The sequence below is a fragment of the Chanos chanos genome, chromosome 1 (assembly GCF_902362185.1).
Source record: "Chanos chanos chromosome 1, fChaCha1.1, whole genome shotgun sequence".
NCBI lineage: Eukaryota > Metazoa > Chordata > Actinopteri > Gonorynchiformes > Chanidae > Chanos > Chanos chanos.
Window position 1 is genome coordinate 11,340,020 of NC_044495.1, and position 143,734 is coordinate 11,483,753.

The window sequence follows — 143,734 nt, forward strand, 5'->3', positions numbered from 1 at the left end:
GTCACACAGTATAAAAATTGAACCTCTGATCTTTTAATGACTACAGACTGATTGAGGCATTATTATAACAATGTAGATTGTTGATGTTAATTTCTCCATTTGTACAAAGAATTTCAATAAGTTTGGTACCACAGTTAGGTTCATTTTCAAACGCCCTTTTTAATCTCGTAAAGAGCAAAGGTATGGACAAATTTAAAAACAGTGCACCTCCACTTAATATTTAAGAATTTTGAGGTAAAGGACATCAATTCTTTGATGAATCACGAACATTTGGTGTGATAATAAACTACAGGGGAAACCACGTACAAATCATGAATTATGGAAAATATTGTATAAATATATTTTGTTTAACAATGCCGGCAGAGTTATAGGGTTAAACCCCTCTGAGAACAGACAGAACAAGATCTCTTTCAATGCAAATTACCTGGTAGTGTTGTACTGCATTCAAAATGTTGCTGAGACCTTATAAAGTCTTAAGGCAGTTACACCAACACACTCCTGCGGATACACAGGATAATACGTTAAAATGTCAAATTTTTATGGTTAAATTTCAACTTCCTGGTATGAAACATGGGTTTTTGTTAATCCATATTCCAGCAGAACAGTCACTTCTCACAGTGTGAGCCAGGGAAGGGATTAAAAGACATTTGAAATTCAATCACAATGGATTATTTTGTCTCATGCAAGTTGTTCACTTTCCTTCACACAATTGTGAGTTCATGGTACCCCCATTCCTTCTTGTTCAGTTTATCAACAATTAGTGGAATTAGGTTTATAAATAGGTAATATGATATGTGATCAAAGCGAATGTATTGCTGGAATACTTAAAAATAGACATGGTTCTAAGATCACATGGAAACCAAGATTTCTCTTCATTTCAAGGTTATCTTTTGATGAAGCATTTTTTAAATTGTTAATAATATTCAGATTGCATATTCATGAATCAATGGGAGGTTACTTATCACAACTCCCTACACTCAGTTCTCCTAAAACTTTTCTGTTTTTCCAAACAGAGCCAGGTCAAAGACATACATGCCTCATGCAGGGCAATCCTCCCAAGTCTTGGAAAATCTGAGGATGTGGATCAGGAGCAAAATCATGGCAGAGCAATATCTAAGCCTTAAACTGAAGAAAGAAAACCAGCAAGACTCCAAGATCCCCAAAGAGCTCAACAAGTCTCACCAGAACTCCACGCTTCCAATCTTAAAAAGTCTTTCAATAAAGTTTTTCTTGAAAGGAACCTTAGATAACCACAACATGTCTGCAATGGTGTTCAAGAGGTATTGTGACCATAATATTCACCTGCATTGTTGGGAGAGGGAGAGAGAGAGAGAGAGAGAGAGAGAGAGAGATTTTTGTTTGTGTAAACACAGATTGTTCCCTCTTCACCCAATCAATCCAGACCTTCAAAACACCCACAGAGCTCCATGATGTAAGGAGACAGCTTAGTCTTAAAGCATTATAATCTCTCCCTGACAGCCTCAAACCAAGTGAGTCCGTATGGCATGCCTAACCAGCTGCAGCCAGCTGAACACTGATGACTGCCTGTCATTAATGGCTATGTTTTAGGATTCAGTGGGCTCTACAGTTACTATCTCTAAGGGATCGATCAAATAAGGAGGGGGCATTCAGATTTCTTGTGCAAAATCAACATAAAATAGCACATTACCAAGTAAAAAAGTTGAAATAACTTGGAAGTATATAAACTCTCTCTCTCTCTCTCTTTCTCTCTCTCTCATTCACAAACACACAGGAAGAATCTCTCTGAAGGAAAAAGATTTTTTTTTTACCCTTTCCCTACCCATAACAACAATGAAATAAAATAGAGAAAAGGGAAAAGCCCTTGCTCACAGATGGGTCCAGCTCCAGCGAGAGTGAAAGGCTTTGGCCTTGTGCAAGGGATTATAATTTCTAAACATGAAATTGTCTTACATAACACATTGTAGTTTTTCACTACAGACGATTTAGTATCTGTCCAGTGAGTAGCTGTTGTTACATAAGGGACATTGACCTCGTGAGGCACATCAGCCTCAGTGCAAGGTAAAGGTATCCTCTGGGATTACCGGCAGTGTGTTTAACCCTGCGGTATTACACTCACTTGTGCAAATGCATTTGTGTTACGTAGAGAGCGTGCTGGTGGGACTGGACTAGCTGTGGCATTCATGACATGTCAGTTAGGAGGGAAGGTACAGCACTAGTTATTTGAAATAGGAGCACATGTCTTGCCCTCACTGATCCACTCAAGAGGATTTATATGTGGTGTAGCCTACTGTGTATTTTGTATCATATTACTTCACCACATACTGTTAGGCTGACCTATATTATGAAAACAAGGGATTCAATATTGAATACTTCCTTAACGTGGAATAAGCATGGGCAATGCTGTGCAATAAGGCATGAGCAATGCTGTCCAAATAATGAATGAATAATAAGTAAATGAGTAAACAATTTGAAATCAAACTGAAAAAAAAAAAATCAAATTAATAAGTTAGTCCATGAAAAAGCACTACAGATTAGAATTACTCAGTTAATATAATTTGAAAATATAACAACTAATTTAAGGGTGCACAAATTAAAAGATTACAAGTTTATTAATGGTGAATCCATTTCTGTTCTACTTTTCTTTTGGTTGCACCTGTGTGCCTTTATTTTTATGCTCCGTGTAGCTGATACAAATTACATCCCTTCTTCTTTCAACTGAGTTTTCAAATAAGCATGCAGCTTTGGAAATAGCACTGGGATTAATTAGAAATGTTACGATTTAATGAACCACTTACGTGTACCTTTGATCTTACGATACTTTACTAAACATATGATGGGCCATCCTGGGCTGAATGGTTCTTAAGCATATCATAAAACAATTCCCTCAGCAAGGCGTTCAGGACATGTCTCCAACATGCCTTAAGGTGTAAGCACACACAGAAGCTGGCTTGTCCTCAGAATGTTCCCCTATCCCCTTATAAACTAATCATTACCTATCTTATTTAGGTTTGACCAAGCCATGTCACTAATCTGTTTGTAGAAGAGGACAGATGCTTCTTCATGGCTTTTCCTTCACTGTGACAGTAGGCCAACAAGGGGCCCTACTAGAAGGGAATGTTTAGTGCACCATTTCAATAGGTGATATAGTATAGACACAGCAAACTTCATTTTCTGTAGGTTTAATGTATTGCTACATTTGATATAATGTACTGATGTATAGTGTTCGCAGCATTGTCAACAACTCCTGAGGGGCCATGTATGAAAAGTATCTCGATGGCTAATCCTGGCCCGTTGACGGAGAGACAAAATTAACGTGCGCTGTTCCTGTTAAAAAAGTGTATAAGGAAATATACAAATACACTGAATCACTTTTGTATGGGCACACGAAAACTCAGGTGAACTGCAGTCAACATTGTCAGCCAATGCAATTATGTCATCTGAGCTTGACTGACAAATTGTACAAGGAAAAATCTGAGGGAGAATGAAAACAAAAGAAAATACGTGAAGGAAAAGTAAACAAATCAATGAAGTTGTTGGAAAAGTTACAGGAAAGTGGACCAGAAATAGATTAATAAACTGTGCTTTAACTTGTGTTTTGTCATATTTTTAAATTTACCGTTAATCTGTTTTATCGATTGCCTTTTTAATCCATCCAGTTCTGCGCAGGTTTATATTTTGTTTTTTTCAGGATGGCTAATTCTTCTATGTATTGTTTGTATATCTATTGAATTCTTAATTTCTTTTTTTCAGTTTGCCGTTTTGTTTTCAGATTGTTTATTGATGTACTTACTAGGTTCTTAATTTTTTATGTGTGAGGCACACCTAATTCTCCATACTTATAAGATTTTTTCCCTTCAGAAATATGAATAAATTGTTTCATAACTAACATGTGAGAGAGTTAAGTTGAGATTACCTTAGTATATGCACATATTACAAACTGCAACCCAGTGAACAACGTACGCACATTCTTTTTTTAAAGGCAGCATTAAATAAATGGAATGTAAACAAAATGCCTTTTATTAACAAAATAAATAAATATTCAGCAAATTAGTGGACAAATAAAATAGTTTTAACATTATTCCAAAGCAGTTAAAAAGCTAATATCAAAAACAATTGCACACTTCCTGATCTTGCTGAACCAACATACTCGACTGCTACTATACTCAAAACACTTCACATTTGAGGAAAAGACCATGAAAATGTGGACTTACATCATATTAATGCAATCAGTTATGCATTTTCAAAGAAAAAAATGCTGGCAATCAACAACTAAATTGCAACCATAAGTGAAAACTGTTACTTCAGCAGCTGTTTGGAAGCTGTTGACTGTTAAAGGTGGCTGCACACACACATAAGGAATAATACTATAAGTTGGAAAAGTACATATAAAAATGTACAAAAAAAATATCAATTTCTATAACTGCTTTTTTTTCCCAACAACTTTTTTGCCCACTACATCAAAACATGTTCATTCCATTACTTTAAAACATCATGACCTTTATAAAGAATGGTAGCGTTCAAATTGTTGCCGCATGACCTATAGTACATTAAACAAATTTATGAATTCTCAAACATGAACATGGATCCAGGTATTTACTATAATCTAGAAGCATACTGTAGTAACACAAACATATTTTTCTTCAAGCATAACATATTTTTTGTAGAAAGTAACTTTTCTCACAAACAGTGGAGAAACATACCACAAACATGGCCTTGGCATGAAATTTAGCAGTGTAAGAACATTCTAGCAAAGAATAAATTTGCTTGACACAACGGTGATTATTTTCAAGGAGCAGTTACCCAGACCACACTTACATTGGACTCAGTTCTCCACACTGAGCTGTACGTAACAGCTGCAAGATGCTCACTCTGTCAGTCTGGCTATGGATGAGTTCCATTCGCCGTGGTTTGTTTGCTCCATCTCCTTTGGCTGAGAAGCTTTCGACTTTTCTGCACTTTCAATCGCACGTCAAAGACTTCTTCGATGGCCTTTTTGAAACAGTGAAAGTTGTAGTCAATAAGTCCTACAGGACAGAGATAAGACCAAGGATCAATATTCCAAGGGGAGTACCTGACAGGCCAGATACACTCTAGGAGAAACCAACTGGCTCAAAGCACTTTCCAGCATATTGTAAGAATAAATAATTAATAATAATTAACTCATAAATTAGTAATTAACTCATCATGTGTTATGCAAAAGTTTCATGTCTGAAAACCCTTTTCATTTTCATTAATTCACAGATAAATTTGTGAAAGTTCAGCTCTCAAAATATGCCTCTTTGTGGCCACAAGAGTCTCTTAAAACACTTATGAATGTGATAAAACACTACTTTTAAGCTATAATTGTCTTGATGGCAAAGTTTCAAGATTTGCATTAGTTCAACATGAAAGCCTTCTGGAAGATAAACAGAATTCAACAAAGATAACCATGATGCTAAATGGTCTCTTCATGCATATTTGACATCAGAAATATGACGAAACCCTCTAGACTGAATCTGAGGGTTTGGACCATGGTTTCTCATTGAATAAAACTACCCAGGGACCTAAGTTGATTTATCTGACAAGGATTCATACAAGGTAATTGATCATGCAAGTCACAGTTTAAATTTACTTTGAGTTACAAGATTCACAGTACCACAGTTCTTGACTGAAAAGGTCAAACAATGTTTGCATCCAAACGATGCTTTGAGAACATGGTTATCACAAATGCACTGTTTAAGTTTGGTAAGAAAGATAGGATAGCAAGAAACAAAGAACAGTTTGCCCATTGCCGCGGCACAGTCCCTTTCTCTGGGAGTAAATCTGTCTATTTACTCCCAGTGAAATAGACAGATTTAATCTGATACAAATAGCTCAACAATATTTACACTGCTGTACATATTCCTGGGTTGTGTGAACAGCAAGTCTAATAGAACAAACCTCTTTCCGTATTAAAACCAGTCATAATAAAATCAGTCTATTTTATTTAAATGCAATGCAAACAATTTCCAGCTCACAAGATCGTTAATTTTTGATTGTCAACTCTAAAAACCATTAGAGAAGAATCTAAGTACATCATATATTTAGACTGGCATGAAAATAGTGAAATTACTATCACATTTTGGGTTTAGGTTAGTTATTATGTGTATGTGTATGTGTCATATCAGTTGGCTTAGCTCTGATATTAGCAGTTTCTATTTTTCAGATGAAAAGCATTCAAGATCTTACCACAGACTGAAATTGGAGGCGTTATCTATTTGCATCTGCATAATTATGCCATAATTTCTGAGAATAACACAGCTGAAGAAACCTGTCTACTTCTGCTGCAAGCCCTGTAATTTCTATGACCTTTTCGCTCAGCGCTTTTCATGTGTATGTAGATACTCCGCGGGAGGTTGTGACTTCATGTCAAATAAATTCAGGCAAACTCGTTTATTCTGCTCATGATGGTGTAACTCTGCCTGATGTTCTTTTACCCCAGCAGACCTCATGCTGGAAGAGTGGTGGATTTCTGTTTGAATATTTTCATCTTCATTAGCCTCTATACCTTTCTGGCAATGCCTGATGCTCTGTTTTACCAATGTCGGAGTGTACAAGCAAGACCGTATCCGTTTCCAAATCTCTGGACAGCTGTCACATGTCTGCTTTCACTGTAATCAGTTCTAAAGCATCAGAGGTTGTAATGAGGATTCATCGCCTGTGTGTGATGAGTAAAGACCATTTGCTGTCCAATTAATAGGTCTAAAAACACATGAAGCCAGTTTAGTGTAATGTCGTCACCTTTTCTCTCAAAACTCTCTTCTCTTAGAAAACAGACCAAGGCCAGGAACTTGGTGACTTCTTTCAGGTACATGACCGTGGTGTTGTTCAGGTGGATGATAGCCATGGACTCTTTATCATATGGGGATCCAGCCTCATCTTCCGTCAGTCTGAAAAACAAATGCAGCACTGCACACTGACATAGACTGCAATATTATTATCATCTAACGCCATACTCTGAATACAATATTCTGCATATAAATGCTAGAGGACATTTACGCACAAGAAAACATCAATCTCTTCTCTTATATTCTTTGGTGTTAAAACCAGTAGCATTTATATTATAGTGACACTCAGACACGTTGTGAATTAATATGAAAGTATATATCAATGTATTAATACGAAAAGCATGATGAAACACTGGTTGAAATCTAGCAGTGCAGCAGTGTAGAACAGCTGTTGTGTCATCTCATTATCATCAAAACATATGAAAAATCTCCTGACTTGATCCCATCTGCTTCCCAATGTCAGTTTGTTATAGGAGTATACACATAAGGACACACACACACACACACACACATAATTATACATTTAAGATGTGAGGCTTAAAAGAATTTGAGCACGCCGATAAACATGCACATGACAAACTATGCTTACCAATGTAATTTATTCAGTAAATGAGATGGTGAGATTGAAAAAAAAAAGCAGATAGGTGAGGCTGAGGGAATTTAACATTCGATAATAGTGCAGCTATTTGCATCCAAAATGATGCTGCAGCTCAATAACAAACATCTTACACAAAACCATTGTAACCATCTTACAAAAAAAAAAAAAAAAAGCACCAAAAAGCATATAATAATCCGTTCTATAAAGTACTGTGGTTACTGTGGTCGCTCCCTGAGGCCAGAGTTGGCAGAGATAAATGCTCCCTCTCTTCCCTGAACCATGCGAGAGATCTGGAATGCCTGATCTGATCTGAAGAACAGACAGCAGCCAGCCTCAGGTCTGACTGCCCTGCTTGGTAACAGTGTACATTAGGTCAGTGAAGCTGGGGGCACCATACCATGACGCTCATATTTATGACCACAGAAATGCCCGGAGGAACGCGCTGATACTCCATTCCAGATTTAAACAGTGACCACATTTCTGTAGAAATGAGGTCAATGGAGATTAAAATGGCCCAATGCTCTGCCTTAACTCATTATATGATTCAGGAGAAGATGGTGACCAACATTCTAATCCTGGTGTTGGTGAATGTCAAAGTAAAAAGATCACATGTTCTTCTTCAGGTGGTGAAAATGGAACTACACTACCGCCAAGGCAAGTGTTTTCTCCCGCCATTAAACAGGAGCCATCAGAGGTCATGGGGGGGGGGGGGTGGAATCACTCACCCATAGATGCAGGAGATGTCAATGACCACATCAATCATATCGCAGCACAACTCGTAGGTCTGCATGTCCACAGGACTGCTGTCAGTGGCAATGTAGATCTTACTGACCACGTCGAAGAGGAAAGCCTTTTCAATCCCTGAATTCTGCAAGGACAACACTTAAAGGGTTAAAGACCACTAAGTGACTTCATTATTACAGGTCCACATTTGTAAAGTATGTGTTCATTTGAGTTACATAAGCACATAAACAGGACTGCTATAGAATCGTAACATTAAGCATACATAATGGTCAATACAGAATCCTTTACGAAAAGAGTGAACATATGGTGAGGTCTCATTTTGGCAAACAGTAGACTGATGAGATTCTTTCATAACAGGATTTTTAAAATCTATTGAATGACATATTGGCTAAGTGTTTCATGCTCCCACTCAAAATGCAAAAACAAATATTGAGGATGAATCTTTGCATGGGTACCACAGGGACTAATAGTGAGGACAGGATGAACAAAAAAAAGAAAAAGTTAAGCAGTGAATTTCCCTTGATATCATTTTAAATTTGATTTTCATCCTTAATGAATTACGGTGAATTATCTCAATTTATCTTACTTTGAACTGGAGACATGTAATTAAAGATATTTCAGATCATTTCCCACCACAGTGCTCTCGAAATTCATTACTCTTTTCACCAAAATATGTCAAGTCAAGAAGAAAGCAAAACTGAGACACATACTCAGAACAGCAGAACTACATTCAAAAGGCCAACTACATTTGAACTAAAGAACCATTGGAATTACGCTATTAATAATTGACCACCGCTTTAAGAGAATTTCTTCAACTGCGTGTGCTGATAGGAAATATATAATCACTGTGTATTTCACTCCTTGATCATTGTCCTGCTGCTGCCACCAACTGGTAGAAATAAAAGGAGTTTATTTTCATTGGCAACATTTCCACAGCGTACTATGAATGTGTAAAGAAGATGCCTAGAAAAATTGATGAGACTAAACAATCAAGCTCATTTTTCAAACATAGGTCATTTGAGAAATGAAATTGGCATTGGCACATTTAGAAATGGCCACCAGAAATTGAACTTGTGAGTTGTTAATGATATTAAACCATATGTTCAGGCCACATATAGTTTAGGCATTAAAAATCAGGGCAAATCCAAGTAACTACAGTGTTAAAGAATTCTATGAACAAAACATTGATGTGTGCTCCAAACGGCACGCTCAAAGGAAAAGCACCAAAAGGCTGCTGGCCATGTAATGGTTTACACACGTGACTGCCTCCATATTACATGCTAACAACCTGAGCACATTCTTAAACTGAAAGAGTTCAAAGCCGAGGGCAAGGGAGATTTTTCTTTGTCAGAGACACAAAGCATCACAGACATCAAGGTGCCATACTCCGTATATACATGACTTGGATGGGTACTCACAGAAATGAAAATGTTGAGCAGATTCTCCAGGGTTGGAAGTTGAGGAATGAGTTTCTGCACAACTTTACTGAAAGCCTCAAATATTGAGTGATCATAAATGCTGGTCAGGTAGAAACTGAAATAAAAGGGAAAACAAGCCTTTATTACATATTACGCATACATACACACACACATACACACACAATACACACACATCAACAAACAAGCACACACACACACAGCCAGACACACAAAGACACATCAGACAGACAGACAGACACACATAGACACACACTCACATTGTTCATATCAATCATAATCACAAAATGATCTTTCAGAGCATAACTTGTCAAAACAACCTTAAATGTATCCTCTCCAGGCCTGCATCCACAAGGTCATCATTGGCACGTTTGTGTATATCTCTCTGTTTTTCAATCTTGTGATCATCTGACAGCCCATCCACCTTGTGGATGAACACTTCAAAGTTGATGTCTGGGTTGACTTTGTAGGCCCTGGTCACAGTAAGGTGGAGTCGACTCAGTGCTTCTACATAATCATCCTGCATAGAAAGGATGAAGTATTCAATGACCAACTGGAGGTAGACAGATCTATTTAGACCCATGTTTAACATCAGTTGAAATCAAATAATCCCTTACGGCATAACATAAAATGCTTAACTAAGGTGCATCTAATATGTTTTGTGCACAACTGCTAAAAAAAAAGAAAAAGAAAATAATCTCTAACTTGGTCTATACCAGATGTTTCCATGACGAGGAGGAGATAGCGGCAGTACATGACTTTAAAAGAATGCTGGGCATGTCAAGGTGTGACGGAAATTGTACCTGCGAGTCGATGACAAAGATGAGTGCCCCCGTGCCGCGAAAGATCATCTCATAATCAAATGTTGGGTCAAAGAAATCTATTTGGCCAGGGAAATCCCAGATCTGGAAACTGACAAAGGAGCTGTTGGAGACATCCTCACGGCATATCTTGTTAGTGCTCTCCAGGAAGAGCGTTTCGTTTGGAGACATCTTGTGGAACACCACTTTTTGGATGGAAGACTTGCCGCTGCGTCGCAGACCCATAAGTAATATGCGTGGCTTCACCTCGCTGAAAGGGTCACTGAACCCAAGCACTGTACCACAGACAACCAAACACATACAAATGTGAGTCAAAAATTAAGCAAATTTTCATTTAGCCAGATCTGATATCTACACATCTCTGTCTTGATTAACAAAAAGTCTGATTAAAGAGGGCTCAAACAGAATATGACTAAATTAAAAGGGAAGGAAAACTCAGGAAGGAAATTTAAAAACATATTTGGTTATCATTGTATCACAACTAGTATGTTCTAGAATAGCTAGTATAATACCAGCTAGTATGTTCAAGACAACAAATGAAAGTTTGTATTGTATTACCAAATAATTTATAACGCACGTCATAAATCAAGTTATCAACAGTATTGGTGTGCACTCCACGCAGGGCTCTCCATTCCTTCCTAATCACATGTTCCCGCTCATTACAAGGCCGTGACCTTGATAGCACCGTGCGGAAGAATGTGAGCTGCATTTGGTAAGACTGAGGAGCACTTCCAATCTTAAAATACAGTCTCGGGAATCCTGCTATGTTTGTCTACGTTCCTTAATCTGACACCCATGGTCAAAGGCAGATTATCCTCTACGACAAGCATATAATGATCCTAGGTCTACTTCAGGACAACCGTGTCCGTAAAAGATAATGAAGTATTAATTTACATACTATTAATTATTTCACTGTGTCCAGTCAGAAAAAAAAAGTAAAAAGTAAAACCCTCTCATTGCAATGGCAGGCCGTAATAACATAAATTCTTTGAGATTTCATACTGTGTGTCAAATGTGTGGGCAAACTGTGAAATGAGGGCGCGACGTGCCACAGCGGAGAGAGATGGGCTGCTGACCCATGACAAACTTTTAATTTTCCAACTGGTTATTTAATTATATTTTCCGCGGGTTTCAAGAGTTTAAGAGTCACCGCATGAGTGGTCAATTTATGTTAGAATGAGATGCATTCGACTTTAAAGCTGAGGCATTCTTGACTGTTCTTTCACAAGTTCAAGATTAAGAGAAGAAAAGCTATTTAAAAATAAGTTTAGCCATACTTATTTAATCATTTGGGAATTTTTTTTCTGTAGACAGGAACACATGCTCATGCACAAATCAAAAATAGGTAACGTTTACTACAGCCTTTCAAAGACTTCTGGAAACATTTGCTGTTTACTGTTACTCTGATACGGTGAGTTTGTGACCTTCCGGTGTTGCAAAAGTTTTTTAAAGAAGTATCCACTAACCATCTTCACAGCCACAATCACCATCCCCGTCTGCGAATGTGTCGAAGTCATCGTCGTCGTAGTAGTCAAACGTTAATTCCTCGTCTTCCACATCTTCTGCATTATGCTTTGAAACCCCTTCGCTTGTCATTCTCTTAGTTTTGGAAAATTACACTGTAGAGGGAGTCTAAATTCTGTACATTGTCACCTGATATGTCCAAGCCATTGTGAACTTTCACCTCCCCTTTCCTCCATAGTTGGCACATACCAGCCCGCCTGCGAGAGAAATCGCAGTACACTGCAAGTATTCATCACGTTAGAGCTTACTAGAAAGTGATGTGTTAAAGATTTGCTGGAGACAAACTTCCCATGCAAAGCGCTTTGTGCAGGAACGCCCACCGTTCAAACAATAACACCGTGACAAATGACCAGACAGCGCCTACTTGGGAATATGGGAAGTGTAGTTTTTCACTGTCCACGCCCGTGAACTAATCACAATTTAGGCCTTTGAGAAAATGATCTGAATCAAAATCCAAAATCTTCTCCAGCCCCAGAAATTTGTTCTTGCATAGTAAAGTACTGAATAAACTTCCCACGTTAATTAAATAACCAGTGCAACTGACTCACAAACAGCAACTGATTATATCTGAAAATTAATTAAATCAATGCCTCGTCGTTTCAGAACCACGGACAGATCACTAAGTTTTCTGAATCCAAAAGCACTACATGTAAATTTAATACATACATCCAGAGTGCGGCACTTCAGTCTTTGGAACAATTCACAATAATAGTTGCATGCCCAGTACTTGTCAAAAAAAAAGATATCCCTGGGCGCTGTTTTAGAGAAAGAGTGACATGAAAAAAGCGGATGGCAATCCACTGGATGGCGATGCATGCCTGTCACAAATTCCAAATAACTGGTGGAGTGAGCGGCATGAACCATAACATATGCGCATATGCAAATAGAACATGTGCAGCATAATTTAAGATGAATACCGTCATAGCTACCACCGGCCTCCATTTGTTGTCAAATGACTCTGCAAGTATCAGCGTACACGAAGGGCCTACGTTTGTTTCGTCTGTCAGGTTACTAAAAACAACTGACAACTGACAGCGACAGTTGTGAAAGTACACTGAATATTTTGAAAATTAATGGCTGTAAAGGTTTCATAATATTCAACAAATTGTACTACGGATGGTATTGCTATTGCTACAATCATTTGTGTTTCTACTTGCTACTGCAGCAGACAAAATTACTATTATTATTACTTGGTATGTTGTAAACTCAACAAACACTGAGGCGCCTCCTAAGAGATACTTTTATGTCCAGGGTTACTTGCTGATAATAATAATAAAAAAAAAATTATGTAGTTTACATCGATTAAGCATCGTAGTCTGATTTGGAATCTGTGCGTATATAGTAACAACAGCTTAAAGTTTTACCCAAAAGGCTGTACTTATGAATTAATGCATGGAAAGCGTTTCTCATTCGTTCTTGAGAAATATACCAGCCGGAATCCTCTTTGTACTAGCAGCAGAATCACTCAGGCTGCACACTTGCATGCAGTCCTGCACATTTCCCTCTCAGATGTGGGGACAAGGGGGAGGGGTGGACAAGAGCAGCTGGTTTATATGCATGCACCTCCTGTTATCTGTCTAAATTCTCCTCTCCTCCCATAGTGCATGCTGTAGAGGCAAAGCTTACCCCTTCAACAACTCAACCCAAACTGTGAGTACATTCCAAAGAGATTTGTTGTTGTGTCAGATACTGACCCACTACAATGTTTGTAATGAAGTAATTCGATTTAGATTATATGTTAATTGTATACATTTGTTTAGTTTATTCTTAATTTCTACAATTTATAATGTGAGAATTCGTGTTCTGTTCTGAATTTATATGCTAAATCATGTATATATATATACATATATATATATGTGTGTGTGTGTGTGTGAATGTATATGTATATGTATGTTTGTGTGTGTGTGTGTGTGTGTGTGTGTGTATATATATATATATATATATATATATATATATATATACACGTTAACCAGTAAAAGAAGAGCATATATGATACTATGGAGAAACCGCATCATACTTCTGTCCTATATCTTTGCTGTTTATTTTTCTGCACACATAAATTCCTCAGTTCCTTTGCGTTGTGTATGGTTATCGCGACATACAGGCTGGTTACATACAACGGTGACAGGGACACCAGGTATGTAAACTGGCAGCACATTATGGTTTGGATCTAACAGCTTGTTACAATATTAGTAGTCTGATTGCTCTCAAATGTAGACATGAATTATAGTAGAACACCACTACCTATCATCTTGGTTTGATTTTCAGGGTTTTCAGATGCTACATGTGGTGCACACACTCCATGGCAAATCACAGTAAATTTGCCGACATTAAATTTACCCACTTGGTTAAATCAAGTCTGAGGGAGTCAGCATGGTCTCACCCTGATGTGAGGGGAACTATATAAACTTTTTCAGACTTCGTTAAGTACTGACAACATTTACTGTGTAGAGTAGATTCAAACGACATATTTTGTGTGTTTAACGTCTTAATGATGAAAACAGGAAAAAAATATTTTTTAAAAAAGCGTATGATTTCATCTAAAATCCTTTGCGACTTTATCAACTTTCAGAAATTAGCATCAATGTCATCTACAAGGATCATGCAGGGATAAGGAAGAGAGTGTAACAAAAGCAGCTTTTACTCACGGCTTTAATATAAACCTCCTCCGATTAACCAACCATCACGCTCAGCTATATCTTACTTCCCAGACAGAGACGATTTCAAAATCAATTCAAAAACTTGGGCCATCCATTCTACAACAGTCAATCTGGACTTTAGAGTAGAGGCAGGGATAAATCAATGGCTTGTTTTTAAATTTTTATTTATTTATTTATTTTTTTGAGGGGGGGTTGGTATGGAGGACATAAAGTAGTTCAACCCCATAACAAGAGGCTACAGATGCTGTGTTTATAAAATAACAAGTAAAAAATTTCTCCATGGCACAAGTCATAAATCAGACGCAGGCAGAGACACTGTGTCAAAATCCAAGTGGAAAAAACCAGACTGAGGCAATGTTTTTGTTTAATATAACTTATCGCTTTGTTTACAATCTTGGAGTTCCTAAAGATCAGAAAAATGAGAGATTAGTGGCTCTGATTTACACAAGGATTTAATCTCTTGGTTGTACTGTGCCTCTGTTCCTTTGCATTGAGGTCAGTTGTTTCGCTTAAGCGTGTGGATAGGGCGTACAAAGTAAAACTGATTGAATATCTATATAGATTTCAACTTTGTTTCATGTCTACATTTTTGGACCACCTGCTGTGTGCCCCCTAGATGCATGCCCAATAAAGGGCCTAATGGCCTATATATGCATACATACATATACATATATATATATATGCACATATATAATTTTTTCCCCTTTAGTTAAAGAGAATTTTTTTCTTATTTGAGCTTCTAGATGGTTATTTTTATTCCACTTTTGGCATATAGTGAGTATTTCAGATTTACCTTTTGACACCCTACCCTGACTTCTTTTCATATTACATTGTATCAGAAATTATATCAAAATGGCATATATGCACAGTTTTTTTAGCGTCTATGGATGGCATGAACAGTTAAATATAAATATGATATTTCTGGATTTTAAAGAACAGGTATTTCAGCATGTGAAGCCAAAATGTATTTAGTCTTCATGGCAGTTTAAGACATCCCGTCTAAATATTTCTTTCTCTCTTGAAATTCCGGGGATTCCATGGTAGTAAGAGTCTATAAGAAGTCACCTTTGAGCATCACCTAGAAATAAAACAGATATTGCAGACATTTATGTACAGTAAAGGTCCATGGTCTAGCTCCAGGATGTCAGAATCCAGTCCTGGATGTCCAAGGTCCTGCTGCTTTTCTCATCAACCTGCTACACATTTTCTCTGATTGGCTGAAGAGTGCACACATCTCTTCTGAAAATCAAAAATCAGCATTTAATTAAGAAGTCAAAACAAATACCAATAGGGCCTTGGTCCTCCAGAACTAGATTTTGACACTTCTAGTCTAGCTGAAGAGTCGCTCATAATATCCGAAGAACGACAGGTGGATGGTCAGTGAGCAAGGTCGCCGAAACCAGCCATCACTAAGGTATTGAATAACGAAAGTTGTCAAACATGGAGTCTCGTGTTTTATATACTGCATAAATAACTGCAAATATGTGGTTCAAAAACTGCAAAAAAAGAGCAACATATATAGTTCACTTTTTTATAATTAGTCCAGATGTTTTGACCTGGCACTGTGGACTGACGAGGGACTCTTTGACACACATCTAGGAGAACAGTGATACGTTGTTTGTTCTGTTTAAATGACTAAATGCATCAGAGAATAGTGCAGCTTTCCATCTGTGTTGTTGTGCACACAGCTGGAGTTTTTGGAGTGAACATCTGGGACAGGGACACTAAGCCCTCTTGTAATGTCATATTCTACAGCAATCTTGCTGAGCCTGGTTTTATCCAACAGTTTGTACTTAATTTCTTAGTAACCTTTGTTAAATGCATGGATTTGTTGCTGCATTACATTGTTAATCTCCCCAATTCTTAAGAACCGCTTTCTGTAATCAAGGTCATATTTCACACGAGAGGATAAATCAACAGCTACATTTTACACTATTTCAAATGCACCTCTAAAACACAGACAGCTGTAAAATTATTAGTTTGAAGAGTTAAATAACTTGATTTTACAGGTCTTTTTTAAAATAATTTGAACTGTTTTCAGAGAAATTTTCAGAGGAATGTTGTAGAAATAAAAGGAAGGATATTGATGTATAAGATGAGAGCCAAATGAATATTATACACAGAAATATGCAAACATGCCTCAAAGAAAATGTGATACTAGGAAAGGCCATTGTTTCCACAGTGTCTCTTAGTTATTTCTCTTTCTCCTGTTTGGCATTTAATGCACATTAGCTTATTCCTGTTTTCTTATTCAAACTGTCTCATAAATCTTTTGTATAATTATATGAGGTGAAATGTAATTTATTCTGCTTTGAAGAGCCTGGACATGTGCCTTTTGTAATCCCAGACTGGGCTTAGGTTGGCTCTGAGTGTTCACCAAGATACCAAATTAAAAATGCATCCGCATGTAATAAGCTTCACAGGTGGTTCACTATTATGTGAATAGAGAGGAGAGATTTTAAAATAGTTTCATGATTTGAGATATTAGTTGAAAAGGTTGTGTAGTATAAAGAAAATGATAAGTTCTGTTTGTTTACTTTTCTGTGATATTGTAGGACAAAATTCAACTCATGTGCACATCATTGACATCAATTGTATCTTCAGTTTACAGCTCAATTCAGTTTACAATTGCACTTTCTCTCTCTCTCTCTCTCTCTCTCTCTCTCTTTCTCTCTGATCTTTCTAATATCTCTGTCCTCTCCAGGCTGATGGATACCACATGCGATTGTGTAGCATATGTAAAAGCTGGCAGCTGGCAAACACATCCAGACAGTCCCACTGCACTGGACTGTATTTGTATAAACTAGGATGTTTTTCTGTGAACATAATTGTGTCTTTTTTCCACAGGACAGACAAAGTCCTCTGCCCTGTGCCTCACACGTGGGGACAATGAAGTGGCACACAGTCTACTAAACACTGATTACAACCTCTGCACACTTTATCATGTAAATACATGATTTAATTCTCTTCATTTCTTTGTCCTCCTCTAAATATATGCTAACTTGAACAACTGTCCATGATGCTCATGTGTGATAATGTTTACACTGTAAATTTTACACTGATGTCATTGCTTATCCTATATATTTTAAAAACTATTAAACATGCATTTTTCAGATTATCTATGATTATAAAACCACAGGGTTCGTATATGATGATGGCACAAATATTATGAGCCAGTTTTGACCCAAATGGAATGGAATGAAAAATAATCCTCAGATTTACTACTGCACATTTCTCTTAGCAACCGGAGGCAGAGGCATAAAGATGAATGTTAGTGGTCTGAGGTGGAATGTTTGGGATGCAAAGCTACTCAACAGCACTTCAGGTCAGTCATTCACATCTCTGTCTTTGATCAAAAATTCATTTAAAATTTCATAGTTGTGCAACTTCAACCACTTAAAGTGTTTTTTGCAAAAAAAAACCCCAAAAACCTCAAAAGCTTGTTTAATTTTTTTAAATGCAATAGTTTTAGTTTTTCTAAATGCAATAGACATGATTCCTGAATGTGGAGCGGTGTAGTAAGTTGTTGACCTTTTATTGTGATTTTTGTTGGCTTAGAGTCATCAAACAGCGCTCCACCGAGCAGCTGTAGTGGGGAACCGTGATGCCATCGCGGCACTTGTCCAAGGTGGTTGTGCCCTTGACCTCCAGGACAAGGTGGTCAACTTAAAGAATCAAAAGATATTCTCTTCACATGAATTTATTGCATTTAAAAACAAATTCAAATATTCAAAAATTGATTTCTAAAATCTACCCCAACCTCAACAGGATGGGAACACTGCTTTGCATGAGGTTTCTTGGCATGGTTTCGGTCAATGTGTGAAATTACTGGTCAAGGCAGGAGCCAATGTTCATGTTAAGAACAAGGTAAGATGACCTTGGATAATCTGGTCATACGCTGTGTCCTGCATTAATTCAATCCTCTGATATCCATGTGAATCACATATGCATCACTTCTGTTAATGAAGGATGCTATGTTGCTGGTAGCAGACTCATATAACTGCAAAGGCTCTGTGCTGAAAGGTGTACTGTTCAAGAATTACAAAGAAAAGAAATGTCAGTAACATTTCCGTCTTTTTACTCCTCTCTTAGGCCGGAAACACAGCTCTTCACCTTGCCTGTCAGAACGGGCATTCCCAGAGTGCTCGAGTGTTGCTGCTGGGCGGCTCCACACCTGACAGTAAAAACAACGTGAGTGATACACAGCTCATCTTAATTAGTATAGACCAATCAGTCTTTTCATTGAGGGCAAATCAAAGGCCCATAACACCTCCTAAACTCAAGTGAGATGAAGATATGTAGAAATGGTCAGTAATTAAGCTAGATCTTATCCTGTTGATTGCAGGCAGGTGATACATGTTTACACACTGCTGCACGCTACAGTCACTTGGCCATGATAAAGATTCTCTTGGGTACGTTCTGTTCGGTGGCAGAGAAAAACCAGGTCAGTTCATCCCACACTTATTATGGTATTTCTGGGTCCAGCGCATCAAATACAGTGAGATAGTTTTTTAATCCCTCGATTGTGTGTTTGACAAACAATAACTAAAACCAAAAAATAAATGGATCACAAAGAAGAAAAAGTGACAAATTTGATGACAAATTTCAAGATAAAATTTATAGACAGATTTGATTTGTCAGCAGGCTGGGGATACAGCTCTCCATATTGCAGCTGCATTGAATCATAAGAAAACAGTCAATCTGCTCCTCGAGGGAGGGGCTGACAGTAACATCAGAAATAATGTAAGTACTCTGGCTATTCATGAAGTGTTGCTGTTCTTTAATAATAATAATTTTAAAAAACTGTCACATTTTTTACTGCAGTTATTACATGAAAACATGGACATGAATATAATTTCAATACCATATTAAGCATTCTTTTCATTAACAGGCAGGCAAGACTCCTCTTGACCAGGCACGGGATCATAACAACCGTGATCTAGCTATACTTCTGGCTAAGTCCAATCAGGTGGGTATGGATTTGAACAAGGTCTCTCACATAAGTTTAAGTGTTAAAGCTATAAATGAAAAATGGTTTGATTAAAATGTTCAGTCAGGGTTTTTTTTTTTTTAATTTCGGGGGGGGGCGGGTGCAGCATGCTGCTAATGTTCCACAAAGGGGCTGCATGCCAAACAGTTCATTATCACACAAGCAGCTTGACTTAACAGGTGTTAAGTTTTGTTCGTTTCTTTCTTTCTCTGGACGGCTGCGCTGATCAGGTCCAAAGGTTTGCGCGCGGCCGGACTGTGAGGAAGAGGAGGGACTTACAGAGAGCCGAGCGAAGGGCCCACTCCGTGCCCCGAGAGGAAGTACTCCCTGGAAAGGTAAGAAGTTTAGCATTCTCTACCCACTGTGACATCCAAGCTGCAAGGCATGCTGGTCTGGATTTGGTGAGATATGAACCCCTCGCCATCACTTTAGTCATGCTCAGAGCCTCAGGCTCTCAAAGGCATATGATGATTTCTTAAAAGAGCTCTCATGACCTGAGGGTACACATTATCACATGACCATGATTCCCTAATGTCACAAGTATATATTACTTAGAGACTTTTTTTTTTTTTTACAAGTTGATTTCATTTGATATCTGTTCACCACCACATATTTCAAATTTCGATAGCTGCCTTCCTTTGCTGTCATACAGGACAGTGCGTCAGTGGCTGAGGATACCCACAGCAGTGACCTCACTGTACATAAAACAGGAACTCATCACATTAAACCCTCATCCAGTCCCCGGACCAGGCACAGAATCAAAAATCTGAAAGAACGGGTACGGATACCGCCTAAATACACTGCGCTATAATTTTAGATGTATGAGTGAGACACTGCCTTATGTTAGTATATGTGTGTATGTGAAGAATGCCTTTCACAGTGAACTATACCTGACAAACAATTGTATTTGCAATAGAATTTTCATGATTAGGTTTCAGGATACTGTCTTTGTATTATGCATCTTAGTACCTTATCAAACACACTCTTCCTAAATGCTAGCTTTTCTTAACGGGTGTGTTGTTGACATTTTCATCTGATTAGCATGTCTCTAAGAGAGAGGACTATCTGCATAAACACAGAAGAGAAAGGCCAAGAAGCTGCAGTCCCCTAGATGATGAGGATTCTCCAAACAGAAAAGCCTATCAGCTCTATACCCTTTACCGTGACAAAGACGGGGAAATCAGACAGGTCAGGACGGGTGACTGTTATTGGTGTATGATCCACGCTAACTGTCATGACTGCATTCGGAGCTGTTCTTTTTTCTTCTCTTTTTGGGATCGCCACCCTTAGGCTCCTGCGAACAGCTGCCATTGTAAACCTCTCATTAAGAAACTGGAGAGTCAGCTGAAGGCAACCAAAGAGGAGATGAAAGCCCAGATTCACTCCATTCAGGAGGAGATGAACTGCAAGTTGGGAAGAATAGATCGTAAAAGCAAATATCAGGTTTGTCGGTTTCCCCTTTTCTCTGCCTTTTCCCAAGTTACTGAAGTGTAAACATTGCACGGATGATATTTCTGTTACATACAATATGTACACCATTAAAATTTGAACATGTTTCCATCCTAAACAATACAACGCTTGATCTGTTCTACACCTACATCTGCTTCATACTTGCCAGATCAAAGTCTTAGAGAAGATGACTCAGGAACGGGTGTCTGCAGAGAGAATGGAATGCCGTTACCGCATCGATCAGAGAGCCACCATGGAGCGTGTGGAGGATGATAAGAGACAGGTACATCAGGCTAAGTCTGCTACCTGTTCTCTTCATTGTAATGCAGTACAACAGAGCGGCCCCAAACGGAGTAGCTATTGGAAATCTATAAGCGATCGACCCATGCTAACACGTTTAAATGGCCCATTCCATTACCTTGGCCACATATATGAATTCACTGAAATGTCATACAGACTAGTGATGCAATGAGAATTGACAGTTATAGCCCTTTCAGATCTAAAAGGTGAAAGGGAAGGGGTGCAAGATAAGGGATGTAAGGCTGAGGCAAACCAATGTCCAAGAAATCATAAGAAAATAAATACTTTACTTCTCATAGCACCTGTTAAAATTTGAGGACTGGCCGTGATATGTTATCATTATGCTGAAATATGTCTTGGCTCTGTTTGTTTCTCAAGCAGGGTGCTATAGCGAATGACCTGAAAAGCTGGTGCGTGTCTAAGATCCAGGACGTTCAGGTGCACGTGCCAGCGGAGGCGCCATATTACAAACTGTTGAAGTCCCCGTCAGCGAATGGTTCTCTTCTGGAGAACGACCTAGAGAGCCTCCCTCTGCTGTCTGTCATCTCTGAGGAGAGCACAAGCTCCTTGGCTACGTATGTCAATGTGCTGCCAAGCCCTGAGTCAGAACCTCTCTCCAATGAAAAGAATGATGAGAATGATGTGCTGGGTAGAAGATACCTTGAAATAAAGATGGACCCATCTGCAGGTGGGTTTAAATGTTAATATATATAAGTTTACAGTCAGTGCATAAACTTGGCCTGAAACTGCTCTCTTGTGTTTGGTTTGCAAAATAATATATACGTTGGTAATATCTGCTATTTTATAGCATGCATCATAATCAGTAATTTTCTCTCAATTTTCTCTCAAAACAGATAATTATCAAAATACCTCTCAGCTCTACAGCACATTTTCAGCATCTGGCCATAATCGTGAAGCTATCGCTGGCTCGTTAGCATCTGCTGGCCCCAAGTGGCTCCATTCAGAACTGCAGGATGCAGAGCTGTCTGAGGGCCGGCGGGGTACAGGGGAGGCCCTTTACAGCAGCGCCAGCAGCAGCCTGTCGGCGATAAGCAGGGGATTGGATGACAGCGATGTTGAGCCTGGGAAAGGCCAGGCGTACAGTCACCACGCGCATCATCTGAGGGATACAATCAAAGTCCGTGCAAATGCACAGCATGGTGGCACTGTGAGTACATTGGAGTTCTTTGCCGAGCGACCGTCAGAGCCCTCTTTCCTGCAAGAGAGGGCCAACCTGCACGCCATGGAGGTGACCCAGCGCTTCTTTGAGACAGTGTCCACACAGCTGGAGCGCTGGTACGTGAGGAAGATCCAGGAGGCGCAGAGAGTGGCTGAATTGAAGGGACAGCAGGAAAAAGCTACACTAATAGAGCGTATTAACAATTTAGAGGAGGAGCTACAAATGCTTAGGGCCAACACAAGCACAGAGCAACCAGAGCAGCCTCGTACGCTGACTTAGTACAGAGCACAACCTTACAAACACATTCAGCGTGAGGCTAAACTCTTAGCCTCACACAAAGGTCATTACACAACTTCACACACAGCGTTCAGACAGACAAGTAACACAGGGCTACCGGCACCAAGCTTGGAAAAACGAAGACAATCCCAAACTATCAGTTAGGGCCTGATCTTCCAGTCAGTGTCATGTAGGGACTGTGCCGTAATTGGCATATATTTGTCAATATTTCTGTTTATTTGTGTGACAGAAGCTCTCAGTGTCTGTGGCCTGAACAATATTAAGGTTATTAAGATTAAGATAATGACTATGGTATTGTTAGAATTACTATTTAATTTTAGTGTGTCCCAGTCCACTCATTATAACCCTATTATTTAATTTACATTTTGTATATTACATTTATTGTAATAATCAATATCCACAAAATGACTGAGATCACTTTTGGGTTTTGCACCAGTTTGGGTTTATTGACAGAGTATCTCATTTTACCGCCTTTTACATTGTTTTGTCCTTTTTTTGTCTAAGTGACCATTCTCCAAGGAAATATGTGTTGACAGTTATTATTTTTATATGCTAAACATCAAGAATAATTATTGAGATATTATTATACTCTTGTATGTGAAAAATGTATGTGTGTGGGGAGGCAGTGGGGGTCGAGGTGTTTGTGCACAGTTTATCATGCTGTGCATAATGCCATGTGTATTGTTGTTCACAAATAAAGTCACAGCACATACCTTTGATACGTTGTTTTAGAATGAATAGAGAGAAGAGGAGGAAAAAGGAGGTAAAAAAAAATGTCTCCCGAGCTCCTCCTTCAATATAAATCACATACCTCTCAGGTCTTTACACTCACTGAGGGTTTTTTTTTTGGTTTTTTTGTTTTCTTTGGACTGTAAATATCCGCGGGTGCTCAGAATCTCATTATCTGAAAATAGCCAGGGCTGACATGCACGAGCCATCATTGATTAACATGGATCACAGTGAAATAATCTATCTGCGCGGTGGTGGGTGCTTTGGACGGGAATATTTCACAGCCTGTCACAGCCATTTGCAACGCTCCAAAACAAAAACAATGCCCCAAAAGCAGAGCTGAGATATAATCTACCAAAAAAGAAAAAGTCTCCTCCAAAAATGATCAAAATTGGCAACTTTTTTTTTTTTGTTCTGTTAGCCGTTTCGTCTTTTTTCACCATCCAAATGTTTTGCTGTGTTTTGAGTCAAAAAATGCAAATGCGTTTTGTTTTCCGGAGTGGGCAAACCAGACAGAAGGGAAAAAAAAAGTCGTCGAGTGCTATGAAGTGGTAGGACCAGACTTTATTTTGAACGTGGATGATAAAATCCATGATGTCTAAAGAAGTGAGAGAATCATGCATGGGGAGTTTGCCTCTAATCAGAGTAATTAGATCAAATGAACAACTTCGAACAAAGATAGATAGATGGTTTTCTACACATCAGTAGGTTCCATATGAACCTGTTATGTAACAGAATGTCCTAGATGTGACTTCTGGCATTGGCAGTGCAGGCGTCTACAAGGCAAAAATCAAATACATCCCCCAGTGACTCTGTCAGTGAGTGATGGAAAGCTAATTAAAAGCCCCAGGGCTGGCTGGTCATTGTATGAGCCACACTGTGTGAGCAGCATAATGATACAGTTGTATGGGACTCAAAAGACCTGTAGAGGACAGATTAGGATACCATCAACACCCTCTCACGTGCACATGACATTCATTGTTTATTCCACTTTTATCGCTCAGGAAAAAAAAAAAACTTTTTTCGCCTTTTTTCCATGTGGTATGAGCTACTTACTACATTATAACTAGCCTATAGTTGTTTTTTTTTCTTTTTTTGGACAACTTTACTAAAACATCAGAAAGTGTTTGATCTTTGCGGCATTGATGGATTGAGTCTGATGCCAGCCGATGCAATACAGAAAAGGTCTTTCATTTGACATTGACAGCATACAACTAAAAACACCACAGTCATATCTCAGGCAAGCATGGGGCTATTGACTGTGGATGGTCTTCTCTTTGAATATTATTTCATTTATTTCCCTGATGGCTTCCTAAGAACAGGAAGACTTAGATAAAATTATTCCTACTACAAAATTATAGCACTATATGAGTAATACCTAACAATTACACGAACCATCTATGCAGGCCACCTGTGCAGGCGTGTTAAACAACCAAATAACTGGAATGGAGAGGTAAATGGAGAGGTTGAAGGAAGAACACACAATGCTTCGGGTCAAAGGGAAAAGTCCAAGTGGCCGGGAGAGACGGAATTGGTTTAAGTGGTTTTAAGTGGTTTAAATTCATCCACTAATAGTACCTTTTTACCATAAATTATGTAAATGACTTGTCACCAGATGTTGATGATCTGTCAAACGGTTAAAAAGCACTACTTCAATGGACAATTGTGGAAATATACGAGAGCGATGTTAATGTGCGTATAAATGTAATATTAAAGTGGCATGCTAGCCAAGGGCCATGTAAGAGTGGGTTTTCAGAGTGACTGCTGAATCATCTGCTGCAGCATCAGACCATTCCACTGTAAACATCCCAATCGTGTGTAAACTGTACAGTACAGGAGCCATTCAATAGTCATTTGATATATGATACTGTACATATCAGAAAATTACTGGTCAAGGCTAAAGAACAGTTTGTGATTAATTAAACCAAACTACTTTCCTATCATCTCTTCCGAATGAATTTTGATGTCTTCTACAAAGAACCTGGCAAAGCACCAGAAATCTTTTCTTTTTTCTTTTAGGTTTCATTAAATGATCTCTTAACCACTCTACTGAACCACACTACAGCCTCCCTTTCTAAATTTGACATTTCCCCTCGACCTCTCCGAATCAATTCAAGCTCTCCATTCTCACTTATAGCTCTCCTTTTGACCTCTCCCAAACACGTCGACTTCCCACTTTGACCTCTTCAAATCACTTTGACCTCTTCAAATTATTTTGACTCGTTTTTGGCCTCAATCTCCTACCATGGAGTGATGACATGCTGTATTGATTTTTCTCTCGCTGAAAACTTTTGCATGTGCTGAAAGCTTCAGTTAATCAGACCTTTTATTACAGGGTTAGACTGAGTGATCCTTTTGGACAGGGATATCAAATTGACAGATGGGGAGAAACATAGCGCAGCTAACTATGAAATCGGACATGACTCATTGACTAGCTTGTCTGGCATTATAGATTATACATTAGATTAACCAAATATGATGGCAGTGCACACTGGCATAACTTTTAGGGCATTCTTCGATATACGATCTTAACAAACACCAAGTAACAGTTTGTACTGGTGGACCGGTGCAGACATTCAAAATATTACTCAGTAGAGTATATTGTATCGACGGCAAATGGGGAACTCAGTTGGCATTCTAGGTAACTTCGTGTTTTGTGTGTGTGTGTGTGTGTGTGTGTGGGTGTGTATGTATGTGTGGGCGTGTGTGTGTGTGAGTGTGTGTGTGTGTGTGTGTGTGTGTATGTATGTGTGTGTGTGTGTGTGTGTGTGAGCACGAGTGTGAGTGTGTGAGTGTGCACATGTGTGCATGTGTGTGTATATGAGGGTGACTGGCTGAGTGGGTTGGGTGCAATGTTTTGCTGTGTGTATGTGTGCACGTGTGTGTGTGTGTGTGTGTGCGTGCGTGTGCATGTGTGTGAGAGTGATAGGGTGAGTGCGTTGAGTGCAGTGTTGTGCTGTATGTGTGGAGGGGTGCTGTTTGCAACAATTGCTTGATAAGATCTGCCAAAGGGCATTGTCCCGTCAGTTGCAGATCAATTCTTACATCCTGTGAACTCTGCATGCAACAACTGTGGGCAACATTCACTGTAGCTTGCACTATGCAAAGAGAGGAGTTTTGTTTTGATACTGGGAAATTTTACCCAACTCCAGAGCCGTAAAATGAGGGAATAATTTGGCTTTTTAGGGGGGAATATGCTTCTTGTTATACAGAGGTAAGTCAAGTACACATCCTGCCTATGTGAATTCTTTTGTTCTTTCTTGTAATGGAAAAGTATCAAGGCTGTTGTAAATATGATGCTCTTGCAGCATAACATCATAAAAAAAAGCTCCTACCAAAGTGTCTGTTCTTTAAAAAGATGCTCATATTTTAAATCATGCATGTTTAATATTAACAGAAAAGCCGCAGTTTGTTCATTAAGATGTTTATGCAGTCAGACCAATATTTGAATGATAAAAATGAAGGTAGCTTCTGAACTGAACCGCTCCAAAACAAAATTCAAACCAAGATGATAATATTTATTTTCTTAGCACGGACATGTGGCAGTGAACATGGGTGACTGGAACTTATTGGGGAGTATTTTGGAGGAAGTCCATATTCACTCCACTATCGTGGGTAAAATTTGGCTGACCATCCTGTTCATATTTCGGATGCTTGTCCTTGGCGTGGCAGCGGAAGACGTATGGGATGATGAGCAAAGCCAGTTTATCTGCAACACAGACCAGCCAGGATGCAAGAACGTCTGTTATGATCAGGCGTTCCCAATATCTCTCATCCGCTTCTGGGTGCTCCAAGTCATCTTCGTGTCCTCACCCTCCCTGGTGTACATGGGACATGCTCTGTACAGACTGAGGGCTCTGGAGAAGGAGAGGCACCGGAGGAGAGCTCAGCTTAGAGCGGAGCTGGAAGAAACAGAAGCCCTGATGGAGGAGCACAAAAGGTTGGAGAGGGAGCTGAGGAAACTGGAGGAGCAGAAGAAGGTGAAGAAGGCTCCATTGCGGGGTTCTTTACTACGCACATATATCATTCATATCCTAACCAGATCAGTGGTGGAAGTGGGGTTTATAGTGGGTCAGTATATCTTATACGGGATAGGACTGGATCCTTTGTACAAGTGCGAGAGGGTGCCTTGCCCGAACAGCGTTGACTGTTATGTCTCCAGGCCAACAGAAAAGACTATTTTCATGGTTTTTATGATCGTCATTGCTGGTGTCTCTCTGTTTCTGAATCTCCTGGAAATATCCCACTTGGGAGTAAAGAAAATTAAACAGACATTATCTGGTTTGCAGTTCACGGAGGATAACAGTCTGAGCAAACCACAGAACAAACCAACTATTCAGCAACTGTGTGTGATGACAGACTTGTCACCTCACAAAAATACAAAGTTGACAACCTTCATTATGCAGGACCGAATGGAGCCTCCTCCTCTGTACCCTAACGCTGGCATGAACCCAAGCTCTGAGATACCCAGACACAGCAGCTTTGCTGGGTCTAACCTCCCTGTAACCTGTGTGAGCCAACAGCCAAGACAACTGCGTCTGTTAAGCCATGGAATGATCCCAGACATGCGCTTTCAAGCTCCTGTGGAGCAGGAGAGCGCTGATGAAATTCAAGACCAGCGTGCAGAAAGTAGTAATGGCTCAAACAGGGACAGCAGACCATCAAACTCAGGTCCACAGAGTCATGACGATTTACATGCGCAAGGCCCCGCCCATTTGGAGATACCAGCCTATCTACGTAGCGCGTTGCACAGGCCGAGTAGAGTGACCGACCTGGGGGACGACGTCCTGGACTCTACAGACAGCGACTTTTACCCACATCCAAGGAAAGCCAGCTTCATGGCCCGCATGCCTTCAGACAGCGAGTCCAGAAGTGCTCCCAGCTGTACCTCCTCAAGGAGCTCAGTGTCAGAGCTAGGCTCGCTGAACAATGGCCTGCCTATGAATCCACCACCAGGGGGACGGAGAATGTCAATGGCAAGTAGAGCCAAAAGACATATGGCTACTGATCTTGTCATTTAGAGGCTCTAGCCCTCATCTCATATAATACAATGTTCTGAGAGTAAGTCTAATGCACTGCTCAGACAGACCTGTAATGAAGTAATGTAAACTGTTAAAACATTGGCAGCATACATTACCAGTGCCTACAGAAACTTCTTTAAAATGTTATCATTCCATAAATGTGTACAAAGATTTGCAAATGCTGCAGCCGTCGCTGATATGGAACTGATTAAATTTTTAATTTTGGAGTTTGGTGAGCCGATACATTGTGCAGTGATTTCAAGAACTCAAGGACAGAAGCATAGTTGTTCAAATGCTTGCTTATTCTCTTCAGCTTTATAAGCGGTACATGGGTGAATAAAAAGGACCATTACAAGACATTTATTGCTGATGTAAACTGACTTAAAATGTCTCTTTTGTTTCAGAGTGTGTTCTTGGACATCTCTTCCATCATGAAGAAGTGAAAAGGAACAAAAGACTAGAGACTAGAGCCTGGCCTCCCCAGCAAAAATGACTGAATGGAGATATCAACGACATAGAGTTTGACTCTCATCTGCTTTGCTTTGAAAGCACTGACTTTAACGCAGGTAGAGTCCTGCTATGCTGAGGTATATGTAGTGCTACTTTATACTGAGTTTTTAATATAAGCACCTTAAAATACCTGTAATCACAAAGTGTACATCTTTTCCATTGCTGATAGTCAGAGTTGAAGACAATCGTGCACATCAAAGAGGCCTCAAACATGAGGACGGATTTTTTAAAAAAGAAAGAAAAAAAAAGGGAGAGTGCTGCACTTGCATCCATGAAATGTGATGTAAGTGTCAAGGCGTAGGATTGTGAAATAACGAGCAAATAAAATGTTTTCATTTCCATATTTTTGGTCATTTTTTTTATTTAATATGGGATGGTAATTACGTAGAAATTTGCCAAAGATGGTACTTTATGTAAGACAGCAATACACTGCACTGAATTTCAACAGTGTACACTTTTAGCAATCTTTAAAGCACTGAAAATAATTATCACATATTATACATCCAAATATCTCACTTAGCTCACATAATAAGTTCTGGTGCTACCACTATGATAGGAGTAATAACTTGCATTACAAATATGATGTTTCATGGTCATTGTTACATAAAATTGAACCTCTTCAAAGGTCATGGAAAAGCATTGTTAATTATTTCATTCAAGAACATCAAATCGAACTGAAGAGGGAAACCTATGCTGAAAGGGAATCACATAATATCTTTAGAGCTTACTGATTATATCTTGACCAAGTGCAAAAAGAGAAGAACGTAAGGTTGATCATGTAACTTTATTTAATGCTCTTGTCCCAAAAATCAACATAAAAACATTCAACATTATCAGTTACAGTTAATAATGACAGATTCTGCACAACACTTTTCATAAACTTTAAACAGCCCAAAAAAGATCAAATTCCCAAAGTCATATCTTAATAACCCAAGAATAAATTTTAAAAATAATCCACATAGACGTAAAAACATACATAAAAAAGAACTACAAAATCTGTATCTCCGGTAAACCAGAACATGACCCGATGTGAGAGGTATACATATGTGTAAAGGTAGATGTGTGTTCAGTCTGCATTCTCTCCACGGAAAAAAAGTCTTTCTTTGCATACACAGCCCTGCTTTCACATTGATGATCTTGGCATCAAATGCTTCTAAGGCAAGAGAGAGAATGATTTGTGTAAACCCAATCAATTTGTGAAGCAGACCATCATAATTTGCTACAGTGCACAATGAGGGAAAACATGGTTTTCAAAACATTTTTCTGAAAAGAACTCAAAAAGCACACTTTCTATTTCAAAGGATTCTTTACACAGAAACAATCTGCAACAAGAAAAAGTGAGAAAAGAAAGTGGAAGAGGAAAAAAAATAGATGCAAAGATGCATTGTCACTCCTGTGTTGTTGTTAGTTGCTAAGTACGTTGGACATATTCTTTATATTCCATCTCAAACATTTTTGTTGTCAATCACATCATAAAAGGAATATGTGAAATTGCTAAAAGTTAAAAGTTTGTGCATGAATGTATGCCGAGTGTTGGAATCAAATGTTATAAAATTTGAAATATGTATTATGGTTAAAAAAAAAACAAACAGAAAAAATATAAACAAAAGCAAAAAAAGAAAAGAAAAAGAACAGCTGATATTGAAAACCTTATCTAAGAAATTGAAATGACAGTATTTGTCAAATTTTAAGTGACTGAAATGGTTTTCGGGGATACATCATTTTTGATTAGTATAATATCTCTATTTATTTAGAACCAGGCATTCTATATAACATACAACACTAATTCTGAACATAGCTAACGAAAAGTTCTGATTTCGTCAAAAGATCTCTCATTAAAGTGTGGCACTGAACGTTAAGTGAAAAAACAAACTAATTTTCTCTATGTATTTTTGCATTGAATTCTAAGACTGGACTCACAGTAACATTTCAGAGACAACGGGCTTTTGAATTTTTAATACGACTGAAGTTGACCACGCGACATAAGGACTGTCAGTAATATTAATGGTACAGAGAGGGGGAGAGGTAAAAAAATCTTCTCAATGTGTATTTTAATCAAGAAAAAGAAATAACACAATAAGCAATAACATCTGATGGAAAACTCAGCCACAATATTTTTTTTCTCCCCACAAACAAAACTAATAAAAACAACCGTGAGGGAAATTCTGTGAGAACTTAACATGCTTTTTTGAACTATTCATTTACATAAGACATCCAAGATATAGCTTGGGGCAAGCAATTTTTTTTTCTTTTGTCCTAGACAACCTCACTGTAAAGTGGATATTGGAAATAAGACCACCATTAAAATAATATACAGTGAAATGACATTTCCATACTAGACCCCTGAGAGCATTTGCAAACATATCAAAGAATGTATCTGAAAGAAAAGTGTACGTAATATGTCGGAATGGTTCCATTTCTTAGAGTGAGTGTAAGTTTGCAACCACCACATCCCTGATTAAAGATGTTGAACAGTCATTTCAGGGATGCAAAACCATTCTAAAAAGCACTGTTTCTAAATCCCGCGGAATATTTTTGAGTTATGATGAACAATTTAGAGGAATTTTAAAAAGAAAAAGAACATAGTATATTGGCTCTTGCACATTCCTTGCTATGGTGTACTTTTCACTGCAACACAGGAAAATCCTAACATAACAGATCATAATAACATAGATCAGCAAATTATAGATAAGACTGAGGATATTGAACTTTGTTGTTTGAGACAAAAATAATCTTAAACCTTCATCTACATAACTGACGTACTGCACCTACCACTGCGACCTTATTATGGAGTGACCTTTAAATGTTTGAAATGGCCCAATAGGTGTGAGATGTGCTTTCCTGAACCATCAGGTTCAACTATCTCTCAGTGGCACTCTTTCTTCTGACTATTTTTCTCCACTACAGACATGTTAGATAAACAAGGAATGGTTTGACACAGCTGGTGCAGTAAAAGGCCGATCAAAATAATATAAAATGTTGCATATTTTGGTTAAATAAATAAATAAAAATAATAATAAAAAAAAAAAGTCTACTGCTTTACACAAAGACTTTTTTCACTGTAAATCAATCAAAACATTCTGAGGAATTCCTGAGGTAAAGTGCTGCCGGAATTATCAGATACAATAATAATAATAATAATAATAATAATTAAAAAAAAAAAAGACAGTAATGGCAAGAAAAAGATTCAGTACTGTGGAAATCTGTTCTAGAGAAAAAACAGCAGCAACAGCACCACTTAAGACAATGACCTCGTAGTGTGATCTTTATGTTGCCCACATAAGTGGTAGATGTTAAAAAACTCATTAGATTAAAAATGGATCAGATGACTCTCTTACTGTATCTCTCACTATATGTAGATCTTTGTGGGCTATCCATCTGTTGTACACTTTACAATCATTTCTTGACAAAAATCAACTGTTACTGAATTTCTCCACTTTTCAAGTGAGGGACTTGTATCTAGGGCAGATCTTGAGTCATGCCCCAGCTCAGGACTTCCCTCTGTTCTGTTGCTATGGTGATCTCGTAGAGCTGCAGCCTGGCTTTCTGAGGGGCTGGGGGATCTAATGTTATTCCCCTCTGGAGTGAGGGTGAGATCTGTGCGGGTGGAGCTGAGAAGGAGTGGCTGTGAATGGGTAAGGGAACAGACCTGCTCTGGGCTCAGCTGCTCATCCCGACATACCTCCTGGGAAAGGAAGGAGAATCTCTCCCACATTTCAACCATACAGGCCTTCAGCTGATTCCGCTCACTTAAAAGCTTTTGTTTCTCACAAACCTGTTCACAGGAACACATGAACACACACATAAACACACCCATAAACACACACACACACGTGCACAAACATACAAACATGCATGCATATTCAACATGAGTCTTCAAACAGTAGATATTATTGACAAACTCAAACTTTCCTATACACTATAACACACGCCAACACAAATCAATAAACTGCACAAAAACATATGTTGGCATGAACACAAATGCCCTCACCACAAGTTCACAACCAGTGAACATCATCAGCAAATCCAGTTGCTTATATATCACGTCCCATCATGCATGCACATATATTCACAAAACACACATACACATAAACATACACCCACACACACAGACACACACACACTCACACTCACATGTACACACATGCACGCACGCAAGCATGTGGGCACAAACACATACGGTCAATATACATTACATGGCTCAGAACACTACTATGTTTTCAAGCACTCCTGTATTTCCATTTTAATATGCAAACTGTGTACAATGAAAAGTTGTTTACCAGTTTGTGGATCTCACACTCAAGGTTCTGGATGCATTCCAATTTTCTTTTGCGACAGCGCTGGGCTGCAACACGATTCTTACTCCGCCGGCGAACATTATGAATGAACTCCAGCTGTTCTGAGGTTAGTCTGTACATCTTCATCATCAACTGAAAGTCATTGCGAGGAAGGTCTGTGATTTGCTCAACAGGGAAAGGAAGTTTAACCTGCAAATTAAAGAATTTTTTTGAAGACAAAATGAATAATCACCTCACTTCAACAAGTGTTAAACACTCTGTGCTATGTATGGTCTTGACAAGAGAAATCAGTGATTAAGAAGAAGAAGAAGGAGAAGAAGAAGAAGGAGGAGGAGAAGAAGAAGGAGAAGAAAAAGAAGAAGAAGAAGAAGAGGGAGAAGAAGAGGGAGAAGAAGAAGAAGAAGAAGAAGGAAAAGAAGAAGGAGAAGAAGAAGGAGAAGAAGAAGAAGAGGGAGAAGAAGAGGAAGAAGAAGAAGAAGAAGAAGAAGAAGAAGAAGGAAAAGAAGAAGGACAAGAAGGAGAAGAAGAAGAAGAAGAAGAAGAAGAAGAAGAAGAAGAAGAAGAAGAAGAAGAGCCTCTTTAATATTCAGAAAATACTGCTTCCTGGCCACTAGATGTCACTGGAGTTACAGTATTGATGCAAGTCCTCACTGTTATGGGGGTCTAATACACCGATAGACGCAATGCAAAGCTGCACATTGGGGGACAAAAAGAAAAAAACAGACTATTGTCTTAAATTCAGTAAATTCAATATTTTCACTTCATAACATCAACCTTTTATCATTTCATTATGACTTGAACCAAGTACAAATATTCAGTTTGTGACAAATGCTGCAAATTATGGAGCCTAGACATTTTAAAATCGCAAAAATTACTCACAGTTGATCTGTCCTAAGATTTCAATTTGTCAATGACTCATTGGTAGTTAATAGTCCCACGCAGACATTCCAGTAATCAACCTATCGTAATCAATTTTATAACATACTGATGACAGACTGCAGCTAATGATCAACAAACACAAAAACCATACTTAAATCAAATCGGCAGGAGTGGTTAAATCAGCCTTACACTAGCAGAAACTCAGTTCTGCTTCACACAATTTGCAGTCCATTTCCACTCTTCTCCTTAGAGTGATGGGATCAATTTGTCATAATAACAGAGGCCTGCCAGACCTTGTCAATACTAAGGAAATCCACTGTTCCTACCTTAACATTTATGTTATTCAAGCAAGAAAAACATGGTTACACGGTTCGAAATAGACTGTCAAATTGATAAATAATGTTTTGTTCAGGCAATGCAGTTGAAAATGGGTGTTATAATGTTAAACACAGGCTTTTCTTGGCACAGGCAGTATTGGAGTTACCACATTTGTTTAGCCTTTTTGTGTCTGTTAAGTGATACCGTTCTATACCAGGCATCTAAGTTTCATTAACGTACGGGAATGAGAAAAAAAAAAAAAAAGATCACAACTTTTATATTTAAAATATATAGATGTCATGATCATCCTTGGTCATTCTTGATACAGTGAATTAAGTAATGATAAGTCCACGATGAAGCACAGAAATAAGGGCTAAAGAGGTAGATGGCACTCTCTCATTCCTGACCCTGTGTTTCTCATCTCCGTGAAAGATAGAGGTCTATATTTGGCTACCGTACCACAGAGAGTTCTGTAATAAGACTGCAATGATAAGCTGTGACTTCAGAGGTGGAGAGATGTTCAACTTCATATTTTTCACTCTTGGTTCCTACAGTCAGGTCATTATTCTGACGGTAGGCCAGCACTGAGAAGCTGAGTCTGTTTGTTATGCAGGGTGATGAAACCACCAACATCCTCAGCTGTGCACCACTGCCCTAATTCTATGTCAGAAGCTTTGCAGCTGGGTGCTGGCCAGCTAGGGACCTCCATCTGGAGGAGGAACTGGAGGAGTCTGACAGATGGCTGGCAGCACTGGGACAATGGATATCACACCTGTGTGTGCTGTAGCCAGTAGAGACGTTTGAACCCAGATACATACAGTGACAATGCTTCCTGACTGGGAATTTTTTTTAATTCTCTTCTTTGTATATTAGAGATCAAATTGCCTAAAGAAGAGATTGACATTAAAAGATAGAATTCATATGTGACACAGCTTAACCTACAATATGCACTTCAAGGTAAAGTCTGGTTCAAAAAATGTTCATAACTAGGACATCAAATAAGATGACATGGAGAAAAACAGTAAATTGGGGCAGCTAACCTCAAGTGCTCTATTTCAGTGGCTCTCAACTCCAGTCCTGAGGGCCCCCTGTCCTGCATGTCTTTGTTTTAACTCTTCATCACCTCAGGACTGACACTCCTGATTGCACTAATCAGTTAATCATCGAGCCCTTGATAAGCTCAATTAACAGTGATAATGAAGAGTTAAAATAAAGACTTGCAGGACAGGGGGCCCTCACTGCTCTGTTTCACTGCTCTGTGTTAAATAACTTCCTTCTCCACATAGTCAGGTGGAGGTTCATTTATGTCAATGAGACAAGAGAAATGAGAACAGCTCTATGCTTATCACCATGGAAACACTCAAGTTCCTTTAAGTCAATACCAAAGAAAATGAAATGTATTATTGTGGATCCATAGATGGAAAAATATGAAAATGGAAAACGGTGGAAATATTTTGAAGCTGACATCAGTCAAAGACAAAGTATCATATGAATTGCAAAGAATCATATGAATTACTAATCTACTGAGAGGCAAATGGGGTACAATATCATGCCTACAAACTTCTCTGAAAATGGCTTCATTTATCAAGTAGATTGGCATATGGCATTGTACAGTAACTCCTGCTACATATTATTTACTGAAAGATGCTAAGTGGATGGTTTAAGCCAGCAGTGAGTCCACTAACCTCCAGGTTGTGATCTTTAGCGTGGCCTGATTCACTGTCGCCCTCCGAGAATGAGCCAGATTCATCGCTGGAATTAGTGTCATAGGACTTCTCACACTTAATCTTGGGTGGTACCTGGCTCATAATGGCATCTTCCACCATTACATGTTCCTGCTGCTCCAAGCAATGTGTCATGTTGGAGCAAGGAGAGATGGAGAACTCAAACTGGGCTGGGCTGACAGGTGAGTCTTGATGGCCATCTTCAGTGTAAGAGTAGGAGGAGCAGGAGCTGGAAGTTCTAATGCGGTCCTTGGGGTGCGGGGATCGGGGACACACTTTGATTGGCACTGGGCAGCTACGTTTGGGCCTTAGATGGCCTGAAAGAAGTGGCCCCTGAGGAAAAGAATCGGACATGTTCTGAGAACACGGATGGGATTGGCCGGAGCCTGCCCACTGGCCCTTTGGTGTTTCCTGTTTCACAAATCTCTTTACAGGATAGGAATATGCTGGTAGCGCCAGTTGGTCAGTAAGCCCTGAGGAAAGGATGACATTGCGACGATCCAGTTCCTGCTTGGAGATTGTGTCATAGGTTAGGGATTTCAAAGATAGTTCAGCTGAGAGCGTATCGGTCTGCTTGACAGAGCTCAAATTAAGCCCTCCTTTTATAGGATTGTGTGTCTGATAATCATCTTGAGCAACACACTTATCTTGAGAATGAGAAATTGTGCTGGGCAATGTATGATTTGAGGAATGTGACAAATGGGAAAGTGCACTACTGTTCTTGATGAGCGAGCGCAGACATGCTTGTGAGCTTATACTCATTTTGTGCTCCACAGGCGTTGAACAAAGTGGTCTGTGATCTATCTCCATATCCATCTTCAGGCCCCCATCTCTTCTTAGGTCATCCTGTTCAACTTCCGTCAATCTCAAAGACAGGCTCTCCTCTGTGCCTTGGTCAGTTTTAATCCTTGAGAGACCCAGGCCCTCGTCACAGCCACTGGTAACAATGTCATTCAGTGAGTTTGGTAAACTGGTGCTACAGCTGTGTGTGGAGGTGGTAACACTGTATTTAGAACATGCCTGCTGGTACTTTCTGTATTTTGGACATTGAGGAGGTTCAGAACCGTTGTGTTTGTTCGCCTGAGTGTAGCTGAGGTTGTCAGTACTTGCAGATCCATTCCTTTCCTGAAGGGGACTATGGGCACTGGATTCCTGTCCTGCCTGGGACAAAGTGGCTTTGGATGAATCTTCATCTTCAGGCTTCATATGGTTTAGTCCTAGTGGGTCTGATGGAAGCTTCTGACACATTAGCACTTCTTTGGCCTCACTGTACATCTGAGCCTCCAGGAAACGGAAACAGGAATCCTCTAGGTTACGCATGCCCAGGAACTCTGCACAACACATCACCTCCTGGATGTTCTCTCTGCTGAGCAGCAGTTTTGCGGTGTAGGCAAACTGCAATAATGGGGCAAAACCTCGGGTGGTGATCTGAGAGAGGAAAAAAAATTGTTTGTAAGGCATTATCATTACTATGTAAATGCTAACAAAGCGCTGGAGAGGCGATTAGGTGAAAGTCTCCAGTCCAGTTAACACTGTAAAACTAATGAGGCTTTTGTCTGATGAACTTCATGTCTAACACCGACTTGATCTTTAGTATTAAAATACATTTTCTCATTCAAATGTAGCGCTTTATGATTCCAATAATTAGCACAAGTTTAAGGATTTAATGGTTGGAAAGACACATTATCTTCTGGGTTCCTCATTTGGTCAATAATAGTAGATTTATTTATTTGGTCAAAAATAATACATTTATTCCAGATTTATGTCGTGTGAAACCACAGGAATGGCATGTTGGCAATGTCTTACGACACATATCAATACCCATGAAGTTACTGCAGGGCATTATCTAATCCAAAACAACAGATCACCAATGCACTTACAGTATTTCTCCCAAATATAAGCGGCCCTTTCATGAATGTAAGAGAATTATATAGCTGTTCAAAATGGCCCCAAAACAGCACCAAAGAAAATGAAGTCAGCAGCCCTGAGTATTTGCAGGAAGATATACATACAGTACAATGCAAGGCCTTTTGAGGCTGTTTCTTCTAACTATGGTGCTAACCTATCAAACAGCAATTTCCCTTCTCAAACCATTGAGCCAAAGAGGGAACGGAGAAGAGACAGGAGAGAGTGGGGAGGGGGGGGGGGTTACAGATAGAGATAGAGAGAGGGAGGGGGGAGAGAGAGAGAGAGAGAGAGAGAGAGAGAGAGAGAGAGATAGACACACAAAGAGCAAGTCGGGGGGGGGGGGGGTGGTCAGACACATAAAATGCATCTCTAACATCATCTCTGCACTCACTGGCATCAGTGGATGCCAGCGGCAGCGCAGCCAGATCCAGAGTGTCATTTTTAGAGGGGAAAGTCATCCTGCTTAAAATAAGGCTCTCCCAGCCAGCTTGCCCTCCCAAAGCTGCTAATAAATGGAAGAGCTGCAGGGGAAAGTGCTGAGCATTCTCTGGATCTATTTTCAGCTTGCATCAGCAGCTGCCACTTGCAGAAGCATGTCTTTATAGGAGCCTAGCGCCATATGAGGCTCCTTTAATGTTCCAGCTAGTGATCCTAATGAGGGCATGAAGCAAGAAGGCACAAGCAGAGGGAGAGAGAGACAGAGACGTCTACCAAAGCAGAAGAGAATCAAAACAGAATGGCCTGATAGCATCAAATGAAACATGAGAAATAAAAGCTTTTCTCTTTCTTTCTTTCTTTTGTTTTTTTTAAAAATTAGACATCAGGATTGAGAATGGTCATAAGAGAATATATTTGACAGTTTAAGTGTTTCGGATATTAATACTAATTATTTTTGAGAATTGAAACAAATGAAATAAAATGACAGATCTAGGACTCTGTATGCTAATATGGGTCTTTCATTTTGGGATTTTGAGACTGGAAAATATCCATAGCACTAGATTAAAAGCACAGGAAACAGTGCACAAATGCATCAAAGGTCCTGCTGCTTACACGGCACTCTCTATAAAACTACCTTATTAATAAACCACAAAATATTCCACTAATCTGTGTCTTTCTCTCTCTTTCTCTCTCCCTTCCACACAAATGTGCAAAAAAAAAAAAAAAAAAAACCTGTCAGGAAGACATATATTACATGCAAACAAAATGTATCGACAATTTCAGGAAAATCAACTTTCCTAACTCATCTTAATTTTTCAACACTTCATGATTATCTTACATTTGGGTGTGTAGCGGTACATGCATTTGTATTTAATTTGTTTAGTAGGTTAGGAGATTTCTGGCTTTCCATCTGTTGATTTACACATTTGTTCGCATGGACAATTGCATATGACAAAGCACAGATTGCACATTATTTCCATCTCTAAATGGCTGAAAACAGGCACATGTTTTTGCTTATTTAACCAACTAAAACGATGTACGCATCAAATGTTATTTCAAAATTCGTTTTCCAAAGCTTAATTTGGCTCAGGCAGTCATTGTCTGACAGTGCAGACAGCTGTTAACTAACAGACCAAAAAAAAATGACATCTAGCTCATCTTTTATTTTTCTCTTGTACCAAATATGTTCTAAACCACATCCCCAAATCCATGGTGTGTACTGCAATAACAGCACTGTGTACAGATACACTCTTAGTAACAATATCATTGCGGGAAAACTACCAACATTTTCAAACTTAGTGAGTTGGCATTTAGATCATTGGAGTGAGGTTAATGATTCCGAGTATTCTTAATTCAACTCAAATAGGTGATGATGCTTGGTGCTGCTATCTGAAAATGCTCACCCTCTCTGGTAAAGTGATGACCAGTTCATGCTCTGTGTGGCCCATCAGCACCTGTAAGAAGTACTGGCTGGAGGCTGCCAGCACGGCCTTATGGGCGCGGATCTCTTTCCCCTCCACCAGGACAGTCACGTCGCACAGGATATCCTGTATCCGCTGGTCATTCAGGCACAGGAGGATATTGGCACAATGAACTGTCGACTCATACACATACATGGGGGCCTCAGGCTTCTCCTCCACAGACATTCCTCTCATGGCCTGGGGATAAACGGAACAGTTTTCCTTAGGAACATAGCAAAGAGTTGATCTCAGCTAGCTTTGACGTCTTTGGACATCACTATGATCCAAACACACAATATCTGGAATACAATCACTGAAATACACATGCAATTAGATCACTGCAGCAACACACCTTAAAATCTAGAAACATCATAGTGCACGTGTGTTAAGTCGAAAATGTTTGGGAAAAGTTTGACCTGTGTGAGAATAATCACCTAGTTATTACAAACTTTGCAACATGATTGTTTCTTGTTTAAAAAGAAGAGCAATTTGTCAGTTAACATTTCAGTCAATACAATATTCATTGACAAAACACCACATTGTCTTGACATGTGCGGTGTCAGCTCTTGTGATAAGATTTCATTTTTGCCCATAAATAATAAAAGAAGGCTTTGGGGTTGTGTGAGAGAACATTGCTTAGGGTTATATTCCAACTCTTTCAAACTAGCTCAGACACTAAGCGCTACGAGCAAAGCTTCTGTCCACATCAGAGGTGTTGAGTAGTGATGAGTTTCTAACGCCCTTGAACAACACACCAATTTCAACCTCCAGGGCTTCAGTCTTTCTTTGAACACACTCTCTCTCTCTAACTCTCTAACTCTCTCTCTCTCTCTCTCTCTCTCTCTCTGTCTCATTCTTTTCTACTTCTCGCTCACTTTCTGTCTCCCATCTGCCCTCCTTTGTTTAAGGATCTCTGCATTGTCCTAGCCAAATGACTCATTAACACCTCCTTTCTAAACTGTGTTTCATATACACAGACAGTCTGAGAATGTTTGATAGGGGATTTCACTCCAATGTCACCCACTGTTTCTGTGAACCGTTCATGTCACATCATTTCACACAGACGTACTGCTCTCACAGTTGATTTGATCATTTATGTGCAAATCCTAGTTCACTTTAAAACAAAACAAAATAAAACAAAACAAACAAAAAATTGTTGTTTATGTCATCATTTTGGCGGCAACATGTTTCTGGATTTGCATTTGTTCTAACCATTAATCTTTTTTTGATTGGGCTTTGAAGTGTCACTGCAGTTAATTTGCATTTCAGACCAATGGGCACAAGGTCATCAGTCTGCTTCAACCTACGATATTAAACAGCCTGATCAACAATCTTATTATCCCGAAATTAATCCGCTAATATGAACGACCTATTTTATTTCATTCAATTATTTATTTATTATCATTATTTATTGCTATTTCAATTCTTTAGTCTACTAAGACTCCTTTAATAAAGCCATGTCTCCTTGCTGGTAAATATCCCTAAAGCAAACATTCATAAACAAATATTCAGAAGATCCAAGTCCCCTTGAATCTACACTCAAAGTTTCATTGTCAGACAACAAAACATTTCTATGAAACTCACTTGTGAAAGTAGTTTGCAGTCATGCTAATTCATAAGGGAATAGATTCCTTAACCAACTGCTTTGAAGGCTGAGATCATTCATTAGAAAAGTTCACATTCCAGGAGGAATTAAGGGATGTAGTTTCATCTCGGAAAACCTCCGCCAATATTATCAGTTTAAAATCCCTCAAAAACACAGAGTGAAGAAATAAGTCCAGAACTCACATTTGCATGAATTTCTAGTGAGACTACCAACATTTTAAATGAAGTCAGCATGTTTCAGCAAAAATGTATAGCACTTAATCAATAGCTGACAACAAACAACGAGCAGAAAGATCCTGTTTGGTACTGGACAGTGGACAGCAAAGAAATCACTTAAAAGTCTAAAGACTCAATTAATGGAGGGCAACTACTCACTTGTGACCACTAAAAACCAACATGTACTAGTTCTGTTCTATGATCTAATATCCAGAATTAGTCTATGGGTTTTTTTTCTGCACAAATGCATGAGGGAGAGTGTGTAGACTAAAGATTCTGAGACTAACAAGACCACAATTATGCCATTTTCCCAGAGTTAAATGACTATCTGTCATTCTGTCATTAACTAAAGGATGTGGCCTCATCTTTCAGTGGCACAGTTGCTGAGATGACATGCTGCCGACATATTCTTCCCACAGTGGCTCATGACTGTTGGTACATACCGACTAAGAATCAAGACTTCAAAGTAGAGCAGAGGACTGGCCACAGAGATCTTTGGGGGTTTCCAGCCAAACGCATAATAGAAGAAATGCGGCCATGTCACTGTTTTGTGTCAAACAATGGCTCTTTGTATTAGAAATAAGATTAGATGTCTGGCTTTCATAAGGTCACTGTCATGTTAATGGCCTCCATGGCATACAAACCAAAAGCTTGTATATAATACTGTTAGGGGTTCATAATGTTATAAGCTGAATTACAGAGATGTTTAAGAGGTGACGGTGGTAGGCAAGTTACAGTTCAATCAATATGATCTTTTTTTTTTTTATAATCCTGCTTCTGCTAACAGAGTGTTTTATTATAATGTCTTATGGAAGTTTGCCACCACTTTTCATGGTATTCCTAAAGTATTCTGCAACATAAATCAGAACAGAATCATGGAAAAATATTTACATCTAAAGCATATTATGCTAAATGTCAATCAAATTAAGTTTTGTACATGATTAATTATTTAATTCTTTAAGGGATCATTAAAGTTAAAAATAATCTGTTTGGAGGCTATTATTTCGCAAAACAGAGCAGCAGAGTGTCAAAAAGTCACATTCAACTGAGAATAACACCATTTCTCAGGGGGGAAAAGCACACACACAAACACACACACACACACACACACACACACACACTCACACACTCACGCGCACATACACACGCACGCACGCACACCCCAAGAGCAAACACTAATCAAATCTTTATTCCTTCCGGGCTAGGGTCATGCCATTTAACTCACAGCCAGACAACATCAACGGCAGCATTTTGTGAGGCAGACAGAGTACTTCTGACGACACTGAACAGAGCGACAGCACTCTGATGTTAGGAGGAGAGAAGTGCACTCCAGAATATTTTTGGGCTCTGCCTGTAGCTTGTTAAACACAGCTTGTATAGATCATATCCCTCCAACGTATGCGCTGGGGACCACAATGACTCATAACTACCTACACAAATATTTATCATAATCAAAATCATATGACTATATAATTAATTGCTATCTTTCAGAGCACAGTGCGGCCTTTGTAAAAGATAGATATGCTGCCAAAAACACCCGGTAATCAGAATCCTACAATGGTTATTCTTGACAGGACAGAAAATAGTCCTTGGACAGAAAGAGTACCACGTTTCTCTCTGAAATTAAACTTATTCTCAAATGAAAAATAGCTGGAAAAAAATCTGCATAGAACAACGAGTCACACATCTGTTTCTGTACAAGACAGCATTTTGAACAAATACAATGAGTGCATTTTTGTAACCTGATTCCTGGAAGTCTTCATTAAAGGATATATGCTAGGATAGGATACACACTCACTGTGTCTTCAGTATTCAGTACTGAACAAGTAATAACCTATTAGTAATGAGATTAGGAAGGGGGGAAAAGTACTTTTGTACTTTGTCTCTTGGGAAATGTTCTGTGCTGCTGGAAACGCAGTGCAGGAAGTGTGATTGCTCATGTTTCATTTTAAGACGCTTTAAGTATGACCAAGTCTGAGCAAATACTATTAACACCAGCCAAATTGTGAGATGTTGGTGTCATTAAAGAACCTGTTGTCACGCTGGTGGTGTGGTGCAGGGCCCAAGTGCAAGACACGATGGTTGACGGTGAAAAAAGGAGGACTTTACTTAAAATGAAGATCAAAATACAGGTGTAAACTAATAACAAAAAACCAATAACAAAAAGGTGCAGCATGACAGTGCGCAAAAAACACAAACAACGATAGACAAAGACAAGGCAAACACTAGGACTTAAATACAAGGGAGAACTAAACAGGGCAAAACAGGATGGGATAAAATTAACAAGGTAATAATTAAACAGGTACAGGTGAGGGGCGGAGACAGACAAAGAACAGGAGCACAAAGACATGTCAAACCAAAAGTCCAAAATGGCGGTGCAGGTTGTGACACCTGTGCATGTTTATACTGCACCTGAGTCTTTGCCTTAAGTGAACTTGATTGAATTTTACGTTCTTGTGACACTTTGAGACTCTTTGAGACACAAAGATTATCATATAAACACTGATAGTAGGGTTCATAATTCTTGACTGAGAAATTTAAATCAGCTGAGACATACTTACTTTCTCAGCCCTTTCTCAGGTCATCTCCCCCCTATTTTGTTTCAACTGTGCAAATAACATCACTACATCACTTACTGCCTAAGGCAAGTGTTTCTAACTAGGCTGAATACGAGTGGGCCACTTATACTTACTAGGTCATGGAAATGCATCACTGCAAACCCATCTAAGACCTGAAACAAGAGGGAAGCAGACAGAAAAAAAAGAGGTTGGGAGATCTCTCCCTCCACCCCTCTCTCTCCTTTACAGGCTCCTCGAAATAAAGATATAATCGATTTGTTAAAGAGTCAGATTGGACAGCAGCAATAAATGAGCACACACACCTCCCATCTCCAGTCCCTAATCTCGACTTTCACATGAAGCATTATCTTTAGATACAGTATTAGTGGCACATTGACATTATCGCTTTATCTCATGGTTAACCAGGTGTCACAGAGAAACATGTGTGTTTACTGCTAACAATGCAATTCACTTCCTGCTGTGAGGTTCAGTTGCTGAGTTAGTAGACTGTGTCATGTTTTACCTAAGTCAGCTGATGACCTAGTTCAAATAATACAGAGGAGTCAACTGCTCTTCTTTCATCTGTCAGTCAAAGCAGAACTTGAAGGTAAAACACAAAATTGCAAAGATAAATTTGAAAGGGGGGGAGGGGGAACCTCATCTGAAAATGACTTTCAACGAAGAAAAAGTTTGTCCCTTCAAAATAGGTCAAGATATTCCACCCTACAAAAATTGTGATAAAGTTCTCACGAACTGGACCTTTAAATAAAACGGCACAATCAGGGCCAAGAGCATTTGAAGCAGCTTAATAAATAAAGTGTAATATCAATGCATAATAAAAAAAATTATGTTGTATATGTACTACAGTATATTTCATATTTTACAGGACTGATAGTCCAATGTTCCTGACAAGTGTGTTTTGCAAGGAAAAGCTAGATTCCATTTGGAGGCTTGGGAAGTTTTAATGGGATGATATCTGTAACATCCAGTCCAGGCCTGACAAAGGAGATCAAAGGATATTTGTGAAGGAGCACTATATTTCAGCCATCATGAATATATGCCTTGTTTAAAGAATCAACTGTTCTGGGAACAGTATTTATGGTGTTCTGTAGGGGAGAATATGCATCAAGTAGTTGATTAAGTGAGGTCATATATAATGCATTCAGTAAGAGACTGTTTTACTTCTGTTTTACTGATAGTTCAACAAGATTGATAAAATCTGCAGAGAGTTCTAGCTTTTTTGTTGTTGTTGTTTTATTTCATCTCAGAATGTTGTTTTATTTGGTTCTTATGGCTTACATGGTTGTTAAGCTTTGCTTACAACAAAGAGATGTTCTTCATATCTACATTTTTCAGATTCATTTTTCCCCTGAGGTCCAAGTAAAACTGTGGCACAACTCAAGTCATCCAGGCCAGCTCTTCTGGTCATAGACGCTGCGATAAGCTTTTACAATGAGAGTTTAAAAGATGAAAATGAAATGAAATGCTGTCCATCCCTAAATTACAAGACAACATCAGTAATCCACAGCTACATCGATCTCAGTCATGCGTCTCTCTCACTTCCAGTATGAGATTAAAAGCATGGACATATATAAAGATACAGACAGAGAGAGAGAGAGAGAGAGAGAGAGAGAGAGATGGGGGCAATCAGTGGGAACAGTAAACAAGTAATCTCTATAGTGTCAGACTGCTGTTATATTAGAGAGCATTCACTGTATTTTAAATCTATACTTAACCTTTAACATGGATTAAAAAATATTTTTCTCCTTTACCAGCTGTTACCCATTCTACTAACAAATTTTTCATTGATTGTGCACTGATAGGACAGCTATTATGAGATCAATAACCACAAAGTGCTTTGGTAAAAGTGTGTTAGTTTTTGTTCACTCATTTAGTGTTATTTTTCCCCTGACAGTCAATTCAAATAGAGTCACTCGTCTGCATTTCACTGCCTGATGTTGCATTTCACATTGGTTGCTTTGAGAACTGTGAATCAGTTGTAACCGGGTTTGGTGGGTTCAGCTTGTTAATGAATGACAACTGTGACTAAGAGTGTATCTGTATTCCACCTTCTGCTGTTTATGTCTGTGTTATGTGTTATGTCTGTGGAATCTGTGGGAACATGTAACACACATACATTTGACAATATACAAGAGTGTCTTCATTTCTCTGCTGATGGTTAGAGACCTTATTGCAATCCTGATGAAAAAAAAAAAAGTGCAAAAGTGCAAAATGGAACCAGTACAGAGTATTTGGATGACTCAGTACCTATCCTGTCCAAAAAAATCAAAAGGCACGGACTGAAGGATAGAGAATGCTACTATATAACACAAGTCTGTGTGCTACACAACACCACATGCCCACATGAAACAGTATATGTTCAGCTAGGATAATCTGTAGGCCTGAGCTCTGCCAAAACTGTGGTTTTCAAATTTTGAAAACAACACTGTTATTATGTTTAAACAGGAACACGTTACCAACTCTGTGTTTCTAAAAAAGAAAAAACAGAAAAACATAACATTCATCTTATGTCATATGTAAAAGTGTTTCTTGAACGTGTGACAAGTGAGAAAAACATAGGTGTTGTCATGTCAAACAAAGGTGTTGTTATGTAAGGAACACATCTTCTCGTACAGTAATTAAGAGCCTTTTATGCAGTGTGAAGGAAGCTGTCACATCTCTGTGTGTCTGTGTGTATGACTTACATGTGGACCTATTTTGGAGTTTATATGTGAAGGCAATTCAGAAAGATGTTGAGCTCACGAATGAACTAAAGCAAGATCACACGTGACCCAAAATCATAAAAGCACCACATTAAACAATCTATCCCCAGTATAGAAACACTGAATCAGATAAGACAAAATAAGTTGAGGAGGTGCAATTAGCTCTTAGAGCTGAGTGTTTTGCAGCAATCTTACACTGCTTGCATTTAGAGAATAAAGTCGACACCTCTGTCTTATTAACCCACAAAAAAACCTTCGAACTATTTCTCTGGTGGTTTCAGAGCCTGGAAAGGACACAGACGTCCAAGGCCGTGGGAGCATTCCAAAAGGGGATGAGTTCCCTAAACACTGTGTTGCTCGGGGAAAATCCAGCCAAACTGGTGTCACTGGTTCTCAGTGGGCTGAGAGATGTTAGGTGTCCTTTACTACTGAGGAAATCCATGGACGCCTTTGACTGAAGTGGTAAAGGGCTGGCTTTTTTTCCAGAATTCAGGATTTCTTGGTCCTCTCCCAAATACCTTTCTGACTTATCAAGTCAATCCATAAATATTTTCAGGCATTCCGACCATAATAGTAATCATAATGATATTTCAAAATTGTCGTTGTACTTTACTAATCCATCCAAGTGAAAAGGCACTATGTCTAGCCCCAACTTAAGCTGAATGCTGATGAAAGACAGGGCCACTCTAGGCTATGACCGTAGACTGGCAGCACTCCCAAGTACATGACTTAAAGCAACTGGAGTGAGGGGAAAAAAAGTAGTAAAAGTGCTGTAAAGGTGTCCAGTCCTCAACATCTGATGATGTGAGGACTTCCTGAGGTTGGTGAGCATACGTGTGCAAGGAAAGTGGATACTGGGCTTCTTTGACTCACACCACCTCTGTCCTCCAGGTCTACACTAATGAGCCCCAAAGCAGGGGGAGAAGCAAGGGGTTTACTGCCTTTAGGTTTTGCCTTGACAGCCAGGAATCCTCTCTGCATATATATCCACCATAAGTGCAGTACTCTGATTTTGACACACAGTATGATATGGCAGCTATTTACTACTGAAGTTCAGACTACTGGTGCTTGGGCAAAGGGTGTTCTCTATAGACTGGACTTTGTTCTCATGACAGTGTAGTCTTGATAGTCTAGGTATCAGAAATGCAGGGCTTCGGCAGAAAAACCTATGCAGATATGTTTTTTTCTTAACAGGCCTTTTGTTAAGATAGCAGTCAAGGCCAGATATAGAGAGGTTCACTTCCTGGGAACCTACCTCGGAAGTTACCACATTCTATTAATCTTGGGTCTCTCCAAGTAACAGTTCAAAGGATTTTGGTGGGCTAATAAGACAGAGGTGTGTGCTTTATTCTCTGAATGCCTGACATGGCAGCTATCGAGGCGGTCTGGAGAACTCCTCTTGTTGATGAAGGCAATGCATTTAATAATGGCAAGCAGCAAGATTCGATTACGGCGTGATTAATGGACTGCATTTGCACCAAGCAGGCCCCAGTGTGTAGAAGGGGCAGGAACAACTGACACATGCAAACAGGCCCTTTGGGTTGGATCTGGGCCTTTAACCCCCTTTCCCTATACATTAAATATGATATGTCAGGTTGGATGAAGGTTGCAGATTTTTCCTATGATTGGCGTGTCGGATGCCACTCTTTGCCTCCATGCATTGGTCCAGGTGTTCTGCAGACCTGAACAACTCACTTGTGCTGCACGTGGGGCATTGTCACTACTCGCCAAAAAACAAATAAATTTGCTGAGTTCTGAGCTGATAAACGTTTTGAACGCATAAACACAGGAAATGAGCTACACCCATGCACTCCATGCCAAAAAACCACATAGGTGCATCTGACAGGATGTAAATCAAACACCCTAACCCTTGTTTTCTTAACACCCAATCAAGCAGTCACATACACTCAAGAGGAACCATAGGAAGGAAATCAAAGTACTCTAGGGTTCATGTGGTTCTACGAGATGTGACAGATTTACTATTAGGAGAAATGCTACCCAGCCTGTCCTCTTCGTGACTGACAGATGATTTTATGAACTTAATTTTGCTAAGAACTAAGAAATTGCAACAACCTAGACTCAATTTAGTGAATGAAAATGCTTATGGAAAATAACAACAATAACAACAATAATTCAGCAAACTATTTTTTTAAGCCCAATGGTTTGTCTTGAGCTGCCATTCTTGTATGGTGAGGGGCACAGTTCGCCAAATTAGATTTAAATCCCGTGTCACTACTACGATAGAGCGACCAGGAGCAGTGCAATCTCATGGCTCGCTGTCCTCAATAACTGGCCTTGGCAGCATGACAAGAAGGTGTCAGTGAAGCCCCCACCCCATTCTCTCACATTCTCTGCTTGTCATTCCAAAACAATGGTGCAATTCCTCTTACTTGGAATATGTGTCAACAAAACGGCTGGTCCTCTCCGTAGCGTTACTGCACACGGTTTAATGCTCTGTCCTTCTGACCCCACTGCATATTCTTTTAAGCTGTTAAGAAAAAAGCTTAAATATTTACAAGTCTATCTGATGGTAAATAAATCCATTTCAAATTAAATCTCGTCTTTTTTTGGGTGGGGGCAGTGATACTTCCAGATATTCCTAAGAAGATGTCAGTTGCAATATTGCTGTCTTTAGATTATTTCACATAATAATTTATATTAAGTCTACAAATAACAATTAATATGAACACATTAAAGAAAGATATCAGATTTTCATGTGAAAAGACACATATGCTGTCTTACAATACACTGAAGAGGTAAGAAGGCTACGTAATGATCTGCATATATAAACTACTTCAGCACATAATATTAACTCACTGTTGCCTGTCTAAGCGCTTGCTCCCTTTCACAGCAACATTTTAATATACCCATGCTGCATTAACCAAATATATTGTTCTAAAGATTTCTATAAGGAAACATCCTCTCGACAGATAACAAATTAGAAACAACCGGCGGCTTACAACAGTCAAGCTGGCACATGCTCGCAGAAAATATGAAAATATCAATAACATAGTTTTCTATTTCGATTTAAGCTCTAAGGTCATGGTTCAGAGACAGGCATATCCATTCACTCATCATGAAAGGCAGACAGCCGATTTAATGAATGTTCTCTGTGGTAAAGTTTTCTCGGTGAGAAAAATACGAACACAGTGCTACGGCAGCTGAGCCATCGTAATATCCGTTACATACCTCAACTTTCTGTTGTTCTTTCGCGAAGATGTCCTGCAAACCAGCTTCACATGGTTTCTTTTTCCGTGCTTCATGGACCTCCAAAACAGCTTCAACACTCTGTTCGATTCTGGATGGGATGTAACCTCTGGAGGTAGACAGAATACTTAGAAGTCTCTTGTCTGTGTAACCGCTGTTTCCAAAAAATGATGTGTTGTTCTCTCTTTCCTGATTATTGCATTCTCATAGCACGCCTTCCACCAATTGCTACATTGTTGACATTCGGGCGATGACGTCACGACAATTCGCCCTTAAAATTACACAAGCCATTCAGCATGTTCACGGTGTGTAAGTGGCAAGTGTGCTTTGTAATCGTCGCTGTACTGCTGTCTCAATTTGCCCATTCTGAAAGTGCAAAATGCATATGTCAGACTGTCCACAAAATTAACAGCTCCTGTTTTTACTCGTCTTGTCCCAAACTCACCTAGAATATCAAACAAATGCAGTGGATTGTATCGCACAGAAGAGCGGAAAGGTCGAGACCAGACAATTGCTTTATTGTCAGTCGCCCAGACATGGTGACCTCGTGGTTTGTCAGCACTGCAGTTAAAACCATTTACTCAATACCTTCTTTTTATATGCAGTTTTTAAATGTGTTCTACTTGTAAGAAACGCAAAATATTTCTTTGAGCTGTCCATGTGGATTACTGAAAGTTAAAACACTCCGCATATGAAAAATATATGAAAAGCGTCGCTCAGATAACACTTAATCTCTACTTGCATGTACGGTTCTGGCCCTAAGGACTTGGCAAGCGGGTATGAATTATCAGGTTGTCACAGACGGCTCTGGGTTCCCCTTTGATTCTGACATCCGAACAAGTCGTAATCTCAATGTCAGGTTTAAAAATAACCATAACTGATTCACAAAGCCACTGAGAGGCATTGACATCAAAGTCCTCTCCACAGCAGCAAATGAATCATGAGGAACATACAAGAATGAATCATGAAGACCTAAATGGAAAAGAAAAAAAAAACAGTGACACAATCCATTTCAAAATGCATCTCACATCTTTACAAGAATCAAGAACTCGTTGAAATCAGCAAAACTGACTTACTTTAGCATTTCCCGGGTAAATCTCAGGCCAGCTCTTTAAATGTTAAGATTCACACTTGCTAGCTCATCAGGCATCTACCTAACAATCCTACACGTTTCCAAATGGGTTTGCACTGGCAGTACACTATGTGAAGGACTATTTCTTTCATCTTCTCAAATATGCTGTAAAAAATTGTTGACTTCTGTCCTTTTCTCATTCACCATATCTAGACCCAGCAAAACACTATACAGAGATTCACTCTTAAACTGGAAACATCAACCACTTAGACACTGACTGGTGTTGCCATGGAGAGCTCCACAGTATGCAAAGAGTCAGAAAATCCATACCGAAGAGGCATTTCTAAAGGTTGGAGCATATATCAATGCTATGTGCAAAGAAATCTCATGGACCAGATTCCTGTGTAGAATGTTCAGGTAATGTTTATCTTTAAAAGCACTGTGTTAAAAAACAATAAGTAAATATAATTTTTTTTTAAACTTTGAGAATACATTCAGGCCAAAATACACATTGTAGGGAATCTGTGATATGTCAATGCGGTTACACTTTCACAGCAGGAATCCCAAAAGACAGAAGGACTATAATGTAGGCAGTGTTGTAGGGGGAAAAAGTAACACTAATGCAAAATAAAAGAAACAACACTGCCCCCAAATGGTTTATCTTAGGAAATGGATTTTCCTAACTTCAAACCATACACAGTCCACTGATGCAAAAAGAGACACCATGAATATATATATTATAATGTGTAACACATGCATTATAAATTTGACAGCAACTTAATCCAGTTGATAGCAGCAAAACACATTTTACCAGAATAATAAAACTGATAATTATTTTATGTAATCTAACAAGAAGGTAAAAATCAGATACCTGAGGCTATGTTTGTAGTGTACGATATGTCTTTAGTGTATTATTATTATTGTTATCACTATTATTATTATTATTATTATTATTATTATTATTATTATTATTATTAGTATTATTATTGTTGTTGTTGTTGTTGTTGTTGTTGTTGTTGTTGTAGTTGTTGTCGTTATCATCAGTATTATCATTACTGAATTCACACAGTTATACAAGAAATGTTTCTTTGACCAGGAATGAAATTATGTCTCAATAATAATCAGAGCTTGTGGTGTCAAGCAATGAAATAGCAATAATTTCACACCTGGAAAACAGGTGCCCATATAATCAAGTATGGCTGAAGTCACCTAAGAGCATTTTGTTTTGTAGTGAAAACAACAAAAGAGTGGAAATCACACAAAAGCTCTCCCAAAATCTTTTGTAATGTCCACAGACAGATGAAATTACTTGTGGCACGAGAAATGGCTTGAGTGTGTTAGAACTGTTTCTAACGTCACTGCAAAAGGGTTTTGGAAGAGATCACTCGAAATCTTTAAAGTTTGTTATTGCAGTTTTCTTTCAGTGCAGTAGGCGGCAGTCATTATTATTTTGTCTTCTGGTGGCACCAAAGAAGAGAATAACAAAGATGGCTTAGACGACTCAGATAGCTTGCTAAACATCGGTGTTGCAATAGGATATCTGTCATGAATTCGAGAAGTGGATCTGCGCGCAGCAAAGACTGGACGTAACATAGTTCGTGTTGGCTTAATGGAACAGTGAACAGCTCGCATTAGCTTGTATCAGAAACCACAGGGTTAAGTGCTCGTTCTAAATAAAGCCAGCTTTGAAGTAAGGACCTAGTACAGGCTCTTGAGATTTGCTGTATTTTATTTGAAACAAATTCGAGTCTTATTTTAAATTCACATTTCAAATGTTTATGAAGAGGTTCGTAAACTGTGATCCCTGAGAAAAAAACGTTATAGACACAAACCTATCGTTCTTAGCTTACAACACAAAACTAACGTGGCTTCTTGTCTTTTCTTTACAGTCGTAGGTTGTCACACTTCCTGGTACATGAAGTTGACAGGTTTTTGATCGGCGTGGTCTGTCTGTGACAATTCTGCACGCATGACTCTCAGTTCCATGTTAGCTTAACATTTTAGACATATTTTTACGATAGTTTATTTATTTCTACGCGATGCTGGTGTAAGACAGTATGGTGACAACGGTGCAAATTCTCTGACGAAAACTGTCGACACAGTTGAAATCCATGCTGGAGTTTATTTGAAAGGCAGGTATCTAGTGCTCACTTTTGTTGACGTTCCAAGTCCCTTGGTCAAGTTCCATACAAACAAGGGCTTATCAACCTATATCGATTTTTACTTGTCGGAAATTTCTGCACTCATCTTAATCTTTCATTTTTGATAGGCGGACAAATGTGATCATGCCGAGCCCAAAGGATAATTTTCGTGCCATAAAGAAAGAGTACAAAGTCCACAAACCCTTACAGGGATGATTAGCCTAGCTCTTTTATGCCAGAATGGCAAGATTTAGACGAAAGACCTGTTTCGCAGCTATTACGCTCACGTCTTTCGTATTCGTCATTACAGTTATTCTGAAATATTTCACGCCTGAAGATAATGGTTTCAGTAATACCTTTGGTCTAGGATTCCTTCCTGTTATCAGAAAAATGGATAAGGATAACATTAAAGTGGAAAGTGAGTCTAAAAAGGACAGCAACGCACCAAAGACCATGACCAAGGGGACAGCTGAGGAAAAGACTAAAAACTTGGAGCTTGTGCTTCAAAGACTCCCTGAGCCCAATTACAACATGCATGCATTCTACTACACATGGTATGGCAATCCACAGTTTGATGGAAAGTACATTCACTGGGACCACCCTCTTCTACCACACTGGGACCCAAAGGTGGCGTCAAACTACCCAAATGGTCGACACAGTCCTCCAGATGACATTGGGGCTAACTTCTATCCAGCCCTTGGAGCTTACAGCTCCAGAGATCCTTCTGTTATTGAAGCTCACATGCAACAGCTACGAACAGCATCCATTGGTGAGACCGGGCCTTGAAATTGGTATAGCAGACATTGGTTTTGTTTTTACTTTATTAATCGGAAAAAGGACTTATGTCTATTATTTTTAGGTGTTATAGCAGTGTCATGGTATCCACCAGGCAAGCATGATGAGAACGGAGACTCGACTGATGACATTTTGCCTTTGTTATTGGATGTTGCTCACAAATATCAAGTGAAGGTATGATATCACTGATGCAAATTTCAGATATGAATGATCCATTCAATTACAGCCTTTTCACCCCTGTTTTCCTCCCATATCTCCTCATAATCATCTGAACCTGAACTTTGTTGCCAAAGCTAGGGTGCTTCTGTTTACTCAGTAAAGAATTTAGTAAATATTTCCGCATTGGTGACTCATTCCTGATAAGTCTCTGCTACACAGGTTGCTTTTCATATTGAGCCATTCAAAGGACGGGATGACAGAAGTATGTTTGACAGTGTCAAATACATTATGGAAAAGTAAGTATCCCAGGTTTAAATGCAAATTTGTGTGTAGACTTATTATATTAGTCTATATATTTTTTAACAAAATCTTAAATGACAATTTATTAACATTTATCTGTGGTCCAAAGTAACTTGTTTCCAAAACATGTAAGAGCACATGTTTCTTCTTTTCAGTCATTATGAGAAATAATTAGTCCCTCAAGTTTTGCTTTTTTTTTTTTTTTTTTAAATTACCGAGGAGCTATTGCTTTGAAAGCATGGAATCAGGAGGTTGAACCTGGTATGATTTATATCAGAAGTACCAAACATTAGGCTTACTTAAAGCTTTTGTGATGCATCCAAGGTGACCTGATTATGGAGGACCTAAAATGGTTCAATGCTGTATGAGCACTTTATGAAACATTCACCCTCATTTTTTTTTTCTCATCCTCTGTGTCATCCTGGTATTCTTGCGATTTGCTCAACAGATATGGGAAGCACCCTGCGTTCTACAAGTATGAAAGAACACCTGGAGACGTTCTTCCTTTATTCTATGTGTATGATTCCTATTTACAAAGCCCAGATACTTGGGCAAAACTGTTAAAGAAAACTGAGGAAGGGAGCATCAGGAATACTCCGTATGACGGAATCTTCGTCGCTTTACTTGTAGAGGAGAAACACAAGAGAGACATACTCGCTGCTGGCTTTGATGGAGTCTACACGTATTTTGCCACTAATGGGTTTTCTTATGGCTCATCTCAAAATAACTGGCCAGCCATTAAAGCATTCTGTAATGAACACAACCTGATTTTCATTCCGAGCGTGGGGCCAGGCTACGTGGATACCAGTATCAGGCCGTGGAACTACCGGAATACAAGGAATCGCATCAATGGGAAGTACTATGAGACTTCTCTGAGAGCTGCCCTGGAAACAAAGCCACCAATAATTTCTATAACTTCTTTTAATGAGTGGCATGAAGGAACTCAGATAGAGTCAGCTGTCCCAAAAACAGGAAGCCAGGGTGCATACTCAGACTATTTACCTCTCAAACCTAATTTCTATTTAGAGATTACAAGTAGGTGGGCCAAAAAATTTGAGGAAGAACAAGAAAAATGGCTTCAGTTGACCAAATGACATTCCGTCTAATGCCAGATGTTGCTAACATAGCACACATCTAAAATCTGTTTAGAGCCTTTTTAGAGGATGTTAATTAAACCACAAGGTCATGTCTACTGTATGTCTTCCTTCCTGCTGTCAAAAAGAAACTATTATTTATGAAGATTATCAGCTGATTCTCCAACTTTGATTTCTGCAAAGAATGTCTTCATATGCAGTAAAAAGATGGCTGTGTCAATAGAGAAGCATTTTACTTGATTTTAAACAGTGACTGGTGAAAGCTGTTAGCTGAAATGACTGCTTCATTTTTAATGGTTGTTTATTAAACATTTTTAAAACAATATGTTTGTTTGCTTCCCTTTGTAAGTGTGTGTACAGTCTTTTACTCATTTCCATGTGGAGAATGAAACTGACTTGAATGTCAGGCTTAATACTAATACACCACTGACACAGTAGAGTCCACATGACAAAATCGTCAATAAAAACGCCACACTACCGCGGCTGTTCTAACCCCACCCTAACCGTTACCTTAAGCAGAACCCTTTAAAACAGACCAATCACATATGTCGAAGACAGTGGACCGACTTCTGCGGTTCTAACCCCTCTTCCCACACTATTGTAATGGAAAAGTTAAACTCAAAGCAGGTTGCTTTCGCTCCTTGTCTTTAGACACACACTACATTTGACATTCGAAATAATAAACATATTTTTTCATCCAGTACAACCTTTTCTAAGGAATGCTTGTATCCTCTCCTTATAGTAACGCAGGCATATCACGCTACCTAAGCTATTCCGCGCATAGCCGCATTGACGGCAAATACTAGAAAGGTAGCTGGCGCATGGGCAGCCAGTGAGAAATTATTCCACATCGCATCACATGCTGTTCATGGCGTCTTTTCAAGCGATGCACTTGCTCATATTCAGTTTGTTTTTGAAAGGTGCAGTTCAGGTGCTCGGATTCTGACTAAAATTCCTTTTCTAACCATTCAAAGGATATTTTACATCTCTTGTTTACACGAGACACAAAGAATATGGATTCGGATGCCTCCGAATCCCGGTCGATTTTAACAAATATTATATCATCGAGTACATTTCCACATCCTCCAGATGTGCGCGGTATTTGGAATGTTTACGCAGAGGGGAGGCAACAGTCACATAAAATAGCAAGGCATGGATGTCTTTAAAGAATACCAATCAAAGGAATGGTGAGTGATTTTTTTTGTCTTTCTTCACCGAAGGTTACCTGGAGTAAGATAAATAAGCCCAGGCAAATTGACAGTGGACCAGTCATCCAAATGCTACAGTATAACCAGCATGTTTTCTGTCACCAGGTAATGCTGATGCTCCATGTGGCAAGACTCGTGTTTACTGCAGTTGTAAAGATTGCTCTTTACCTCAGAGCGTGGCCAGAGGCTCTTATCCATGTTAATAGCCCTAGATATAAAATCACAGCAAGCACATTCTTAATGGGAATTCCATTCAAGTGTATATATTTACGAGGTATTTTAGCTTTGACCGAAAAAATAGCTATAAATCTGCAAAACGAAGCAAAAGACACGTAATGACACAAAATACCAGTGACATTTGTGCGAGGTTGAACGTCACATTGAAAGATGACCTTCAGGACCACCAGTGAAACTGTTCACCTTGGATGCTACCCCTGTCTCCAGGCTACGTGCTGGAGGGAAATGAACTTGGGGGGGCAAACATTTTTTTGAAGCAAGGCTGCGTTTATATCCTTTTTAATTTGGAGTAGTTCTTGTCCCTCAAAGGAGTGGTTGTATTAAGCCTTAATCGAATCATCCCACGGAAATCAAGCTTATGAAATGCTTGTTTTTACTGCCATCATCTCTCCATTTCAACACGTGAACACATTACAACAACTCAGCCGACTCCCCCTGCATGCCCTGAATACATCACAAGACATTGAAAACAAAATGTCTCTCTATTATAAGAATCCGGGTAAAGAGTAGGTTATGTAGGCGTGATCTTGCTACTCTTTGTCGCCATTCGTTTGCGCATTTGTTTTCTTAATCGTAGATTGAAGGCTGCTTGAGACAGCCGTTTATTACACAAACAATGAGCCACTAGAATGCAAAAACTCACTCCGAAATTGTATATCATTGATGGCCAGAACACATTACCCAGGAACGAATGAAAAATTGGGTATGAAAATAGAGGAAAATACCCACACCAAGTGAGTACACAGTAACCATCATCATGATTTAATAAAGAAAATATTTCATGAATTACGCCACTGTTCAAGCAATAAAATATCCCCAATAACATTAAGTAAAATAGCAGAAAAAACACTGACAGCATTTTAAAAATGCATTAATCCAGTAGCCATTATACGTATGATTTCATGCAAAACTCATCTCACATCATCCTTAAATAAGAGAGGTTTGCCCTGTTTATTGTTTTGTTTTTTGTTTTTTTCTGCTGTGCCTCCATAAGCAGGGTGCTTCTCATTCTGATTGTACACAAATGTCCTCGGGTATAAGAGGATTTAACATAAATGCATTGATAAGCCTTTAAAACAACTTGTCTACAGTACTTGTCTACATAAGTATAAAGAATCGGATGATCATCTGAAATTCATCCACTGCCCTTAAATGCAGACTATGAAGCAATAAAAGCAGAAGAGACATAAAAAAGAAAGTTACAGCATTGCAATGTAACCCTTTGTTACTAGTGCAGGGTTTATGTCTTATTTCAAACCATTGCACTGGTATAGATGTACACCAGTGTATCAGACCAACTTAGACTTTTGTTCTTCATGTAAAAGTACCTGTTCAAAAACATTCTTGTCCTTACCATAGGCTCACACAAAGTGACCACATTTACTCCACAGTGATGCTACGCTGACAGATCAGTTAGTCAAAGATTATGTACAAAACACAAAATGGATTGTTTGCTGTGTTGTTCATCAAATGAAAGGTACAAATATTCACTTGTGAAGAATGTAATGAATTTGAGATTGGGTTTTCGTTTTGTTTTGTTTTGTTTTGTAAAGTTAACTAAAGAACTAAAATGCCACACAGTTTTATTGACATGAAGTGAATGAAAGTTGTTTCAATTCCTAGTAGAGAAGCATTAGTCACAGACAGTTTAATATATGGTGGGTGGTGACTATCTCTTAAAATAAAACACATTTAGCACATGGATTACCAAAACTTAATGTTTAATATATCCATGTGTAATAATAGCTTTTTGTGATTAAATATTCAGACACTAATACAAATTTAAGCATGTCCCACCCACACCCACCAATATAAACAACAACTGATGGCATTTTATTTGTCCACAGATGTAGTATAAGCTTTCATTTCCTCTTGATTTCTATTCTTACCAGTGTCCTGTGGGCGTGGTGTTTAACTAAACCTAAGTTGTAGATGTTACTCAGTCGGTAGTCAGACAGTAGAGTCACGTTGAAGGACAATCCAATGGGATGACAAGCACACTGCACACAAACATGAAGTAGATTTAAAAGCCACTGAAGATTTAGTAAACCAAGAGGGACAAAACCAGTCACAAGAAGAAAGAACCAATGTGACCGATGTAATGCTCACAGCTCTTAACCTTGTTGGCATGCTGCAAAAAAAAAAAAAAAAAAAAACCAGAAAAGAAAAACAGACAAAAAATTTCATGAACTAAAAAAAAAAATTGCAGCCTTAGTTATTTTATCTGTCAAGCATAGTGTAGTGCTTTACAGAGTCCTTCGTATGGAAGAGGTGAATGCATTGTTCAGCTGATGAGTTAGATTGGCATTCTGTCCCTTCGCTTTGTGCAGCTGGTAGTGAACTTCTGTCTGAGGGGTATGAAGATAATGGTAGTCTCTCCATCCTGTCTTGGTCCATTAGGCTTGTTCAAACAGATCATCTATTAAACATGAAATTTAAAACATTGATACCAAAAAAAATAGAACAGGTACAAATGTTAGATTTTAGAAAAAATGGAAGTACACAGGAAATAAGGAGCGAAGTTTCTTTGCTTATCTTCTGCTGAGGTGTTCTTTACCATCCAAGGATGCCAGCACCAACTAGCGCCACATCATAATCTGTACTCTGCTACACGTTATAAACCCATGAAAACTTGTTTAGCTTGTCTGTTATTTCATTTGAGATTATCCAGTGTCATATCATTTTTCCCATAACCTTTAAAACAGTATCTTCCCCCTGTGAATGTTACTGTAAATTAAATAGTCAAAAATAATTAGTCAAAATACCCAGTTGGATCTTTAAATTACATCATAATATCCAATATAATCTCCATAAAATTGAAAGTCAGGATTTAGAATTTAGAATCTCTGGGATCATGCACATACCGTCAGCAGAGAGTAGTGAATGCCCACAGAGATTCTAAATTCCTTTAAACCATCCTATACACACTGGTAGTGAGCACACCAGGAGCAGGAGCAGTGGGCAGCATGCCTGCACCCAGGGGGTTTAGGCACAACTGTTTAAGCTTCTCTACTAAACAGTTGTGGGAGGGAAAAAGCACTGTTCCCCTATGTTTTTTCCTGCCAGCCCCAGGCATCGAACTGACGACACTCAAGTCACAAGCCTACTTCTCTAACCATTAGGCTATGGTTGCCTCTGAAAAGCTCTTCTGTAATTACATTTAAAACTGGACTTTGCTGCAGGAAAAAAAAAAAAAAAATCAAACTTTTTTCAGTAATTTCTGTCCTTCTACCATTTTTACAGGTGGCCACTGAGCTCAGCTGCTTAGGCGTTCACCTCGCAATGCGAGGGTTGGGGGTTTGAGCCTGGTTGAACCACGGCTGACGTCAGCAAGGGCATGTGGTCAAGTGAAGTGCCACACTACCAAGTCCCTGCAAAAATCATGTTTCAAAATATTCTGGTGGAGCCCTCACCTACCTGGCTTTTTTTCACTCCTCTTTTTGAGTCACACTAAATTATGCCACTGGCTGCAGAAAAAAATCTAAGCTGTTATGAAAAGGTTTCACACAGACAGCGGGAAGGCAGGGCTTCTTTTCACGTGTCCGTATATTGTCTCTGTGTGTCCTCAGATACATCATGCGTTGTATGACCCGCAGGGAGTTCTGCTGGTTGTGCTGACCTGAAGATGGCAGCACTTTCATACACTGTTATGTATTATTCATGACAAATGTGTATCATGTAGCTATTTGGGATCCACCTCTGAAGGCTTATCTTAAGATTAATCACATTACACTAATATTCATTCCACCTCAGCAAATATTACATTTTTTTACTGTATAGACTGTATGTAATGAGTGTTATTTTACATGATTTATCAGTAGTTGCCCTTTCACTTGATATTTCAAGATTATTTGTTTATTATTGTCCTCCATTTTCTTTAAGGGAACCAGAGTAAGAAGATTTGTGATCGCAAGATTGAGCCAAAAGCATTCAGAGGTTGCAATCTTCTGTCCAGCTGTGTACAGTGACTGTTTTCATTTCTATAAATAAAAAATAGCAAAGAATTTGAAGAAGCTATTCTACTCCTTCAGAACATTTCCATGCCTGGATAATGGCCAGTCTTTCAGGTAAGTTGGATTCATGCCATGAATAAATAATGCACAATAACTTTCTCATTTGGTCAGTTTCATGTCTCATCAGCATTCTCCTTTTATAACTGAAAATTAAGGTTAGGAGTATATTACATATAAAGGAAGCACAGTGCTAACACAGTTGTAGTTGATGTACCAAACTATTTTATCTATCAAATACATGGGATCTATTTTACTCAAATGTCAACTGATTTTCTTTTCTTTTTCTTTTTCTTTTTTTTTACAATCTTGTCTTTTTTTCATAGGTCAGAGTTTGCCATCTGCATCCACTCACAGAATTCTGAGACCCCTTCTGCTTGCCACTTTCCTCCTGGGCTGTTTTGTGACTTTGTTTTTGATGTATATCAAACCATCCACTAATTGGTTGTCAGGTCCTGTTGAGTCAGAAACTTCTACAGCTCGTGTGAAGAGTCTCCTCTCAAACCGAAGTGAGCAGAACCAAACCACTGTCCTTGTCTGGCTTTGGCCTTTCGGTGAGACCTATGACCTCAACGTCTGCAGATCCTTGTTCAACATCGACGGCTGCTTCATCACAGCAGACAGAAACCTTTACAACAAGTCAGATGCGGTCGTCATTCACCACAGGGACATCAGTAGCGATTTGTCCAACATGCCACCTGCATATCGACCCACCCTCCAAAAATGGGTGTGGATGAACCTCGAGTCACCGTCACATTCTTCTCAGTTACCTGGTATTGAGAACTTGTTTAATCTAACGCTGAATTATCGGCAGGATGCTGATATCAAAGTGCCTTATGGATCTATCGTTGCGGCCCAAGGTGAGGAGGATTTTGTGCCACCAAGCAAAAATAAGTTGATTTGTTGGATTGTGAGCAACTGGAACCCTGAGCATGTCAGAGTGAAGTATTACAATGAGCTGTACAAACACATCGAGGTGCACGCGTATGGGCAAGCTTTTGGCGAGTACATCTCTGACCAAGACTATTTTCCCACTATTGCAAGCTGTAAATTTTATTTAGCGTTTGAGAATTCAATTCACAAAGACTATATTACAGAGAAACTGTACAATCCACTCTCTGTTGGCACAGTGCCAGTGGTTCTTGGACCACCAAGGGAGAACTATCAGAACTATATCCAGGGTGATGCCTTTATCCACGTGGATGACTTCTCCTCCCCCAAAGAACTCGCTGATTACCTGTTGCTTCTCGACAAGAATGAGGAACTGTACTTGAAGTACTTTGAGTGGCATAAGCACTTCAGGGTTAAAAAGGCATATTTCTGGGCTGAGCACACATGCCTGGTTTGTGATTACATTAGAAGGCACAATGAGTACAAAGTGTTTAATAATCTTGACAAATGGTATTGGGGTTAATTGCTAACTTATAGTGACTGACAGTGACAGCTTGATTTAATTTGTTTAAAATGGAGCTTTTGCAGCTAGCAGCTGGAGACCATTTAATGTTTTTCTTTTCTTTTTTGGCCAAAAAATAGATGTTAATTTATTTCATCAGTTTACTTGAGTGTCTGTATTTATTAATTTGTATGCAAAGTGAGCCACAGTTCATAATGTGATTATAATTGCAGTTGTGCTTTTTTTCTGATGAGATTTTTTTTGTTGTTGTTTTTGTTGTTTGGTTTTGGCTCTATTTTAAATCCAGACTCTTGCCAAATGTCCTTGAATCTGGCACTCGAAGTGGCAGACTTTAAATGTATTTTCATATACAGGCATAAAATTATCCTTAAACTCTATGAAGGAGAGGTTAAGAAAATGACTATTTAATCTATAAAAATGACATCTTTATGTGTTCTTCATTATACTGTGACAAATTGTCTATAATAGTGATCCAGTCATCTATGCAGTGGTTTACAAAACTTAAATTGTGAACATAGTGCATTTACTGTAAAGTAGACATGCATAATATTAACATATATTTTTGGGAAAATATGACAACAAAGATCATCAGGATTTATGATAGGTAGTTGTGATTTTTAAAGCATATGCATCCAGAAATGTTACACCATGTCTTACCAAACATGGCTTTGAAATGCATCTCTTTACTGTGAAATTCATCACTTTAAATATATAAACATTACATTATCTTAGTGGGACAGAATGGTTCAAATGAGAGCACAAGCCTAACATGCATACAGTGACGCGCGGTTTGAGATAGTCACATATTTACAGATACAGTTACAAAAGCCATTTACCATATGGCTTTGGTGAAGCATGTTGCCTCTCTGTCCTTTAGAAATCAAAGTAAGAACTCTGGAACAATGTTCTTTTTGTGTTTTGGCTCACAGTAACACAATGGTCAGTGAGTGGAAGCTGTAAAGCCTTGTCAGGAACCAGAGGCTTTCCTTCCAAAGCAGCATTTCCATCCGATCATAAGCCACAGCTATACTTGTCATGCAAAGAAAAGAATTGATTTTTGCACCCATATAACTAGCATGTGTCTCTGGTGAAGAATACAGCAGACTATTTGAATTTGATGAAACACTAAGCACAGTAGAAAGTGTTCTGTAGCTTTGCTCTTCTCTAGAAGACAATTATGCATCTCAACAGATTTTACTTTTAACCTAGGTTATACGCACACTAATACACAGACTATTCTAAGTCTGCTGTAAGTGGGTTATTTATAGGATAATAAACACAATATGTTTGTTACACAGATGTTTCATTGTATGATTGAAGAGGAGGTTTTTTATTTTACTGCTGTGCATCTACATGGTATTCAACTGTTAAGGAAATCACCATTGCACCTTACTGTACTAAATGGTATTGTGGAATTATGTTACTGTTGACTGCCTCATACTGCTCATGCTGATAAATTTACTTTATAATGTCTGATTTTCCTCTTTCTTTCTGTCTTTCTCTCTTTCTTTCCTTCTTTCTCTCTCTCTTTCTTTCTCTCTTTCTTTCTTTCTTTTTTGATCGTCAGATTTCCACAACCAGTTATGATATGTCTATGAAATGTGTATTGTATCAGCTCTTGGAACACTGGCTAGTCCCACACTGGATATCTTCCAATTTTATTTTATTTTTTTTAAACTATGAAATAAGTTCATGAAGGTTTAATTTCAGCACATACTGTACAGATAATACATTTGTAATCTCTGCTTGAGATATGTAGTGTAAATATTTGTATTCTTTGAATATCTCTTAACCTGTAGCTGTGTAGGCACTGTGAGAAAGAATGCACTGATCAATGGGCGATGAATGAGGTTGAGCTACAAAAGCGACTCCACACAGAGAAACAGAGCAGAGGATTGTCAGTGCTTGGAGACAAAGGTAACAGTGTTTGGAAAGCACATTTTCTTTTCAGATGAGACCATCTAATGAGGAAGAATACAGATAGTTTTGGGATTAGCGCTAATCCTGCTGACACTATCAAACTGATGCTGTTTTGTAAAAGTTCAGCAGAAACTTAGCACTTTTATTCATGTCAAAATGTGTGATCTTTTTTTTTTCTTTTTCTTTTTTTTGTACCGATGGTTTCATATGGACTTATTATGATTCATGAATTGTTATCACAAAACATCCTGCAAAAAGAACCGAACAAAACCACCAACCGTGGTTTCATGTACAGAATGCAATTCTTATATGAGACTTCTGCAGTGCTGTTTGTTGAAATACCTGATCTCAACACTTATTGTTGTCTTCTTGCTATCTCTTTTCTGTGAACAAATGTTTCTTGTGAACGCTTGGTTCCCTGTGACAAACAGTCATTGGGGGCATCCTGAGTGCATCAGCAGCGTAAGCCTTTTATTCAGTGATGTAGGTGGCTCATCCTTGTAGACTGGTTGCATAGACCTCAGCTCAGAGACTAATGTGTTCTCCACCCATCATGACCTTTTTCTCTCAATCGAACCGGAGGATATGTACAACAAATCATTACAAACGTTTCTGCCAAAATGTTATTTGCCAAATGTTTAACTTGTAGGTGTCTGTTAGTGTCAAGTAAATAAAGAGACCAAAATAAAATTACCAAAAAAATCAAAAAACAATGTTTTAACTTTGCATAGGAGTGCAGAGTTCACTACTGGTGTGTTGAATGGGTTAAATGCAGAGGACAAATTCACTATTCACTGTTCACAGTGTGTGTGTGCAATCACATTTATTTATCATTAGTTGGTAAGTGTTTATGTTTAGTTGCTGGGTTAATGTCTTTCCTAAATGAAACAGATTCTGTCAAATACACAAAGAGTCAGTAAAAATATGGTGTGAATGATGTGCAATCATCCCACTTCAGATTTTACTTGCAAGGCAGTACATAACATTTTACAGTTGGCTTTGATTGAAAATGCCTTTTTTTCTCAAATTCAGTTAAGCATAATTGTGTCATATTGTAATTATAAAACAAAAATTGATTAATTGGAGTAACTACAACGTCATAATGTCATATAAAACACAAATTAAAAAAAGATCTCTCTTTTTCTGTCTTATATAGCCGATGCATGTCAATAGTAATGACAAGTGCATTGAAGGTGTAGATAGCTGTTGGACATAGTAAGTAAAAGTACAGTACAGTAAAAGTCCTGTATAATGAACTGCAGAACTACCTTTCTGTCGATGCGCACACTCTTCAGTGTGTCTGACAAATAGTTGCATGCTTTATCTGTGATCTGTGGATGGTATAAATAGCAAGCCAAATGCACAGTAAAGTGATTGATGAAACCAAAGGGACAGTATTAACATACTAACTATGAAATCCTCCAGCTGTTGTTGCTAACCTTTAGGCCTGATGATACTCTGGCATTTGGAGTTATCCTCCTGAACTGCTAGAGTTCACTCAGCTCCATCCAAAGCCTTCATCAGATTTACAGATTGGCAGCTGTTTAGAACGTGACACCTCACTGTTTACCAGTCTTAGCGAACTATTGCTATCATTCAGCAAATGATAACACACTCAGTGTTATTTTTAATGTAATACATCACAAGGCTATTAACGATATCAGTGAAAACATACAACATTTAATTCTGTTTCACAAATTTCAACGGAGGTCACAGATAAAGTTATGAAGTCCCCGGGAATTAAAAAAATCCAACAACAGGCATATAAGCTAATGATTGTAAAACTGTCAATTTTCCATTCTGAAAGCATGTTTACCCATGAGCTACTGTCCATGCAGCTGTCGATCCATTAGAACAAAAGGTTGTGTCATTATCACAAATTCCATTATACTGCCCCCATAGTCTCCATCAGTTGGTAAGAGTTTTTATATAATGCCGTTTCTGAGTAATACTAAAAGTAGTGAAATATAGTAGTTTTCAGCTAAGGGAAACCCTGCTTTATTCTCAGAATTAGGATGTAAGCCAGTCTGGCAATGCTTTTGGAGCAACTAAAATGTTCGAGGGCATCTCTACCTCTTTTGTCTCATTTGCAGTATTTTACACAACATTATAATGAAGCACTCTTTTTTTAATATGAGCTTAAAGTAAATGCAACGTCTGTCAAGTAATTGCATCTTCCACATTGACTAAATGTAATGCATAGGGTAGGGTAGAGTATTGCAGCGGATTGCAACATTTTACTGTGTGGTCATATAACATTGGAAAACTTTTGCTGTGCCTTCATCGGCAGTAACGAGACCAGTTTCTAATTCCTTGACAGGTCTTGTCACCATACCGTCCTACAGAGATTCAGGAGGCATGGATTTCACAGTCATTTATCAGAGTCCCTGAAGGGGTGTACAGTTTTGCCATATCAGAGCCTTTGCGACTGTGCCCCCTTGTCTTCTTTTCTCCTGAGCCTATCCTGTTCCATTCAACTGCTTAGCATACAGCTGGCTTCCTGCTAAGGCTGGGAAAGGTTATCACCCAGCACTGAGGAATTGATTTGTGCCAGGCAACTCATTACAGTAAAGGCTACTCAAACTCAGCCCAATAGCTGCATTTATCCTGTCAGCACTTTACGAAACAACTTTCAGTTTCTGTCATGATATTTTGTGTTTCAGAAAAGAGCAGCTATTGCTTTAGGCTTTTGTGCTCATCACCATCAGAATAAACTCTTCCAGTTTCTTCAGTCTCATTTTCAGCATAAATGCTGACACCTCGATCTACTGTATGAAGCCGAGATCAGCCCGAATATAACTTAACATGAGACAAGGTGTGTTTTTTAGGCCGTCTTTAGGGTCAGAGCCAAAGCCCCCATTTCTTCACCAGACTCGATAAATAAGTCAAAAGGATATGAGAATAAATTGAATTTAGGCGTCTGTTTTCCCTCACAAATGCACAAATATATAATGATGGCTATAACTAGCTTTTAACAAACACATAACGTGCTCATTGATGCCTAGCAACACTGACAGTGTGTGGGTTTGTTTATTGTTGTGAGAGCTACATATAAGGCGTCAGACAAATCTGATGACGCAGTCTGGCTCAGAGAGTTAAAAGTTCTCTGGTGATGAATAGGAGTGGGTAAATCCTGTCAAGCTGGCACCTGGGTAGTGCTTTAGGATTTCAAGATAGACCTAAATGCTTGGAGGTATTAAAGATTTGGTCATTCATAACACCAGCATTGTATGCACCTCATGCCCGGAGTGAACATAATCATAGAGCTTGACCTGGACAGAACCATTTGCTTCAACATAAAAAAAAGAACCAGTTGACATTGCATTTAAGTGTCTTGTGGTATGTTTCCAATGTAAATTACAATGTCTTGACTGAAATTAATTAAATATGTCTTACAGTACTTTTTTGTAGAGGATTCAGCAATGGTATTAATGGTTATTCTTGACTAATAATATAAAATTCTAAATTGGAAACCTGAGATAACTAATAGTCATTCTAAAATCTGCCACAACACACCAGTAACAGTTACAGAGTAATACAATAAGGCAATAAGCAACACATTAACAAGTACGATACCTAACAAAGAGTACTAAAATGAGGATCCTAAAGTCACAAGCAAAGTAAGGTATTTTTGTTTGAAATAGAACAGTGGGAAGTTGATAGTTATGGAGGTGAGCATTGGTTTATTTATGGATGTATAGCAGTGAGCGTGGGTTTATTTGTGGATGTTCACAGCCAAGTTTTTTTCTTGCAGAGAAACAACAACAACAACAAAAAACATTCTTTTGTAGGGGGTAGGGGTAGGGTAGGGTTAGGGGTTGGAAATGAATGAATTTATGCAAAATTGATGAATATTTCCTGAGAAAGGCATTACAGAGTGTCAAACAGATGCAAAATCCACTACACTTCTTGCGTACACACAGTAGCTTAAGCTGTTGAATTTGTGATCTTCAGAGACTACTTTACAGTCAGACCTTTCTCTGGCTGCCTTAATGAAAAATGATGTGACGACAGGGTCAGTTATTCATTCTAATCAGTTATAAGAATATCAAACCCCGTCAGGTTCAAAACAGAAATAATAACAACTTGAAATAACTCGAAATAACAACAATCACTAATAACTCTAAATTTAGCAGTTAGATTAGTGTAGCTCAAAATACACTATGATCAGTTCACCATATCAGAATTTGATATTCACAAGTGTTTATTCAGACAGCGTTATTCAGGGAACACAAAGAAAGCCTTCTGTTGGGAGATTTGGCTAGGAGAGATGCACTCGCTGCAGGAGAACAGATCTCCTCATCTGATTGGCAGCCAAGGCAGTGTCACTGGTTACTATGACGGTTGGCAATCAGTAAGCCTTTGGCACTAGCTTACACTGAGCCATCATCAACTGCCTGTGGGCTCAGACATTGCCACTGGCATCAAGTGTCTGAGGACACAGAGGAATCAAAATATCACAGATACTTGAGTCAAACAGACTGGTAACTGATCGGTTAACAACTTCATAAGCAAAGCATTTGGCAGCGATAGACCACAGATATTTTCAGCAGCGGTAACATTGTTGGTCTCACTACTAACAAGTAATCTGATTAAGAAGACATGCGAATAAAACCGAGACTTTGCTCTCGACCATAAATCAACCACCGAGCAACCATTTGGCAGTACTGAGAGAAAGAGGACGTTTCAGAGCAATGATGTAATACCAAAACTTAACTTCAACTCTGCAGTCCCTAAAGGACAAATGTCTGTGTGATAATGATGGTCTTTAACCATGTTAACACCTTGACCATTAAAAGTGGACACTAAATGAACTCCCATAAAAGGTGCAGATGCAGGCTGCAGGACCATTCTCCCAAGTGATTTCGACTAATAAGAGTGATGGTATTTATAGACGGTCTATTCAATGTGTCTCTAATGCGAGACCATCCCACTCTATGCCTGGATGTATCACTGCAGCTCTCTATTCGGGACTTTACTGAACAGTTCATCACTGGAGGTAGACCATGTTAGAACTGGAAATTCTATACATGTTACTGTCGAGACTTTTTTTTTTTTTCTCATGTACTTTGCATTTTCAGTTTTACAGAGACACAAGATTTAGCATGTCATGGCATTTAAAATGGTGATTGTATGTTGTGGATTGTACTTGTTCACTACCTAAGGCGTGTAGTAAGGATTTTATGGTCTTGTTATTTTGTTCTTCAGCTTCTTCAGGCTATAAACAATAATGTCCATGGAGCGTTTTGACTGTCATTACTGCAAGAATTCCTTGCTTGGAAAGAAATATATTCTGAAAGAGGACACCCAGTACTGCACCAAATGTTATGAGAATCTGTTCGCCAATTGCTGCGAAGAGTGCTCTCTGCCAATTAGCTGTGACTATAAGGTAAGAGATTAATTACTCACACTCTTGTGTGTACAGTTCTCTAAAGATTTGTCCCTTCAGAGTGATTAAATAAAATTTTCACTGAAACATCATTAAAGATGAAGAGTTTTCGACCTTGTGCTCAAGTGTGCTTCAACTACAGACAATCTGAGCACCTGACTCAAAGGAAATCTCAAAGTTTCTGCCTTTAGCTGCACTAAAACAGCTACACCCAGTAATTCTTGTGATTTCTGAGCTTCTGTTTTGTGTGCTGCAATGCAAGGATCTGTCTTATAAGGATCGTCACTGGCATGAGCAGTGTTTCAAATGTGCCAAATGCAGCCGCTCTTTGACAGAGAAGCCATTTGCGGCTAAAGATGATCTCCTGCTGTGCAATGAGTGCTACTCCCATGAGTACTCCTCAAAGTGCTATACCTGTAAGAAAACCATCATGCCAGGTAGGACATAAGGTGACTCTGCTCAAATGCTGTCTCCCTTAAATGGAGATATTGCCTTTCTACATATTTTTGCCCATTGATAATTTAAGCGTCTATTCCTGTCACACTATTAGCATATGCTAAAAGCAAAGTCTGATCTCTATCTGTCGTTCTGTCTCTCTCTCTCTCTCTCTCTCTCTCTCTCTCTCTCTCTCTCTCTCTCTGTCTCTGTCTCTGTCTCTTGCTCCCTGTCTCTGACTCTCTCTCTCTCCCTCTTTCTGTCTCTCCCTCTCTCACACACACACACATACACACACACACACACACACACACACTCTCTTTATTTTAGGTTCCCGAAAAATGGAGTACAAGGGGAACAGCTGGCATGAGACCTGCTTTCTGTGTCACCGCTGCCGTCAACCAATGGGAACAAAGTCCTTCATCCCTAAAGATAATAGCTACTTTTGCGTGCCCTGCTTTGAGAAGCAGTTTGCTTACCAGTGTTGTGAATGTAAAAAAGTGAGTCATTGACTGAGGACTTTAATGACACATAAATATCTTTGATCCCAAGCAACATCAATCCAAATGATATACATCTACAGAGTTTCTAAGGTTGCTGATAATATATAATGAACGTTCATTTAGACAGATTGAAATCAACACACATTCCTCTCTGCATATATCTTTGTGTTTCATGTAGGCCATTACCACCGGTGGGGTCACCTACCATGACAAGCCCTGGCATCGTGAATGTTTCCTTTGCATCGGCTGCAAGAGGCAACTGGCAGGGCAACGGTTCACCTCCAGAGACAACTTCCCTTACTGTCTGGAATGTTTCAGTAACCTTTATGCCAAGAAATGTGTGAGCTGCACTAACCCCATTACTAGTAAGTTCAAACATAAAGACTATTGAAAAAGCAGAATAAAATATTCTGTTTCTAGAAGTTTCCAAAATGTATTTATAGTTATATTTCATTCTCTCTCATCCTGTCACTGTTCTGTCTCTGTCTCTATCACTGTCCCTGTGTGTGTGTGTGTGTGTGTGTGTGTGTGTGTGTGTGTGTGTGTTTTGTAAGGCCTGGCGGGAGCAAAGTACATCTCCTTTGAAGAGCGTCAGTGGCACAGTGAGTGTTTCACCTGTATGCAGTGCTCCGTGTCTCTGGTGGGTCGCGGCTTTCTCACCCAACGCGATGACATCCTCTGCACCGACTGTGGTCGGGACAAGTAACCTCACCAGACGGGTCAAACAAGTCACCTTACAGCTTCTCAGCCACATGAGGAACCGTGACAGTTTGAGGGGAAACCCGCAAGAATTGTTTGCTGTCTTGTTTGCTGCACAATTTTTCTCTTGAAGGCATATATATGTTTTAATTAGGTGACTCAAAGTTTTATGACGACACTTAAAACTACCAACCAAAACGAAAGGATAATTTTGCTGTGTCTGACACTGCTGCTTCTGCACCATGTACATTCTTCTCCTGTAATTTCAAACCAGTTTTATGTAGAAATGTAGTAATTATAGTTTTGTAATTGCTGACAGTTTCAGAGTTCACACATAACATTGTTCTACTGCTTAGCCTCGCTCACTGAATTTGTGTGTTTTTTATTTCTGGCTCAGCACTGATTAAAATCTTACAAGAATCATTATGCTGTCGTGTAACAACACACTTCCGAAGCAATAATTTATCCATGCTTTTAGTCTGTGTCAAAAATCTAAAAGTCAATCCAAATCGTACAGCCTGTAAAGACAGTGTCCACAGAAGAAGCCATATCAGCAATATCCAACATGCTGTTTGTGCGGGAACGAATGTATATTATATGATATCCTGTAAGGTTAAATATTGTTTAGAGTGGTGAGATTGTTGTGTGACAGTGCACTGGCTTTGGTTAATATACACTTGATCTCACTTGTTCAGAATGTTATTGTGCAAGCGTCCTTATACATTGAGTCATTTATGTGAGTCAACTATTTCTGCTGACACAAACTTCCTCTCAGGATGAGAGTCACATGGCAAGGTCAAAATACACTGAGAGAAAAAAAGTTTGTAACATTCACGGACAACTAACGGCACACGCACAGTAAGGTATTTGAGATTCATTTAAAACATTGTCTACAACTGACTTTATGATTTCTTTTGAAAATAAATGGTGTATATTTACATATTTGATGGGTTGTGCCAAAGTGTTTATTGTCATTAGAAGTTATTCTGTTTTGCATATGGCTTTCTTTACTTAGGTGGATTGATGGAGCTCTTGTTTGATTTGAAACTATAATTTTTACACCACAGTTTTTATGCTACATTTTTAACTCGCTGGCTGAGAGCAATGAAAGCATTTACCTCTACACTAGTCTTTGAAAAGCCACAAGTTGGGAAAGGCAAGGACAAGTCCACTATCCAGTGTCTGGAATGGTATTACAAGAATTTGTACATTGGGAACAAAGATGGTGTGATCCAGCATCTTATCCTGCCTGATGGAGGTGGTGGAGACAGCTCAAGTGTTCGGGAGGTGGGGAAGAGACAGCTGGGCAGGAGTGGGCCAGTAAACCAGCTAAAGACAATATCAGTTCTCAATCACCTTCTTGTGCTTTGGGATGGTTCTGTCTCGACTCTAAACATGTTTTCACTAGAGCCTGTCTCTGCCCTCAAGAAAATCCAAAATGTGTCTCTCTTTTATGTCAATGAGCTCTGTGATCAAACTCAGCCTGTTTTTGCTCAACTCTTCACTGTGTCCTCCAAGCGGAGAATAGTGAGCATTCACAGGGTTTTTGTCGACAAATGGGAATGTGTGAGGCAAGTGTCTCTGCCTCAAGATCCAGTTGCACTAGCGGTGGATGAAACGTGTATCTGTGTGGCCACAAATGACAGATACCTTCTCCATGATTACCAGAGTCAGAGCACTCTCGACATATTCTTACATAATCACGGAAAACAGAATATCATTGCAAAGAAAAGCGGGGAGGGAGAGTTTCTCCTGAATGGTCCTGGATCCTTAGGTATGCATTTTTTTGATCAGCCATTGTGACAAGATAGACATTTGCTGTGCATCTATGATCACCATGAAACGGTTTGAGACATTTCAGTGCATATTATAAATAAGCTAAAAGGCGACACCAAGATGACGTGAACCTTATGTTTCCGGCAGGTATGTTGGTGCTGAGGGATGGCATATCTCAGCGCCCACCAGTGCAGTGGTCCACAGACGTACTGGATGCAGCTGTGTATTTCCCATACGTGCTGGCCCTGCAGAGTCAGGCAGTCCAAATCTACAGCATACTAGATCAGCAACTCAAGCAGACCATACCTGTCCAGAGTGCCAGGGGACTTCTAGCCACACCAGGTTTTGCTTACTTTTTAAGTTTATATGTATGGCAAACACACAATGAGTGAATTTCAGAGGAATTCAGGAATAATATAAGAATTTCACAAGTGTAAAGTAAACAATAAAGTAATAACCATTTCCTTTTTTACTCATCATGCATGCAATATTATGTAACAGGTACGCTGTTCTTATAGCTGTTGACTTCTTTATAGCTTAGCATTATGTTTAAAACAACAGAAAGGGCAAAGAATCTCCTTAACGACTGCTGTTCAACAGTTAGCATCAGCTGCTTTGCAGAAAATGTACATGGACCGACATCGTTATTATTGATACAGTTTTGATTACTATCAGATTTGATCTCCTTGATCTCTATCCATCTTGTGTTGCTCTGTTTAGAAAATGTTTATGTCATTGCTGAGAGGGAGATCCACTGCTTGACTCCGATTGCTTTGGGGGATCAAATCCAAGCTCTTACAGGATGTGAAAGAGTGGATGAGGCTTTGGTACTGCTGGATGGAGTCCAAGCTCTTTTACCAAAGGACTCTTATGAGGTAAACCACTGGAGAGTGTAGACTTAATCCTCATTTGTCTGTAATATGTAGGTAAACCACAATTTCAATTTAGAATTTCACATGAAACCCATGTAAAAATAAATACACTGCAGAGCGTTGAATGACACATCCTGTACACTTAGATAGTTTAACGACATCCATGAATTACAACAGATATCACAAGGATACTGATTTTGTAATTTTATGCAAGTAATAAAGTCAGTAGGTCAGTGAGGATAAGCAGCTCAGTGGCTGAGCTGCTTACACATTAAGTAGGTATTTACATGAGTACAGATACCAGATGTAGAGATTTAATTCTGTCATAGTGAAATGTTGGAGGCATGTAAAAGGAAAAGTCTGTAAAAACAAATACAAGATCATTTTGTTGATTTTGTTACCTTGTCTAAAAAACTACATTTTAAACACTAACAGGTGCTAGTAGGCTAAAGAGAATTCAATGAAACTATTCAGGTTAGTTGTTTCCACTAGTTTATATTATTAATCTGAAACACCTTTGGCATTAAAGCTAGAACTGGAGGGTTATGACTTTCCTTTGGGGTAGTAAAGTGTCTTCATTGTATCATTATGATGTTTCACATGTGTTTAACTGAAAATGATTAACTGAAAACATGGTTAACATTAACTGAAAGAAGTATCTTAAGTGTAATAAAGTTTCATTTGCAGGACTTGTACAAAAACATCACATGCATCTCTGGACTGATAAAGTTCTACAGGGAACAATTTCTGGAAGCCAAAGAACTTTTCATGTAAGTTGGGTAGTCTACTAAATTTGCATTTTAGTTTAAATGAGAAGGTTGGATACTAAAAGTGATAGGTCTTTGTGCATGCAAATAAAAGTAAAAATAAAATGTTTTCGTAATCTTCAACAGTAAATGTGGACTGGACCCAAGGGAAATAATTTGTTTGTATCCAACAATGTCTGGCATCTGTGAAGACTTCAAAGCCCAACTCTCTGCTGTGAGAAATGCAAAAGACTTGCAGACACTAAGCAAAGAGGACAAGCCAACGTATCAACAGTACCAGAAATTCCTTGGAGATTTCTTGACAGAAGTCAGAGAGACTACTCAGGGCCTTTGTTCTTGTCAGATAATTGATACTGCCCTTCTGAAATTATACTTAGAGCAAGAGAAATCTGAAGAGTTAAATCTGCTCGTATCATCTCCAAATGACTGTGCACTCAACATTTGTGTACCTGACTTGGAGTTTCACAAAAGGTTGGCACATGATATGGATTCTTTTTTTTTTCATTATATAGTTGAAAGCACTTCATGAATGTTTTAACAGTTTCACCATCATATTTCAGATTTTTCACCCTTGGTTTGCTCTATCAGAGCAAAGGTCAGCATGTCAATGCAATTCAGGTATGTTCTCTATAATGACTCATGTTTAACTTACACAAAAACTACTTCGTTAATAAATTCACCGCTTACACAGACTTGGGTGAATATTGTGGAGGATGACTGTGCAGACAAGACACAATCAGATGTGTACCAGCACATTGTGAATACACTCGCCCTACTACAACACAAAGATGTCATCTGGCAGTTTGCAGATTGGGTTCTTCAAAGAGACCAAGAGGTATATTTACTCTTATACTTACTTAATGCAATGGACTGAGCAAAACACAAGCCGCTTGTCAATATTTAACTGTATTCAGCCTTGTTGGAAACAGTATATAACACATATGATTAGTATATGACAGTATATGACACATTTGATTATTTAGTTTTATATGATATTAACAGTAGGACAAACTCACACTTTTTTGGCATTGATATCTCTTTTTCTATGTTTTTGAAGGCAGGAATACAGATTTTCACCAAACACACAGATGAAAATATGTTTGCCCCAGAGGAGGTCTTCAGCTTTTTAACAAAATACCCAACAGCTCTGGTGTGTTACCTGGAATTTTTAATCTATGAATTAAAGAGTCAGGTTAGTGCTTCCGCATCCTATGCATTACTGATCTGCTAGCAGTGCTGAAAGCCCTGAAAACTGGCTATTTTAATCTAAATGCAGAATTTTTGCAGGAGGAGAAACACCACACACTTCTGGCCACAACCTATGTCGCACAAATACTTCAAAAAGAAAATAATGTAAACCGACAAGGGATCAGAAATAAATTGCAGCAACTATTATGGCAATCCTCCCTCTACAACACTCGGGAAGTGCATGGTCAGTGAACTGTTTTTACATTACTCTGATATCTATAATTCAGTTCATATTTAGGTTAATTCGTCTGTGCAAAATTGAGGAATCAAAAGTGCTTCCCTTGTGGCCAGTGTGCAACTTTACTGCAAGACCATAAGAAAAATGTATTTTTGCTTTTCCGGCATTAGCGCAATTCACTACCATATTTTTTTGCATGTTGTCTTTACTTTGTAATACCACAGAGAGAATCACATCCACAGCTCTTCACATGGAGAAGGCTATCTTGTTTGGGAAGACTGGGCAACATAAAAAGGCCCTACAGACTTTGGTTCATGAGGGAAAAGACCAGCAGGCAACAGAAGACTATTGTTGGAGGACCTCTGCTGGACAAGACAGGAAATTCACAAACACTCAGTTTCTCAACCTGCTCCAAATCTACCTGGAGTCCAGCCAGCACGTGAGTGCAGCAGTGGACCTGCTGAATAACAATGCTGTTGCTTTTGATTTGGTCAAAGTGCTGCAGATACTTCCTGCATCTTGGTCCCTTCAGCTGGTGACACGTTTTCTGTGTGAGTCACTGCGAGAGACCCACCACCAGAGGAAAATGAGAAGGGTGGAGATGAATTTAGCCAAGGTGGAGCACCTAAGACATAAGCATACTGCGGTGAGTACTGCCACAAAAAGGGACACTCAGTGTCCTGCCTCCCCTGGGTATTCCGCTTTTGTCCCCAAGTCCAGAACTCCTTCTGGTTTTTGCTCCAGCCAACCACTTAATGCCACAAAGTAAAGAATACACAACTTACTTTTCCAAAGTGAAATTCAGGCTCTAATTAGAAAATCAGAACAAAAACCAGCACAACTCCAACCTCACTGGATAATATTAATGGACAGGTTTTTGATCCTTTTCTGTAAACTAATCTGAATTAGACTGACTTTATTTTCTCTGTCCTCAGATGAAAGTGGCACAGAGGTTGATTAAAGTTGACAGCGGTCGCATTTGCCATTCTTGTCAGCATCCCTTAACTGAATCTGAGTTTCTGCGGAGTCCCGTCGGTGAGCTCATCCATACACAGTGCTACAGAAAGGTCAATAGTCCTTCAGTGACCTACTGATTCCAGTCACTTTGGAGAGCTTACGGGCCAAGGGCCAAGGAACAAAATCAACAAATGCTGAGGAGACTGATATCTCCACACTGAACTAAACACAGCTCCGAAGAGAATGAAATCAAATGTTTTTCTTTTCCATGAAATTGCACTGTTTTGAATTGTATTTAGCTATATAAGAAAAAATGACTGTATTTCTGAACACATCCAGTTGCAATCGTATGAAAAGGCATTTATACCATGGAGACTGCATTCATAATTGTGAGTTACATGGAATAAATAAACTGCTAAATAGGTTGTAGACAGCACTGGGATTGGACCCCCTCGAACGGAACTGTTTTGCCTCATCGCTGTCTGCTTCTTACCCAAGCATGGTGGCTGACTGGCAGTCATACAGACATCATCTATACAGAAGAATGTGACCCAGACAAGTCTTCTGAGTGTGAATCAGATCTTTGTTCAGACTGTTTATCTTGTTGAAGTGAAAAAATAAATCTTAAAATACCCCAGAAATGAAATGCTTGTATGTCTTGATATATATCTTGCATAGACTGTGGCATGTTAAGACCACTTCCTATTATAGAGAGGTATGCTGGAAAACTACATGGAATACACGCTATGCTCATGAATCAAAGCTTCTGGTTTTACCAAGAACCTCAGCTGGTCAAGCTTCAGGGCATCTAAAATCTGTTTCTCTCTCTATTCCATAAAGTTTTCCACTGACTGAGCATATTCTCTGAGTCCACAATAAACGCAGCCTTAGAAAATATACATAAAAACAAATACGCAATTTTATTTAGATCCTAGCTTTCACATTTAATAGTAGGTCCACAAATACAGACACATGCATGGATGTTCTGAATACTCTTAAACACAGAGTGAGGTGCCAGTTCAAAGGAAAACAGGCCAGAAGAATGTTTATTTATTTATTTCAAAATTCAGCAGTTAAGGCTAACCATAAGTGCACGGCCATTTTTGTCGGTTATTATTCTTTTAGCTCTCTCACTTCAGTAAGATGCCCTCTCAAGGAACAGCCTTGTGTTTGTAGACTGACTGACATTTGTATGTTCTTGTTTACATGTGTTGTTTTTTCCTTTTTTTTTTTTTTATATTTCGCCATGACCCATAGTGACTCCGGTTGAAGGCCTCCGAGTTGTCTTAGCTTTGGGACGCCTTGACGCATGGGTGGATTTTAAGCTTACTCTGGGATCCTTTCCCACACTGCCCTCTGATATCTGGCCCCTGAGATGGCAAGCACTTGTAGGACATGTAAGACACAAAATGCACAGACAGCCCTAAATATGCATTTGTAAATATGGTGAGGTGATGATTAAATAACGTCGATTATTACAAATGCAGCCTCCCAGTGAACACCTGTGGTCAATAACTCATGAAGAGCATGAAGTCTAAAGGGAGCTTTTCATGTATGGGCAGTCAGCATGTCCTCTGGAGGACAGCCCAGTGTCTTTACAGGGTGCAGCGCAGATGGTCATTTTACACACGAGGAAACAGGATAGATGCAAAAATCAACAGTTACAGAACAAATTATGGTAGCGGACCAGACATGTGTCCCTTTTTTATAAATATCTACACCACAGACAGCTAGGAAGGAAAAAACAAGAACATTTTCTTCTGGTGCTTTTTCTAAATTTAAATGCAGGCATGATCTGAAATGTAAGTGTTTGCTTCAAAATACTTTCTTTTGTTCTTCATTTACTTTAGCAGTTCCCTGAGCAAGACTGATTTCTTTTTCGTTGGTTAATTATTTAAATGTACTTTTGTTGCTTCCGCAGAAAAGATCAAGTGAGAACGTTAGATTAATCACAAAGGTGCCCTACTCTAAATAGAATGACATTAAGGTAGAAAATGGTGGTGACATCAGGTAGTTACACAAATAGAACCATGGGAACTACAATATACGATTAAGTGCATCTCAGTCATTTTTAGGAAACATGCCATAATTTACTGCATATGTCCCTTATGACGCATTTTTCTGTCTTTTAGTGGTTGCTGGGAGATGAGGAAAATCTTAATTTGTAACCCTTGTTAGCAATAATGGTAAGGTATCAGAAAACCTAAAAGATAAAAAGCTTTTTTAATTTCTAGTTTCCCTAAATAAATTGATCTTATGGCCAAGAAGAACAAGAGTGTGAATACATAGTCTTAAGGATGATCAAAACATATCTATTTTTGACCCCTATAGCAACACTGTCATTTCCATAGCTTTCTTTACCTTTGGTTTTGGAAACAAGCCATCAGGGGAAATTCATAGCATGGAACACTGGAGACACCAGGGAGTAAGACGGCGACCACAGGCTCCCACAGGCTCCCACCCAGCATCCTGGCTCCCAGACATGGGTAGGAGAATATTGTGTTTAGTAATCCTATGTCAGAACAGATGGGCCTTGGTAGCTCCATATTGTGCACATGCTGTCATTTCTTTTTTCTTTGCTTTTTATTGAAATAACCTGACACCTGAGTTTTCATTCTAACAAGAGCCAATCCTGAAATGTAAAGTCAGTATTAATTTCTGTCAACTAAAATGAAAATCACCAAATGTAATGATAAAAAAGGGGAAAATATTTTTAAAGCTTAATAATATCTCTCTGTAAAATTACTGTGGTCTCCTTTGGGCTTCAATTCAATTAATGTTTTGCGCAAAGACTTGCTTATCTACGCCTGCGTGCTTTGGTAGATTCATTAGAGTTAGAGTAAAAATAGTGACAGGAACACTCTGCAGTTCTGCACTTGACCTTAAGTCAACCAAAAACCTGTTTATTTGCTACTTATGTGTAATTAGCCTAATGATCTGTAGTATGAAGAGTAATGACTCCATGTAAGATTGGTTGATGGCCACAGTACACTCCTGGCAGGAATCCTTTTTCTATTTTAGGCTATTTGAGGCTCAGAATTTACCCTGAGTCCTTGCCATACAGTACAGGCACTCTCCTTTTCCACTTTTATCTCCACAGTTAAGATGCTACGTAGCTGAGCTACAAAAAAAGGGTGACAGTACTTTAATGAAACTGATGAGTCAGTGCACAAAGAGGATTACGGTGTAGTGCTACAGCTGGACGACAAACTGCAAACCCCAAGCATATTGCCCAGTACAGTCATTCTCATCTTTACACCTCAGGCTTATTTCTGGGAAAACACTCAACTGCTGACTCATGGAAACCTTTGCAATACATATTATAACAATTGTCAGGAGCTCCGACAGTTCTAAAAACTTTCTGATTGTGGTTTTCAAGATGTACTTCTAGTAGAAATGGCATAACACTAGACGCAGCAAATATAGGGCTTGAAACTTTCATAATGTGCACTAAAATATTTGTAATTACATTGCAACAGCAACCTCTTTAATTTCAAGATAGCCAGAAAGATGGCCAGAAAGGGAGGTTATGGTGTTTAAAGTTGATGTATTGCGTATGCACTCTATGGTTCTTGCTTGGAGGAGTTGACCTATTTGGAAGGAAATTATGTCTGTCTACTAGATCTGTAATATCTATGAGAAAGTTATTTAACTATCATATGAATTAGCCATCTTGTTTGATGTGTCCATACCCACTTAGAGTAAATACAGTCATTCAGATGTTAACCCCTTTTGCAGTAGTTGTGTGGGTGAAGCCCGTCTGGGGTCCAACATTGCTGATTACAGACTTAACACTGTCTAAGTTACATTTAACAAACTTCAAACGAAGCGTAAAAGATACTTAGAAATTTAGCATCACAAATGTACACACCCAGAGAGTCTCTTGGGAGTTGTTACAGTTTAATTTAAACATACTTAAATCATTCATTATCATTCTCTTGCGCTTTTTTCCCTGTATGTTTGAACAGATACTGTGGGAATGGCCCGTGCACAGACACTTTCACGTTCTACTAAATGCAATGGTACATAAAGCAATATAAAAATATAATATCCAGAGAATGTTACTTTGTGCTAAGATAAATTACAAGGTGCATCAGGATGGAAAATAAGATTTCCATAGCTGAAATGGCTGATGTTTTTCTGCGTAGCTGTACAACACTAAAGACAGAAAGGTTGAATTAAGTTTTGTTTAAATGGAGTTTCAACCACCTGCATCCAGATGTCCTTTAGTATGGGGGTGGACGTGAAGTTTAAACAATGAGATTAAAACATTTGTTTTCAATTCTCATACAACCCTGCCCACAATATTACAGAATAGGACGGAGTACTCTACAACTTTATGTGCAGCTTAATTAAGCTCTAACAAGGAAACAGCAACTGTTATGCAAACTCCCAGTAAAAGCTAAGAAAATCTTGCAACTGAGGCAAATGCAAGCCTGTCAGTAAATTCAACTTGATGTAAAAACATCATTACGGTTTAAGTTATTGTTAGAGATAATAAGCTACCAATTTAAAAAGAAGTCCAGAGCATGCAGTTTGAATTTCCAAGCCATAAGTAACATTTCATAAACAAGTATTGTATGTGAATTTCGCCTGGTAGGTTGCACCTGTGTGTTTCGACGGCTGCCTTCAGGGAACACCAGGCCTATGACCTGACTCATTAAGAGTAAATGCTCAGCTTGAGGTTGGTCTTCAGCCCACAGATCTCACGTCAAGATAGATGGAGGAGATTGGGTGGATGCTGCTTTAAAAAGTACACAGTTTATAATGTTGGGCCTCAGCACATTTCTGTCCTTTAATTTTGAGAAGGGTGTTTCAGAGACCTCACGGAACTTCAGAAGATAATGCTGTGTAAACCTATAGACTACTGCGGGTTTTTAAATGAGAGAACGTCCTTTGTATAATTTCACTGAAACAAAGCACTAATCAAAGGCATATGTATGGAACATAATGGTAAAAATCAGTGCCCCCCCCCTGCCCCCCGCCCCCCCAAATAAAATCTGACATTGAGCTTTCAAATAGCAGAGTAAGAAATAGTACCTGTGCAAAGATCTAAGCTCCTATAAGAAGCCTTTCCTTTTTATTTCACATGCCATCTAATAAGCTTTCATTTCATTCTGCCTCATTATCATTGTGGAAAAATGCGGTGGTTTCCTCCTTGTGGAGGCCTCTTGACTGACTGATTTATACTTTATTTATACCTTCTCCCTGTGGATGTTTAAGGTACTCCATGCTGAGCAAGTGAGACTGAAAATGAGGACCCATTTACAGAGACATATTCAGCATGACTCTTCTGTGGCTTTTATTTAGCAAGCATATTTAGGAACTACCCTAAACCTAAGCCAAACTGAAATCCTGAGAGGAATAACCTCTCAAGTGGTGAGAAGGGCTTAAGTTAATTCTGCTGGTTTAAGGTGCAGGAGAAGGTTTGGCTTGTGAACAAAGAAACACAGAGCAATTTCTGGGCAATTCTGAGTATTTTGGGAAAATCCTTGAGGTATGACTGTTTGAACAAAAAAAGAAAAAAGATTCCGAACACAATTTGTTTGCAATTGTCTGCAGTATGCTGAAGTTCCGGCAGTGGAGAAAAATCTGTAATTTTATTTCACCACAAATAGTCGAATTTATACCAAATATAACTCACCAAATGTAAACTCCAGCAAAAACATCCTCCACTGTGGTATTAGTTATTCTGTTTCATAACCAAGCCAACAGCCACTTTTAAAATGACATAAAGTACTACAAATCACTGTGTTGACCATCCAACCATAATTTTACTTCTTCAAAGTATTTATTACATCCCTTTGACATTAAGGCTCTTGTTTGCTATTTCCCATGCCATGTGGGGCTTAGTAATAATCAGTTAATAATAACAATGTGACTTATAGGCCAACAGTTATAAACTACAGTCCAAACAAAGGTCAAGGACAAAAATAGAATTCCGGCATGTCTAAAGAAGGACACAGAGATTTACTGTAATCATCATTGTGCTCAGGCCAGTATGTTGCTATTGAGGAAAAACCACGGAAGGGACGTCATAATTATGTGGGGAGGAAGGAAAAATCTTGCATATGGATCTCCACAGTTAACAGGTCTTCAGCTGCGGTTACTGGAGTGCAGCCTTGCACACAGTGAAATTACAGAGATGATTCAAACTCACACCGTTTGAATCTCTTTAGGTTAGAAGGTTTGATGCCCAGCCCTTATAGTCTGTTAGCACAGACTTTCCGCTGAAAATCTGTCTGCTTTTTCAAACCTCAGCTGTCTGTCTGGCTTGCAACGCAGTCAATATTAGCATTTGTGAAGTTGGTCTTGCTGGTTTTACCCAGACTTTATGTAAACTGTCGCTACTCTTTATTTTGACAGGAAATGCACATGAAATTTAGGCATTCTTGAGTCTTAGAGAACTAGAACTGTTTTTGATTGTTTAGGATTTTGAGGAAACTTTAAAAAATGTGGCTATAAAATGAAACATTTCCTGCAGTCAGACTCTCAAAGCCACATCTGCCATTGTGAAACTTTACTTGAAAGGTGAAATACAATAAAAAATGGACACGTAGCAGATATTACATTAAATAAAAACATAAAATCAACACACAACAACAGGTTTTCTGCTTTTTATAAAAATGTAAACACATCAGTTCATCAGAATGATCTCACATGGCAACTTGGTGAGACCACAGACAACTCTAAATCGCTAAAGAAATATTTTATAATTGCACAGATTACAAGTCATCATCACTTTTTGCTTTGCTTGTGTGAAATGTCAATTCCATAAATCTGGTTATGGATATGTTGATTCAACCTGGGACCAACCCAATTTCCTGAAAGGAGAAAGGTGCAAAAAAATGAATTATCTTTCTCCCATTCATTGCATTGAAGACACACAAGCTGCACTGCACTTGAAACTCTGGCCTAGAATATTTGCATTGTACAAAAGTCATCACAGCTGTATCATTGTCGCAATGTTTGTCAAAGTGTATATCATGTTTCATTGTAAAATTGCTTAAATTGTCCTATGCAGACAGCTAAACCTGCAATTTTCTTTGGCATGCAGTCTTAGATTACTTATTATCTTTAAATACAGGATTCTACCACCAACACTTATGTTCTGAGAAACCCATTGCGTAGCCTTATTTAGCTCTGATTTCTTTAAATGTCTTCACAAGAAGCATAAATGCATGGCTTGTTTTAACCCATAAAAGAAGAAAAAAGTGTGCCTGATAGTCTTACTGAAAGCAAGCTGTGAACGACAGGAAATAAGATAGGGCGATAAACACATTGTCTATAAATGTGGTGCTGTTTTGAAGTCAGAGTAGACTATGTCAAACAAGAGGGCTTAAAAATGACAGCCTCTTTTGAATTTCCTCCAGGTCTGTGAGAGATGGAAAGATATATGCTAAGAGACATTTCAAGGGTATTTCTGGCATGTGGTGCCTTAGGTCTTCAGTACGGTAATGTACTACAGTCAAACCTTTTCTCAGAAGTGCTTCTATGTATTTTAATCACATTTATTTTCATATATGAGATATGTGGCAAAAAAAAATCTGATTGTACAAGTACTTCAGAAGCGGCTTTTTTTTTTAATCATGATGCCTGTCGTGTTCAATGATTCCCAACTCAGAAAACTCAACAGCAACGCTGAGAATGTCTTCCTGGAGGCTTGTTTCTGGGACCCAGCAATTTTGCCAGCTACCCTATAGAGAAGTCTCCATTAACCCTTCCATTCATAAACTCAAAGTACCTTTTTGTGGTACGGACTGTTTACTGAACTCTTAAATTTGTACTCCAACCTTAGCTGGAGTTATCTTTAGCTTATGCTCACGTGCAGGTCCCTGTTGCATCAATAATAGCATGTTCTCCCTTTGGGTGTGGGAGAGTTCCAGTTTAAGGGAGGGAAAGCCAAAAAGATCTACACATCTGTGTGAAGTTCTCATATGGGGGAAAGAAAGCAATTTTTTCCTGGTAGTGCTAGAATGGCAAATAAAAATGGCAATAGCATGTTACACAAGATGTGACCCTACATGAAAATCAGATAAAATTTTAAACAACAAACCCCTGTGAAAAAGTTCTTTTTCCAACATTCTCCCTTTAGTTCTCATTAGAAGCTGTCCGTAAAATGACTGGTATTACAGTGTTTTGATATGCCTTTGCTGTGACAACGCGTGACTCTTTTTACAATGTAGAGAAAATTAAATAAGATTTGTGCCATGGTCTGTTAAAAAATGCTAAATGAAACCTCTAATTGTTATAAGGAAGCAGGAAAGGTTGCCACATCAAAAATGTGGGGGAAGGGTAATGACTTCAGCAGAGAATCACAAAGGGCATCCATAATTTAGAAGTAAAACAACTTGCCTATTTAATTATACTGTATATATCTATTAACTATTGTACAGCCAAGTGAATATCAGTTTATATCAGTGTTTCACGGTATGCGTCATGGAAAATAAGTCGATCATGGATATCATATATAACAATACGCACTGTGTCTTCTGCAAAAGCATGGCCTCAGTGCAAATAAAGCACTGCTTCTAAATGGACATATCTTTGTTAAGAAAAAGAGGCCAAATTGAAAATATTCCCTGGTGCTCTTTGTTTTGTTTTTTTTTTTCACAGTTTTAAGAGACCAAAAAAAGAAAGGCTCCACCCTATCTTGCTCTGTCATTAAACTAAATGTTAGTGACATTTTGAGTCTCCCGTCTCTTTTGTGGGTTGTAAACACAAACATGGTTTGAAACTGAAATAAATACTTGATACTGCTGAAGATGATACAGTCAATGCATTTCAAAAGAGCTCATGCCAAACAATAAAAGGCCATCCATAATAAAGAGCTCCACCATCATTAAAAAAGCAAAAAGAACTTATATGAGGTCAGCGTCTATGATGCCCAGCTATGGATCTGATTTTGCTGTAATTATAGGATACTCATTCTGCAACTGAAATGTTAATATTTTATTTCTTTTTACTCTGCATCTGCTCCTTTCAGTTACTCAGAAGCAAGATATTGAGATCAAACAAGTTCCTTTTGCATTGGGAGAACATGTTCAAGCATGCCAGCCAACGTTGTTTGTACATCACAACTATATATTTTTATCATACAAGCACTTTGGAAAATTACACTTGATTGAGTTCAATTCTGAAAATTGGAGATGCTGAAACTCAGTTCATGTTTAAGGAATGTTTAATCATAGCCTATGTACCTAAAGTCTTCCATCACACACAGTGAGGGGATCTTCCATATAACCTCACAGTACCCTAGTCTTTCCAGTTACCAGGCTTCTGACACAAATAGACACACTAACCACAATGCACTTTGGAAATTATAGCTGAAAAATTAACCATATACTAAGATTTCAGTGTATACTGGCAACCCAAACCATACTGCATGACCACTCATGTGTTATAGGGCTTATGATCAATTGGGTGTGCACGTTTCCTATGGGGACTAAAAAAGGAAATAAATTACAGTGACAGCATGCTAAAGTGAGCAAGATGGGGTGTGAGAGATTGCTGTTGAAGTGGATATAACTGATTTGAGGAGTATAACATCAGAAAATGAGCTATAATTGCTAGTAACTCCTGATGGTGTTTGTATTCAATGGTCCAAAAGCAACTAAACTTAAGACCACAATTTTGGTAATCTCAGTGGGCACTGCAGCAATAAGTGCCCTCTTGTGGACACAAAAGGCACACTCATCTTTATTCTCTTGTACTTCACAGTGTGCCTTAAAGCAAGTATATGAAACAAGCCAAAGCAAAATGTATTTTCCAGTACTCCTTAAAATATCTTTATAAGCTGTTTCTAGGGAGCGCTACTTACAAAAATACACAAGTAAAGGACTATAAACTGTTTGGCCTGAAATAGAAAATTTAATGAAAGCCTCATTATGTGCGACCAAACAGACAAGCTGAACAAATATATATCTGACCAGCAATGCCCATGTTGAGCAGAGAAACAAGCTAAAAATGTGTCCTGATGGTCAGGTATATTAGGCCTAATCAAAACTGTTGTAATGTAATGCCAGGAGGGAGTCAACCATGGTTCAGCCCTCTATGTTTTTATTTACCTTTTCATGGGAGGAACTTCAGTTGACCATACGGTCATAAAGGTGAGAAGTTTCTTTGATTGAATGACAATGTACACAGGAGTTATGTCTATTTTAAATATGTTTCTTTTTTCTCAGGAAATGGCTCTATATTTGATTACCAAGGCAGTTCTGCATTCTCTGCATAGAAAGTTTAAAGTCAGTGTCAGTGGTTGCTTGTGCAATTATATGAGGAACACAGAGATGATACTGAGATTAACTGAATCTTTTCAAAATGCATAAATAAGATGTATATTATAGTAATGCTGCAATGTGCAAGCAATAAATAAATAATTTATTTGACAACATGGTAAATTGGCCTCTGTGGCACAAAAAGTGAGCAAGGCGTAAATAGAATCAGTTTAGATAAACAACGAAAATACAGATATATATAAAGAGAAAATCTAATCATGGGTCAAAATTTTCAAAGCAAACAACTAGTCTGATATGACATACAAGCAGAAGGCAGATTTGCCACTTAATTACAGCTTGGCTAAGAAGAGGGAGGTACTTGTGTGGTAGGTGCTTTTTTAATGATGTGCGAGGCATATATGGTATAAATACCCACAACATTGTACAAGGCAGCAGAAGATTCTCTGGAGTGCTCCTACCATAAGGAAATACAGCAGTGGGAGCTCCAGCCTTGCTAACTTTTTTATTTATTTGGAATTTAAGCATGCCGGTATGTATACTCTTCTTTGTGCTTCTCTGTCGGGTTTAATGGGCCTAAAATCTCTCTCTCTCTCTCTCTCACTCTCACTCTCTCTCTCTCTCTCTCTCTCTCTCTCTCTCTCTGTCTTTCTCTGTTTGATGCTTTGATTCTGGATGATGAAGATGATTCCATCTTTATAATTGTTTGAAATGTCTTTTTTGTTCTTGGAAGTCACTGTTTATTAGTGAGGGAAGTGTTATTTACATGATTTATCCTCTTTACATGTAATATTTCTGCAACTGTTAATTTACTGAGTTAACAGACTTGTCTGAGTTTTATAGTGTTCTCAATAGTCATGGTAGGTTAGACAGTTAACTCTGTACATTGCTACATATACTAGTAAGTGAAAAATGAATTGAATTCTCTTTTCTAACTTTCAGATTTAACCTCAGAAAATGGAACTACGACTAGTAAGCATTCCTCTCCTCCTGCTGGCCTTGACAGCTGTTCATGGTGAAAGATATGTTGTCAAGAAAGTCATGAAAGCCCCTCAGTACCAGCCATACTCAGTGAAGAGCCATGGTAAGTACAAGCTAAAGTTTGATTATTATTCCATTTCAGTCATTTGTTTCAGTACTGCCACTTATTAGTACTATTATGTTTAGAATTGTTGATTGAATTATTGAGTTTAGGACTAAATACAGATTTGGGGTTAAAACAGCAACAAGTTAGTGTCAGAAATTGGTATCAGCAACTGGCTGTAACAATATATGGACTTATCCAGTGGTGTAATACTGCCTCCTAGTTGCAGATATAAATATGGATAGGGATTTGTTAGTGTATATAGTGGATTACTTTCAAATCCCCACTTTCATATATTTTGTTAAATATTGACATATTTCTTTACATTTAATAAAACATTTCGGACACAAATCCCCCACAGTTTTAATTAGTTCAACGTTTTGGCAATAGTTTTAGGAATGTGGATTAGATGTGTTATCTGAAATTACAGACTTAAATTGCAACCGTATTGTTTTAGCATACACATTTCAGACAGCAAATTAGTCCTCCTTGGAATAATGTTTGACTGTGTAGCTTAATAACATTTCCAGATCAGTGATTATAAAATATATTTTGCTCTACCTGCATTAAATCTTTCACTCAACTACAAATAGGCTGTATGTGATCATTAACTTAGAATAAGAAACATCATAAGCTAAATATATAGTATCTGAGATACTTCACCTGCAATAAATTTACAATCTTAATTTAGTGAGCATGCAAAGGCTTTTGTCACTCAACTGGCCCTGAATATATAACAGAAGGGGAGAGTTAGTACAAATTGTTCATTTTGGGCCATCCTACTAAATAGGAAACACAACATAATGGACCAATACAACATAACACTACACAACAGGAAAGATAACATAATCTAATGGAGAATAGGAGGCTAGGCAGTTTGATTGAGAGAGTTACATTTATAATGCATCCAAATTTTATGTTTTATCTCCTACAGTCTGTCAGAGCATATTGAAAAGTGATTTGTTTGGGTGGTTCACAGAAAAAATCTGTATACATCTGCTTTAATTCCTCAAAGCCATGCCTCCAAGAATGACAATGGAAAAGGCGCCCTTTATATGCAAGTGGATGTGACCACATGAAGGCAGCCATAAAATCAAGGCCTTAAATTTTATGCTCTTGTTCCATAAATACAATTTTAAATAGAAACCAGCACAAGTGAGTAATTTTAATGTGTGCAAAAAGCTAGTGCCATAATCCCACTCAGTGAAGGCTGTAACCATGAGTATTGATATTCCTGTATTTTCGAACCAGTCATTGCACTGAAGCTAATGAAAATTGGACTTTTATAAATTTTAGGTCAGTGTTACAGGCTACACATCAAGTTAGGGATTCTGTAGATATCTGATATCTGAGTCACTGATATAAAGGTTACAACTTAAAGCCAATATTCCTCTTGCCCTAGAGGGTGGTCAACTTTTAATTTGCTAAAGAAGAACTTCTACAAACTACAAGAAGAGAGTAGTCACCTAGTCGTTGGAACACTCCCTCATGTACACTTCTGGTAGTATTTAACTTCATGCTGGTAGCATCAAACTCATTTAAGGGTCAAAGAAATATTGTGTAAGTTTATGTAGATACAAGTTCACATTAAATCATCACAGAATTTTTTTCTATTTGTAAGAATTTTTTATTAAATACATGAAGAAATTCATATTCAAAAACCATAGGCCCAATGTTCACTATATAATATGTAACATAATATGTCACATTTTACTCTTGGGGTTATCGGAGGAGAAAGTTCTATAATGTGCTGGTTATAATGTTCAAAGCATGGAAAAAATCACTATTGCAGTTAGATTACTTTGATTACTTCTCACTTCAGTATTAATCCTGATATGCTATAGGACATACTAAGTACATATCTACCACAACTGACCTAATAGACATTGCACCAAGGTCCACAGAGCACTCAATTCTAGACTATCCTGTTTTCACTAGCTTCAATAGGCAAGGATCTGATTAAATGATGAGAGTATAGATATACCTTTGACTCACTTATCTAACTGGTAGTTTCACTTGTATTCTCCAGAATGTTTTATAATGGAAGTATCTGAACATGCTCTACACATATAGTGCAGCAACACTGATTAGATTTTTATTTGCCACACAATACTATGAATGACACAGGACTCTTGGATTCCTTGTTTTTATTTGTCCATAAATAAGCATCAGTAAATAGGTGCTGAGGAGCTAAATTAAGGAATTATTGATTAATTATTAATTAGGTATATTTTTTAAGTGATGAATATGTGTGCCTATGTCTATTTATGGCATACTATTGCTCTTTGTATGCAGTTGCTTAAATTGTCATTTAATTTAGACTGCCACACAAAGGAGGTAAGAAACAAATGAACAACACTGACACTTGTAATATGCTTATTTGTTTCAGTGGTGTCAGTAGCAGGTGAGCCAGGTGCTCCAGGTGAGCCAGGACCTGCTGGACCCCCTGGACCTCCTGGACCCCCAGGGAAGAGTGCTGTCGGACTGCCAGGACCACACGGACCTCCTGGACCACCAGGACCTGCTGGCCTCACTGTACCTGGAAAACCAGGTTCTCCAGGTGGACCTGGGAAGCCTGGTTCCCCAGGTGCACCTGGGCCAAAGGGAGAGACAGGTGCAACTGGTCCCCAGGGTCCAAGGGGAATGCCAGGGCCAACCGGAAGCCCTGGACCTGCTGGCTTCTCTGCCCCTGGCAAACCTGGACCACATGGCTTGCCAGGACCAATGGGGCCAAGGGGGGAGCCAGGTATTAAGGGACATCCAGGTATTCCTGGTCTGCCAGGATCAAAGGGAGACAGGGGAATTGGAATTCAGGGACCAGCAGGTGATAGAGGTCCAACAGGACCCATGGGTCCTCCTGGGGCACCAGGTGAACCTGGTGTTGGCAAACCTGGTAAACCTGGATTTCCTGGTGAACCTGGCAAGTCAGGCTCACCCGGTCGGGATGGGGCTCCAGGTCCCATGGGAGTTCCTGGTCCCAAAGGTCAAACTGGTGCTCCAGGAGTGGGAATGCCAGGTAAGCCAGGTGATAATGGTGCTCCAGGTATGCCTGGACCTATGGGCCCTAAAGGTCATCAGGGAGCAGCTGGAGCTCCTGGTGCCCCTGGTGTACCAGGTTATGGAAAGCCAGGAGTACCTGGACAGAAAGGTGAGAGAGGTGTAGTGGGTAGCCCAGGCACAACAGGTCAGAAAGGTGAACCAGGTCCAATGGGTGCTACTGGACATACAGGTGCCACAGGTCCCATGGGCCCTCCTGGTCCTCAGGGTGCAAGAGGTTTCCAGGGAGATAGTGGACTGCCAGGTGCTAAAGGTGACACAGGACCAATGGGACCTGCTGGACCAAGGGGATTAAAGGGTGAAAGGGGGGCACAAGGATTTGAGGGTAAGCAGGGTTACACTGGGGCAACAGGCCCAGCTGGTGCTCCAGGACCTGCTGGACCTCAAGGTACAAAAGGAGCTCCTGGTCACACAGGGGCACCAGGTGCTCCAGGAGCACCTGGACCTGCTGGACCTAAAGGTGTTTCAGGACATCCTGGAGCAGCAGGTGCAAGAGGAGATACAGGTGCCCCAGGCCCAAGAGGACCTGTAGGTCCAGCAGGCCCTGCAGGTGCGCCAGGCCTCAAGGGTCACCCAGGGCTTCCTGGGTCACCTGGCCCTGCAGGTTTGACTGCTAAGGGAATCCCTGGTCCTCAGGGTCCACCTGGACTTCCTGGAGAAAATGGTAAAGATGGTCAGGCAGGACCCCCTGGCCCTCCTGGTCCACCTGGCCCTCCTGGTGAGGTCATTTTTGAGAAGAGCATGAAAGCAGGTGAAATTGTGGTACCTACTCTCATCAAGACCCCCATGTCTGCTTTCACAGTTGCAACAGTAACACCTTACCCTCCATCCGGTACTCCTATTAAATTTGATCAGGTTGTATATAATGCAGAGCAGCATTATGACCCTGAAACTGGTATCTTTACCTGCCAGGTTCCTGGAATCTACTACTTTTCTTACAGTATGCATGTGAATGGAGCTAACGCTCTGGTAGCACTGTACAAAAACAGTGATCCTGTCATGTTCACCTATGATGAATATAACAAGGGCTTCTTGGACCAGATGTCTGGCAGTGCTGTCCTTCAGCTTAATGAGCAGGACACTGTTTATGTCCAGATCCCTGATGATGAGGCAAATGGTGTCTTTGCAGCAGATAATGTCCATTGCTCTTTCAGTGGTTTCCTGATCGCTTCTACGTGATAACAGTGATCAAACAGTGATCAAACAGTGATGCAACTTCAAAAACAGTGAGTTATTTCTCAAGCAACAAAAATTCTGTTCAATCAAATCAGAGACAGGTTGTTTTTGATCTTGAGAAATAAAAGTATCTCAACTTGAAAGTGGGAGCAGACGAGAAGGAACTAATTTATGTAACAAGTTATCAGGAATGGGCAGGCAGTTCAAAATATTTCCAGTAATTTTTTGTGAGTGGACACAGCATGTGAAGTTTCATGATTATGTGTGTACTGATGATTTCTGTTGTTGTTTTTCTTTTTTACTGATTACAAAGGGTGCTTTCTGTTGTTTTTTAAACTTATTATTGATTACCTTGTAACCTTACTAATTACGCAAAGAAGACAATCCTGTTCCTGACATTCTTGTATCTGACTTGAATATTGTGAAATGGTCAAAATGATCATCAAGAAACAGATGATGCAACAACCCACAGATATAAATGTTTCCCAACGATGTGGTTATTCATAAGGACCAAATGTGTAATGTTCAACATAATGACTAAAAATAATAATAAAAAAACTCTTATGGAACATCTGTCTGCTGTTTTGTTATTCTGGTTGTTATAATATGGGTTTTGACTTTGTTTGCTAAATGTTCAAATGGGAAAAGTAACAAAAAGACAAGGGTGGGGGGGGGGGTATATCTAGAAGACAAAAGTAACAAATAAGATAAAAGTAACAAATAAGGTGCTATGAAAGTTATTTCACTGAAGATTAAACACATCTTTAGCTTTATCATATTTTTAATACCAGATTTTCCTGGTCAGCAATAATCTGTTGGTCGTTATTTACCACTGTTTAAGTTAATTAAATTCACATCTTTTGATATTTCTTGTTTGTCTTTACATAGGTACAAATATGTGATTATTTGCTTAAACAAATCGTGGGAGACCTTGTGAAAGTCAGAGAAATTTAAAAGATAGGTTTTGGACTGTTTTAGTGGCAACTTTGCAGATAGCTTTTTGATTCAGAGAGGTGAATGCTGTATATAGGAAGGGGAGTGGTAGGGAGTATCCTTTGGTGGGTATGTTAAGTCATCCTTAAAGAGACACTGGTTTGGTGGGCACACAAGTCAAACAGGAGCCACAGGGTGGAGATAATCAGGAGCTGGTAGCCACAAGCCACACACTGCTAGAAACTGCCAACATATGAGAAGGTTATGAGTGAATGAAAATACTGGAGGTGGGAGCAGCTAGAGGGCAAACCTGTTCAAATCTCTTGGCTTTAGACTGAGGATATACCTCTATATGAGAGAAGTATTAAAGCCAGCTTAAGGGGAGCCACAAGCACCATGCATCGATCCAGAAAGGATCCTGTGCATAAACTAAGAACAAGAATATTGGGTGAAAACACACCCTTCTTGTGGTTGCTAGATTAGTGGTGAAGTTAATCTGGGAGCAGAGCAAATGCATGGTTTAAAATGGCTTTTAACTGCTGTGGTAAACTAAAAACACTCCAGTGGTGTTTGCTGTCATCTTTCTTATACTTAGAAAGCATTTGGTTTTTCACAAGGTTTGGAGAGGGTACAACATATACCAATGTGTCAAGGGCAGGCATTCAATTTGAGGGCTGTCAATTTGAATTAAATCTGATTTATTTTCAGTCATAGTCTAGAAGGGAAGCTGTTTTGAGGCAATTCATTTTTAGGTCTCTGAATTACTCAAAAGAAAGGCAACATTTTTAACAAACAAACCCCAAAATAGGGTTGTTTTCAGCATAGTCGCTATGACATAAGTAGCTGGTTTGTTTTTTCCCTCGTATGTGTAAAAGTTTAAAGCAACAGCTTTCATCACTGCACAGCCCATATAGCAACCCTACTTTCATTGCACAATTGCTGATACTTTCTTGCGGTGAATTGCCTGGGCATCAAGCTGCACTGTAACACTTGACCGCCTCCATGACCTTGGTGAGTGAGGTGTACCATTTCAATCTCACTCACTTTGTCTTCTGTATGGCTCTTTGCATCCAGGCCATTTGTAGTTATATGCTGTTCCTGCATGCCTGCTTACCAGCCTGACTACTCTGCTGGTCGCCAAGTCAGGGTCGTGGCTCCTTTCAAGCTTTCTTCCCACGATACCCAAAGGGAGTTCCTCACTACTACTGTGATACCATGCATGCACACATATGGTTAGAGAACTAATCTCTGTGGTAATTGTAAGTCGCTTATTGTAAGTCGCTTTGGCTAAAAGCGTCTGCCAAATACCAAATTGTAAAAAAGTACCAAAAAAGTACTTAATTGAATTAAAACTATGATAAACAATGTATGGTACAGATGATAAATGAACAACTGATGTTCAAAGATACTTTCATTTTACCAGAATATTCTTGTCACTGGTTTACTCAATGTGTAATTATCAGAGAAAAATAAATGTATAAATAAAAATATGTAGTGGTTACCTTCATGGACAATTAAATTTTTTTTTCCAGCTCCTGTGGGAACAAGTCGGACAGATTTTGCTCCAGTTTTTAGACAGTAACTAGTTCACTTTCAATGCCATAATTAAAAAAACATAGGTTAGGCTCTTCATTCCTATATGGAAATGTATTGCTTTTTGTGTGTTGTGAAAATTTCATAATAAAAACAAATTAAAAACGAAACTTAGGAAAGCTAAACACCCTCATATTCAAACCAACTAGGAATTAGGAATTATGTTAAATGTAGTTAGGGATATTATTGAACAGAGGGTTCAGCTGGAAAGTTTTGGATCTGCAGGGAAACATGCAGAATAAAATATTTTTACTAGACTGTGCTCCAAACTGAACTTAACATTTAATACTATTGTCTGTCTTAGCACATCAGGCCTTCTAAGGTTACTTTCAAACCATTTCTAAACCTACCACATGCTGCATCACAGCCTCTCAGGTTAGGTTGCTTTCATGCCATCCATATTCTAGCAAGCCATCCTTTAAAACAGAAAGGAGATACAACTTTCTTTAATCTTTATTTTTGTTCTCAGTGCCCCCAAAAGTCAAGTACATTAGGGTAGTGGAATTTAATACAACTGTATGCAAAGTTACATTCCATTTTAAACTCAAGACAGGGTGGGGTTTGCGTATTTACAGACAAGATTACCCTGGCAACTTTCCATACACTGGTAGGACATTGTCAAAATAAGAAATTATTACTTCATCACAGCTTGGGTCAAAACAATTTCAGTGATCAAGATTTACTGTTGTTTTCTGTGGTAAAGGGAACTGTTGAGAATTGTTTCTTTAAAAAAAGACATCTCAAGACAGACTTGTACCTCATTAATATCATAAGACAAGATGCGCCCAAAGTCTATGTGTAGAGCTTCTGGATCACACATAATTGTACTGAGCATATGTTCTCATGTTTCATTTAGCTATTAAATGTAAGAATGGCACACTCTTGAATGCAACAACATTTTTCTCCATAAATTGTTTTGTGATGCATAATGACTGGATTTCTCATTTATTTTTTGGCAATGGTTCCTTGTTTTCACAAGCACTCACTTGCTAGACCCTTTCACATGGTTCTTAAGATTTCAATTAACATTTTACTGACTTGTCCCTTGCATCTAACATACCCCTTCATGACACTGACATGACTCTGACAAGGTTACATGATCACAAGTTTAAAAAAAAAGTCTCTTACACACCCACCCACACACACACACACACACACAATACTGTGGCAAATACCTCTGGAGAAAATGCGGAATGGATGTCTATCATTCTCCCACAAACAAACCATCCGACGCTCTCATACAAGTATCATGGGAAATGTAGCAGAGTGAGAATGGATGAAATGGTTGCAAAGGAGAAAACAACAGCTTTAAAATGTCATTGGTTTTGGACAAATCCACCACATCTGTGCATGTTACACTTCAACTGAAACAGGCCGTTCAGTTTGCACAATTCTTCATCCTTACTCTGCAGCAGCAGCGGCGGCGGCGGCGGCAGGGGCCTCAGAATTATCAACAGCTTCTTTTTCTTCAGTTACAGACTCGGTAGCCTTCTCAGCAGCGACCTCCTCAGAGGGCTTTGCCTCGCTTCCTCCGCTTGATTCTTCAGGTTTGGGCTCCTGTGTTGGAGCGTCCTTCTCTCCCTCTTCATTGGTGGTTTCGGCCTGCGGTTCTTCTCCTGCGGCCTCTCCATCCCCTTTTTCCTTATCATCCTCAGCAGGTGCAGCAGCTTCTTCTCCATCAGCCCCCTCTTCCTTCTTGTTGTTCTTTTTAAACGAGAAGCCGCTGAGTTTAAATGGTTTCTTGAAGGAGAAGCGTTTCTTCTGTTTAGCAGGCTCACCACTTGCTGAGGGTGTTCCTTCATCTTCTGTTTTGGCTGCCTCTTCACCATTGACTACAGAAGTATTCTGAGTGTCTTCCTCAGCACCACTTTTCTCTGCTGGTGCATCCTCTGCTTTCGCTTCTCCCTCTGTAGCCTCTGCGTCGGCAGAAGACTTACCATTGGACTGCACCTCATCTTTGTCCTTTGATGCATCTTCAGAGGAGGAGGTATTTCCATTTGTTTTAGCATGCCCATTCTCCTGAGAAAATGTATAACAGCAAACTCCATCATCAATTATAATCACTGTTGTAAACAAGCAAGTAATATACACACACTATCAGGTATTTACATATTGGAAAAAAAATCTATGATGCATACCCTGAATCTCAGTGATCATCGAAAAATGCTTAAAAAAGACAAGCATGTAATTGGAAAAGAGTTACACTCTACAACAGCTATGGACCTGAAACCTTATATCTAGGTAGCATCAAGGCACAGAAGACATGTCCAAACAAACATGCTACATCAACTTGGAAATCTCTTATAATGCAATAACATTAGTATTTGTGAGCAGAGACCCAGCTTTTGTACACACAAGAAGGAACACTAATCACACTAGCACTGGCCACCTTTGTCAAGTATAATACTGGGAACAAAAGATAAGAGTGTGCTATGCACTTCTGATAGAGGCTATGATGATATAAAATGTTTACTTTTCCAATTTCACTGAGGTAACAATGTTCATCTTGAGCTACTTGGATCTGGAGTATTTCCAGAGAATGTTGACCACATGTGCGGAGGAGTAAAGAACACAAGCATGGCGTTTAAAAAAATGGTTGTGGGCGTGTGGGTAATAGTCGATGTATTGGGGGAAACAGCTTCCAGTCTACTTGGTGCTCGGAGGCAGGCAACAGTGTTAAGGCAACTCCGTGTCTACTGCTCAGAGACACATCTCTCTGACTTGCCAGTGGCAAGAACTGTCTTAGATCCAGCTGGAACATCGTATAGCCATTTTGCGAACCACCAGTCACACAGCACTAACTAAAACGATATTATGTGCACTCCACGTGAATTACTCGAGTTGCATCGAAGAGAAAATGGCTTCATCTATCTTAAAATCCGGTACATCTATAATTTTATTTTTTTTCAAAAACAGAATATTGGAGTTCATGTCAGATTTCATCCATATTCTGTAACAAAGGCGTGGTGGTTTCATTGAAATGGCTCTGCGTGAAAATAGCACTGCCGATATTCCCGCTCAATAATTTTAAAATAGGGACGGGAGGCATTAAGTAGGCTAACCATGAAAATGGCTGTTCTGAAAATTGTCATACAACAAAAAAGACAGATGGAAATACTTAACTCGCTGTAAAATAACATTACTACGGCACTATAACGTCAATTTTAAAAATTATTTATTTATAGCTTCCTTAAAATATCTTTCCAACTCCGATCATTTAAAGGAAAATACATTTGTAAACTAAGAGAAAATACTGTGTCGATGTTTGATACAGAGTGTTTGCGCCGAACAATTCTTATAAAGCCTGTTCATTGTCCAGGCACCGTTTTGTGTCTATTCAAAATCCTAATACCGTTTAACACTCTGTCATAATAATTCAGCCAGTAATTACCTGTCCGTTTGTTTTAGCAACTGCCTCAGACGATTTTTCGGTGGCAGTTTCATCTTTTGCACCGGTCTTAGAGGTTTGAGCTCCCATGCTTTCACTTCAACAAAGAATCTCAGCAGATCAAATGAATGAACAAAGACCGCGAGCTTCTTCTCCAGAAGCGTGCTTGATACAGAGAACGTTCCTGTTTAAAAATACCGCGACACAGACCGCAGACAAATTGGTGACAAAAAATGGACGATGCTTTGAACAATTCACCGTATAAAACTAATTTAATTGCTGGCGATTAAAAAAAATACGATAAAGAAATCGCCTCTTTTGTTAATGAGATGCGAGGTACTACGCCCAAATGTTGATGACGACATAGAAAAGCTGTTTGAACCAATCAAAAGTCTCTCTGAAACCAAGGGTGGAGTTTTAGTGCTAGACAAGGAGGATGGAACAAGAGATAGATATCTATGCATCCAGCAACTAGTGAATGTTATATTCAAAATTTAAATTGTAGTCTGCTTAAATTAGTGTATATAAATATGTCCCAAGATGAGTCATGAAACTGTCTAATCAGTCATTACCTCCTTGAGGCAAACGGATTATAATTTTGGCTAGTTTATTGCTGTGTCACTACAGCATATTGTCGAATAAAAACATGGTATAATGACCCATATTCAGTCAAAGTTTATTGTTAGTCTAAGTCTTATCTTTTTCTGCCCTCTCTTATGGTCTGCAACATTGTTTTCACCTCACATAGCTAACTCATATTTCCATAGCAACTGCTCAGAGTGGCTTAGTACTGCAACAACAGCAACACTATTGCTTAACAAAGATCCATGTTACTCTCCAGTGTACCTAGGCCAAAATTGTAACTATTTTTCACTCTAAAAGTAGCAAATTTAGCAAAGCAGCAAATTTGATTTAGACGTCTTGACAGATTAATAAAGTTAATTTCAGTCAATCTGAAACAAAATTATTTTAATTAATTCTGCTCGTGGTAACTTAGAGAAATATGAACACTAGGTTTAGGGAGATGTCCTACTAAAACAGGTCTCCCTTTTACTGGATTTCTAAAAGAACTCATCGGAAAACAAGAGCTGACTCCATAAAATCGTTCTGAAGTCACGGGCTCAGTACACCCCATCATCTTTTAGAGACTGATTACACAGAATAATCGAAAAGATATTTAAATGATTTTCTGTGATTTTGCGATTGTTCTTCGCCTTTTCATCACAATCTGTATAAACATCCAAGAAATTTCTCAGAAAATGACAGGGGCAAACATTAACAGTAACAGGCGTCTCTTCTAACTACGTCTTCTTATTACTCATTCTGATTTAGCGACATGGTCCAGAAGTTTACAGTGGCCAGATTATAAACCCTTGGCGACAATGTAAACATAGAACGACGGCGCACTGATGTTTTACAACGGCAAATTGCAGGACGCGTCTGACAAAAAGCAGCCGATTGTGAACGGTTACCTTAGCAGCAACCAAAATATGGAGTGCACCATCTTACCAAAAATCAAACTCGCCTGCTATCAGAAGTGAATTTTAACATTTTGTCGTTTTTGTATACAACCCACAATTTATTGCCCATGCTCTGTCTGTGAACAACAAAACTATAAAGAAGGTAGTCCTTCAGATACCGCACGCAGGCGTGTTCCTAGTAACCTGATTGGCTTTAAGCGTTGTCAATAACAGACCGGTCCCTTGAGAATCCGCCTCGGCTACGCCATCATCTGTTACGCTCGGCGACAGGAGCAGTCTGAACCGTCAAGGGCTATGTTGTTATTTTCACAATAATAAAAGAAAAATTGACAGGTATACATCTACAGATTATATCTTATCGATGATCTCTCAGCTGTGATACACATTTAAGACGGCTTCTTTCATGGTAAGCATGGTAAGCATTTGTCTCGTATTTTGATATACTTGGTGCAGCCGCTTCGTATCCCTCACAAATTCAAGTTAATTGAAAAGATGAGAGGCATTTTTCTTTTGAGTTAATCGACACAATCTTGAAAAGACCCTTCTGTAAGGATGGGAGATATTAGGGGAAATTCCCTTCATCAGTGAAGAGGTAACAGGCGTGATGGTTATCCATAGAGGACCGTGTGATGCATGCTCCCTAGTCTACAATGCTGCTTTCTTGCAGCAGGGAATGATGCGCAGCAGACATGGCATCATGAGCTCAATTGAGAGGAATTAGGCCTCAATCCTAATATACTAGAATGAGTGTTCTTCTTATTCAGGGTAAATTCAAAATAACAAACATCCTAATATTACATAATGATGATAAGAAACTTGATGATTGAGGTTTTTTTTATCATCGTTATTATTATTTTAATTTGCAGCATCATCTGCCTGAAACTGAGCTGTATCAGCTGATGTCTATGACAGGTTGTTTGTCTTCACTCAAAAATGCTGTAGGTAGGAGGCTAATTTCTGATTAGACTCCTAATTGCCCTGAAACAGTGAAGGGATAAAGTTTGAACATTCAGATTTCATTCTGTTCAGTCACAGGTCACATAACTGGTGGTAGTGAACAAATGAACAAGATTATGGTGTGTAAATTAAACAAAACATATGTCATTTTCTATATAAATATGAGGCCTAATTGACTTATGAAAGTTGCCACTCAGGGATCAATGAATAACTATAAGCTGCAGGCTTATATTTACCCTTCTCATATCATAATATTCATATTGATTTTCCATTTCTCAAAAATGGCTTTGTCTATACAGAAGCTCGGAGTATGTCTCCTTTTGTCCTTGTTAAATGATCAAATGTTTGTAATTATTATCAATTTTGTCAATCACTATGAATTAACACAACACTAATGAGACATTTCTCATTCTTTTAAAGGAATAGGAATTACCTGGTTGATTGAACAGTTTGTGAGTGAGTCAGTCTGAATGAACTTTTTCACCTATGTGAATGTATGGAACATGTGTGAAGCTCATAATTTGGCAAATTCTCTTGTGTGTAATCAACAACCTGTTAATACAATTTTCTTCCTGTCAAGTTCCCATTTGCCTCATGTATGACTATAAGGAACAAACGGACAACCCAGCACACAAAGCAAGCAGATAATCACTGAATCTATTTTAGATGTTGACATTTGCATAACTCCATACTTGTCTTTAAAAAGTGTCTTGAAAATGCAAGCTGTTGATTAGGCCACAGTGTAAACAGTTATGAAATTATGTGTGGAGATATTCTCAGGCAGATATGCAGTGCCATCACAACATTTAAATTTATAGCATTGTGTATGTTAATCAGACCATTTGGTGGGCGGGGTAGCATTTTATATTGTCTAGGTTAGCCAGGGAACCAACTGTAGAAGTTTTCATTCCTTCTTTTACAAAATGGAATGCAAATACTCCAGGGCTTGCTGTGGTATGTTTAATGGACATCTGTTTGCATTTTCTTTTTACACACATTACTATTCCATCCTGTAGCTGAGGAGATTCTGCTTTACTTAAAGGGGAAGTTCACCCGTTTTGACACATATGCTCATAGTGTATTATATAATCCACACTGCCATTGTATTTACGGTGTTTTTAATCAAGGACATTTATGTTTTTCAACAAAAAATACTCATGTTCAGTAACAACCACAAGACAATCAAAACTATTTTGATTTACTGTGCCACTCATAGTGTTTAGTGTCTCAACAGTGATTTCTTTTCTGATGGTAAAAAAAAAAAAACTAACAAACATACAAAAAAAACAAAACAAAGACGTAGTCTAGTCATTGCAATACGTTCCATATAATTTTTGTGAAATTTCAGTTTCACAAAAATGAAAGCAGCATTTTTCTTTACAGATGGTCTTAGTTAGCCCTTGAGATTTGTGCATTTTGTTATACTCACTAAATTTGAAAATGTAAACAAGAAAAAACATTGGAAAACATTGGTGCTATGAAATAACACTGAATAAGTAATACATTGAATATTGAATTACAAGGAACTAATAGTTATAATGGATCCTTTTCGAAGTAGGATATAATATAATATTAACACCATCACATGTTTAAAACTGCCTACCGGATAAATGATCTTAGATCATGGTTTATCACGGATTGTGACAAACATAAAGATTGTGGTTTACCTGAACTTCTCCAAAAAGAAAAAGATGCTGAATCATTGACATAATCATGTTAGTGTGTTGTGGTGTAGATGATACTACCTTCCTCTCTTACTCCATAGAGTATAGATAATGGGCTGTGTACAATGTAAGGACAAAGAGGCAACCAAACTCACGGACGACAGAGAGACCAGCATCACGCAACACGCAGGTTACCGCTATGGGGCCGACCCAACACCACAACACTATCCAAGCTTTGGAGTCACCACTATTCCAAACTACAACAACTTCCATGCACCCGTCAGTCAAGGGGTGACAGTCTTTGGTGGAGTGAACTCCTCATCACACTCTGGAACTCTACGCTCTCGAGGCGGAACAGGTTAAACTCACAGCAACTGCTTGTATTAACTTTGTTGATTCATCAACCATTCAAAATATTTTATGCCAGCAATGCCATAAAAATATTTTCTTTAAGATATCAATGATGAACTGACTCAACGGCCCCAGCTTTAATGGGCTATCCATACAGTGGATTGTAATACAGTTGTTGGATGTTTGTATCTTTTTTTATTATTGTTGTTGTTGTATTGTTTTATGGTCTTGCATTTTGTATTGGTGTCATTTTGTCACCTTGAGATGCCTTTTCCCATGAATGTTAACTACTTTTATCTGTTTTCCATGTCTTTTACAGGAGTGACGCTCTTTGTAGCACTTTATGACTATGAAGCAAGGACAGAGGATGACCTCAGCTTCAGGAAAGGAGAGAAATTTCAAATTCTTAATAACACGTGAGTGTAAAGGCATCTAAAAAAAAAGCCTTGGGAAAACAATTAGTCCTAGACAAGTATGCATGTAGCAGAGAATGCCATTCCTTTCGTTTATCTCACGCTCTGAACTAGCACCAATAAGAGTTGTTTCAAATATCTGTTCATTACGACAGTCTACTCCATTGTATCACCTGCTACAATTGACACTTTGGAGTTGTGTTTCTGTGCTGACACTGATAGTGCTAGAGCTGTTTAAATTGAAAACTTATATCTCTTTACCCTGCAAAGTTTTTCGATTTGCATTTGCAGTAAGAAGACACAATGATCCCAAAATATTGATGATTCTAAACAGGATTGAGGATACAAAGGTTTTGTCATATAAAACAGCCTTTATTTAACATTTGCCTCTGAATGTATCAAACTCTTTCAGTGAGGGAGACTGGTGGGAGGCTCGCTCTCTTACAACAGGTGGAACAGGTTACATTCCCAGTAATTATGTAGCTCCAGTGGACTCCATCCAAGCGGAGGAGTAAGTTTTGTTTTCACACTCAAAAAGACTGACAGTTGTGAATGACCAGCAGTAAAACTGTATTGCTCTACGGCTCATGACATTTTAAATGCCCTCATACAATATTCCCATATTTGACTTGAGGTCCTTTCAAGATCACTAAAAGCCATTTATAACACCAAAAATTATTACAATTTTTGTATACTTCCCTGTGTAGCTGGTACTTTGGTAAACTAGGCCGAAAGGATGCAGAGAGACAGCTACTGTCCAATGGAAACCCGAGGGGTACATTCCTCATCAGGGAGAGTGAAACCACTAAAGGTAACTGCATTATAGAGAAACCTGTACCTAAATCTCTGTAAACAAAAACTGAAGTGTCTACAATTCGAATAGAAGACTGATAACTTCAGGACTGTATTGTAAAATGGAAAGCAGTATCGATAGTCCATCCACTCACAGACGTTATGTGACCTTATGGGCTGCATTTGTGTTGCCTGTCATGTCTGTCAGGAGCTTACTCATTGTCCATTCTGGATTGGGATGACATCAAAGGAGACCATGTGAAGCACTACAAAATCCGTAAACTTGACAATGGAGGTTATTACATTACCACTAGAGCTCAGTTTGAGACTTTGCAACAGCTTGTACACCATTACTCAGGTAAATTTGAGTTAACCAATAGTGATAAACTTGCAGTATTATTACTTGTATGATATGCAGTAAAATATATAGAAATTTTAGAGATCTGAAGATAAATCGGTATCAGTTCTGTCAGAGTTACCCTAATTTCTACTCTTTAATCTGATCTTTGGGTTCAGCGAGGGCTGCGGGGCTGTGCTGTCGTTTAATCGTTCCGTGCCACAAAGGGATGCCCCGCCTCGCTGATCTGTCTGTTAAAACCAAAGATGTGTGGGAGATAGCACGGGAGTCATTGCAGCTTATCAAGCGACTGGGGAACGGACAGTTTGGAGAGGTCTGGATGGGTAAGTCTCCATTTGACTTTCTGGCAGTTGAATAATGACGAATGTCGAAAAAAATCATACAAATGTACAAACATGAGTAAACATTTAAAAGCTTTATGTATAAATATTTATAATACTTGGAGAATGTTATGTTTTTTTGTGTGTGCATATTTGTGCCTCTCTCTCCGTGTGTGTGTGTGTATGTGTGTGAGAGTGTACATTTTAGCTGAGACAGGAACATCTGTAATGCTTCTCTAAATGTGTCATTTGTTTTCCCAATTGCAGGCACCTGGAATGGAACCACCAAAGTGGCAGTGAAGACTCTGAAGCCAGGCACCATGTCACCAGAATCTTTCCTGGAGGAAGCTCAGATCATGAAAAAACTGAGGCATGACAAACTTGTGCAGCTATATGCTGTGGTATCTGAAGAGCCTATCTATATCGTTACAGAATACATGAGCAAAGGTGATGCTACGCTGGTGTCACGTAATAACTGTGCAATATTCAGAGAATTCAATACAGAGTCAGACAGTCACACAGTTAAATTAAAAATGTGTTCCATCATTCTTTTAGGGAGCTTGCTGGATTTCTTAAAGGATGGTGAAGGCCGAGGACTTAAACTGCCAAATTTAGTTGACATGGCAGCTCAGGTTTGTACACTGCTGTGGTGTAATTCTGATTTCCTGGGCTCTGAAGTAAGACACCCCTGTAAAGGTTGAGTCATCATCTGAACTAAGATGCTGAAGTTGAATAGTATATCCATTTCTTCTCATAGGTTGCTGCAGGCATGGCTTATATTGAAAGAATGAACTACATACACAGAGATCTGAGGTCTGCCAACATTCTTGTGGGTGATGGCTTAGTGTGCAAGATTGCTGACTTTGGGCTTGCTAGACTGATAGAAGACAATGAGTACACAGCTCGACAAGGTGAGGATGTCACACAGGCTAATCTAAAGGAAACTGAAAGAAGGCTTTATTCCCGTCTATTGTTAGAGTAACACAATCTCTACAGACCCTTTTTATTCTGTCAAAGTGATCTTTTGTTCAGCAGTAAATGTTTTTAAAGTTTCTTGATACATTATACTGGTGCTCAAGTCCAAAGCCATGATGACTCTTCTCTGCTCGCACAGTGCAGTGTATTGTTTCCTTTTGTATCTATGCATTGTAGTATCTTAAGTATACTTGCAAGGTTTCTCACATTACATATCACAGTGTAAGAAACTAAAAAGTAAAAACCAAACTCAGCATCTAATTTGATAGAAATCCGCTACCCAAAATTGAATTACTGGCTGAGTCATAGAGAAGGCTTGTATTTCTCCCGGCTTGCGTGTAGTCTTTTACAGACATGAACTGCTAACTCATCTGTAAACTGATGTTGTAGGTGCAAAGTTCCCTATCAAGTGGACTGCCCCAGAGGCAGCACTCTATGGGAGGTTTACCATCAAATCTGATGTTTGGTCTTTCGGGATACTGCTCACAGAACTTGTCACAAAAGGACGTGTTCCCTATCCAGGTAAAGCACGGTGGTAACAGATACATTTAAACACAAAAAAAAAAAACCCAGACCAAATCGAGAGATCATCTGTTTAGATCTCATGGACATCCTCTATTTGTCAGTTTAGCCCTATTTCACTTTATCATGCAATGAGAATGTTAGCATCGTGCTAACTGTAGGCTTTCTATATTTTTAGGGATGAATAACCGAGAGGTACTAGAGCAGGTGGAACGTGGCTACAGAATGCCCTGTCCTCAGGACTGCCCCATCTCACTACATGAGCTCATGATTCAGTGCTGGAGGAGGGAGCCAGAAGAGAGACCCACCTTTGAGTATCTGCAGGCATTCTTGGAGGACTACTTCACTGCCACTGAACCACAATACCAACCAGGAGACAACCTTTAAAAGCTGAAGTGTCCCAGAATTTGGAATGCCATAACAGACTGAAAGAGTGCCCTTTTGACAGTAAAAGCTTCCAGATTTCTTGCTACTCCATTCAATATCTGACACATGCCATGCTCCACTGAAAAGGACATTTATTTAGCATTTTCAGTTAAGCCAAATAGTATTTTTGGAGGTCCCGCCGATCTTCATGGCCTCTTAGAAACGTCTGAAAGGGAATCATTTTTATCATGTTTAATGATAAAAAAAAAAAAAGCCTGAGGCATATTTAGTGTACATATGAGCAGTGCGTTTCCTTACCTCCCGTATGGCTTTTTTTTCTTTTGTTTTAATTTTTATAATGTTATTTTCGGTTTTTACCCTAGATGAGGAAGCAATTACAGCTCTTAGCAAGCATGGTTTGGAAAACCAGTATGAATATTTGTTTTAGTGATTGTAATGATTCTGGAAATCATTAATAGACAATGAATATTTCAACAGGATGTTGACCAACCTCTTTTACAGATTACTGAAAAAAACATTTATCAAATGTATGTTCTAACAACTAGACATGTCACAGCACGCCCTCTTCCTAAGAAAATGTCACTGTGATATTTTCACAGAATTCATCTGCATCGGTGCTTCAACTAATTTTTTGCACCTGCTTTTCAGAAGAGCTTAATTAGTTCTGTTTAACTTTTTTGCTGCTTAGAACAAGAGTATTTCCTTTTTAGCCATTGATTTTGGTGGTTTTTGACACGACAATATATGCGTCACACATTTGTATCAAGGTCTGTGGGCATTAAGCTTCATCGTACCTGCAGCTCTCTTTGCTTAAAGACAAACTGTCAACATCATTAACGTTGTGAGAGAAATGAGAATCATCACTGAAATGCATCATAAAAGTAACTTATGGGAAAAAAAGTACATAGTGGTTATATTATTACTTAACATACCCCCTAAAGGCTAGCCTGCTTTGCGTTGTGTTCCTAATTTATGTCCCTCCGTGGGACATGTCTTAATTTTTGTTATTTGAGTCCTTTTTGACTCTTTGTGCAGCATTTGTATTGAACTCCAACATCATGATCATTTTTACATGTTTATTTTTGTATCATCTATATTTGATTAATTCATGGAAATTTAGTGTATGGGTTGGTCCCCGAGCATCTGGTTTTAATTGCTTTGTTTTGTTTAATGCACAGAAGTTTTTTGAATAAAGACTCATACTCAATTCTGGATGTCATCTCTTCTTGTATTTCTGCACCAGTTATGAAATACATAGCATTTTCCACATTCAGAATTTCCATTAGCTGTTCTATAAACTGTAATAAGACCAAAATCATTTAAAACACTTGAAATATATCATAGTTATAAACTGGAAAAGTAGCTCACCCGGATCTACCTGTTTAGGATAAACATTTGAAGTAGAATAACACAAACTATTTAGTAATGCCCTTTTTGTCCAATAGAGGGCTCTACCACCAAGACAAAGTAAAAAACAAGACTGACTTTATAGTAAGTACAAGGCACTGACTACACGAGTGCGGCAGACGCAAATTATATGCCTGCCTTTTCAAACTGTTGTAATAAATTGATGTTTATCCCGACATCTCCACGAACATTCATTAGAAGACTATCATTATGGTTAGTACCAAGTAAAACTAACTCTATTAAAACACAGAGACAAATGCATATGGCTACAGTATGAGTATTCAGTTAAAAATAGATCACATATCCAGTTACTTTTGGATATGCTGAATTAAATTGCCGCTGAAAATGTATCCTCTGAGACTTAATCAGTTTTAGAGAGATTAAATCTTTATCTAAATATAATGCAGCACACTTATTTGACCTTGAAAGTCAAGCACTGGACAATTTGCATTAAATTATTTTAAACTGTATGCAGATTATGCCCGCTGTATGAACCATGAAGGATCAAAACATGAGGAAGTGACGAAATGACGTGAAGAGACAATCCTGCTCTCAACGCATTTAAAATGTTCTGACTGCGGTACATGCCAAATTCAATGACATTTTGGCCCTTTTCAACACGTGATAATGGCTCCTCTCTTTTTGCTGGCTATAGAGTTCCATGAGCTGATCACTCCCCCAGACCCAAAAAAGGCAAGCCAGAGCGCAGCTGGTGCAGGGAACACCAGCTAAGAATAAACTAGAGCTGCAAGGATAAGGTTACCTTGAAGTTCCATTGCACCGCTTTCCGACCTATACCAATGAGAGCGGCCAATAATATTAGCTAAACTGTTAGAGAGTATTTGTGGTCTACCCTGTCTAAGCCCGCTGTTCCTCTCCTCTCTATCGCTCCCCTTCACCATCAAACCCACACTCCCCTCTGCAATGCTGACGGACTGACCACTCTAAAACTTCCTGCCCTGTTCTCCGGTATTAACGGGACTTTAAACCAGTGGATTATATGGGGGAAAAGAAAGGAACCTACGTGAGATCTAACACCATTTGGATGACTCCAGTTTTTACCACTACATAAAACAACAGGGGTCGGATTGGGGCCTGTTTTCCCACTTCACACTGGAATATCAACTAAACTAATCTCAGCATATCATCACCATGGAAACATCTGAAGGTATTGCATTATGTTTTGTATTGATATCTTTGGTGTGACTGAGAGATGCTAATATTATAATTATTCTTATTAGCCAAATGAATAAACTGATCTGAGAAATAGCTGTCTCCTGATAAATAGCTTTAGACTAAAAAGGACAAGAGGGATATTAGATACATGCAGCCTAAGACATCACTGTCTTCAGGTTGGTGTGTGATTACAAAGCTGGTTTTCAATAAAAAGCACCTATATGTTCCAACATATCCAACATAAATTACTGAATAAGCATCAAAGAATTAAGTAAAAGCTTTAGTGTCTATTTAGACTGCTGTCAAAAGACCTAAATCCCACATCAGTTTGTACTTTCTTCTTATTGAGTAAAACACGAAAACTGGTCTATGTAAAATGTGTTTATGAAGTATTTTTTAAATTTTAATCCCTCCATGGGCTGTCGTCACTTAAAATCTACACCAGAAATGTTTCAGGGTATCATGTTTAGTGCACTAGATGCAAGTACCAATAAGTTCTTCGTTGTTTACCTCATGTGTAGTACTCTCAATATTGTTAAGAAGAGACAGTAAATAAGACACATTGATGTACAAATTGTTGGCTTCACTAGTAAAGGGATTATAATGACACTTTGTGTGATTTGCGCTCATTTTAGAGAATAAGCATATGAACCTAAACGTGGGGCCCCTATAAAGCTTGCTATCTAAACTATCCATTGTTGCCAAACGAAATGTGTTACATAGCACTTTGTCCTTAACAATATTTTTGTTGACTAAAATACCCAGAGACCCTAGTAGCTGATATCACATGCTATCATATGCTGGTGATTTCATTATTTGGATGTGGAGCAAAAAACAAACAAAGGCTTTTAGTGTTTACATGCTTCTGTTTACTCACAGGTGCAGAAGTGGAGTCCACTCCAAATATCACAGCTGACAGCCCGAATAAGAGATCAAACCCCGTAAAGGCTGTAAACACTGGTTTCATGAATGTTCTCAACCGGCCAATCCAATGGGTGATCATCATTGCTCTGCTCATCTCCTGGTTAACAGCTGGCTTGGTCATGTTTAATGTAGTTAATTATAACCAGCTTACTGGTAAGTTTGGCCTTGGTCCTGCATAACTGAGCATGACAACAACAAATGCATCAAGAGGGATGTCCATACTTATCACCTGGATTTTAAATTTGTCGTAAAAACTTTCTTTCTGTGCTTGCTTTTTGTAGACATTCAGGAACTGAGCTTGGATCCAATGAGAGCAGTAAACAAAGCTGTAGAAGGAATTAATGATGGGACTGAGGTGGTCATGACCCGTATAACAGATATTCTTAGTGATACTCAAGGTATGTGTTGAACCCTTTTCACAGTTTGCAGAGAGTGGCGGACAAGCCGACAATATTTTATCCCCTGCTCTTTTCACCATGACTCTAGAATACATGAGATTGGATCCAATGGAAACTGTAACCAAGGGGATTACAGAATGGAAAGACATATCTCTGGCATATGTATCAGACATTCTAGGTGGCCATGGTATGTACTTTTACAATGGCCTAGTGATGCTGTGCTATTTAATCACTAAGGAAACTATGGGTCTGGCAAAATTAAACTATCTGTGGCAACAGCAGTGCCTCTGTGGCCACAATATCAGCTTTTTCGTTCCCATGACTGCTTCAGACAGATCCAGAGCAAAAAGTACAAGGGTATACCGGTATCAGTTTTCTGAATTAGTCCATATAGCCTATCTGATCCAATCTGAGGTTAGCTTTCGGATCCTGTCTTTGTCAGTCATGTGGGTGTGCCGTTCAAGAAAGTCTTGGCAGTGGATGTTATGCCAAATACCTGCTTTCAGATGTATATAAAAATCAACAATTGACTAATATTCTGTGAATGGGAAAGGCATGGATAAATTTACATTTTTCACTGGACTTATAACTTATATTTCATGATCAAAGCAATTCTAAAGTCTTAGGCCAGCTTAAGTCTATAGGTTTATGTGTATATGTTGTTTAATGACTAAAAAAGACACTTTGCTGCTGGCTGATCACACCACACATGTGCAAGTGTTGTTCTCCAGTATAAAATTTCCTAATTATTAAATCCATTAACACTTACAGATTAACAATTAGTAATGAGAGCAAGCACTGTTTTCCAGTGTTTTAATGATTCCATATACTCCAGCAAAAATTTCTTTTTTATTATTAACACTGAAGAAGTGTTTTGTTTTTACAGAATCTACACTCAACAAATGTGATTGTGTAAATAATCTCAGAGATAATTTAGCAGGAGAGAAAGTGAATTTACCATTCATTTACAAGACAAAACAAGAAAAGAAAAGAAAAGAAAAGAAAAGAAAAGAAAAGAAAAGTACATAATAAAGTATACTGCTTATTTTTTTCCTCATAGAGAGTATTCATGTCGTGTTCACTGATTTCATGAGACTTGGTGGAGAGACACTAGATGAAATCACAGACTGGATTAGATGGCCTATCGTCTATTCTTTTGATGTGTTTGAAGGTAATCCAATTGATTCCTAAATATTTTCATTCAACATTATAACATACATTTGAGTTTCTTGAATCCACTCTTTCATTAATAAGAAATATATCAACAAAATGTCTGGATGTTAATCTCAGTCTATTTCTAGAGTAACATAAACTGTTAATTTACAGAAAATTTTGAGAAAAATGTTAAGTATCATTTGATGATTGTGTAAACTCACTAGTAGTGTATAAAATGCTTAGAAACATACCATACTGCTAATATCTCACCACAGGCTTTGTGTTGATATTGTAAAAGAAGTTTTTTGTCTAATTACTGATTTATCAAAATTGACCAATTCTTTTGTGATTGATTATTTTTTAATGATGTTGTTTCATCCCTGCTCAGATGCCACAAATGCAGTGTTCTTCTATCCACTGGAAATGACAGATGAAGTAGTGGGGGGAGTCATAAACATTATAAAGACTATCTTAAACTATCTTTCAGGCATGTCTGAAAACATCACAGGTAGGTCCCAGTAGCTAAAAAGATACTTGGTACACTGAAGTATAAAAGCTAAATTTGAAATTCCTCAAGATGTTTCAATTTTGTAAACCCTGATACACGACAAATGGCTGACAATGCACAGTAAAAAACTGAACCCATCTGTTAAATTCTCAGTTTGGATCTCAAAAATGAACTTTGAATTCATCAACAATATATTCCAAGAAGTCATTGAGTTGAAGGACACAACACTGACTTTCCTGTCGAACCAGTTTTCAGGAGAAAAAGGTATCTCAGCATATGAAGTGACTGAAAATATATAACATCAGAAAACGCAGCCTCATTTGAAAACTGAGAACATGCTACTCCATCTTCACATTTTTCTTTCCAGGTGGCATTACTGACATTACCTTTGATCCAATGAAAGTTGTGACTGATGCTGTTGAGGAAATTACAGATAAGAGGAATATGTTTCTGTCTTATCTCTCCAACATTCTCATGGCAGACAAAGGTAAATTATCACTACATAACAGAACCACAGCTGTGCATCCTGTGTAATTACTGTATATACAATGTTTCTTATATGCTCTGCAAGTATTTTCCCTCTAAGCTGTTTTGAAAATTATACTTTAGCTCTGTCTTACTTTGATACAACCTATGATTGCTGAAACTGTATCCTTTTTCATCAGTAGATGATGCACCCCAGGTGATCAGGAGGAAAGGTTTGTGATTTAAATGTTTAGTTATGATCACAGAAAACACAGCCTTGATTATATTTTTATATTTATATTTATAAATACAAATATGTTATATTTCCTTTAGGAGAATTTCTGCCACCCATGGAGAAAGGTTTGTGAGATTTTTTATCTGTACAGTTTAAAAGCAGTGGATTAACATAATAACTAACAACAATAATGTTGATTAATTACTAACAAAACCTGCAATTCTGAGCTGTTTAATCAAAATCATTCCAGTGAGCCTGAGATATCTTCTCCCAAATGCTTGGAATTTTGCAACAACTGATGTTACACTGCTTGAAAAACTATGTTTTTGTAAACGCTGACAGCTGGGGGGGTTTTCCCCTCCATTAAGTTTTGGATTTTCTTTTGTTAAATCAATGAATGGTTTTGCATTTGCATCTGCATTTTCAGCACTGTCACCATCTCCTCAGTTGTATTTAAAATGTTGCTCTGTTGTTGTTCTTCCATTTCCCATATATCATGAACATACTAACGGTAATAAAGTTTGAAGGACGTACAAAGGCTGCATGTGTAAAAGTCGTATTTTTTTCTCATATCAATGGAGCATTTGTTTGTTTACCTGACTAAAATTTTTGTAAGAAAAAAACTTGAATGGTTTTGTGTGATTCAGCATTTTATACTATGTCTTTGTTTGAGAAGTTTGGTAAATATGTTCAGGTAATATTGTGCAAGTATTGAATTATGCAAGTGTAGATATGCTTGGATTATACAAAAACGTTTCTGCTCACATCTAACCTTTTTCGATTTTAAACGGTTCTAGAAAGCATGAGATGACTGTAAAGTGGAAAATATAATCAGTTAAATGCATTTTTTTAATCTTTTGAATGTATCCAATGTCATTTTCAACAATTACTTGTCATTTTCTGATCAGTTGTTTGTATAGCTGTAACGTTCAGATTTTCAATGTTTAACCCTCTCTGAAACATGAAATTCATGCATCCATCCACACTGCATGGAATGAACATCATGAGTGTACCACATGTTGCAACTGAGATATACCTTTATGTCAGCCTTTAAGTCCTTAACTTTCAAAGCACTGTCACACACATTTATTTATGTTAGTAGCCCCACAGACTTCTATGTTTACTGAACAGTTGAATAAAAGCTGAGTAACGTAACACCTACTATCCTAAGCAGTCTCTGAGCCCATAAAACTGTGTCTTTTTTCACTTTCTGTTCCCCCGCTGCTACACCTTAAACCGAGATATCAGAGTATTATCTTATCAAATGTAGAGTATTTTTTTCTGAAGACAGTGTACTGGAGCAAGTGAAACAAGGGAGCAACATGTGGGGTACACTTCAGTGTTATCATCTGAAACATGGTGCTTAATAGGATTTCCATCTGAACATTCAATTTTACTTGCATGTGTAGAGACTTGTGTGTTTATTTCTACAAGATATGCTCAATTCTGATGAGAACATCATTAACAACAGTAACAAGACAAATGGCTTAATGAAACAGTTGCAGAAATCCTGGGCAGAAAAGAAGATTCTAAATCTACTGAATCTGTTGAAGATTCTCTTGATACAGCAGAATCTGCTGAAGCATCTGTTAATGTCATCACTGAGGAGAAAACTGTTGTTACAGTTTATGACAATGAAATCAATAAACCAAGCATCAAAAAAGGCCTTGCAGGACGAAGAGTATCAGCAAAAGCTGAAGATGACAGTGAATATCCTGAGGAGACTGAAGACCAAGCAACAGAACATGTGGAAGAATCAACAGTGATGGACAATGTGGACAAAACTGAAACAACTGAAGATGCTCTTCAAACATCAAGCATCAAAAAAGGCCTTGCAGCGCGGAGAGTATCAGCAAGAGCTGAAGATGACAGTGAATATCCTGAGGAGACTGAAGACCAAGCAAAAGAACATGTGGAAGAATCAACAGTGATGGACAACGAGGACAAAACTGAAATGACTGAAGAGGCTCTTCAAACGCCAAGCATCAAAAGAGGCCTTGCAGAGCAGAGCGTATCAGCAAGAGCTGAAGATGACAGTGAATATCCTAAGGAAAATGAAGACCAAGCAAAAGAACATGTGGAAGAATCGACAGTGATGGACAGTGAGGACAAAACTGAAATGACTGAAGAGGCTCTTCAAATGCCAAGCATCAAAAGAGGCCTTGCAGGGAGAAGAGCAGCACTTGAAGCTGAAGCAACTGCTGATGACATCATTGAGAAAAAAACTGAGGTAGAATTAAAGTCAGTTCATGAAGTCATAGATGAGGAAGGGAAAACTGAAACCGCTGAAGTGGCTCTTAATGTCATAGACAAGGAAACAGAAGATGACCACGCTATTGTGAGTGAAGAAGAGAAAACAGAAACTGATGATGAGATAACGGGGAAGATATTAGAAGACAAAACGGAGGATGCAGAGGAACATGAAAAGGATGATGAGACTGAGGTTGAAGCGGTTCAAGATGAGGAGCTCACGCAGATTCCTGATATAATGGAGGGAGATGATGAGAACAACAACAACAATGAAATCAATAGAGCAAGCATTAAAAGAGGCCTTGAAAGGCGAAGATCAGTAGCTACTGCAATAGAAGACACAAAAGACCAAGAAGCAGAAGATGACCACACTGAACTTGAAAAAGGTAGAGGAAAGCATCATTTAATGTTTTTGAAATATTGAAACTGAAAAAACCAAAAAACCAAACCAAAACAAAAAAAAAACCAGGAAACAATAGTAACTTTAATTGTATACGTTTAGCAACTATTTGCTAAACTTTGGTTGCAAAAGTAATTTTTCCATTAAAGGAGTCAATGTGTCCAGCCTTATATGCACGAGAATAGACATTTACCCTCAAGACATTTTTTCATGAGTTTTTCAAAATATAAACTCTCAGTCAGTTCTGATGACTGGTGTAAAATGTTAAACGTTTAACATTTACTCAGATGTTTTCATCCTTGTCATGAGTTCACAAAGGATGTATATCCACTCCATGTTACGCTGATAGAATGCAGTTGCTAAAAAGCCCTATAACAATAAGCTAACCATTAGTGCATGTAAAATAAACATCCATGTAACATATTTTAAATGCTTCCAGTGCTTAAAAATGCTTGCATTAAAGCAAATTACCTCTGCCATCTCCTTTTGTAACCAGCACACTGAAGGAAGAGTGGACCAGTCTTTAACTCCAACTTTTTGTGTATGTCACTGATACTAAGGATTTCAGTGGTAGTATACATAATAATGAGATTCAATTACAGGTACACAAGATGACATACAACATAGACAATATATATGGAGTTACAATTTGTATCCATTATTATAACAAGTGTGTTTAGTCTAACAAATAATAATAATAATAATAATAATAATGCATACATTGATTACTTGTATACGGTAAATAGTTTTAGATCATGCTGAAAGAGACAGAGGTGACACTTTGCTAATATAAACCAGGTTTGCCACTTTCTCACAATTACATTTTTACCTTACAATGTATTCCACTGGCTGTAATAGATGACGTGGCAGCACCACAAGAGACAACAGTCATATCTTCTCATTTCCTCCAGCTCTGAATGCTAATTGTTAGAAATTTAAAACTTAGCTACCTCAAGTGGAACACATCTGATTCCAAACAGCAAGGCTGTTTTAAATTAAGAGCAAACTGGTGGAAAATAAAAATTAATGAACCTTTCTTTGAAGAAGTATTCCATTATATGGGTTGTGAATCAAAACCTGGTCAACCTGGTATTAAGAATCCCATTGCAGATTCAGTTTAGCAGCTGAAACATATCTCATTCTCTATAAAAACAAATCATAACCAAGGTCTGACCTATTCAGCTACTACAATTTTATCTAAAATACTATTTTAAAAATTTGTCTTAATTAGTGACTTTTTTATTTTAACATGGACATGGGTTGATGACGAAGTGAAACTGGTATAGTAGTCAACAGTGCTCTGACTTTGTGAGATGTTTCTGTATGTTAACAGGTTTATAATTTATGGTTTATTACTAATTACCATTACAGGGATAACAGTTCACTCTCCTCACAGTTTGGTTTGTACCTTGGGTTTTTGGGCCACTCTTTAGTTTGTATCATTGCTTGAACTGAAAGAGAAGCAACCAAGTTGAACCATTTCAGAAGGTTTTTTTTTTTTTTCGTTCTTTTTCATTTAAACATAAGGACATTTCAAGCTAAAGAACAAATTCAAAATAAACAGCAACAAAGCTTTTCAAAAGGTGAGAAGGCAAGAAAAATTCAAGGTTCTTCTGTTAGAAAATGTAAGAGAATTAAACTTCAGCAATATTGAGCAGCAGTTATTTTAAGGCTCTTCCCCATGACAGTGAGTGAAATACTGTAAATCCAAACATAACTACATTTAAATTTAAGGTTCCTCTTCAGGAAAATGACTGAAAGAAAATTAAATTTGAGTGCCAGTTATGTAAGGCTCTTTTTCTAAAAAATCAGTATAAGAAAACTAAACCTGAACAATGGGACCATTGGTTGAGTATATGTTCACCTACAGTGAGAGTTTATTTTCCCTCTAATTTGCTATCATGTTCAGAGAAAATAAAACTTCACTTACAAGAGCTGAGGTGAAAGAAATCTGCAGTTCACCACACCCATACAATGAACCAAACTGAGCACTACAGAAACAACACTTTCTCCATTTTGAGGAAAATCTGTTATGTCACTAATTACTATATTCATTATTGTTAATGCTCTTCTTCACATTTAAAGCCACATCTGAAATGTAGCCTACTTTTTAAAATGACTTCATTTGCATAACTTTGACTTGTGTGTTTTAGTTCTTCAGCAACAAAAAGAGGCCAAAGCACTGAAAGCAAGATTAGACATATATGAAGTAATTCAAGGTGATTTCTTTGTTCTGCATAGAGCATGCATACAATGGGACTGTCTTCTGAAATTTCAAAATTTATAGTTCTATCTGTGTCTTCTGCCACCAGATCTGAGAGCTGCAGAAATCAAAAAAGAGGAGGAAAAACCAATAAAACCAGAAAAAACAGAAAAGAAAAAAGAGAAGGGACAGAAAGAGGAAAAAACTGTGACACCAGAAGAACCCCAGCCCAAAGGTAAAACACCACAGGAAAAGTAATACAGATCAGGAAAACCCTGAGTGGTTATAAAAAAAAGTTAATGTTTGTTCTGATAAAATAGTTACATTTATAACAGCTTTACTGTTCTCAGAAATCAAGCATTATCCTTCTTGGAACTCTTTTCTCTATGGCATTTCCTCTTGCTTTGTACTTTTAGTATCTGGGTCTGACACCTGATTTAAGTTAGAACACACATTAACAAATTCCCAGATTTCTTAGACTTAAAAACTCATTCAGTGAAACCTTCATGGTGCATCATGTTATTCTGAGGACAGGAATGTCCTTTGCTTAAGTCCAGAGGTATTATGTTTCTGTCCATATTTAACACCCCAAGATATCTGTCTACGCACTGGCTCTCCTTCATTAGCAGTTCTTTTTTTTTGCATATGTTAATCATCCATAAAGTACCAACTGTATATTGGGAATACTAATGATTTCACCATGAATCACAACTCCTTTTGAGTGTATCCACAAAAATAGACTGTGAGTCTAAATCTCCTGAGAGTAAGAAAGGCTTGTAATCTAATGCACGAAACTATTTTTGCCCTGTGGAAAGGGCATAGTGAAATTATAAAATACTTAAAAAGAAAATAACAGAAACAGCACTTCTAAAAATCCCAGGTCAAATTGTAAGATACAGATGTAAGATACTTCTTGTATAGAAAAACTGAATATCGTTATTGGGAAAACTTAATGGTGAAAAGATATTACCTCATGCCTATTCATAAGTAAAAGGACTTTGTAATATCTGGGTACTTGTAACATTACACATGTTTTGAACAGCAAAGGAACCAAGAAAGAGAATTCTCAGAAGGGTGAAGGACAGAAGGGGGGCTGTCAAGCCCTCTCTTGAAAAGAAGAGAATTCATACAGTTAAAAAAATGGGTATGCTGAAGAGATGTTTGCTATTTGTAGCTTGGCTAGTAGCCTAAGCAAAGCAGACCATACAACTGTCACAACAACAAAGATTTTTTGTAACTAACCTTATCTCTGCAAACAGGTTAATGCTCCCTAACACAAGAATTAGACAGCTTTCATCCCATTTTATAACATTTGGCCTAAATACCTGCATATTTACTGCACCATGTCTTAATAATCTGTCCGTATAAGGTCATATTATAACCTGAAAAACTGCATGCATCCTTGATAAGGCTTAGCAAACATAACTGTTACACCAGTACCCTTTCCAGATCTTTGATATCCCTCTTCAATTCAGAGAACAGATTTTAATGGGACTCAAACCCAAAGACTAAAATGTTTATTGGAATTTGTCAAATATTTGATCTTGAGATCAATCAGCTATCTCTTTGTGGACACTGGTGAGTGATTAGTTTGTCTTGTTGGATCCACTTGAGTCCAACTTTGAAACCTCTGGTACAGGCCAATGAGTTTCAGCTTGTTAGTTGTGTTCTAGGATGTGAAAGAGATTATTCTATTTCTTTTTCTTTTTTCTTTTTTTATCAAGGATGCCAATAATTTTGCTTATGGCATTCATGGCATATACAAGGACTGCATTGCACACAGGGACTCCACTCCTTTTAAATTTGTGAAAGAACAGTTAAATCCGCAAAAAAGCCTGATAAATTCGCCAAACACTAAAATCCCCAAATTCATCCTAACTCAGATTTTGAGAATAATGTCCAACGTTTTCCCATATTTAACTGTATTATTGTCTGGACTGAATAAGAGTGTATGAATTTTGACTTTTGACTAGTCAGAACAATCTGAGGAGGACAAAAAAGGAATAGTTACTATTCTATACATGATACGTTGGTTTTTTGTTTTAGTTTCCTTTGTTTTTTGAGAGAGAGAGAGAGAGAGAGAGGATCTGGTAGGGGAAAATGCTGCTAAACATGACTCTAATAAATGCATGAAGTCTCTCCAAATATTCTGTGGTGTATACATCCATAAAAGTACTTTTTTCCCCTGAACAGATAAGTTGAAAGAGAAGCCAGTCAAAGATGTGAAGGTGGAAAAGCTTGTCATGAAAGAAAAGAAAGCAGGTGAGAGCGCCTCTTTTTTTCAATTGTTAAATCACATACTGCCCCTCTTGTCAATGCACTATCTGGAGAAAAGGCAGCTTACCCTCAGATTTCCCCTTGACTACACCTATTTCTGAAATAAGTGAATACATAGTGAAGACACAGAATAGCTAATGTTAGCCTCACATAAAATGTTCCACAGTATTACACCATAAACATGTATGGCCTCTTCTATGGATTATATCAGACAACATTTAGTCTGCAAGAATAATCATTCCAGCCAACTTCAGCCTTTGAAAAAGTGTGGATTGCTGCTTGAGAACAGATTGCTGATTTTTGCTAATTGCTTTTATTTCTATTTTATTCAGAAACTCAGGTTGAAAAAGAGAAAGCAAAGCCAGCTCCTGCAAAGGAAAGTATGTAATATTTAAAGTAATATATTTTTGTTGTGTTTCTTATTGCTTTCAACAAATTGGACAAAACATTCCATTGCTAAAATTATCTTTTAATTATCTTTTAATTATCCTTAAAATATTGCACACTTAACAGAAAACAAAATTATGAAATTTGTATTTCTATATTAAAAAGCTGAGAAAGAAAGAAAAGGGAAAATCGAAAGATTTTTCATGTTAAGACTTTAAAGAGTTCAGTACAATGCCAGTTCCAGTTCATTTAATCTTGCCTCTCGTTGTCCTTTAAAATCTATTTGGAGACACTATGTGGGTTAAAAGAGAAAACAAATCTTATTTCATCGCAGACAAATACATGTTAAGTGATCGGCTTCATCATGTTGAGGCACAGTATAATAACACAGACAGTCAAGCTTATCTCTGAAAAATATTATTAAGGATTCTAAATATTGCCCTCATCCTTTCTTATTTGTGTTTTACTGGAGTACTTGGGCTCATTTCTACTACTGTGCCGAATCCGATACATTGCATTTCATGCACATTTTTGATATGCAAATGATTCTGCACAAAAAAACAAAACAAACATGAATACATGACCAAATGATTTTTATAACAATGTTTGTATCATTTAGAGGCTGAAAAAAAGACAAAACCACTGGAAACCAAGAAAGGTAAGCTTTCTACAATGATATACTTTAAAGGTCTTTGTCTCCTCTATTGATTGTGCAGCATATTAGTACACAATTTTCCTTTACTTTAACATTGCCCAGGTTCAAAGCATTACAGAATGTTTAGAACACAATGTTTAAATAGTTACCTTTGCCAAAAGGTGTAGTTATGTGAGAAGACTTTCCTTGGGATTGAGTATATTGGAATCTTAGCCTATATTAGCATGGATAAATCTCTACTACTCAGGTCTGAGGGTATCCTCCCAAATGGTATTTTTTTTATCATTAATTTAATATTTATATGGATCAATCTGGTGGAGTCTGAACCTTGCTGGGCTGGCTAATCAACTAAGCTAAGGTTCAGCTAGCCTACAGCATGTGGCTAGCGAGCTAACTAGCTACCTCTAGTAACCCTTCCCACTACTTTCAAGTAACCTTTTGGCCTGTCTGATAAACTCTTTGTGGTGTGCCTACACCCCTTTTTTCACGTTTATTAAACATCCTGGGGATAAGGGTCCAGGTAAAATAATCATGCAAGGTGAACTTTTTGTATCATCTCATGGCAACTAATGACGCAAAGCATTAAAGATGCAGGGTTTAGGTTTACCAGAAGAGTGTAGCATACTGGTTTCACTCATCTAGACTTAGGTGGTTATCACAGCTTGTCTAATTTTTATGTTATAAATATGAAACGTGCCTTGTTTTGCAGAAAAGGTCAAACCATTCCCTTCAAAGAAAAGAAGCAATATTATACCGCTAAATCAATGCCTTTCAAGCGTACTCTCAGGAAATACATGATGTGACTTTACAAAGTGATCAATCGTACCAGTCACTTCACCAAGACACTGCTCTATCACCACTGCCTAAATTGCCTTAGAAAAAAATATGCATGTGACTGCCTTGTATATGTGGTGGTAGTTGTGTGTGAGGAATTCTCTAAATTTCATTAAAAGTTACTAGTTTACGGTACAGGTGGATTGAACCCAACTTAAATCTGGAAGAAGCAGGCACTGTCAATATTCAAATCACACAAGTTCATGTACTCATAATCATTCCCTTGAAGCTCTTAAACATAGATAGCGATCCATTGGTGGGGGGAATCAATCTCATTTGAAATGTTTAAAACACATATTCAGTGAATCAGAAGTTATTGCAATAATAAGCCCACTATATAGTTATGTAGTTATGATATATATATATATATAGAGAGAGAGAGAGAGAGAGAGAGAGAGAGAGAGAGGTAGAAAGTTAACTCATTTTTACTCGTCTGACCCATTTTGATGTCCATAATGCATTATAAAGTAATTAACTTCACAAATCCTTTGTTGCTGAAGTTCCTCAAGAAAAGGCCAAACCAGTGACTGCAAAGAAGGGTATAAACATACTGAATCATTCATTGATTGATATTTTCAATATTCATCTTAAACAAAATTCCTCCTTTAATGTTATTTAGACACTGAAGCTAAGAAGGAGAGGACCAAACCAGCCCTACCAAAGAAAGGTATTTAACTGGGGAGATCCACTATGTTTTTGCATCAGTAAAATTTTGGCAACATTTTTCCAATTTCTTGCCATTTCAGAAACTGATGGTGCTAAGAAAAAAGTTAAACCAACTCATTTAAAGAAAAGCAGCCAGCTATTCAAAATATTGATAGTTTTTTTTTTCATTGTTTATTAATAACGTAACTTTATATTGATGGGCAAAGCTTGTGCTCAGTATAATGTTTACTTTTAATGAGAAGATTCACAAAGAAATGTATACAAATCCTATACAAACTGATACAAACCCTGGCTTTAATTTTTCTAAACCCAGTACAAATGTCTTCAAATTGATTTCAGAGGCTGAAGATGTTAAAGAGACAATAAACCCAAGCCCTGACAAAAAAGTATTGAGAGACTGTATTGAAGCCTTTGCTACTTTACAAGTTGACGTTGAGGTTGAGAAAGAGACACCATTTGTATTATTCATTGCTTATTCACACATCGATTTTGCCAAGGGGAAACTGAAACCGTACTATGTGAAGAAAGGTGTTTGTTATTTCTTACTGTTATATTTAAACGTGTATGTTCTTAGTAAATGAGAATGATGTGAAAGAGGGCAAAACAGGTCTGTGCTCATCAACTCATATGAATGTAAAAACTCATAAAATGAAACTCGGTATGATTTCTGGGGCATTTGTTCTTGTTGGTGCTCATTTCAGAGGCTGCAGTTACCAAAGAGAAACCTAAACCAGCTCCTGTGAAGAAAGGTGATTCTGAATATAATTTTACATTTAAATAGTGTGTGTGTGAATCAAGCATCTTTCTTCTTGTTCACCCTCTTGTTTTCCTTCTTTGTGGACACTAAAGGGGCTGAGAAAGAGAGAGAGAAACCCAAACCAGTCACCACAAAGAAAGATAGCCTTTTTATTTTCATCTATGTGTGTGTGTTTGTCAGTGTTCATTTTTTCAAATATGTTGACTTAAGTATGACCTTTCTGTTTTATATTTCAGAGGCTGAGGTTGCCAAAGAAAAACCTAAACCCGCCCCTGTGAAGAAAGGTAGAAATGAGTTTCGCACTGTGTTTGTGTGTGTGCCTCTGTGTGTGTGTGTGTGTGTGTGTCTGTGTGTGTGTGGATCTGGGGTTAGGGGGGCATGCAGTTGCAGATCCAGTTTTTGCTTTAACTTGTTCCAAATTTCTGATGTATATTTTCTGATTTCTTTCCCTTGCAGAAGTTGAGATTGCCAAAGAAAAACCTAAACCAGCTCCTGTGAAGAAAGGTATCGATAGTATCATCATAAGATGCTGCAGATAATGGTGTGTGTGTGTGTGTGCGTGTGTGTCTGTGTTCTACGTTTCTGATGTATATTTTCTTACTTCTTTCAGAAGTTGAGGTTGCCAAAGAAAAGCCTAAACCAACTCCTGTGAAGAAAGGTATCAGTGACAGTATTTTAAGATGTTTTACTTAATGGTTTGTGTCTGAATGTGTGAGGGTCTCAAGGAATGACTAAATAGAAACCAGGAAAAAAGAAACAAAGCACAACTATCAGGTGTTTAACCCCATGTGATATCTGTATATTGACTTCTGTAAATTAATTTAAACTTCATTTTTTATTTGTTTCCATTTCAGTTAAAGTTGCTGAAGGGAAACCCAAACCAGCGCCTGTGAAGAAAGGTAAAAGATGTTATACCTGTGGTGTGTGTGTGTGTGTGTGTGTGTGTGTGTGTGTGTGTGTGTGCATGTGTATGTGTGTCTGCGTTAAAAGCAAAGCTGAACGTGCATGACATGAATTAACTTGATCCTGATCAAGTTTTTTCCATATTGCTGCTGCAGTGGTTGAGTTTGAGAAAGAGAAACCCAAACCAGTCACCTCAAAGAAAAGTTGTTGTATTTTTACATTTGTGTGCGTGTACACAAAATGTTGACTTTAATGTGATTTCTGAGGCATCCTCTCTGATTTGTTTCCATCTCAGACATTGATGTTGCCAAAGAGAAACCTAAACTGGCACTCCTGAAGAAAGGTAGTGATAAATCCATAATCTAATTTAAGGTTACAGTCATGGATGTGTATACATTGCTTCAGGTTTATGAATTAATATAAAGAACAATGAGAAGAGCCTTTCAGGTGAAGATTAGAATAATTGATTAACAAACTGGCTTTTATTGGAGAAAGGAGTGGTGAAAGGATGAATGACAGGGTGTGAACTGCTGGAGTGCAGTGATGTCTGATGTAGGTGCAAGATGAACAGGCTTCTTGCGTCACAATGTGTGGATGTGAGTGCAATATTAACTACAGAACCTGAAGCTGTCTATAGCAACAGAAGTCCTGACTTTTGAAAGTTCAGACCCTCGTAAACTCTTTTTGTTTTTTGTTGATATTTGTTGTAGTTGTTTTTTGTTTTTTTTTCTTAATCTGATCAGTGCTTTTTTTGGGGTGGGGGGGGGGTACTACTTTAGAGGCTGAGTTTGTCAAAGACAAAGCCAAACCAGCCATTCTGAAGACAGGTAATAGTGACATTGGGTTTATTTTAGATTGTTTTTGCATGTTTATTTCTGCATCCATGTACAGGCACAGAAATATAAAATAGCCTCAGTTAATCTCATTGACTTCAGTACAGTTTGGAGTTGTAAGTTTTCTGGTTTGTTTCCGTTTCAGAGGCTGAGGTCCCCAAGGAGAAACCTAAACCTGCACCTGTGAAGAAAGGTAGAAATTATGCATTTTTAACAAAGCGTTTATACTGAAGCCTCAGTCTTGTGTTCCTTGTTTTGGCATGTTTCTAATTTTATCATTTTTTTTGGCCATTGCAGAGGTTGAGAAAGAGAAACCCAAACCAATCACCTTGAAGAAAGGTATGCTGAATATATTTTTATGTTCATCTGTATCTGTGTGTATGATGATGAAGTGTATAATCTCACTGTGTCACCTTCACTTGATGCATTGTTACATCCCTAATTTTTATAAACATCTTTATACGTGTGTCAGTGTACAGATATGAGTATGTCAAATTTAAGAAAATTTTCAGAAACATAATTTTGAATTATGTTTCCATTTCAGAGGCTGAGGTTGCAAAGGAGAAACCTAAGCCAACTTCTGTGAAGAAAGGTAGAGATGAATATGTTTAATATTTCTTCACTCCTATGAAATTATGAATACTTCATTCTCACTCCATTCTGTTCACATGCCCTGATGTATACTTGTGTGTGCAAACAGGTTCATGAGTGTTAGGGCATTCACCTAGTGGACCGACTTTAAAAATAAAAACAAATTAAAGTCAGCATGTGTACATAATGATTCTTGGTTGATAATGTTTGACCTTATATCTCACGTGTATGGCTTTTCCAATTTATTTCTATTTTAGATACTGAGGTTGTAAAGGAGAAACCAAAACCAGCTGCTGTGAAGAAAGGTAGAATTTAACGTTTGGTTTTTAAGTTATATTATAAAATTTTTTTTGTACATATTTGTGTTGAAAGTTCAGGCCAGGGGGTATTCCAGTTAAAACTAAGAGTTAGTTAACTCAGAGAAAGTAGTAAACCTCCTAATAGAAGAGCCCTATGGCTTTGTTTTGCTAGGAGAATGAAGCCATAGGGTTCTTCTAGTAGGAGGTTTACTACTTACTCTGAGTTAACTAACTCTGAGATTTCGCTAAACCCGCTTTCTGAAATACGCCCCAGGACGCACATTTAACTTTGATAGTTTTCTAATGATCTAATCAGTCCTATATTAAAATCTCACTGTCAGCTTAATCACACATTCTTCATGCTTTGTTGATTTATTTCGCACCCTGTCAACTTCACGTTTTTCAGAGGTTGAGGTTGCTAAAGAAAAGCCTAAACCAACTCCAGTGAAGACAGGTAGCAGTGAAAGTTTTGTTTTTTGTTGTTGTTTTTTATAAATGTCTATACGTGTGTTTTGGTATACCAGTATCAGCATGTCTGCTTCAGGATAATTTTCTGAGGTATCACTGATAATTTTTCCTCTACAGAAGTTGAGGTTGCCAAAGAAAAGCCTAAACCAACTCCTGTGAAGAAAGGTATCAGTGAACATCATCTTAAGATCAGTGTCGGTTAGTAACAAGTTACAAAGTAACATGTCACTGTAATTATATTACTCTCCTCCATAACAAAGTAAAGTAAAGCATCACAGTTCACATTTCAGTAATCACATTACAGTTACTGGATTAGTAAAATGTTCTTTTCTGCATTACACATGCCTTTTCAAGAGAATGTTCTTCGTGCTGAATATTTAAATTTAACTTATAAAACAAATAGTTCCGGTCCTAGGTGCTAATTTGTCAATACAGTGTTAAAGCGATGTTAAAATACATGATTATAGAACCAGCTATGACGCGACACACACATGCTCACCTTAATTGTGAATCTGTAATCTGACTACCCACTGTCACTAAGGAGAGAGGGTCCTTGACAATAGCTCCCGTTAAATAGGACAAGACCGACAACTGGTTAGTTAGCTAGCTAGCAAGGTCTGTTACATTTGAGAAAATCAAAAATATGGTGTAGCCAACCAGGACAATAATATGGAGAGCTTTACTGTTACTTTTAATCACAAAATACAGATAATGCAGCTGTCGGCTGATGATGGTACCAAAACGTATTACTAGCTACCTCAGAAACTACTGGTCATTAACCATTGAAGCTAAATGACAACATCATGATTAATGTAGCTAGCTACACTATACAGTGTTAGTTATCGTTAGATGGCTAAGCTCGTGGGTTTATATTTTTTTTGTCACTGGTCAAAAATGTGAACTCATGTATGAGGCCACATTTTACAGTTATTTTAGAACAGCTAAGGGGTGCTATTAGTAGAATTTGTAGTTTTAGAGAGTAACTCAAAAGTAAAATAATGGGTAGTGCAATTACTTTTCAAAATGAGTAACGAGTATAGGAATCCCATTACAATTTAAAGAAGTAATTGGTAACTTATAAATAATTACTTTTTTTGAGTAATTACTCCAATGCTTAAGATGTTTCACTTAATGGTGTATGATGTGTGTGTGAGGGTCTCCAGGAAGGACTAAGTAGAAACCAGGAAAAAACAAACAAAGCACAACTATCAGGTGTTCAACCCCATGTGATATCTGTACACTGACTTCTGCACATTTATTTAAACATCATTTCTGATTTCTTTCCACTTCAGAAGTTAAAGTTGCCGAAGAGAAACCTAAACCAGCCCCTGTCAAGAAAGGTAAAAGATTTTGTACTTGTGTGTGTGTGTGTGTGTGTGTGTGTGTGTGTGTAGCTGTGTTCTAACGTGTACTTTTTGATCTTTTTTGCTTGTGGGCCTCACAGGTGCAAAGGTTGAGAAGGAGAAACCCAAACCAGTCACTCTTAAGAAAGGTAGTGGTGAAAATATTTTTATATTTACCTGTATCTCTGTATGTGATAATAAAGATTAAAAATCTCACTGTGTCAACTTTGCCTTATGCAACTTATCTGATTTGTTTCCAATTCAGAGGCTGAGGTTGTCAAGGAGAAACCAAAACCTACCCCTGTGAAGAAAGGTAGAAATAGATTTATTTTTACACAGTGTGTGTGTGTGTGTTCTAAATTTCTGATATATTTTCTGATTCGTTTCCCTTTCAGAGGCTGACGTTGCCAAGGAGAAACCTAAACCAGCTCCTGTGAAGAAAGGTATCAATAGTATCATCATAAGATGCTGCAGATAATGGTGTGTGTGTGTGTAGCTTTGTTCTGATATGTACACTTTAATCTGTTTTGTCTGTGACCCTCACAGGTGCTGAGGTTGAGAAAGAGAAACCAAAACCAGTCACCTTGAAGAAAGGTAGTGGTGGAAATATTTTTATATTTCTCTGTATCTCTGTATGTGATGATGAAGCCTAAAATTACAAAGCAACCCCATGTGAAGAAAGGTAGAAATCTAATTATTTTTACACAGTGTGTGTGTGTGTTTGTGTGTTTTAGACTTCTGATATGTATTTTCTGGTTTGCTTCTCTCTCAGAGGCTGAGGTTGCCAAAGAGAAACCTAAACCAACCCCTGTGAAGAAAGGTAATAATAAATGCATTTTTATGTAAAACACTTTGTGTGCGTGCGTGTGTGTGTGTGTCTGTGTGTGCACGCGCATGTGTGATGAACAGATATGAGGGAAGTTGTGGCACACCTGCCCAAGGGCTGTCACAGCTTAACTGTTTTATTTTGTTGTTTGCAGTTTCAGAAGTTAAGGTTAAACTCAAACCAGTTACTGTGAAAAGTATGTATACTTGTGTGTGCAAGCAATCATATGCTTGTTTGAGCATTGATTGAGTATGTAGACTTAAGAAAAAAAAATCAAATTATGTACACAAATGCTTTTGACTCATTAGTGCTCAGCCTCACATCTTGTGTGTGTGTCACAATGACTATATGGCTTTCTTAATTATCATTTCTAATTTATGTCCATTTCAGAGGTTGAGGTTGCAAAGGAGAAGGCAAAACCAGCTGCTGTGAAGAAAGGTAGAGCTTAATATTGTTTTTTTTGTTTTTTTTTTCTTTTTTACTTTTTCTTCCCCAATATTTTACATTGTGTGTGTGTGTGTATGTCTTGAAAGTCTCTCTTTTGTGTAAAGAGTTAATCAGTCTGTTTTGTTTGTTGCTGCTTTAGAGGTTGAGGCTGATAAAGAGAAACCCACACCAGTCATTGTGAAGAAAGGTAGCAGTGAATGTATTTTTATTAGAGGTGTAACGGCTCACTCCATTGATGGTTTGATTTGTGCTTCGGTTTTTTGGCCACAGTTTCGTTTGTTTCACGATTTGGCTCAGAAGTTAATAGAATCAACTCGAAATGAAGTTTTCTTTCATTCCGTTTAAACATATACAAATTTAACACGATAGAGAACAAAAAAATTTAACACAGCAACAAAGCTCTACAAAAAAGGAGGAAAACAAATCCTCAGTAGCTTTTATGGTTCTCCTACTAGAAAATCAGTGAATAACAGAAATCTAAATAACAGTATCCTTTAAGGTTCTTCATCAAGAAAGTCTGCAAGTTTGTAAATGACAGCAAAACCGAAGTACAGCCATGCCAGTGATTTGAATAAGGCATAAGGGTCGTACTCTGCAGCTCTATTCTGCGGCTCTTTCCATTTGAATGCTCTGTTCTGCTGCTCTTTTTTATTTGAATGCTCTATTCTGTGGCTCTTGGGTAATTTCAATAGAAAAAGGAGCATGTAAAAACTGAAATGATGACTTACTACTCTGACATCTGTAAAATAATTGCTTGGCCACTTATGTAAGAAAAACCAGTTCCCTGTTAGAAAACCACAGAGATGTACTTAATTCGTTTACATGGATTCTTATATATATCCCAATGTAGCTTATATTGTTTGTGGTGTAAGTAATGACATCATGTGTTTTGTTGTATGTATGTATTTAAAATGGTTACTCAGTCAGCATGGTGAGTGAAACTGTCACAGTCCTCTGTGAAAAAAGAAAAGCATATAGGTTTCAAGTTATTATTAACTTTATTCTTAATGATCAGAAGCTCAAACAGAATGGAATGTTGCCCTATGCTGGGAATTTGGCATCATGTTAGGGGGAAAAGTGCTGCTCTGAACTGTTGACTACACAACCACAATATTCAGTCTGGGTACAAAACTGTTACATCCCTAATTTTTATAGATATCTTTAAGTGTGTCTCGGCATATGGATATCAGCACGTCACATTTAGATGATTGATGATTTTCTGAAACATCATTTCAAATTATGTTTACATTTCAGAAGCTGAGGTTACCAAGGAGAAACCTAAACCAGCCCCCGTGAAGAAAGGTACAAATCAATGTATTTTTAGACAGCGTGTTTATGTGACGGTGTGACTGCAATCGACGAAAATAGAAAAATCAAAGCAGCTGTTTAATATGATTTGATTTTAAACCCATATAATCTGCAAATACTGACTTGTGTTCAATTTCCTAAGGCACCTTCTCAGATTTGATTCCTTTTCAGTGACTGAGGGTGCCAAAGACAAACCTACGCCACTTCCTGTAAAGAAAGGTATCTGTGTGTGTGTGTGTGTGTGTGTGTCTGTGTGTGTGTGTGTGTGTATGTGTTTATCTGTGTGTTGACAGTTTAACATACATTGCTTTGATATTTTTAGATGCGAAGCACCACATAAATCTCATTTGTAACTCACTCTCGTTTAGTTTTTAGCTGGCTCATGTGCGTTGATTTTGGCTGGAGGGGGGGAGGCAGGTTAGCTTGTCAATTAGCCCTAGGACAGATGCAATTAAGACATCTTGTATCACTTTTACTATGCTCAAACAGTGCCATCTTTTGATAAAAGTTCATTCTGAGATGTGAAGCATCTCACGAACCTCACTTAAATCCCATACATTTGTTGAGAGACTCTTGCGTCATTTAGCACTAGCTGTGGCTTTGCTGTAGGTTTTGCGACCACTAGCTGTGGATTTGCTACTCCAGGTAGTGAAAAGAGACATGCATTTATGATCTTACCAAACACAGTGGACCATAAATTGTTACCGGGTTATTTAGGTAATCTGGGGCTATGCCGTTAAGGGCTTTGTATTTGAAAAGAAGAATTTTGTTATTAATGAAAGCTAACAGGTAATCAGTTTAGATTAGATAGTAAGTTAATATGTCACAACTTCCTAATTCTTGTGAGAACCTTAGCAGCATTTTGAACCAACTGAACCAGCTGTATATGTGCAGTATATGGCAGGGCATCCAGCTAACAGTGCTTTGCAGCAATCTAGTCTTGGTAACACATTCAAGGAGAACAATAACAGCCTCATAATTGAGCTTTGCAGCACACCATATTTTACTTGTATGTTTTCCAGCAGTTCCCCATTTACACTTAAAAGTGCTGGTGGTGTACAAGATAAGATCTAAACCAAAGCCTATCCAAAAGAATATCTGTCGTCTGTCAAATGTTGCACCAAGGTCTAGTAACACAAGCAAAAAGATACATTCACAGTCAAAGAGCAGAAGTGGGTTATTAGTTACTCTGACCAATGCTGTCACTGTGCTATGATATGGTCTAAATCCTGACTGAAAGGTCTTTGTATACACCTTGTCTCTAGAGGAAGGAGCACAGTTGAGAAGACACAGCTTTCTCTAATATATTAGAAACTATTTGTTCATAGTGTGTTCTCAGCAATATTTATATACGTCGACTAAATACAGCAAGCAAAATACAGAGCTGAAAGTGGGCTAAGATCTGTCACTATTCACCAGTGCTAACTCAACACCAAAAGACATGTATACACCAACTTAAAACAAGCAGGGTGCAGCGATTGTTAATCGTAGCAAGTTTATTCACAGTTTATGAAGGGTGCTATGTAAGAGAGATGTTTTGCATCTATGACGCTGTGTGTCTTTGTTTCTAATGATCTAATCAGTCTCTGTTGTTTGTTGCTGCTTTAGTGGTTGAGGTTGATAAAGAGAGACAGAAACCAATCATTGTGAAGAAAGGTAACAGTGAATGTATTTTCATAAATATCCGTATGCGTGTGTACAAAAATCAGCATGTTAACTTTAGGACAATTTTCTTAAGCATCATTTCTGTTATGTCTCCAGAGGCTGAGGTTGCCAAAGAGAAACCTAAACCAGCCCCTGTGAAGAAAGGTAGAAATGTAGTTTTATATTGTGTTTTTGTGTGTGTGTGTGTGTGTGTGTGTGTCTGTGTCTGTGTCTGTGTCTGTGTGTGCGTGCATGCGTGTCAGTGTGTTTGTCTGGTGAGTTTGCAGATCCAGTTTTTGCTTTAACTTCTTTCAAATTTCTGATGTATATTTTCTGATTTCTATCCCTTGCAGAAGTTGAGGTTGCCAAAGAAAAACCTAAACCAGCTCCTGTGAAGAAAGGTATCATTAGTATCATAAGATGCTTTAGTTAATGGTGTGCATGCGTGTGTATGCGTGTTTGTATTTGTTGATGTGTAGCTGCGTTCTAATATGTACTGTTAAATCCTTTTTGTTTTGTTTCACAGAGGTTGAGAAGGAGAAACCCAAACCAGTCCCTCTGAAGAAAGGTAGTGGTGGAAATACATTTATATTTACCTGTATGTGATCATGAAGCCTAAAAATCTCAGTGTCAACTTTGCCTTATGGATCTCATCTGATTTGTTTCCCATTCAGAGGCTGAGGTTGTCAAGGAGAAACCCAAACCAACCCCTGTGAAGAAAGGTAGAAATATAACTGTTTTTACACAGTATGTGTGTGTTTACACACACGTGTGTATGTGTGTGTGTGTTCTAAATTTCTGATGTGTATTTTCTGATTTCCCTCCCTTTCAGAAGCTGAGGTTGCCAAGGAGAAATCTAAACCTGCGAAGGAAGGTAGAAATACATGCATTTTTACGCTGCGCGTGTGTGCGCGTGTGTGTGCGGCTGGGTGGGTGAGTATGTGTGTGTGGGTGTGCGAGTGTGTGTGGGCTGGGTAACTTCTGATATACATTTTCTGATTTGTTTTCCTTTCAGAGGTTGAGGTTGCTAAAGAAAAACCTAAACCAGCTCCTGTGAGGAAAGGTACCAGTTACAGTATTTCAAAATGTTTCAGTTAATGGTGTGTGTTTCTATATGTATGGGGATTCATCATGCGCAGACTTCAAGAAAAAAAACCAAATAAATCACATCTATCTAGGTGTTCAGTCTCCGTAATGCCTGTATATTGACTGCTGCAGACAGATCAAAGTGTCATTTCTGATTCGTTTCCATTTCAGAGGTTAAGGTTGCTGAAGAGAAACCAAAACCAGCCCCTGTGAAGAAAGGTAAAAGATTTTATCTATGTTGGTGTGTATTTATAAGTGTATATAAAACAGGTGTACCTACCTGCATAAAATATTTTCTCTAGCTTTCTTCTCATATGCAATGTCCATTTTTTTTTTTTTTGCATTTGGTCCTCACAGGTGCTGAGGTTGAGAAGGAGAAACCCAAACCAGTCACTCTGAAGAAAGGTAGTGGTGAAAATATTTCTATATTTACCTGTATCTCTGTAGGTGATGAATAAGCTTAAAAATCTCACTGTGTCAACTTATGCATCTTATCTGATTTGTTTCCAATTCAGAGGCTGAGGTTGTCAAGGAGAAACCAAAACCTACCCCTGTGAAGAAAGGTAGAAATATAATTATTTTTACACAGTCTGTGTGTGTGTGTGTGTGTGTGTATGTGTGCACTCTTTGCTTGAACTTTTTCCTAACGTGCTTTATCATATTTTCTAATTTGTTCCTGTTTCAGAGGTTGAAGTTGCCAAAGAAAAATCGAAACCAGCCCCTGTAAAGAAAGGTATCAGTGACATCTTAAGATGTTTTAGTTAATGGTGTGTGTCTGTGTGAGGGTTTTCCATAGACAGACTCTAGGAAAAATCAAACCAGTCTCTACTAGGGGGTGCTCAGCCCCGTATAATGACTGTATTGACTTCTGAACATGTATCTAAACATTGCTCATGATTTATTTCCATTTCAGAGGTTAAGGTTGTCAAAGAGAAAACTAAACCAGCCCCTGTGAAGAAAGGTAAAAATATTTTTACACTGTGTGTGTGTGTGTGTGTGTCTGTGTGTGTGTGTGTGTGTTCTGAATTTCTGAGATATTTTCTGATTTGTTTCCCTTGCAGTGGCTGAGGTTGCCAAGGAAAAACCTCAACTAACCCATGCGAAGAAAGGTAATAATGAATGTTAAACGTGGTATGTGTTTGCGTGTGTGTGTGTGTGTGTGTGTGTGTGGTGAGCAGACAGAATGAGGACGAAAAACCCTGAACTTCTAGAAATCACTATTTTGGTTTTAAAGATTAGCCCCATATACAGTGCTTCCTCTAAATTTGTACAATTGTTTTGATCTTTTTTTCTGTTTCCTGCCACTTTAGAAACTGAGGTTGCCAAAGAGAAACCTAAACCAGTCATTGTGAAGAAAGGTAGGAGTTAAAGAATTTTATTGTTATCTCTATGTCTCTTTCAACATACAGATATAAATATATCCATTTCAGTATGTTCATCTGGTACATCCATTCTGATTTGATTCCATTTCAGAGGTTGATGTCGCAAAAGAGAAACCCAAACTTGCCCCTGTGAGGAAAGGTAAAAATAAAAGTTTTAAACTAAAAGTGTGTGTGTAGGCAAAAATAAAACAGAAACAAACTCACCAGTACGCAGTATGACTTAACTTTAATCCCATAGGATTTGTGAATACTGAGTTCTGTACAATTCCCCAGGGTACTTTAATAGATGTGTTTCCTTTTCAGAGGCTGAATCTGCCAAGGAGAAACCCACACCAGCCCCTGTAAAGAAAGGTAATATATTTTTAAGTTTAATAGAGCAAAAGCATTGAAACTTCTGTCCCAAATGAAAACCTTGCTATGTTTCTAATTTTCTAAACCATCTTTATTTTTTTTGTTGCCATAGCAGAGGCTCAGAAAGAGAAACCCAAACACGTCACAGTAAAGAAAGGTAATATTTAATATGAATGTGTGTGTGTGCAATATATGAAAATGTAATGTTGATTTTGATTAGGTTTTGTGTTGCAACTTTTCTGATCTGTTTCCATTTCAGAAGTTGAGGTTGCCAAGGGAAAACCTGCAGTAGCACATTTGAAAAAAGGTAGAAATAAAATATTGTTTTTCGTTTTGAAATTTCCATCTCACATTAACTCTTTCCATCAACCAATTATCTGTACTGATTATCTGATCATTCATTTTTGTTTGTTTGTTTGGATTGATTCATTGTTAATCTTTTTTTCTTTCTTTAGTGGTTAAGATTGCTAAGAAGATACCCAAGTTTAACATTATGTAGGAGTATCAGTTCAAAGTTCAGTCCCAGATACATTCTTTGGATCAATAACAGATTTGTTTCCATTTCAGAGGTTCCCAAGGATAAACCTGCACCAGCCCCTGTGAAGAAAGGTAAGACTGAACATATTTTCACACTGTGAAACTTCAGTACCACATACACACTTTGCTGTGGTGTATTTCAATTTTTTTTTTTTTTTTTGCCATTTTAGAGGAGAAAGAGAAACCCAAACCAACCACTGTGAAGAAAGATAGTAGAAGTGTGTATATTTTTAATAGTGCAAGCATGTTTGTGTGTGTCTGTGTGTGTATGTGTGTGCAATTAACACGGCGAGAACTATGGAAAAAGAAAACCAGCGCAAAAGTAACAGTTGTGTAATAATACTGTTTTTGCTTCAGCTCCACAAATTCTCTGATTATTGATTGAGTACCATTTTCTGAGGAACATTTTCTAAGCCAAATTTTTTTGCTATTTCAGAGGTCGATGTCAAGAAAGAGAAACTCAAACCAGCTGTGATGAAGAAAGGTAGTAATAAATGTATTTTAATATTTATCTGTATCACTGTGTCAGTAAACAAAACTCTGATATGATGATTTCAGTATAACCTTTCTGTTGTCTCTCCATTTCAGAGGCTGAGGTTGCCAAGGTGAAACCTGAACCAACTCCTGTAAAGAAAGGTAGTGGTCTACATATTTTAACATTTTCAGTGAAAGATACTTAATGTATCGTGTGTGTGTGTGCGTGCGTGCGTGCGTGCGTGCATGTGTGTGTGTGTCTGTATGTATGTGTGTGTGTGCGTGTGTGTTTGTATGTGTGTGTGTGTGCGCGTAGGTGTGTGTGTGTGTGAGTATGTTTACAGTCTTGTCAGAAAACATACAGTGCATTTATTCTATGTTATTTTGATTTACACCAGTTTCCTCATTCGTGTCTAATGCACTTTGAGGTAAGTACAATGTCCTGAAGCACCACTTTTGATTTGTTTCCCTTTCAGAAGTTGAGGTTGCCAAGGAGAAATCTAAACCAGCCCATGGAAAGAAAGGTAGTAATGAATGCTTTGATATTTATAACTGTGTGTGAGCACAAGGTGCTTTAATGTTAAACAGATTAAGAATGTACTTGTACATGCATTTTAAGAGTCAAAACTGTTGAACAGATCAAATCAGTAATTTCAAAGAGTGGTACAAGTTTATTTCCTATTTCATATATCTAAGTATTTTCCATATTATATACTGTGTACTATATCTAAATATTGGTCCTCTTATTGAGTACAGAGGCTGAACAAGTTAAAGAAAAGCCAAAACCACACCCTGTGAAAAAAGGTATTTATGCCCTTATGCACTACCATGTTGTTGTTTTTGCCAGTTCATATTTCCAAAATACATTGCTTTATCTTTATATTTTGAAAAAAGGATATTTTTTTCTTGCAATCTAGAGGCTGACATCACCAAGCAGAAACCAAGACAGCTACCAGCTGTTACTGTTAACATATGATGTGTCTATATTTTTAGAGTGTCTTTCTAAAGCACACTTTGTCCTGCTTATTCTGTTCAGAGGCTCAAGTCATCAAGGAAAAAGAAAAAGCTGCCCCTGTAAAGAAAGGTACAGAGTGAATCAGCTTTTGTTTAATTTTGCAGATTTGACACAGTGTATACAGGGTAATTTGCCTTTCTCCCAAATTTTTGATTACATATCCTTATTTGTTTTCATTTCAGAGGCTGAGGTTACAAAGGAGAAAGCAAAACCAGCTGCTGCAAAGAAAGGTGTTCATCTGTTTGAAGTAGCTGCACTGACCTCTAAATTCTTTGCAGTCCATAGTTAAAGACATCAAATCTGAAAAGCACTGTGACCTTGATCTCACTACAACTGGGCCCCATATTCACTTTACAAACCATCCTGTTAATGCCTCATGACACAGTTGACCTTATGAGACTCTTAAGCATTACACAGAATTCACTCTTCACTGACACATCTATATCCATTTATTCTTTTTCCAAATTCAGAGGCTGAACCTGTGAAGGAGAAGGTTAAACCAGCCCTTGTGAAAAAAGGTACACTTCTGTTTTAAGTGTGTTTTTTATGTTCATTCTGTTGTAAACACCTGTTTGAGTAGTAGAAGCAGAGCGTTAAAGGAGACAGTCCAGTAACCAGATAGATTCAGAGCTTGAGCATGAGTGATGCACCTTCACACAAGGTGTGTCATATAAAGGTTGCTGCGGAGTCATACAACCTCCAACAGTGACAATCACAGGAAAATTAAATGTCAAATAATTCACTTTTCAATCCTCTGCTTGGTTCAGCAAACAAAATTATTTGCTATTGATTTAGCTGATGTTAAGTTTGTGCAAAGTGAGAAATATGTGAATGTTTCTATCAAGCTAAAGAGTTTGTGTTTTGACATAACATTAGCAAATAACAATTTGCAGTGTATGTCATTGTTATTTTACTTTTACTCTCAACTTGTAATTTTCATTTATATTTCAGAGCCTGAAGTTACAAAAGAAAAAGCAAAGCCAACACCTTCAAAGGAAGGTACTGTAGCATTGCTTCATTGAAAACATTATGCACTCATTTTTGTGATCATGGCTAAATTAAGCAAACATTATCAATTTATCGATGATTGATAATGTACCCAGAATGAACTGAATGAACCCAGATAACAGGTTTGCAAAATGCTTTTAAGTTAACTAATTAGATTTCATAGGTTACTTTATAGCACTTTTTCAGCTTTTTTATTCTAAAGCGTATCTTCTACTTTTTCATTCAAGCTGCAGATGCCAAGGAGGAGGCAAAACCAACGGTAGCGAAGAAAGGTATTCAAGCTCATAGTTCTTAACAGATCTTTTCTTAATATTTTCAGTATCATCTGCAGGGGTATTCCAGATTTTCTTCACCATATCCTGCATGCATGATATATAGTATGCATGCTATTTAAAACTGATCAGATAAAGGCAATGATGTGCTTTCTGGTTTATGGCATAGACTACCTGTAACATTTCATTGACTTTTTTTTAACCTATCTGCATAGGCAGACATTCATCCTGCCCAACCCCCAAACCAAACCTCCCAACCCCAGGAGAGATCAGGTCATATACAGAGATATTAATTTGTTTATGTATTGCAGTGTCACTTAAAACTGACTGTTTTTCAGAACCTGGGGTCACCAAAGAAAAGGCCAAACCTGCACCATCTAAAAAGGGTACTGTGGCACTTTTATTTCTATTTTCATGTAATTAAATGTACACATACCTAACACTTCAGTCAAATGCATTTTTTATGGAAGGCTGTCTTATCTCTTTCAAACAGATGAACTAGGTGTAATGTTGTGCTGATGTAATTATTTAATTTTACCAACATAACTATGAAGTTTTTACAGAGGTTTACATACAAGAGAGAATGCTTAACCATTCCTGACAATTTTCACAGTTTTATTTTCTCTATTTTATTTGTAACTCTAAATACCATGTATGCAGTGTTTCCCTTAGTTATGAACATTATGAAATCTGCCTAGATTATGAGTAAGAAGAAATCTAAAGAAACCCCTATGGTGAAAAATATAAAGCAACTGTTTTAAGTAAAAAACGTCAGTTGGCATTTAATGTAATGTGAATTCTTAATTCACAGAACCCATCGTCACAGAAAAGGTCAAACCAGAACCTCCAAAGATAGGTACTGGTACAATTGCTATGTATCTTCAGGTGTTTTGTAATTCAGATTTTATAGTGATTCTCTTGGACTCAAAACTTAAGTAGTGAGTCATAGTTGCTATAGTGTTATATTGTGCGACTTTTTCTTTATCTGTGCTTTAGAAATTAAGGCTGCTAAGGTGACAGCAAAGCCAGTCACCATAAAGAAAGGTACTATATTTTCAAGGGAATTTAAGTTATCTGTTTTCCTCATTCGGAATATGTGAATGAAGTGTGCATGAAAATTTACCTTTCTTCTACAGAACCTGAGGTTTCCAAAAAAGTGGTTAAACCCACACCATCAAGGAAAGGTACAAATACACATCCTGAATTTTCTTCACAATAAATGCTAACACTGTATGTTTTCTACACATAGTTTCAAATCATGTTTGATGTCTTAAACATCAATTTGTTAATCTTATTCTGTGACATAAACAAAGTAAAAGGCAAGGGCAAAATCATATTTTATTTAAGAACTTTAAATTTAAAAATCTAAACTACAGGTTGAAGCAGCCAAAGCTAAACTGGTCCTTAAGTTGAAAGGTATTAACCAGCTTAAGAGTTCTGAATTTTATTGCCAATTTTACTGTGATGTGGCACTCCCACTGTTTCAAATAGTTGTCAAAGGAAGTGCAAATCAACACCTCTACAGAAAGGTATTTGTGTATATTTTCCTTCTCAAAGTCTGCTTTGTACACAAAGCATATTTTTACTGTTTCCAACTGTTTAGAAGCTGAAGATGCCAAAGAGAAAGCAAAACCAGCCCTTGTTAAGAAAGGTAATAATCTTTTATGCTATACTGAAGCTAGGTTTAGTAAATGTTCACAGACTAAAACAGATTATTACATCAAAATATCTTTATTGTCCAGCCAAATGAAAAGTGCTTAGATCACTGGAGATGCTTAGCCATTTGTCTTACATTTTGAAATTTAATACTTCAGCAAAGAGCAGTATCTACCATTGCTAGGCTATACCAGTTATTGTCTTGTGCCAATACATAATGCTTATTTCTGCCAGTGTTTATGGAATGTGAGATATATTTCCCATTTATTTTCAGCACCTGAGGTCATCAAAGAAAAGGTCAAACCAAAGAAAGGTATACATTATGATTATACTTAATGCGCATTTCTTCATTTTTTTTCCTCATTTGAAATGATGTGCTATACCAGTTGTCTGTCACTTCTCTTCAAATGTATGTTATTTTGTTTCTCTGTTTAGAGGCTGAAGATGTAGAAGACAAAGCAAAATCAGCCATGCTTCAAAAAGGTATTCCCAATCAATAATTTTGACCATATTTCATTGTAACCCTCTGATACACTATTTGTTTGACTTTCATGTGCCAAATTTTATGGCATATCTTTCTCATTCATATTTGATTCAGTGGTTACTAAGGGGAAAGTCAAAGCAGCCCCAGTGAAAAAAGGTATAAAAGCATTTAGAATAGCCTTTGAACATTTTAGTCAATGAGTGCCCTTGACTTCTAGCCTCCTTTGCATAGTGTGTGTGTATTTGTCAGCTGGGAGCAAAAATCTGATAAAACATAGAAAATTACCAGAGAGTTGCTTATAAATCCCAGTTGACAACATCAAACATGGCATGTCACTATGTATTGCTTTTAGTGCTCTTCTCTTTTCATTTTTAAAGGGACAAAGCGCTTATGAGTGGATTTAAACAAGCTGCATTTCCAAGCTTAATCAGATTTGGTTTGTTGCCTTGCATTTCTCTATTCCAATCCTGAGGACCCACATTGATGCAAACTTTCAGTGCTATTATGCAAGATGCACTCATCCAGTTCCTCTACCATTCATCCAGTTTCCTTTTATCCTTTGAATAGCAACATATAAATAGTTGCACTTTTCACAAGTTAGTCTGTGTAAGTTGGAATAGTGTGACTGAGGGCATAAATTTGTTTCACAAGCTGAATTCAAGCCAGACATTATACAAATGGGGAATGATGATTCAGTGATGGAATAGAGTAGTGTAGAGACAAGGACAAGAGGAGGCTTTTGTTTTGCAGGAACAAGCAAACAGTAATACCACTGTAAATTACTTACAGTATAGTTTTAAGGGATTTGACAGTAAAACACCTGTCATCTTAGAATGATTTGCTCAAGGATTCATTCAAATGCTGAGTTTTATGGACCAATTACAAAAATCTACAGCTCTGTGGGTACCATTGGTTGGAATTGGTACACAATTTGCAGAAAATTGTAAGACACTTGTAAAAACAGAACTTGCACATTTAAGGAAGAGCATGCTATGATTTCTGATCTTAAATGTTTTGCCTATGTCTTGCCTCATTCAGTATTCTTCATTTATGCTGCTAAAGGCTGTGCGCTTATATACATGCTGTGCACAAACGAAAAGAGCATATTTCCTTTAAGCTTTATTTGTTAAAATGTTTTTCTGCACGGTCCTGCACTGCAAGCATTTGGATTGTTAGTCTGACAGAACCATGCAGATTTTGCATATTTATTGCCTGTCAGAAGCATTCAGAGGAATACACTTGATTAGAAGGATGAGAATTGTCAGGCCAGGGCTGTAATGCTTAGTCCTGATGTTTGTAGTGCTGTTTATTTTCCTAAACATGCTAAATTGCAATCTGTATTCTCAAAGCGAAATCCAAATCATTTTGATTTGAATTTTGAGTTTTTATAAGTTCGATGGGTGTAGTCAAAGTAATTTGACTTGAATATTTCAATTGTTTGGCAGAACCCACAGTAGCAAAAGAGAAGGCTAAACCAGCACCTTCGAAGAAAGGTATAATTTCCAGTCCTCTGTATATGTAGACAGCTGATTTCTTCAGAGATTTGTGAATTTCAAATACACACTTGCCAGCCACACAACCTTATCTGGTTGCATGTACCAATTTGATTTGCTGCAAAAGTACATTCATCTATTTGGAATTCACATCTCAAGATGATTTCATCTTGAATGTGTTCACAATCTTTTCATATTTATCAAACAGTATGTGTTATACTGCTTATACATTTTGAATCATAGTTCAAATAGTTGTATCTCCTTTTATGCCCAGAGGTAACAGAAGACAGGATCAAACCAGTCCTTGAGAGAAAAGGTACTCAAACTTATAAGCATCATGTTTTTTAAAGTTTCCCGAGACTTACTAATATTTGCCTTGATATAGGGTGTACATTTCTGTTAATATGTCATTTAGTAGGTATGTATTTAAAATTAATTTACTTTGATGTGAACAGTTTGCTTTATTTTCAACAAGTTTCATTACAATTCATCACATGTTATAATCCTTTAATATGAATATACTCCACATTACATGATCTCTACCATTATATGTATTGTTCAATGTTTGGATGCAGCTGCTGCTTCACTTTGCTGGCATTGTTTACTGTACTGACACATAATATAATTTGAGGAGAGAGAATCCATTTCAGCTCTAAGGATCACATTTCAATGAGTCCATAAGCCCATGCATGAGTTGATACCTTATCATACTGGCTGAACAGTAAGCTGATTAGTTGGATGCAGGGGACTGTTTAACCATTAGATTTTTTGAGGAGATCACAGCTTTACTTAAAGATGTTGGCCATGGCTTAATAGCTCTGCCAAAGAGGGCACACTGATTTATTTACAGTCAAGGAACCCCTTCTGAAACTGAGATGCCTCATAACCTACCAAGCATGAGATTTTGGTTGTGTTATACAAAAATGACAATGAGCAGTAGTAACTAGATACTCATCTGCCTTTCCATTAACTTACTCAGTGACTTCTGGCTTTAATATGAATTAAGTTACATTTTCACTTTGAACTTATTCATAATTTCATCTGAAATATATGTATTGCTTTGTGAAACTCTGCTTGACAGTGGAGGCAGAATAGTAAGCAGGCTTTAATCATCTGGGCATTTATGCAGTGCTGACAGACATCAATCTTTTTCAAAGCTTGCATCTTTAATTTATCATAGCACATGCTGTCCATTCTCTGATAGATAAATTAACCAAGCTTATCATTCAAGCTTCATTAACAAATGAGCATCATCAAATGACTTGGCATAAGCCTAGCCTGCATAACTGCTCACGTTAAAGTGACGCTGAACCTCTAAAGATTAGGTTTTGGAATTCTTTCATAAATGCAGATGATCTCACATCTGTCAGCGTGGA

The 143,734-nt window shown here is 38.1% G+C and overlaps 11 protein-coding genes across 14 annotated transcripts; 8 read left to right on the plus strand and 3 right to left on the minus strand.

The window, feature by feature from the left end:
* Window positions 1–4,863: 4,863 nt before the first annotated feature.
* On the minus strand, window positions 4,864–12,002 carry rragd (ras-related GTP binding D). Its single transcript, XM_030789150.1, has 7 exons — window positions 11,854–12,002; window positions 10,370–10,662; window positions 9,887–10,086; window positions 9,549–9,663; window positions 8,112–8,254; window positions 6,742–6,890; window positions 4,864–5,006 (listed from the first exon to the last, which is right to left on the minus strand). The coding sequence occupies exons 1-7, from the start codon at window positions 11,981–11,983 to the stop codon at window positions 4,864–4,866; spliced, it is 1,173 nt and encodes a 390-aa protein (XP_030645010.1). The 5' UTR covers window positions 11,984–12,002.
* Window positions 12,003–16,210: 4,208 nt separating this feature from the next.
* ankrd6a (ankyrin repeat domain 6a) lies at window positions 16,211–22,769 on the plus strand. Its single transcript, XM_030789152.1, has 15 exons — window positions 16,211–16,343; window positions 17,419–17,516; window positions 18,130–18,228; window positions 18,340–18,438; window positions 18,664–18,762; window positions 18,917–19,015; window positions 19,216–19,314; window positions 19,463–19,540; window positions 19,792–19,896; window positions 20,214–20,339; window positions 20,603–20,749; window positions 20,852–21,004; window positions 21,180–21,293; window positions 21,689–21,998; window positions 22,165–22,769. The coding sequence occupies exons 1-15, from the start codon at window positions 16,211–16,213 to the stop codon at window positions 22,767–22,769; spliced, it is 2,364 nt and encodes a 787-aa protein (XP_030645012.1).
* A 4,298-nt stretch (window positions 22,770–27,067) lies between these two features.
* gja10a (gap junction protein alpha 10 a) lies at window positions 27,068–28,980 on the plus strand. The gene is made up of 2 exons (XM_030769290.1): window positions 27,068–28,492; window positions 28,942–28,980. Exons 1-2 carry the CDS (start codon window positions 27,068–27,070, stop codon window positions 28,978–28,980), a joined length of 1,464 nt encoding a protein of 487 aa, XP_030625150.1.
* Window positions 28,981–32,417: 3,437 nt separating this feature from the next.
* bach2a (BACH transcriptional regulator 2a) lies at window positions 32,418–40,258 on the minus strand. The gene is made up of 4 exons (XM_030789196.1): window positions 40,016–40,258; window positions 36,228–37,694; window positions 33,328–33,534; window positions 32,418–32,822 (listed from the first exon to the last, which is right to left on the minus strand). The coding sequence occupies exons 1-4, from the start codon at window positions 40,256–40,258 to the stop codon at window positions 32,418–32,420; spliced, it is 2,322 nt and encodes a 773-aa protein (XP_030645056.1).
* Window positions 40,259–53,011: 12,753 nt separating this feature from the next.
* manea (mannosidase, endo-alpha) lies at window positions 53,012–56,265 on the plus strand. 3 transcript variants are annotated; one of them, XM_030785193.1, is made up of 5 exons: window positions 53,012–53,143; window positions 53,343–54,363; window positions 54,454–54,563; window positions 54,768–54,844; window positions 55,297–56,265. In XM_030785193.1, the coding sequence occupies exons 2-5, from the start codon at window positions 53,835–53,837 to the stop codon at window positions 55,940–55,942; spliced, it is 1,362 nt and encodes a 453-aa protein (XP_030641053.1). In that variant the 5' UTR covers window positions 53,012–53,143; window positions 53,343–53,834; the 3' UTR covers window positions 55,943–56,265. The 3 variants fall into 3 exon arrangements, with proteins under 3 accessions (XP_030641053.1, XP_030641046.1, XP_030641061.1); XM_030785186.1 differs by having other exon boundaries at window positions 53,012–54,363; XM_030785201.1 differs by having other exon boundaries at window positions 53,012–54,363; window positions 54,463–54,563.
* A 4,698-nt stretch (window positions 56,266–60,963) lies between these two features.
* On the plus strand, window positions 60,964–62,811 carry fut9a (fucosyltransferase 9a). The gene is made up of 4 exons (XM_030789208.1): window positions 60,964–60,970; window positions 61,270–61,351; window positions 61,580–61,601; window positions 61,888–62,811. The coding sequence occupies exons 1-4, from the start codon at window positions 60,964–60,966 to the stop codon at window positions 62,809–62,811; spliced, it is 1,035 nt and encodes a 344-aa protein (XP_030645068.1).
* A 7,150-nt stretch (window positions 62,812–69,961) lies between these two features.
* Window positions 69,962–71,764, plus strand: fhl5 (four and a half LIM domains 5). The gene is made up of 5 exons (XM_030772124.1): window positions 69,962–70,120; window positions 70,383–70,557; window positions 70,886–71,055; window positions 71,237–71,423; window positions 71,613–71,764. Exons 1-5 carry the CDS (start codon window positions 69,962–69,964, stop codon window positions 71,762–71,764), a joined length of 843 nt encoding a protein of 280 aa, XP_030627984.1.
* Window positions 71,765–72,861: 1,097 nt separating this feature from the next.
* si:ch211-266g18.9 (transforming growth factor-beta receptor-associated protein 1) lies at window positions 72,862–78,104 on the plus strand. The gene is made up of 11 exons (XM_030780912.1): window positions 72,862–73,531; window positions 73,681–73,875; window positions 74,254–74,408; window positions 75,093–75,175; window positions 75,299–75,643; window positions 75,733–75,790; window positions 75,864–76,007; window positions 76,230–76,364; window positions 76,460–76,608; window positions 76,827–77,244; window positions 77,534–78,104. Exons 1-11 carry the CDS (start codon window positions 72,862–72,864, stop codon window positions 77,690–77,692), a joined length of 2,511 nt encoding a protein of 836 aa, XP_030636772.1. The 3' UTR covers window positions 77,693–78,104.
* A 10,643-nt stretch (window positions 78,105–88,747) lies between these two features.
* Window positions 88,748–93,110, plus strand: col10a1a (collagen, type X, alpha 1a). Its single transcript, XM_030778847.1, has 2 exons — window positions 88,748–88,874; window positions 91,264–93,110. The coding sequence occupies exons 1-2, from the start codon at window positions 88,748–88,750 to the stop codon at window positions 93,108–93,110; spliced, it is 1,974 nt and encodes a 657-aa protein (XP_030634707.1).
* A 3,924-nt stretch (window positions 93,111–97,034) lies between these two features.
* marcksb (myristoylated alanine-rich protein kinase C substrate b) lies at window positions 97,035–99,173 on the minus strand. The gene is made up of 2 exons (XM_030789219.1): window positions 99,025–99,173; window positions 97,035–97,652 (listed from the first exon to the last, which is right to left on the minus strand). Exons 1-2 carry the CDS (start codon window positions 99,109–99,111, stop codon window positions 97,035–97,037), a joined length of 705 nt encoding a protein of 234 aa, XP_030645079.1. The 5' UTR covers window positions 99,112–99,173.
* Window positions 99,174–103,234: 4,061 nt separating this feature from the next.
* fyna (FYN proto-oncogene, Src family tyrosine kinase a) lies at window positions 103,235–107,241 on the plus strand. Of its 2 annotated transcripts, XM_030766991.1 has the most exons (11): window positions 103,235–103,481; window positions 103,794–103,890; window positions 104,300–104,398; window positions 104,595–104,698; window positions 104,888–105,037; window positions 105,196–105,360; window positions 105,625–105,804; window positions 105,913–105,989; window positions 106,115–106,268; window positions 106,723–106,854; window positions 107,033–107,241. In XM_030766991.1, the coding sequence occupies exons 1-11, from the start codon at window positions 103,235–103,237 to the stop codon at window positions 107,239–107,241; spliced, it is 1,614 nt and encodes a 537-aa protein (XP_030622851.1). The 2 variants fall into 2 exon arrangements, with proteins under 2 accessions (XP_030622851.1, XP_030622853.1); XM_030766993.1 differs by lacking the exon at window positions 105,196–105,360.
* Window positions 107,242–143,734: the final 36,493 nt, after the last annotated feature.

Excerpts from the sequence above, each read along its gene's own strand:
- rragd (XM_030789150.1), bottom strand. The coding sequence starts at position 11,983 with ATGACAAGCGAAGGGGTTTCAAAGCATAATGCAGAAGATGTGGAAGAC. Across the intron at positions 9,664-9,886 it reads CTGGAGAGGATACATTTAAG|TTTCTACCTGACCAGCATTT; the intron begins GTTGTTTTGACA and ends CTTTTATTTCAG. Across the intron at positions 5,007-6,741 it reads AGAGAGTTTTGAGAGAAAAG|GACTTATTGACTACAACTTT; the intron begins GTGACGACATTA and ends TCTGTCCTGTAG.
- ankrd6a (XM_030789152.1), top strand. The coding sequence starts at position 16,211 with ATGCATCAGAGAATAGTGCAGCTTTCCATCTGTGTTGTTGTGCACACA. Across the intron at positions 18,763-18,916 it reads CACCTGACAGTAAAAACAAC|GCAGGTGATACATGTTTACA; the intron begins GTGAGTGATACA and ends TGTTGATTGCAG. Across the intron at positions 19,541-19,791 it reads TTCTGGCTAAGTCCAATCAG|GTCCAAAGGTTTGCGCGCGG; the intron begins GTGGGTATGGAT and ends TGCGCTGATCAG.
- gja10a (XM_030769290.1), top strand. The coding sequence starts at position 27,068 with ATGGGTGACTGGAACTTATTGGGGAGTATTTTGGAGGAAGTCCATATT. Across the intron at positions 28,493-28,941 it reads GGGGACGGAGAATGTCAATG|AGTGTGTTCTTGGACATCTC; the intron begins GCAAGTAGAGCC and ends CTTTTGTTTCAG.
- bach2a (XM_030789196.1), bottom strand. The coding sequence starts at position 40,258 with ATGTCTGTGGAGGAGAAGCCTGAGGCCCCCATGTATGTGTATGAGTCG. Across the intron at positions 37,695-40,015 it reads TCATCACTTTACCAGAGAGG|ATCACCACCCGAGGTTTTGC; the intron begins GTGAGCATTTTC and ends TTCCTCTCTCAG. Across the intron at positions 32,823-33,327 it reads AGTGTGAGATCCACAAACTG|GTTTGTGAGAAACAAAAGCT; the intron begins GTAAACAACTTT and ends TCCTGTGAACAG.
- manea (XM_030785186.1), top strand. The coding sequence starts at position 53,835 with ATGGCAAGATTTAGACGAAAGACCTGTTTCGCAGCTATTACGCTCACG. Across the intron at positions 54,364-54,453 it reads GCTACGAACAGCATCCATTG|GTGTTATAGCAGTGTCATGG; the intron begins GTGAGACCGGGC and ends TATTATTTTTAG. Across the intron at positions 54,564-54,767 it reads CTCACAAATATCAAGTGAAG|GTTGCTTTTCATATTGAGCC; the intron begins GTATGATATCAC and ends TCTGCTACACAG.
- fut9a (XM_030789208.1), top strand. Across the intron at positions 61,352-61,579 it reads CTTCTGTCCAGCTGTGTACA|GAAGCACAGTGCTAACACAG; the intron begins GTGACTGTTTTC and ends TTACATATAAAG. Across the intron at positions 61,602-61,887 it reads AGCACAGTGCTAACACAGTT|AGTCTCCTCTCAAACCGAAG; the intron begins GTAGTTGATGTA and ends GCTCGTGTGAAG.
- fhl5 (XM_030772124.1), top strand. The coding sequence starts at position 69,962 with ATGTCCATGGAGCGTTTTGACTGTCATTACTGCAAGAATTCCTTGCTT. Across the intron at positions 71,056-71,236 it reads AGTGTTGTGAATGTAAAAAA|GCCATTACCACCGGTGGGGT; the intron begins GTGAGTCATTGA and ends TGTTTCATGTAG. Across the intron at positions 71,424-71,612 it reads CTGCACTAACCCCATTACTA|GCCTGGCGGGAGCAAAGTAC; the intron begins GTAAGTTCAAAC and ends GTGTTTTGTAAG.
- si:ch211-266g18.9 (XM_030780912.1), top strand. The coding sequence starts at position 72,862 with ATGAAAGCATTTACCTCTACACTAGTCTTTGAAAAGCCACAAGTTGGG. Across the intron at positions 75,176-75,298 it reads GAAGCCAAAGAACTTTTCAT|TAAATGTGGACTGGACCCAA; the intron begins GTAAGTTGGGTA and ends AATCTTCAACAG. Across the intron at positions 77,245-77,533 it reads TAAGACATAAGCATACTGCG|ATGAAAGTGGCACAGAGGTT; the intron begins GTGAGTACTGCC and ends CTCTGTCCTCAG.
- col10a1a (XM_030778847.1), top strand. The coding sequence starts at position 88,748 with ATGGAACTACGACTAGTAAGCATTCCTCTCCTCCTGCTGGCCTTGACA. Across the intron at positions 88,875-91,263 it reads ATACTCAGTGAAGAGCCATG|TGGTGTCAGTAGCAGGTGAG; the intron begins GTAAGTACAAGC and ends TATTTGTTTCAG.
- marcksb (XM_030789219.1), bottom strand. The coding sequence starts at position 99,111 with ATGGGAGCTCAAACCTCTAAGACCGGTGCAAAAGATGAAACTGCCACC. Across the intron at positions 97,653-99,024 it reads TTGCTAAAACAAACGGACAG|GAGAATGGGCATGCTAAAAC; the intron begins GTAATTACTGGC and ends ACATTTTCTCAG.
- fyna (XM_030766991.1), top strand. The coding sequence starts at position 103,235 with ATGGGCTGTGTACAATGTAAGGACAAAGAGGCAACCAAACTCACGGAC. Across the intron at positions 103,891-104,299 it reads TTTCAAATTCTTAATAACAC|TGAGGGAGACTGGTGGGAGG; the intron begins GTGAGTGTAAAG and ends AAACTCTTTCAG. Across the intron at positions 105,990-106,114 it reads TAGTTGACATGGCAGCTCAG|GTTGCTGCAGGCATGGCTTA; the intron begins GTTTGTACACTG and ends TTCTTCTCATAG.